Below are 144,179 nucleotides of genomic sequence, written 5' to 3'. Positions count from 1 at the left end.
TGTTTTTTACTTGAAATTCCAATCTATGAAAAGATCTTCTGAAATACAGTTCTGTAGAACTTCTGCTCTGGGATTCCAAATCTCTGTCATGCAACCAAATGCTTTTTGCTGTAGGAGGGATTGGCCACCTTTTCAGCTGATCGGTAAACAAGGACGCCATTATAGTGAGAGATCAACTCCATTACATCCAATGTGTTCAGATGTCTTGTGTTGGTGACAGGTCCTCTTTACAGTTCATGCTGGGGGGATGGTCATATGATGAGCTTACTTCTCAGGTTCCTCTGTTCTCCATTGCAGGTGCTGAGACTGGTGAACATCCCGTGGCAGGCAAAACCCGAACCTAAAATTGCCACTAATACCCCTGGTTTTCCTGAGCTGCAGGAACTCATCGCCAGCTTCTTCTACTCCTCTGTCAACGACGCCGCCTTCCAGAGGCTGCTGAAAAATTCTAGGAAGCTGCGAGTTCTAGACCTGCGGGGATGTTATAAGATCTCGCCACAGGGATTGTCGGCCCTCCCATGTACTGGTCAGTATCGGGGCAACTCCAGAGCACGTCCCCCGTATTTCCGGTGTGGGGGTCCCGCTAAGAACTGCATAGGAGACAAATGGGGATTTTTGGGGGTAAGAAGTGGGCCTCGCGGTCACACTGTTGGCCAGGGCCGGCCCTACCATGGGTCCCAGTGGGTCCATTGGACCCAGGGAGAACTTTGAGAGGGGCAGCAAATTGAACCACGGCCGCCTCTCCTACTATTCTATTTACCAAGACAAATTGAAGACCAAGATTTTTATTCCAGCAGTTTTGTGTATCATGATGAGAACTCCCCCCCCCCCCCCCCCCCCGGGCCGCTCTGCCTGCCCCTATACTGCCCCAGCCTGTCTATATACTACCTTATGGGGTCTTATTAGATCCCAGATCCCTCCATGAAGAGTACCTTTTACTGCCTATTAATGTCACATGGGGATGTTTTATATTCCTTGTGACAGCAATAAGTGATCAAAAACAAACCCACCCCCCCCCCCCCCATGCCTCCAAGCTTGTGCGCAGAAGCGATCGCATACGTAAGTGGCGCCTGCAAATGAAAACAGTGTTCAAACCACACGTGTGAGGTGTCGCCACCCTAAGGCCCTGTACACACGGTCAGGGATTCTGCCAACCAAATCCGTCGGATCTTGTCCGAAACTGTTGCATAGACACGGTCGGACAAAGTTGGCGAAAAATCCGATCTTTGAGAACGTGATGACGTAATTTAGTTACGATGGGACTACGTTCACACTAGTAGCCAATAGCTTTGAAGTAGGAATTTGATCTGAGCATGCGTGGCACTTGGTCCGATCAAAATGCTCTACACATGATCGGAGTATGTCCGATCGCCCCAGTTGGTCGGAAAATATTTCCAACAAGTTGGAAAATTTGGTCAGACGGAATCAGTCCGATGCAGACCACACACAGTCGGATTATCCGACAACACGGTCCGATAGGACACATTCTGACGGATTCTCCGACCGTGTGTACAAGGGCTTAGACCTCCTTCTGTAACTCAAAACATGCAACCTGAAATTTTTTTTTAAACCATCACCTATGGAGCTTGTAACCACTTAAGCCCCTGTACACACGATCGGAGATTCCGACAACCAAATACGTCGGATTTTGTCCGACGGATTTTGTACGAAACTGTTGCATACACACGGTCGCACAAAGTTGTCAGAATGTTCGATAGTTCGGAACGTGATGAGGTAATTTCGTTATGACGGGACTACGTTCAGGCTAGTAGCCAATAGCTTTGGTCTAGGAATTTGATCTGAGCATGCGTGGCACTTTGTCTGATCGGAATTCTCTACACATGATCGGACAAAGTGCGATCGGATCATGTTGTCGGAAACTTTTATAACCCAGCTGGAAAACTTGGTCCGTCGGATATTCCGATGGAAACAGTCCGATGAAGACCACACACTGTCGTATTATCTGACAACACGGTCCGATCGGACATTGTCCATCGAATCTCCGACCGTGTGTACAAGGGCTAAGGATTGTGCCTCTTTCTGAGATTTGGTGTTTACAAGTTAAAAAACGTTTTCTTTTTGCTAGAAAATTCCTTAGAACCCCCAAACATTCTATATATATATATATATATGTATACCTTTTATTTTCTATTTTGACACTGTTCTTTTAAAAAAAGAATTGTCACTTTTATTCTTATTACAAGGAATGTAAACATCGCTTGTAATAGAAGTATGACCGGACTGCTTTTATGTGAGATCTGGAGGGTCAAAAAGACCTCGCCTCTCATATTTACACTAAAATACAAAAAAATAAAAATTTAATTGAATGTCATTTAAAAAAAAAAATTCCCTTTTTTTTTTTTTTTTTTTTAAGAGTTATGGGAAAAAGTGACGTTTTTTGATGTGGCTTCCGCCCTGAAATGCTGTGGAGATGGGTGGGGGCCATCTTCCCCTCACTCGTCTCCTCCATGTCACACAAGGGACAACATCCGATGCCTCCAGGGCACCGTAGCGGTGGAGGGGGGGGGCGCCTCTCCCGCCGCCAATAAAAGTGATCTCACGGAAAATCCACCGCAGAGACCAATTTTATCTGAAAGCAGAAAACCCGCTGAAGAAGAGGATGCCGGGGTTAGGGTAGCTTGCTGCTGCCATAACAAAGATATTCCTCTTCAAAGTAGCGACGTAAAACGACGGCGGCCGGTCCGTAGGTGGTTAAAGTACTGTCGATTGTTGCCATTTCACAAGCGTGCCCAATTTTAAGGCGTGACACGTCGGGTATCTTATTTACTCGGTGTAACATCATCTTTCACATTACACAAAAAAATTGGGCTAACTTTACTGTTTTTTTTTTTTTTTTTTTTTTCTTATTTTATTGAAGTGTATTTTTTTCCCAAAAATTTGTGATTGAAAGACCGCTGCACAAATACCGTGTGACATAAAATGTTACAATGACCATTTTATTCTCTAGGGTCTCTGCTTAAAAAACAAAAAATTATATATAATGTTTTCGGGGATCCAAGTCATTTTCTAGCAAAAATACTGATTTTAACTTAAAGCGGAGGTCCACCCTAAAATGGACCTTCCGCTCATCGGAATCCTCCCCCCCTCCGGCGCCACAATTGGCACCTTTCAGGGGGGAGGGGGGTGCAGTTACCTGGATAATCCAGGTAACTGCACCCACTTCCGGGATAGCTCTCTGCGGAAAGGGGCGTAGATTACGCCCCTTTCCGCAAGTGCCCACCCCTTTCCGCAAGTGCCCCGCTGCCTGCTGGGAAAACACACAGATCCCAGAGGCAGCGGGGACCATCCTTATTGCGCAGCGCGGCTCGCGCATGCGCAGTAGGGAACCGGGAAATGAAGCCGAAAGGCTCCACTTCCTGATTCCCATACCCAAGATGGCGGCGGCAGCACCCGAGAAACGATCGAGAGATCGGCTTCGGGTGCCGACATTGCGGGCACGCTGGACAGGTAAGTGTCATTATTTTAAAAGTCAGCAGCTGCAGTATTTGTAGCTGCTGGCTTTTATAAAAAAAAATAAAAAAACGCGGAGTCCCGGCGGACCCCCGCTTTAAAGCAACGACTGTAGTGGGAGTGACTAAATACTCATCGCTCTCATGTGGGTTCCTCTCTCTCTTTCTGTGGTGGGATCCGTCGCTCCCGGGCTCCGTGAACCGATGGGAGAACCCGGGAAAAGGCGGGGGGAGGGCGACGGACCCCCTTCCACCTCCCACAGAAATGATGACGTGTCTCTCCCCTCCTCTCCTCCTCATCTGTCTCCTTCCCCCCCCCCCCATATTTCTAACACTGTATGTAGCCTTCTGTTGGGTTCTGTGAGTCTGATCTTTGCTGGTCTTTGTCAGATGTGGAGCGCCTCTTCCTGGGTTTGTACTGCAGCTCTATGGTGTCCTCGTCGATGGTTTCCGGGTCCCATCTGCTGACCCATAAATGGCGGCACAGCCTGCAGGAACTGGACCTGACGGGTCATGGATACCTAGAGGAGGACTTGGCGGAGGCCTTGCTCAATCTGTGCAAAGGAAGTGGCGTGGGAAGCGACACCCTCAGAAACGACACCCTCCAATCGCTAAACCTTTCGGGAACGAGAGCCACGCCCCCTGCTGTCAGGTGATCATTCCGCCAATATAGATGCTTGTAGTGGTATTCTGCCCACCCTGTGGAGCACTGACCCTTCTTCTCCTCTCTGCAGAGACGTCCTCCTCAGCTGCCAGTCCCTCACCCACCTGGACCTGTCCTCCTGCCGAAACATCCCCCGGGGACTGGATCGTGTCTACCACGGCAGAGAAGACATTGAGGGGTGTCTAACGGACCTGACCCAAAAACTTCAAGCGGCAGAAGAGCAGTGACCCCACCCCCCCCTCCCCCGATGAACTCCATCCACTGAACAAAATGACCCAGTGGATCTCCTGGGCTTATTTCATTTTTGGAATTCATCGTAGATGTGACCCGAAGGGGTCTGAGGTTTTGGGGAACTACCAAAAAACATTGCAGTTAAGGACATTTTATTGGGGCGCTAAGCCAAGTGGAGTCCCGCTGGATACAGTACTTGGGTCCGATCCCCCCAAAGGGTTAAATATATAGAATTTGACTTGAATTGTTTTAGCCGTAATTCCGGGTGGGCCCCTCCCCCTCCTTAGGCTTGTTTGTTCCCCTGGGTGTGTTATCCCTATGTTCCTAGTCATATGGAATAAATTGGATAATGTTTTAAGTGTTTTTGTTTTATTTATTTTGTATATTGGATAAAATAATTATACAGCAATCTCCCAGTCTATGTACTCCCCCCTCTTCTTTTTTTTATTTGCTTTGTTTCTATATATAAATAAAAATGTAATTGTATCCTTTTGTTTTGTTTTTTGTTTTTTTGTTTTTTTAGATTTTTGAATTTATTACCTATTTATTTATACTCATATACAGTATATTTTAGACTTTATATGGATTTTTATGGATTAGTAATGATTTTTTTTTTTTTTTTTTAATTGTTTAATTATAGCAGGAAATGGGTCCACATAGACCAACAGGTTACATACTTTCCACATATCCCACAGAGAGAAAGGCAGTACAGGTAATACATCATCAATTCTCTGCTAGCCTTATCCTCAAGAGTAAAAAGAAAAAACATCAGCATGTGGAGACGTGAATTCTCGTCATCTCGTGGTCTCACTTCCCAGTTTAACTAACTTAGTATCTACATTGGAACCACTTCCAATATATGGAGGGGGAGATGAAGCATAGGAGTGGGAAAGACAGAGGGGAAAAGAAAAAAGGGGGGGGGGGTGAATCAGGTATGGGGGGGGGGGGGCAGCAAGGTGTGTTACTCGATCATGGAGTGCTCAGATAACCAGTCGGAGTTGCAGTTACGGGGCCTCTATCTATGGCCACCATACTCAACAAGTCTTTGTCCCTGCCTGCGGCATTATGTGTCCGTGTCAGATCCTCTCAGGGCCTGGCCCTCAGCCGAGTATATAAACCCATTCCAGCCCTGCCAGATTTTAGTGAAGGTCTCCTCTCTATTTTGTGCTTTGAAACCAGAGGTCAATGGTCGGCGGAAGGGGTGATTTCCACTGGAGTGGTATGCAGGCCTTAGCGGCATCAAGTAGGTGGCGAATCACTGATTTCTTGTATTTCCTGTCAGGGATATCGGAGGCGTGTAAGAGAAAGAATGCTGGGTCGTCTGTGAGGGGCCGGGCCGTGAATTGTTGTACTGTCTCACGTACCACTTTCCAGAAGTGTGCAAGTTCAGGGCAAGACCAGAAAATATGTAGCATGGTCCCTTTGTCAGTGTGACATCTCCAACACAGGTCTGATGTATTCGGGTAGAGCTGGTGGAGTAGCGAAGGGGTCCTATACCAACGTGAGAGAATTTTGTAGTTTTGTTTCTTGGATCTTGGCACAGATAGAGGATTTATGTGTAAATCGGAGAATACGTTGTCTCTTGGTGTCATTGAATTGGCAGGCTAACTCTTTTTTTCCCAGTTGAGTAGTCCCGGGGGAATAAAGTCCGCTGAGGGAGCATTTAAAAGGTTGTAGGTCAGTGAAAGTGTGTGTGGAAGGGCACCCGCGTCAGTGCATAGCACCTCCAGGGCTGTGAGCGTCTGAGCGTCTTCCTTGGGGGGTGGGATCGTAGAGAGGAAATGTGTTAGTTGGAGTGTCCTCAGGAAGTCTAGACGGAACAGGCCCTTAGGATCTGGGAAATTCTCCATTGTTTTCCAGCGCCCACCAGAACTAAAGTGTGAGGCTTGATGTAGGCCCGCCTCCCCCAGACCCCGAAGACCTCCATCATACAGACTCGGAGTAAATAAGGGGTTGCCTATAATAGGGTAAAGGGGTGAGTTTGAGGAAGTGAGGGATGCTTGCGAAATTATTAGAGCGCAGACCCTCGCCGAGTTTCCAATCAGTGGGTGGCGTTTTATCTCCACTGGCAGTGCTGGGTAGCACCATGGCGCCCCCCTGAGCGGGATCACACTTTGGGATTGTTCCAGCCTGGCCCATAGCTTGGTTCCCTGATGGCGGCACCAATCTATGAGCCTCCCCAGATGAACAGCCTGATAGTAGGCTCGAATAATCGGTAGGGCTAGTCCGCCGTGCGATTTGGGGAGCACAAGGAGTTTATTGGCGAGTCTAGGTCTTTTTTTTCACCCAGACAAATTCTGTGAATGCAGATTGTACCCGTTTAAAGAAGGCGGTTGGTAGGTGTATGGGAAGGGCCTGCATCAGGTAAAGGATTTTTGGGAGGATAGACATCTTTAAGATGTTGCAACGTCCTATCCAGGAGTGCATGCCCGATTGCCATTGAGTCAGAAGTGATTTTATTTCCAATAATAATGGTGGGAAGTTAAGCTCGTACAGTTTCGAGAGTGTATGAGGGATGTATGTACTTAGGTACTTCAGGGCACTGTTTGTCCACTTCAGGTTAAAGCTGGCTTGAAGGTGGCTGAGCTGCGCCACCGGTATCCCTATGCCCATCGCCTCTGACTTGGTGAAGTTAATCTTTAAATTCGAGAGCATCCCATATGTTTCAAATTCCCGCATCAAATTCGGGAGGGATATCACCGGGTTGGAGAGTGAGAACAACAAGTCGTCAGCGTAGGCTGACACTTTATATTGGGTATGTTTAACCGGAATACCAGTGATGTTCGGGTTTAATCTAATGTGGCATAGGAATGGTTTGAGTGTCAGCGCGAAAAAGAGGGGTGAGAGCGGGCAGCCCTGTCGCGTCCCGTTTGTAATCAGAAAGGGTTCGGATAGTACCCGATTGGCCCTGACCCTGGCCGACGGTGTTGTGTATATTGCATGGATCCATCGTAACATGTTGTTACCCAGTCCTATGTGACGCAGTGTGGCAGACATGAAATCCCAACTCACCCTGTCAAAAGCTTTCTCAGCGTCTGTGCTGAGAAAGATACTCGGCCTGTTTTCCAAGGTGGCGGCATGCAACAGGTTCAGGACTTTGGTGGTATTGTCCCTAGCCTCCCTGGTGAGGACAAAGCCTACCTGGTCAAGGTGTATCAGGTCGGGGATGTGCAACTGCAGCCTCGTAGCTATGATTTTGGTAAAAAGCTTAAGATCTGTGTTCAATAGGGAAATTGTACAGTAGCTCCCGCACTGAGACGGGGCCTTGCCTTCTTTAGGGATCACCGCTATATGGGCCTGTAACGTGGCCTCATGGCGCTTGCTTCCCTTAGCAAGATCATTAAAAAGGTGAAGTAGATGATGTCCAAGTGACGGGAGTAGAGTCTTATAATATTGTAGTGTTAGGCCGTCAGGACCCGGGGCCTTCCCTCGTTTGGTATTACCTATTGCCAGTTGTATTTCGGACAATGTTATAGGTTCCTCCAAGACGCCCCTCGCCTCCGTCGGCAGGACGGGCATCTTGGAAGAGGCTATGTAATTGGCTATGTGTACTGGGGAGGGACGGGCTGCGTCTAGGTTATAGAGATTCTCGTAAAAGGACTTGAATGTATTGGTAATTTATTGGGGTAGCGTCTCTCGCGTCCCCGAAGGAGAGAGAACGTGAGGTATATACGATGCCGCCCGTTGGGCTTTCAGAGATTGCGCGAGTAATCTACCACATTTATTACCTGATTCGTAGATTCTTTTACGGGAGATCTGGAGCGCCGCCTTAGCTTTAAAGTGGAGGAGATCGTTTATCTGGGTACGTATCGTATCCAGCTCACTACCTAAGGGAGTGGTCGGTGTCTGTTTTGTGTTTTGCTTCTAAAACTTGAAGTTTACCGAGTAACTCGGACAGTTGAGCGGTTCGCTGTTTTTTAAGTCGTGCGCCGTGTTTTATCAGCACCCCGCGAATCACCGCCTTGTGTACCTCCCAAACTAGGCCCGTATCGCAGTCCCCGGTATTGTTAGTGTGGAAATAATGGGATAGTTCTGTCGTCACGTCCGTCAGTACCTCGGCATCCTGGAGGAGGCTCTCATTGAGTCTCCATGGCTTCTTCTGTCTCCTGTAAAAGTCGGTCAAGGCATAACGTAATGTAACTGGGGCGTGGTCAGACCACGTGATAGACCTGATAGTGGATCCTTTAACTGCCTGAAGTTGGTTGTGTGGCATCAAGAAGTAATCAATGCGGGAGTACCCGTTGTGTGGTCTAGAAAAGAAGGTGTAATCCCGTTTCCCCAACGTGGAAGAGGCGCCACACATCAATCAGCTGTGCGGCATGCAAGGCTGCGTGGGCAGCCTTCCTCACACCGCGGGGGACGGAGGACAGCCCCGCAGAGGTGTCCTCTGCAGGTATTAAGGGGATGTTTAGGTCTCCGCCTATGATCAGTTGGCCTTCCGTAAAGTTTTGAAGTAAGTTTAAATGTCTTTTCACAAACAGGTCTTGTCTGCTGTTAGGAGCGTTGAGGTTTGCAATGGTAACCTTCACACCACCAATCAGGCCTTTAAGGAATAAAAACCTTCCCTCTGGGTCTTTTGTTAAGTCTAACAGAGTCCACGGTACTCTGGCCGCTATTTGAATGGAGACCCCTCGAGATTTGGCCTCCGTGTATGTGGAGTGGTAGACTGTCGGGTAGTATCTGTTTTTCAAAATAGGGAACTTGTTTTCCCTAAAGTGTGTCTCCTGTATTAAGACAATGTCAGCTTTCTGTCGTTTCATGTCGTTTAGCAGCATGCGTCTCTTCTCGGGGACGTTAAGTCCCTTCGCATTGAGGGTAACAATGTTGAGCACATCCATGATCGACAGAACAAAGGGGAAGAAGGGGCAATGCGGGGGCAACAATGGGACTTTATATGAAACAAAACACTAAGGGTCAATTAAATCAATCAATAAAATAATAAATTTAATGGCAATGCACAGGGAGATAGTACAATCAATAAATAGGTTGATAGTAAATCGATATTATAATAAGTAAAATTAAAAAACTTTATACATGATAATAACATAATCAAATTCATATTATAGTAACATTATTGTACAAAATTCATATTGCAATAGCATCATTACACATAGTAACCAACCTAAAGTACATCCCAACGTGCATATATAATATAAAACCACTAAAATGAATTGATGATTTAATTAGATCAAACCCATGAGAAAATCTTGGTTGTTGGGGCATAAAAATCCATTGGTAAAAGCTCTACGCGTTTCGTGGATTGTTTCCACTCATCAGGAGCTGCTATAAAACATTATATAAACATCCATGATCGAGTCGGGGGTGGGAGGGGGGAGAAGAGTGGAGGAGGGGAGGAAAGACGCGAGGGTGGGAGAATGTATCAGTAGAGAGTAGTATTGCTACCCTGTTTCCCCGATAGTAAGACACCCCCGATTGTAAGACGTATCGGGAGTTTCAGAGGGGTCGGCTAATATAAGCCGTACCCCGAAAGTAAGACATATGTCTTACTTTCGGGGAAACACGGGGGTATTGCCGCCTCCCTCTCATCTAGCTGCGCGCCGCCTCCTGCCCACGTCCGCACCGTCCCCCTCTCCATACGTCGCCGCGTCTGCCATTTCCCTCTGATCTTAATGAGCGCCGCCTCCTGCCCACGCCTGAGCCGTCCCCCTCTCCATACGTCACCGCGCCGTCCCCTGCACTTGTCACTGCCGCCTCCTGCTTAAAATACGGTAATGCACACAGTATTAATCATACATCAGTAAAACATACACACTGGCATACTGGGGTATCATCTGCTGTATGTAACCCAGTGGGTATCAGCAGGTGTCACACTGGATTAAATACAGCAGGTGGTACTGTATCACACATAAATCTGTTTTATCTTCCAGTATTCCACTGTTCGTTCTTACCATTTTTCATTGTTTTACATGTTATGCAATGTTGTAACAAGACATTCTTGGCACTTCCTTTTATAAAACTGTTTTGTGGTGAATACAATACTGTTCAGGTTGTTAATAAATGTTAATTTTATGGTTAAAACAAAAAATTCGACAATTTTTTTCCAATATAAGACATACCCCGAAAGTAAGACCTAGTGGGGCTTTTGGGGATAAAAAGAAAGTAAGACACTGTCTTACTTTCGGGGAAACACGGTAAGTTAACGGGGTAAGGGACGTACGGGGGTGTGACCGAGAGGGAAAGGACTCTCAGCCAGCACTGTCCAGCGGAGCTGGAGAACTAGACTGCAGCTAGTGGCTGCTTCAACGCCCACCAGGTATACCTGGATGAAAAGCGTCAACCTAAATGGGGGAGTGTCCAACGCGGGCCAGCGGGGAGTCTCCCCAGCCCCCCCCCCCCCCCCCGGAGCCCCAGGCCCTAGGTGCATGTGTAGATGTGAACAATTAAATGGTGCCCGTACGGGCAGGACTGGTGTGGGCAGAGGAATAGAAAACTCCCAAGAATCTTGTAAACGTAACATATCACAGATCTAGGCAAGAAATAGAGTTGCATAAAGACCTACAGAGTCACTACACTGGCTGATGACATAACAAACTAGTTAAAGCAAAACAGTGAAAACCATGAAACATCTCTTAACCAACATTCCCCCTAGTCCATCAGTTTGGCACAGCTTCCCCTGCACCCTCCTGGAGACATCAGCAAATCGTGGGATGAGGGTGACAGGGGGGGGGGTGAGGGAGGGAGGCAGGGATGGGGGGGGCAAAGGAGGAGGGATGAGGAGAGAAAAAGAAAAGAGGGGCCCCAGCCACCCACACCCCAAAGTCAGACATCACCTCCCAGTCACCACACAACTGCAGCACAAAACCAGCTCCAGGGACCCACCCGATCCCCACACAAGTTCTGGGAGGTCGCCCAACTCCGGGCGTCCTCAGGAGTGTATCAGTCATGAGGTCCAGGCAGATAGGCCATAAGGTGCCCTGAGGTTGGAGGCTTCCCCTGGCGTCAAGGAGGTCATCATTGCTTCTGGAAAGTATTGCATAGGGTGGTGCCGCTACACCTACGGGCGTGAACATACCCGCAGGCATGCCCGGAGCCGCCAAGGCGCGGCTGCGCTCCTGCATGGCATTAGCAGCCGTGGCGGCCATAGGGCCGGGGGCAAAGTCCAGAAGAGGGGAAAGCCGGTCAAAAGAGTAGTGCTGATAAGGGGTGAAAATTTCAACCAGTGCAGAACATCATAAGAGCTAAAGGGTTCAGTCATGTCTCACGCAATCCATTAACAGATGTGGACGTGGTACGGGACCGACCTCGAGGCCTCCGGGAACGAGCTGGTAATGCGGGTCTGCCTGATGGTGGGCCTATACGGCCTGCAGGGCGCTGGATCCTCGCTAGCCAGTTCGGAACTGGGACCGGCTCTGCCCCCAGGAAAGTAAAGAAGGCAGGGAGGTCCGCTGGTGTGCGCAGTGTAAAGGAGCTGCTATCCGTGCGGAAGATAACTGTTAGGGGGTAGCCCCATCTGTATGCAAGGCGTCTCGCAACTTCAAGAGCCGGTTTCAGCATGGCACGGTGTTGTAGGGGGGCCCTGGATAGGTCTGGGAGTATCTGGATCTGCGCTCCATCAAAGTCAATGACCCCATGTCCCCATGCCTTCTTCAGGAGTACTTCCTTCTGTGCATATCTGTGGAGGCGGCACAGAACATCACGGGTCTTGCCGGATCGGTAGATCTGGGGACCAACGCACGGTGAACCCGATCAATTTCCAGAGAGGGAGGCGTGGTTCCCAGGAGCCTGTGAAAGATAGCGGTAACAGTCTCACCCAAATCCTCAGGGCCTGTAGCCTCCGGGAGTCCCCGCAGTCGCAAGTTATTACGGCGGCTACGGTCCTCCATTTCCTCCAGATGAAGCTGCATCTCCTGTGCCACTGCCGCCTGGGAATCCTGCGCACGTTCCAGGGCTTGCACCCTAGTCTCCAGCGAGGTAATCTGGGTTTCCCCTGAGGACACCCGGTCTCCTATTGCGTGCAGCTCCGTTTTCACCTCTTGGATGTCCCTGCTGTGTGCCTCTTCTATCCGCAGGATTAGGGCTTCAATGTCCGCCCTCGTATGTAGGGCCCGAAAGCATTCTGCGGAGGTCATCATCCAGGTTTCCCTGGTCGGAGGTAGAGCCGGCCATCTCAGACCGTGACAAAGATGGAACCCCTAAGAGGGGGTCCGAGGCAGGTGCAGCGGAAGAAGTCCGAGTCTCAGGGGGGGCTGTTTCTGTGTGTGACCCCCGAGGTGTGGTGGCAATAGTACCAGGGGAGGTGCACGAGCTCCCTCTGAAAAAACGCTGGATACCGGGCTGTGAGGGTCTACTGTGGGTCCCACGGGTCGCTGATCGTGTCCTGTATCGTTTGGGAGTGTTTATGCCGATTTCACATCTGGTGGAGTTGTGTTGTGGCCTGTATGGTCCGGGTCAGGCAGGGGGCCCCCCCACGGATTATCTTCACCCAGCCATCCTCAAATCGCAGCCACCAGAGCAGGGTAATACCATGTTAAGGGCAGCAGGGGCTTCTCTGTGGGTGCCCCTCCCACCCCTGGTCCAGAGAAGCTGCTGAGGGGCAGACAGAAACGTCCCTAGGGTCTCACAAATCAGCCTCCCACAAAGGCAGTGCCCCCCTGCAGCCTCACAGACCCCTTACTGGTAGGCAGAGAGAAGCTTGGCAATGTGGCTGGGAAGCTGGGCTTTTAATAGTGGAGTGAGTCCAGTGTACAAAGATATAAGCCACAGCCTGCAAAATCCCTAAGTCACGGGCTGTGGTGACACCTCAGGCTGGGGCTAGGGCCAGGAAGTCTGATTGGGCAGGTGTGGAGAGGCGGCCTGTGCCGGGCCGGCCGCGGCGTCCTCCGGAGGGGACGCCGCTCCAGGAAACAGCGGGGATGTGCAGGCTGCACTAGGCCGGAACGGGCCGCCGCGTCTCCGGAACCCAGCGGGGCCTCTAGGCCGTGTCCCGCAGGTCTCCGCACAAGGATGGGGGTATTTCAGAGTCCCCTACCTCTGCCTCCAGGGTGATGTCTCAGGTAGGCCTCCGAGCAGCAAGATGGCGGCGGCCGTGGAGTAGCAAGATGGCGGCGGCCGCGGAGGGCCAGGAGACAAACCGCTCTGTGTGTTTCCCTCAATCCTGGGCGATAACAACTCGGGGCACCTCCAGGGAGCTCGGGGAAGTGTGGAGGAGGATGTTTGTGCTTGATGAAGGCACGGATGGCGGTGGATTAACAGCGGCGATCGGGAGCTCCCTGTAAAGACGTCCGCCGCCCGATTGGTAATGATTTTAGTGCATTGTGACATTAACCATCCCACACAGAACTACTGCGGCAGGGTGGCCCTTCAGCACGACATCACATACAGTATCTGACAAAAGTAAGTACACCCCTCAGTGACATTTCTTCTCTCTTTTCATGTGACAACACTGAAGAAATGACACTTGTCTACAATGTAAAGTAGTGAGTGTACAGCTTGTATAACAGTGTAAATTTCCTGTCCCCCTCAAAATAACTCAACACACAGCCATTAATGTCTAAACCGCTGGCAACAAAAGTCAGTACACCCCTAAGTGAAAATCTCCAGATTGGACCCAATTAGCCATTTTCCCTCTTTTTTTTTTTAAATAAAGAAAGGCAATTTTTCTCAAGAGTGTGGCAATCCGGAGTGTACTTTCGTTTATTGCTATTGGCAATTGCCTGCACCTGTGGGCTCCGGGCCGAAAGAGGAGTTCATTATCTGCGTGTGCGTTCCTGGAGCGGTGAGATTCTCTTTTCCTTAGCCATTACCCCTAAGCGGAAATGTCCAAATTGGGCCCAAAGTGTCAATATTTTGTGTGGCCGCCATTATTTTCCAGCACTGCCTTCACCTTCTTGGGCATGGGTTGTCACTGGAGTCCTCTTCCCCTCCCCCACGATGACATCACGGAGCTGGTGGATGTCGGAGACCTTCCCCTCCTCCACCTTCCCTCTGAGGATGTCCCACAGATGATCAATAGGGTTTAGGTCTGGAGACATGCTTGGCCAGTCCATCACCTTTACCCTCAGCTTCTTTAGCAAGGCAGTGGTGGTGTTGGAGGTGTGTTTGGGGTGGTTATCATGTTGGAATACTGCCCTGCGGTCCAGTCTCTGAAGGGAGGGGGTCATGCTCTGCTTCAGTATGTCACAGTACATGTTGGCATTCATGGTCCCCTCAATGATCTGTAGCCCCCCAGTGCCGGCAGCACTCATGCAGCCCCAGACCATGACACCCCCACCACCATGCCTGACTGTAGACAAGACACACTTGTCTTTGTCCTCCTCACCTGGTTGCCCCCACACACGCTTGTCACCATCTGACACCAAATACCTTTATCTTGGTCTCATCAGACCACAGGACATGGTTCCAGTAATCCATCTCCTTAGTCTGCTTGTCTTCAGCAAACTGTTTGTGGTCTTTCTTGTGCATCATCTTTAGAAGAGGCTTCCTTCTGGGATGACAGCCATGCAGACCAATTTGATGCAGTGTGCGGCGTATGGTCTGAGCACTGACAGGCTGACCCTCCCCCACCCCTACAACCTCTGCAGCATTGCTGGCAGCACTCATACGTCTATTTCCCAAAGACAACCTCTGGATATGACGCTGATCACGTGACCTCAACTTCTTTGGTGGACCATGGCGAGGCCTGTTCTGAGGGGAACCTGTCCTGTTATACCGCTGTATGGTCTTGGCCACCGTGCTGCAGATCAGTTTCAGGGTCTTGGCAATCTTCTTATAGCCTAGACCATCTTTATGTAGAGCAACAATTCTTTTTCTTTTCTTACATCAGGGGACACAGAGCCATAGTAAATACTATGTGGTTATATATCAGACCAACAGGTGAAGGACACTGGCACGCCCCTAAGGCGCGTACTTCCCCCATATAACCCCTCCCATTACTGGGAGTTCTCAGTTTTTTCGCCAGTGTCTAAGGTGTTGGTCACGAGTAAAGATGTGCTGTGCTGTGCTGAGCTCCAGGGGCAGTAATCCTTCATGAGCGCCAGCCATGCTGACCAAATCCATTCTGATGTCTTTGGAATTGGCTAAATGAATGGTACCCGGGCCTCGTGATCTGAAGAAACAAGGTTTTGCTTGCGAACGCTTCTCTTAGAGATCTGGGCCCTGGGATCCAGTACTTTTTGGTAGTGAGGCCATAAAGTTTTACTGGCAGGGTCCTGTCGCAGGTCCAGGATTGTGGGTTAACCTGATTGTGGGTTTCCTTTAAGATCTTGGAGCCCACCGTGAAGGGTGAAGATTGGGTTTTTATTTCTGATAAAACCCTGCTGCAAGAATAAGGTAAGGGAGATTTTCTCACGAATTTTTCCTTCTATGTATTGTATTGTTATGCCTGTGTGTCACCACTGGGGGCTGTATTGAGCACTCACCATCCTGACGCTGGAAACAGCAGAAGCTCCACACTCCTCTCCTTAAGCTGGCAAAGACCTCTGCTAAAAAAAAGGGGGGGGGGGGGTCTGGTCTCTTCCTGCTCCCCCAGATTGGCGTTTTTCCTCTTAAAGGACATGCCAGAGCATCTGCCTTGTTTTTTTTAAAAAATATATATAAAAATATTTTTTTTAAAAGGGCAGACCGTGGCCGCTTGCATGGGAAAATGCTTTCTTTTGAAAAAGGAAAGGGGGCCGTATTCCATGTGGGGGGGGGGGCATGGCCAACGGCGTCAGACGCCGGCCACACGTGCAGGAAGTGTTTTATGCACTGTGAATGAAGCTGCTGCCTGGCGGTGGAGGGACAGAGCAAAGAGGTTGGCTGGATCAGGTTTGGTGGCACAAGCATTTCCCTCTGACACATTGTACTGTAAGGAGCTGGGATTAATAGCAGTTATTGTACTATTGTACTCTTGGTGCATAACTTATTCAGGGGGTAACACGGTTTATTCCCCCTATCAAGGCATTGGGATTTAAAATTGGTCTTATTGGCTTTGCTGAATCAGCCGTTTGAATCTTTATGAGAAATTCCCTTGGTTCTTTGACAAGAAAGATAATCTTTTCTGGTTGCCATTTCTTCTGCTAGAAGAGTATTGGAACTATCGGCTCTGTCTTGTAAGAGCCATATTTCATCAGGCATAAGGATGAGGATTTTATGTCCTCATCCTGAATTCCTACCAAAAGTGGTAACAGGTTTTCATTTAAACCAAGATATTATTCTTCCTTCTTTCTCCCCAGAGCCTCAATGTAGGGAAGAGAAGGCACTACATTCTCTTGATGTAGTGAGAGCGATCAGAGTCTATTTAAAGGCAACCGCTCAGCTTCGCAAAAACAGATGTTTTGTTTGTACTGCCAGAAGGTCCAAGACATGGACAGGCAGTGTCAAAAGCCACTATTTTCCAAATGGATTTGTCAAGTGATTGTTCAACCTTCAGCTTAAAGAAGAAAATTCTTCCTTCTCATATTAAGAGCACACTCATCCAGGGCGATTAGTGCCTCTTGGGTGGTGCATCATCAGGCCTCTATGGCTCAGATCTGTAAGACCGCGACTTGGTCTTCGGTTCAGACGTTTATCTGATTTTATCAAATCGATATTAAAGGTTATGAGGATATTGCCTTTGGGCACAGCATACACTGCAGGCTGCAGTATGAGTATTCTGGCCTCCTGTTTTTTTGGGGTTCTGTCTCCCCCCTTCAGTTGCCATTGCTATGGGACATCCCACATAGTAAGTACTACGGCTCTGTATCCCCCGAAGTAAGAAAAGAAAATAGGATTTTTATAACAGCTTACCTGTAAAATCCTTTTCTTTGATGTACATCAGGGGACACAGAGGTCCCTCCCTTCTTTGGGATACACTTGTATTGCTTGGCTACAAAACTGAGGACTCCCAGTAATGGGAGGGGTTATATGGGGGAAGTACACGCCTTAGAGGCGTGCCAGTGTCCAGCACCCACCTGTCAGGCTGATATATAGCCCACATGGGAATTACTATGGCTCTGTGTCCCCCGATGTACATCAAAGAAAAGGATTTGACAGGTAAGCTGTTATAAAAATTCTATTTTTTCAGATCCTCCGAGAGTTCTTTGCCATGAGGTGCCATGTTGAACTTCCAGTGGCCAGTATGAGAGAGTGAGAGCGATAACACCAAATTTAACACACCTGCTCCCCAATCACACCCGAGACCTTGTAACACCAACGAGTCACATGACACCGGGGGAGGGATAATGGCTAAGGAAAAGAGAATCTCACCGCTCCAGGAACACACACGCAGATAATGAACTCCTCTCTCGGCCCGGAGCCCACAGGTGCAGGCAATTGCCAATAGCAATAAACGAACGTAGACTCTGGACTGCCACACTCTTGAGAAAAATCGCCTTTCTTTCATTTAAAAAAGAGGGAAAATGGCTAATTGGGCCCAATTTGGAGATTTTCACTTAGGGGTGTACTGACTTTTGTTGCCAGCGGTTTAGACATTAATGGCTGTGTGTTGAGTTATTTTGAGGGGACAGGAAATTTACACTGTTATACAAGCTGTACACTCACTACTTTACATTGTAGACAAGTGTCATTTCTTCAGTGTTGTCACATGAAAAGAGAGAAGAAAAGTCACTGAGGGGTGTACTTACTTTTGTTTGATACTGTACCTGTACAGGATTTTGTTTTTGGAGTTCATGCGTGTGGCGCTGATGACCCGATCCCGCTGTGATTGGACACAGTGGGTGCCAATCAGTGGATCCAGCGTACCCGAGGTCCGTGGGCATCTGCCGATCGTTCCCGAGGCAAACAGAACGGCGGTCTGCCTATGTAAACAAGGCAGATCGCTGTTCTGTGAGAGAAGACAGAAATCCTGTGTTTCTGCTTCTTACAGTACAAGCGCCTCCCCACACACAGTAAGCACTCCCTAGGAACACATTTAACCCTTTGATCTCCCCTGGTGTTAACCCCTTCCCTGCCTGTGTCATTAGTACAGTGACAGTGCATATTATTTAGCACTTATCGCTATATTAGTGTCACTGGTCCCCATAAAGTGTCAGTGTCGGATTTGTCCGCTGCAATGTCGCATTTTCGCTATAATTTACTAATATCCACATTACTATTAAAAAAGTAAAAATTCCATAAAAATATATTGTAGTTTGTAGAAACCAATCAATATACGCTTATTGGGATATTTCTTTTTTTTTTTTACCAAAAACATGTAGCAGAATTCATATTGGCCTAAATTGAAGAAGGCGTTTTGTTTTTTACTTTTTTTTTTATTAGATGTTTTATAGCAGAAAGTAAAAAATATTGTTCTTTTTTTTTTCAAAAGTTGTGGTCTTTTTATTTGTTTATAGTGCAAATAATAAAAACCGCAGAGGTGATCAAATACCACCAAAAGAAATCTCTATTTGTGGGGAAAAAAAGAACAGAAATGTTATTTGGATGCAGCGTCGCACAACCGCGCAATTGTCAGTTAAAGTAACGCAGTGCCTTATCGCAAAAAATGGCCTGGTCATGAAGGGGAGGGGGTAAATCTTCCGGATTTGAAGAGGTTAAAATAGTTAAGAGGATACTGCTGTTGTGCATTCACTATAGTGTCTAGTTCCGGTCATTGGAAATCGTTCCCCATGGTTACCTTTCAGGGAAGTGAATAAATAGCGTGATGATGGGGGTTGGTGGCCATATCCCTGAGGGAGGCCCGCCCAGTGACGCAACATGTCGGTGTCCTCCGCCCATGTTGTGACATCATGAATGGTCATACGAGGTTGTGCAATACAGGGCTACTCTCTTATTAGGGTCTATTATATGCAGCATTTGAGTGCGTTTTCTGTCATTTTTCCTTAAAGCGGGAGTCCACCGGGACTTCGCGTTTTTTTTTTTTTCTTAAAAGCCAGCAGCTACAAATACTGCAGCTGCTGACTTTTAAAATAGTGACACTTACCCGCCCAGCGCGCCCGCGATGTCGGCACCCGAAGCCGATCTCTAGATCGACACTCGGGTGCTGCCGCCGCCATCTTGGGTATGGGAATCAGGAAGTGGAGCCTTTCGGCTTCATTTCCCGGTTCCCTACTGCGCATGCGCGAGTTGCGCTGCGCAATGAGGACGGTCCCCGCTGTCTCTGGGATCTGTGTGTTTCCCAGCAGGCAGCGGGGCACTTGCGGAAGGGGGCGGGCACTTGCGGAAAGGGGCGTAATCTACGCCGCTTTCCGCAGAGAGCTATCCCGGAAGTGGGTGCAGTTACCTGGATTATCCAGGTAACTGCACCCCCCTCCCCCTTGAAAGGTGCCAATTGTGGCGCCGGAGGGGGGAGGATTCCGATGAGCGGAAGGTCCATTTTAGGGTGGACCTCCGCTTTAAATGAAAGAATGCGTAAAGCATTTCGATGGAAGTAGTCTTTTGGGCTCCGGCCTCCTCTGAAGACGTCGCCTTTGACGTAACGCGTAGGGCTGAGCTCTTTTTTCCCCCAAACATCAAATCACAGTTGAAGAGAGTTCTGACCCGGCCTGTGACCTGTCGTGACCCGCTGGATTCTATCCCACTTTGTGTATTGTTTAGCCTGCTTATACTCCTCATTGTGAGGGGGGTTTTTAACCACTTCAGCCCTGGAAGATTTGCCCCCTTCTGGACCAGGTCATTTTTTTTTCGATACAGCACTGCATCGCTTTAACTGACAATTGCAGGGTTGTGCGACGTTGTACCCAAATGAAATTGACGTCCTTTTTTCCCCACAAATAGAGCTTTATTTTTGGTGGTATTTAATCGCCTCTTCAGTGTTTATTTTTTGCGCTATAAACAAAAGAAGAGCGACAATTTTGAGAAAAAAACGCAATATCTTTTACTTTTTTACTATAATAAATATCCCACTTTTTTTCAAAAAAAAATTTTTTTTCCCTCAGTTTGGGCCAATACGTATTCTTCTACATATTTTTGGTTAAAAAAAAAAAAAAAAAATCACAATAAGCGAATATTGATTGATTTGCTCATGAGTTATAGTGTCTACAAATTGGCGAAAGATTTATTGTTTTTTTATAATTTTTTACATTTTTTTATTAATATTGGTGCAATTTTTATCAGGACTGCGATATTGCGGCAGACAGATCAGACACTTTTGAAACATTTTTGGGACCATTGACAATTATACAGCGATCAGTGCTATAAAAATGCACTGATTACTGTATAAATGTGACTGGCAGGGAAGGGGTTAACACTAGGGGGCGATCAAGGGGTTAACTGAGTTCCCACTGTAGGGGGGATGGGACTGACCAGGGGAAGAGAGATCGATGTTCATACATAATTACGAACACACGATCGGTCTCCTATCCCCTGAAAGAACCGGGATTTGTGTGTTTTATGCTCACAGATTCTGGCTCTTGCTCTGTCACGAGCGATCGCGGGTGCCCGCCTGGCACTTGCATCGGCCGCGGGCGCCAAAAGGCGAAAGCGACGTAAGGTAACGCCGATTTGCCCAGCCGAGCCAACCTGCCACAGTAAAACGACAGCGGCTGGTCCCCGAAAGTGGTAAAGCTGTAAAGAGGCTTTGGAATTCACACAGGCAGCGCAATCAGCTTTCCTTTTTTCTTTTGTATCCTCTAGTCCAGGGAGCTCCAATCTTTCCAACCAAACAACCCGTCATTCAGACTTCAGATGGGCCAGACTTTGCCCAGTGGGAGTAGAAAATGTTGCGGTGTCAGTGGATGTAACCAATGCCCCATCGCTGGCATCAATGGGAGGAATGGGGCCCCATCATTGATGTCCATTGGTTACAGTGCCCCTGATTACTGCCACACCAGTTACAGTGCCCCCGATTACTGCGACACCAGTTACAGTGCCCCTTATTACTGCCACACCAGTTACAGTGCCCCTGATTACTGCCATACCAGTTACAGTGCCCCTGATTACTGCCACACCAGTTACAGTGCCCCTGATTACTGCCACACCAGTTACAGTGCCCCTGATTACTGCCATACCAGTTACAGTGCCCCTGATTACTGCCACACCAGTTACAGTGCCCCTGATTACTGCCACACCAGTTACAGTGCCCCTGATTACTGCCATACCAGTTACAGTGCCCCTGATTACTGCCACACCAGTTACAGTGCCCCTGATTACCGCCACACTAGTTACAGTGCCCCTGATTACTTCCACACCAGTTACAGTGCCCCTGATTACTGCCACACCAGTTACAGTGCCCCTGATTACTGCCACACCAGTTACAGTGCCCCTGATTACCGCCACACTAGTTACAGTGCCCCTGATTACTGCCACACCAGTTACAGTGCCCCTGATTACTGCCACACCAGTTACAGTGCCCCTGATTACTGCCACACCAGTTACAGTGCCCCTGATTACTGCCACACCAGTTACAGTGCCCCTGATTACTGCCACACTAGTTACAGTGCCCCTGATTACCGCCATACCAGTTACAGTGTCCCTTATTACTGCCACACCAGTTACAGTGCCCCTGATTACTGCCACACCAGTTACAGTGCCCCTGATTACTGCCACACCAGTTACAGTGCCCCTGATTACCGCCACACTAGTTACAGTGCCCCTGATTACTGCCACACCAGTTACAGTGCCCCTGATTACTGCCACACCAGTTACAGTGCCCCTGATTACTGCCACACCAGTTACAGTGCCCCTGATTACTGCCACACCAGTTACAGTGCCCCTGATTACTGCCACACTAGTTACAGTGCCCCTGATTACCACCATACCAGTTACAGTGCCCCTGATTACCGCCACACCAGTTACAGTGCCCCTGATTACTGCCACACCAGTTACAGTGCCCCTGATTACTGCCATACCAGTTACAGTGCCCCTGATTACTGCCACACCAGTTACAGTGCCCCTGATTACTGCCACACCAGTTACAGTGCCCCTGATTACTGCCACACTAGTTACAGTGCCCCTTATTACTGCCACACCAGTTACAGTGTCCCTTATTACTGCCATACCAGTTACAGTGCCCCTGATTACTGCCATACCAGTTACAGTGTCCCTTATTACTGCCACACCAGTTCCAGTGCCCCTGATTACTGCCACACTAGTTACAGTGCCCCTGATTACCACCATACCAGTTACAGTGCCCCTGATTACTGCCACACTAGTTACAGTGCCCCTGATTACCACCACACCAGTTACAGTGCCCCTGATTACCACCATACCAGTTACAGTGCCCCTGATTACTGCCATACCAGTTACAGTGTCCCTTATTACTGCCACACCAGTTACAGTGCCCCTGATTACTGCCACACCAGTTACAGTGCCCCTGATTACCGCCACACCAGTTACAGTGCCCCTGATTACCGCCACACTAGTTACAGTGCCCCTGATTACCACCACACCAGTTACAGTGCCCCTGATTACCACCATACCAGTTACAGTTCCCCTGATTACTGCCATACCAGTTACAGTGTCCCTTATTACTGCCACACCAGTTACAGTGCCCCTGATTACCACCATACCAGTTACAGTGCCCCTGATTACTGCCACACTAGTTACAGTGCCCCTGATTACTGCCACACTAGTTACAGTGCCCCTGATCACCGCCACACCAGTTACAGTGCCCCTGATTACTGCCACACTAGTTACAGTGCCCCTGATTACCACCATACCAGTTACAGTGCCCCTGATTACCACCATACCAGTTACAGTGCCCCTGATTACCGCCACACCAGTTACAGTGCCCCTGATTACTGCCACACTAGTTACAGTGCCCCTGATTACCACCATACCAGTTACAGTGCCCCTGATTACCACCATACCAGTTACAGTGCCCCTGATTACTGCCACACCAGTTACAGTGTCCCTTATTACTGCCACACCAGTTACAGTGCCCCTGATCACCCCCACACCAGTTACAGTGCCCCTGATTACCGCCACACCAGTTACAGTGCCCCTTATTACTGCCACACCAATTACAGTGCCCCTGATTACTGCCACACTAGTTACAGTGCCCCTGATCACCCCCACACCAGTTACAGTGCCCCTGATTACTGCCACACTAGTTACAGTGCCCCTGATCACCGCCACACCAGTTACAGTGCCCCTGATTACCGCCACACTAGTTACAGTGCCCCTGATCACCGCTACACCAGTTACAGTGCCCCTGATTGCCACCATACCAGTTACAGTGCCCCTGATTGCTGCCACACCAGTTACAGTGCCCCTGATTACTGCCACACCAGTTACAGTGTCCCTTATTACTGCCACACCAGTTACAGTGTCCCTTATTACTGCCACACCAATTACAGTGCCCCTGATTACCACCATACCAGTTACAGTGCCCCTGATTACCGCCACACCAGTTACAGTGCCCCTGATTACTGCCACACTAGTTACAGTGCCCCTGATTACCACCATACCAGTTACAGTGCCCCTGATTACCACCATACCAGTTACAGTGCCCCTGATTACTGCCACACCAGTTACAGTGTCCCTTATTACTGCCACACCAGTTACAGTGCCCCTGATCACCCCCACACCAGTTACAGTGCCCCTGATTACCGCCACACCAGTTACAGTGCCCCTTATTACTGCCACACCAATTACAGTGCCCCTGATTACTGCCACACTAGTTACAGTGCCCCTGATCACCCCCACACCAGTTACAGTGCCCCTGATTACTGCCACACTAGTTACAGTGCCCCTGATCACCGCCACACCAGTTACAGTGCCCCTGATTACCGCCACACTAGTTACAGTGTCCCTGATTACCGCCATACCAGTTACAGTGCCCCTGATTACTGCCACACTAGTTACAGTGCCCCTGATTACTGCCACACTAGTTACAGTGCCCCTGATTACCACCACACCAGTTACAGTGCCCCTGATTACTGCCACACTAGTTACAGTGCCCCTGATTACTGCCACACTAGTTACAGTGCCCCTGATTACTGCCACACTAGTTACAGTGCCCCTGATCACCGCCACACCAGTTACAGTGCCCCTGATTACCGCCACACCAGTTACAGTGCCCCTGATTACTGCCACACTAGTTACAGTGCCCCTGATTACCACCACACCAGTTACAGTGCCCCTGATTACCACCATACCAGTTACAGTGCCCCTGATTACTGCCACACCAGTTACAGTGTCCCTTATTACTGCCACACCAGTTACAGTGCCCCTGATTACCGCCACACCAGTTACAGTGCCCCTGATCACCCCCACACCAGTTACAGTGCCCCTGATTACCGCCACACCAGTTACAGTGCCCCTTATTACTGCCACACCAATTACAGTGCCCCTGATTACTGCCACACTAGTTACAGTGCCCCTGATCACCCCCACACCAGTTACAGTGCCCCTGATTACTGCCACACTAGTTACAGTGCCCCTGATCACCGCCACACCAGTTACAGTGCCCCTGATTACCGCCACACTAGTTACAGTGCCCCTGATCACCGCTACACCAGTTACAGTGCCCCTGATTACCACCATACCAGTTACAGTGCCCCTGATTGCTGCCACACCAGTTACAGTGCCCCTGATTACTGCCACACCAGTTACAGTGTCCCTTATTACTGCCACACTAGTTACAGTGCCCCTGATTACCACCATACCAGTTACAGTGCCCCTGATTACTGCCACACCAGTTACAGTGCCCCTGATTACCACCATACCAGTTACAGTGCCCCTGATTACTGCCACACCAGTTACAGTGCCCCTGATCACCACCACACCAGTTACAGTGTCCCTTATTACTGCCACACCAGTTACAGTGCCCCTGATTACCACCATACCAGTTACAGTGCCCCTGATTACTGCCACACCAGTTACAGTGCCCCTGATCACCACCACACCAGTTACAGTGTCCCTTATTACTGCCACACCAGTTACAGTGCCCCTGATCACCGCCACACCAGTTACAGTGCCCCTGATTACTGCCACACCAGTTACAGTGCCCCTTATTACTGCTACACCAGTTACAGTGCCCCTTATTACTGCCACACCAGTTACAGTGCCCCTTATTACTGCCACACCAGTTACAGTGCCCCTGATTACTACCACACCAGTTACAGTGCCCCTGATTGCTGCCACACCAGCTACAATGCCCCTGATTACTGCCACACCAGTTACAGTGTCCCTTATTACTGCCACACCAGTTACAGTGTCCCTTATTACTGCCACACCAGTTACAGTGTCCCTTATTACTGCCACACCAATTACAGTGCCCCTGATTACCACCATACCAGTTACAGTGCCCCTGATTACTGCCACACCAGTTACAGTGCCCCTGATTACCACCATACCAGTTACAGTGTCCCTTATTACTGCCACACCAGTTACAGTGCCCCTGATTACCACCATACCAGTTACAGTGCCCCTGATCACCGCCACACCAGTTACAGTGCCCCTGATTACCACCATACCAGTTACAGTGTCCCTTATTACTGCCACACCAGTTACAGTGCCCCTGATTACCACCATACCAGTTACAGTGCCCCTGATTACTGCCACACCAGTTACAGTGCCCCTTATTACTGCCACACCAGTTACAGTGCCCCTGATTACTGCCACACCAGTTACAGTGCCCCTGATCACCGCCACACCAGCTACAATGCCCCTGATTACTGCCACACCAGTTACAGTGTCCCTGGTCCCCGCTACACCAGTTGCATTGTCACTGATTACCGTCATACCCACAAAGGCAACCCTATTCACTTGAATGGGTCATGATCAGCAGACATACAGGGGTATAATTACTGCCACACCTGCGAAAGCTAACCATCGCAGCCACGGCAGGTGTACACCCTGGTCGCTACCTCTGCAGCTAAAGGTGGTAGTGGTTGAGGGGCGGTAAAACTGTGGCTCAACTGCAAGGTTTTACCGCCAATGCAACCTCATGTGTGAATGAGCTCTAACAGTGCAGCCAGTCACAGTCCTCCGTGTAGCTAGAATCAGTGTTTCAGAGTTGCCTGTTTATTGACCACGTTTCTGCCTGTTGCCTGGACAAATCCTTTGCCTGTATTCTGACCACGTCTCTGCCCGTGGCCCAAACTGACCCATCTGCACATCTCATTAACGGCGTTCCTGAGAGACACCAGTCCCAGCCATCCTATGTGGACGACCGCTCTCCTGGAACCACAGGGTCACTTCTCCTTTTCCTTTCTTCAACCTCCTGTACTTCCTGGCCAGTGAACACGGCATTCTTCGGGAGGCCACGTACCGGGAGGCTGGGCTTGCTTGGCTTATAGGAACTGGGACTACTATAGGTGATGGTACACTAAGCTATATTCCCTGACTACTTGTACAGAGACCACCATTACACTATATTGGATTTGATACAATTGGTTCATTTGTGTGATACACAAGCGACAATATCCAGCATCCAAAAAAGTCTTGTGGTACCCCCATTGTCGGGAAGAGGAGCGGGTTGTGTTTTGGGGTGTAATTCTAAGTATGCCCATGATGTGTGTGAGAAATATCTGATTAAATTGACAACTTTGTGTAAAGAAAAATATTTTGATTGTCTTTCCGCATTTTCTAAAAACAAAACTTGTGGCAAAAAATGAGCTTGGAGTATTTGCTTTCCAAAATAGAGTCATTCTGTGGGTGTTTCCATTGTCCTGGTGCTCCAGGGCCTCCAAAAATGTGAGAGGTAATCAGGAAATTAGATGCGTAATTTATACTCCTTGAAAGCCCAAAAGTGCTCCTTGGATTTTGGGCCCCTCTATGCTTCTAGGTTGTGAAAAAGTCTCACACATGTGGTATTCCCGCCCTCAGGAGGAGGAGCAGAATGTGTTTTGGGGGGTAATTCTAAGCATGCCCATGCTGTGTGTGAGAAATAGCTTAATAAATTGACAAAAAAAGAGTTTGTCAGTTTTATTCTGCATTTTCCAAAAACATGTGGCAAACAAATTAAGGCTATGAAAGCCTCGCCATGCCTCTTACACTGGGTTGTTTACTCTACAAAATGTGGTCAATTGTGGGTGTTTTTTCACTGAGATCATCAGGTAATTGAATGCATAATTTATGCTTCTGGAAAGCCTGAAGGTGTGAAGGTGCTCCTTGGATTTTGGGCCCCTCTATGTGGCTAGGCTGTGAAAAAGATTCACACATGTGGTATCCCCATACTTGGGAGGAGGGGCAGAATGTGTTTTGAGGTGTAATTGTATGAGCGCCCATGATGTGTGTGAGAAATATCTTATTAATATGACAACTTTGTGTAAAAAAAAATATATACATTTTAATTTTCTTTCTGCATTTTCCAAAAACTTGTGGCAAAAAAAATGACGTTCAAAAGACCCAACATGCCGTTCAGAGAATACCATGGGGTGTTTGCTTTCCAAAATGGGGTCATTTTGTAGGTGTTTCCACTGTTCTGGTGCTCCAAGACATCCAAAAATGTGATGAGTAATCAGGAAATTAGAGGCCCAATTTATGCTCGTTGAAAGCCCAAATGTGCTCCTTGGATTTTGGGCCTCTCTATACATCTAGATTGTGGAAAAAGTCTCACACGTGTGGTATCCCCATACTCAGGAGGAGTAGCAGAATGTGCTTTGGGATGTAATTCTAAGCACACCCATGCTGTGTGTGAGACTTTGTGTAAAAAAATAATTTATAATTTTTATTCCGCATTTTCCAAAAACATGTGGCAAACAAATTAGGTCTATAAAAGTCTCTCCATGCCTCTTACATTGGGTTGTTCACTCGCCAAAATGTGGTCATTTTTCACTGAGGTAATCAGGAAATTAGATGCATAATCTATGCTTCTGGAAAGCCTGAAGGTGCTCCTTGGATTTTGGGCCCCTCTATGTGGCTAGGCTGTGAAAAAGATTCACACATGTGGTATCCCCATACTTGGGAGGAGGGGCAGAATGTGTTTTGAGGTGTAATTGTATGTACGCCCATGATGTGTGTGAGAAATATCTTATTAATATGACAACTTTGTGTAAAAAAAATATATATATTTTCATTTTCTTTCTGCATTTTCCAAAAACTTGTAGCAAAAAAATGACGTTCAAAAGACCCACCATGCCGTTCAGAGAATACCTTGGGGTGTTTGCTTTCCAAAATGGGGTCATTTTGTAGGTGTTTCCACTGTTCTGGTGTTCCAGGACATCCAAAAATGTGATGAGAAATCAGGAAGAGGCCCAATTTATGCTATTTGAAAGCCCAAATGTGCTCCTTGGATTTTGGGCCTCTCTATACATCTAGATTGTGGAAAAAGTCTCACACATGTGGTATCCCCATACTCAGGAGGAGTAGCAGAATGTGTTTTGGGGTGTAATTCTAGACACACCCATGCTGTTTGCGAGACATATTTTAATAAATTGACAACTTTGTGTAAAAAAATGATTTATAATTTTTATTCCACATTTTCCAAAAACATGTGGCAAACAAATTAGGTCTATAAAAGTCTCTCCATGCCTCTTACATTGGGTTGTTCACTCGCCAAAATGTGGTCATTTTTTGGGTATTTTTCACTGTCCTGTTGCTCCAGGGCCTCCAAAAATGTGATAGGTAATCAGGAAATTAGATGTGTAATTTATACTCCTGGAAAGCCTGAAGGTGCTCCTTGGATTTTGGGCCCCTCTATGCATTTAGGCTGTGAAAAAGTCTCACACAAGTGGTATCCTCATACTTAGGAGGAGGAACAGAATGTGTTTTGGGGTGTAATTGTAAGTATGCCTATGATATATGTGAGAGAGAGAACTTAAAATGACAACTTTGTGAAAAAAAACTTTACTTAATTTCTTCATTTTCTCAATAACTGTGACAAAAATGACAACATCAAAAAAACTTGCCATGCCTGTTACTAAATACCTTGGACTGTCTACTATGTAAAAGGGGTCATTTGGTCATTTGGGGGGTATTTGTACTGTGCTGGTATTTTCGGGGCTCAGCCATCAGTACATCAGGGTCGATAAATTCCACACATATATCCCAAAGTTTGTGGTTTCTATAAATTTCCTACAGAATAAATAATATACTCTAATTTGGGTTATTTTCACCAAAGAAATGGAGCGGAATATATAACAGAAACAAAGAAATCTGTGTTTTTTTTTCAAAATTTTCAATCATTTTTCGTTTATTTAGAAAAAAATAAAAATACCCAGTGGTGATTAAATGCCACCCGAAGAAAGCTCTGTCTGTCTCAAAAAACGATAAAAATGTCATACGGGTACAGTGTTGTATGACCGCGCAATTGTCATTCAAAGTGTGACAGCGCTGAAAGCTGAAAATCGGCCTGGGCAGGAAGGGGGAGGGGATTGGCCAGTACTGAAGGGGTTAAACAATTGTATTCATTAGAAAGCAGTACAGCAATGAAATCCCGAGGACCAGGGAGGATTGGAAGACAGGGGATGAGGATCCCACGCATGGAACGGGTCCAGAAAGTGCTAATTTTTGATCACCTGAACGGGGCCCAGAATGTCCCTTGAGGAAGGAGCTACGACTGAAGTCCACCATGATGCTGGACTGAGCTGGGCGGATCCCAGACTGGTTCATACAATGTCTGAAGGAGGATCCTCAGAGGGTGATATTGTCCTCAAAGATGGACAGCAGCAGAAGGATGGTCCAGCCCACAAGGAGCCCCAGATTGTGGAGGAGGAAGATCACCCATGGACGACGGTCCTTCACATTCATCATGGCCGGCAGCTGAAAGAGAAGAGGAGGAGTCAGTGGGGGGAGGGAAATAGGAGGGGAAGGAACGTTTCTGAGAAGAGCGCTCACCATGTCTGCCAGGGCCACGTACAGGAAGAGCCCCGTGGCCACTGTGAAGATCCACTGCTGGATGGCTTCATCTGCCGCCACCGACAGGGCGATGTACAAACCGATGAAGGCTGTCAGTGCACTGCCGAAGTTCAGGAGCAACGCCCGGCGCACCGTCAGACCGGCGTGCAGCAGAGCCGCAAAATCACCTGCCGAGACAAAGTGTACAAACATGCTGTGTCACCCTGCAGTGGGAGGAGCATATCTCCATCTATGTCACCCTGCAGTGGGAGGAGCATACCTCCATCTATGTCTCCCTGCAGTGGGAGGAGCATATCTCTATCTATAGCATCCTGCAGTGGGAGGAGCATATCTCCATCTATATCACTCTGCAGTGGGAGGAGCATAGCTCCATCTGTGTCACCCTGCAGTGGGAGGAGCATAGCTCCATCTGTGTCACCCTGCAGTGGGAGGAACATACCTCCATCTATATCACTCTGCAGTGGGAGGAGCATACCTACATCTTTATCACCCTGCAGTGGGAGGAGCATAGCTCCATCTGTGTCACCCTGCAGTGGGAGGAGCATACCTCCATCTATATCACTCTGCAGTGGGAGGAGCATACCTACATCTTTATCACCCTGCAGTGGGAGGAGCATACCTACATCTTTATCACCCTGCAGTGGGAGGAGCATACCTACATCTATATCATCCTGCAGTGGGAGGAGCATACCTACATCTATATCATCCTGCAGTGGGAGGAGCATACCTACATCTATATCATCCTGCAGTGGGAGGAGCATATCTCTATCTATGTCATTCTGCAATGGGAGGAGCATACCTCCATCTATGTCACCCTGCAGTGGGAGGAGCATAGCTCCATCTGTGTCACCCTGCAGTGGGAGGAGCATACCTCCATCTATCTCACCCTGCAGTGGGAGGAGCATACCTCCATCTTTATCACCCTGCAGTGGGAGGGCCCTATCAGTCTTTGTCACCCTGTAGTGGGAGGGGCAGACATCATTTTCCTGTTATTATGCAGATGAGGACTCACCCAGCTCATGCGGCAGTTCATGACATAAGACGGCCAGTGAGGTGGCGAGTCCCACTTGCCAGGATGTTGAAAATGCGGCTCCCATAGCCAAACCGTCCGCAAAATTATGTATGGCGTCCCCGATGGTGATCATATACGGGATCATCCGCAGCTCTGCAACACAAAGACACCCCTATATAAATGTATAATAATGCAATCATGTGTGACTGTGGGGGGAGGGGACATTAGAGTGTAAGCTCCTCTGTACAGAGACTGATGTGACTGTGGGGGGAGGGGACATTAGAGTGTAAGCTCCTCTGTACAGAGACTGATGTGACTGTGGGGGGAGGGGACATTAGAGTGTAAGCTCCTCTGTACAGAGACTGATGTGACTGTGGGGGAGGGGACATTAGAGTGTAAGCTCCTCTGTACAGAGACTGATGTGACTGTGGGGGGAGGGGACATTAGAGTGTAAGCTCCTCTGTACAGAGACTGATGTGACTGTGGGGGGAGGGGACATTAGAGTGTAAGCTCCTCTGTACAGAGACTGATGTGACTGTGGGAGAGGGGACATTAGAGTGTAAGCTCCTCTGTACAGAGACTGATGTGACTGTGGGGGAGGGGACATTAGAGTGTAAACTCCTCTGTACAGAGACTGATGTGACTGTGGGGGAGGGGACATTAGAGTGTAAACTCCTCTGTACAGAGACTGATGTGACTGTGGGGGGGGGGAGGGGACATTAGAGTGTAAGCTCCTCTGTACAGAGACTGATGTGACTGTGGGGGGAGGGGACATTAGAGTGTAAGCTCCTCTGTACAGAGACTGATGTGACTGTGGGGGAGGGGACATTAGAGTGTAAGCTCCTCTGTACAGAGACTGATGTGACTGTGGGGGGGGGGAACATTAGAGTGTAAGCTCCTCTGTACAGAGACTGATGTGACTGTGGGGGGAGGGGACATTAGAGTGTAAGCTCCTGTGTACAGAGACTGATGTGACTGTGGGGGAGGGGACATTAGAGTGTCAGCTCCTCTGTACAGAGACTGATGTGACTGTGGGGTGAGGGGACATTAGAGTGTAAGCTCCTCTGTACAGAGACTGATGTGACTGTGGGGGGAGGGGACATTAGAGTGTAAGCTCCTCTGTACAGAGACTGATGTGACTGTGGGGGGAGGGGACATTAGAGTGTAAGCTCCTCTGTACAGAGACTGATGTGACTGTGGGGGGGGGGGGGACATTAGAGTGTAAGCTCCTCTGTTCAGAGACTGATGTGACTGTGGGGGGGGGGGGGGGACATTAGAGTGTAAGCTCCTCTGTACAGAGACTGATGTGACTGTGGGGGGAGGGGACATTAGAGTGTAAGCTCCTCTGTACAGAGACTGATGTGACTGTGGGGGGAGGGGACATTAGAGTGTAAGCTCCTCTGTACAGAGACTGATGTGACTGTGGGGGAGGGGACATTAGAGTGTAAGCTCCTCTGTACAGAGACTGATGTGACTGTGGGGGGAGGGGACATTAGAGTGTAAGCTCCTGTGTACAGAGACTGATGTGACTGTGGGGTGAGGGGACATTAGAGTGTAAGCTCCTCTGTACAGAGACTGATGTGACTGTGGGGGAGGGGACATTAGAGTGTAAGCTCCTCTGTACAGAGACTGATGTGACTGTGTGGGGGGGGAGGGGACATTAGGGTGTAAGCTCCTCTGTACAGAGACTGATGTGACTGTGGGGGGGGGAGGGGACATTAGAGTGTAAGCTCCTCTGTACAGAGACTGATGTGACTGTGGGGGGAGGGGACATTAGAGTGTAAGCTCCTCTGTACAGAGACTGATGTGACTGTGGGGGGAGGGGACATTAGAGTGTAAGCTCCTCTGTACAGAGACTGATGTGACTGTGGGGGAGGGGACATTAGAGTGTAAGCTCCTCTGTACAGAGACTGATGTGACTGTGGGGGAGGGGACATTAGAGTGTAAGCTCCTCTGTACAGAGACTGATGTGACTGTGGGGGGGGGGGGGGGACATTAGAGTGTAAGCTCCTGTGTACAGAGACTGATGTGACTGTGGGGGAGGGGACATTAGAGTGTAAGCTCCTCTGTACAGAGACTGATGTGACTGTGGGGGGGGGGGGGGACATTAGAGTGTAAGCTCCTCTGTACAGAGACTGATGTGACTGTGGGGGGAGGGGACATTAGAGTGTAAGCTCCTCTGTACAAAGAATGATGTGACTGTGGGGGGAGGGGACATTAGAGTGTAAGCTCCTCTGTACAGAGACTGATGTGACTGTGGGGGGAGGGGACATTAGAGTGTAAGCTCTTCTGTACAGAGACTGATGTGACTGTGGGGGGGAGGGGACATTAGGGTGTAAGCTCCTCTGTACAGAGACTGATGTGACTGTGGGGGGGGGGAGGGGACATTAGAGTGTAAGCTCCTCTGTACAGAGACTGATGTGACTGTGGGGGGAGGGGACATTAGAGTGTAAGCTCCTCTGTACAGAGACTGATGTGACTGTGGGGGGGAGGGGCATTATATTGGGGGTCTGTGATGTGGATGGGATATAATTATGGGATGGAAGATGATGTCACGTTATAAATACATGAAGTCGATATCTCGGGGTGTACTTACCGCGGCTCCGGGTAGGTCGTGTACTCTTCTCTATCTCGATGTCGTCGCTCACCTGGAAGAGTAGATGTCAGACATTTATTATCCTTTGTATCTTTATCAAGCGATACTCTATACACCAATCAATAAGATCTTCTATCCGTATAATCGGCGTGCGAATGTATCTCACTCCAATGTAAATCTGAGGGGGTGTGGCCTGGAATTAGGACGCATGGCACTGAATTTTGCACTTTAATTGCAAAAAAAAACAAAAAAAAACTTCATGGATTTTTTTGAGGAATTGGTTTATTCATGAATTCCCGGAGGAATATATCGATTTCTATTTATAATTGATATGAGATGATATCGGGATATATCGGGATATATCGGGATATAACGCAGAGCATCGCAGCACTTCATAGGAATATTCTATTTATTGATTTTCCTCCAGATTTCTATATGAAATGCACGAGAGTGCTGCTGCTGTTTTAATTGTAATGATACTTTAGTACCACCAGGGGGCACTAATGTGACAGCAGCTTTTGCAGTTGAGACACACAGATACAGTGTCTCACAAAAGTAAGTACGCCCCTTTTGTGAGATACTGTTGATAACATGACACTTCCTAAATGTCTAAAAGGATACACTGGGGGGGGAGTATTGATCCCCCTGCTGATTTTGTTTGTTTGCCCACTGACAAAGAAACGATCAGTCTATAATTTTAATGGTCGGTTTATGATAACAGTGAGAGACGGAATAACAACAAAAAACAGAAAAACGCATTCCCAAAAAGTTATAAATTGATTTGCATTTTAATGAGTGAAATTAGTATTTGATCCCCGATCAATCAGCAAGATTTCTGGCTTCCAGGTGTCTTCTATACAGGTAATGAGCTGAGATTAGGAGCACTGCCTTTAATAGAGTTCTCCTAATCTCAGCTTGTTAACGGTATAAAAGACACCTGTCCACAGAAGCAATCCATCAGATTCCAATCTCTCCACCATGGAGACCAAAGATCTGCCCAAGGATGTCGGGGAGAAGATTGGAGACCTACACAAGGCTGGAATGGGCTACAAGACCATCGCCAAGCAGCTTGGTGAGAGGTGACAACAGATGGTGGGATTATTATTCACAAAATAACGATGGATCTCCTCGGTCTGGGGCTCCATGGAAGATCTCACCTCGTGGAGGATCAATGATCAGGAGAACGGTGAGGAATCCGCCCAGAACTACACCGGAGAATCTTCTCCATGATCTCAGCTGGGACCATAGTCACCAAGAGAACAATCGGTAACACACCGGGAGGGACTGAAATCCTGCAGCCCCCGCAAGGTCCCCCCGCTCAGGAAATCACATGTACAGGTCCCCCCCGCTCAGGAAATCACATGTACAGATCCCCCCGCTCAGGAAATCACATGTACAGATCCCCCCGCTCAGGAAATCGCATGTGCAGGTCCCTCCCGCTCAGGAAATCACATGTACAGGTCCCTCTGAAGATCACTAATGACCATCGAATGATTCCGAGGAGAACCGGGGGAAGTGTTGTGGTCAGAGGAGACCAAAATCCAGATCTTTGGCATCAACTCAACTCACCGTGTTTGGTGGAGGAGGAATGCCGCCTATGACCCCAAGAACACCATCCCCCACCGTCATACATGGAGGACCTATGACCCCAAGAACACCATCCCCCACCATCATACATGGAGGAACTATGACCCCAAGAACACCATCCCCCACCATCATACATGGAGGAACTATGACCCCAAGAACACCATCCCCCACCGCCATATATAGAGGTCCTATGACCCCAAGAACACCATCCCCCACCGTCATACATGGAGGTCCTATGACCCCAAGAACACCATCCCCACCATCATACATGGAGGAACTATGACCCCAAGAACACCATCCCCCACCGCCATATATAGAGGTCCTATGACCCCAAGAACACCATCCCCCACCGTCATACATGGAGGACCTATGACCCCAAGAACACCATCCCCCACCGTCATACATGGAGGACCTATGACCCCAAGAACACCCTCCCCCACCGTCATACATGGAGGTCCTATGACCCCAAGAACACCCTCCCCCACCATCATACATGGAGGTTCTATTACCCCAAGGACACCATCCCCCACCGTCATACATGGAGGTCCTATGACCCCAAGGACACCATCCCCCACCATCATACATGGAGGTCCTATGACCCCAAGAACACCCTCCCCCACCATCATACATGGAGGACCTATGACCCCAAGAACACCATCCCCCACCGTCATACATGGAGGACCTATGACCCCAAGAACACCATCCCCCACCGTCATACATGGAGGACCTATGACCCCAAGAACACCATCCCCACCATCATACATGGAGGTCCTATGACCCCAAGAACACCCTCCCCCACCATCATACATGGAGGTTCTATTACCCCAAGGACACCATCCCCCACCGTCATACATGGAGGTCCTATGACCCCAAGGACACCATCCCCCACCATCATACATGGAGGTCCTATGACCCCAAGAACACCCTCCCCCACCATCATACATGGAGGTCCTATGACCCCAAGAACACCCTCCCCCACCGTCATACATGGAGGACCTATGACCCCAAGAACATCATCCTCCACCGTCATAAATGGAGGTCCTATGACCCCAAGAACACCATCCTCACAATCATACATGGAGGTGGAAACATTATGCTTTGGGGGTGTTTTTCTGCTAAGGGAACAGGACAACTTTACCGCATCAAAGGAACGATGGACGGGGCCATGTACCATCAAATATTTGGTGAGAACCTCCTTCCCTCAGCCAGGGCATTAAAAATGGGTCATAGATGGATCTTCCAGCATGAAAATGACCCAAAACACAGACAAATCAACAAAGAAGTGGCTCAAGAAGAAGCACATTAAAGTTCTGGAGTGGCCTAGCCAGTCTCCAGACCTTAATCCCATAGAAAATATGTGGAGGGTGCTGAAGGTTCGAGTTACCAAACATCAGCCTGGAAACTTTAATGACTTGGAGAAGATCTGCAAAGAGGATAAAATCCCTCCTGAGATGTGCGAACCTGGAGGCCAACTCCAAGAAACGTCTGACCTCTGTGATCGCCAACAAGGGTTTCTCCACCAGCTACTCGTCTCGTGTTTTGTGAAGGTGTCAAATACTTATTTCACTCATTAAAATACATATCAATTAAGAACTTTTTTGAAATGCGTTTTTCTGAATATTTTTGTTGTTATTCTCTCTCTGTTATAATAAACCGACCAATAAAATTATAGACGATCGTTTCTTTGTCAGTGGGGCAAACTTACAAAATCAGCAGCCAATCAAATACTTTTTTCTCTCACTGTAATGTTTGGGATGAGATCAGAGCATGACTTCCTTTCAGGAGAAATCCGGAGCATGGGCAGTGGGAGTGGCAATGCTGAAGATTGAGGATTGGCTGGGATAGAGTTTTATATTAATTGCACAAGACCGCCGCTGTTGCTATTTTATGTGTAATTTTAGACCTGCATGCTTTTCCCTGTTGCCCACTGGGTGCTGCTGGCCTCATCTATACTGATGGCCAAGGGTAATTTGGGAGCTTAGACTAAGAATAACCAGAGAGATGAGTAAGAGTAGATGGGGTATAATCAGGGTACTGGGGGAACTTAGACTAAGGCCGCGTACACACGCGGGGACTGTTGGCCCAACTTTGTCCGCTGAACAGTGTTTGGGCGGACAGTCCGCTCGTGTGTGGGCTTTCAGCGGACAGTTTCAGCGGACAGTTGGACGGACAAGGTTTTACGGAAATTCCGAAAAACTGTCCGCTGAAACCTTGTTTCAACGAACAGTCCGCCCGTGTGTAGGCTTGTTCGTCAAACAAAGTTCCGCGCATGCTCAGAAAGGATTTTCAAGCCGAAAGTTATAATGCAGTGTATAGGACGTCGTATTTTGCGTCCCGTCGTACGTGCCGTTCACGTCATCGCGCACGGTTTCAGCAAACTGTTCGTTCGTCGTGTGTGGCCATGTCCGTCCATGCTAAGTTTGAGCGGACTGTTCGCTCAAACTGTTGGACGGACAAAGTTGGGCCAACAGTCCGCGCGTGTGTACGCGGCCTTAGAATAACCAGAGAGATGAGTAAGAGTAGATGGGGTATGATCAGTGTACTGGGGGAGCTTAGACTGAGAGTAACCAGAGAGATGAGTAATAGTAGATGGGATATAATCAGGGCACTGGGGGAGGTTAGACTAAGAATAACCAGAGAGATGAGTAAGAGTAGATGGGATATAATCAGGGTACTGAAGGAGCTTAGACTAAGAATAACCAGAGAGATGAGTAATAGTAGATGGGATATAATCAGGGCACTGGGGGAGGTTAGACTAAGAATAACCAGAGAGATGAGTAAGAGTAGATGGGATATAATCAGGGTACTGAAGGAGCTTAGACTAAGAATAACCAGAGAGATGAGTAAGAGTAGATGGGATATAATCCGGGTACTGGGGGAGCTTAGACTCAGAATAACCAGAGAGATGAGTAAGAGTAGATGGGGTATAATCAGGGTACTGGGGAAGCTTAGACTCAGAATAACCATAGAGATGAGTAAGAGTAGATGGAGTATAATCAGGGTACTGGGGGAGCTTAGACTCAGAATAACCATAGAGATGAGTAACAGTCGATGGGGTATAATCAGGGTACTGAAGGAGCTTAGACTAAGAATAACCAGAGAGATGAGTAAGAGTAGATGGGATATAATGATGGTACTGGGGGAGCTTAGACTGAGAGTAGCCAGAGAGATGAGTAACAGTAGATGGGATATTATCAGGGTACTGAAGGAGCTTAGACTAAGAATAACCAGAGAGATGAGTAAGAGCAAATGGGGTATAATCAGGGTACTGGGGGAGCTTAGACTAAGAATAACCAGAGAGATGAGTAAGAGTAGATGGGATATATTCAGGGTACTGAAGGAGCTTAGACTAAGAATAACCAGAGAGATGAGTAAGAGTAGATGGGATATAATCAGGTTACTGAAGGAGCTTAGACTAAGAATAACCAGAGAGATGAGTAATAGTAGATGGGATATAATCAGGGCACTGGGGGAGGTTAGACTAAGAATAACCAGAGAGATGAGTAAGAGTAGATGGGATATATTCAGGGTACTGAAGGAGCTTAGACTAAGAATAACCAGAGAGATGAGTAAGAGTAGATGGGGTATAATCAGGGTACTGGGGGAGCTTAGACTCAGAATAACCAGAGAGATGAGTAAGAGTAGATGGGGTATAATCAGGGTACTGGGGAAGCTTAGACTCAGAATAACCATAGAGATGAGTAAGAGTAGATGGGGTATAATCAGGGTACTGGGGGAGCTTAGACTCAGAATAACCATAGAGATGAGTAACAGTCGATGGGGTATAATCAGGGTACTGAAGGAGCTTAGACTAAGAATAACCAGAGAGATGAGTAAGAGTAGATGGGATATAATGATGGTACTGGGGGAGCTTAGACTGAGAGTAGCCAGAGAGATGAGTAACAGTAGATGGGATATTATCAGGGTACTGAAGGAGCTTAGACTAAGAATAACCAGAGAGATGAGTAAGAGCAAATGGGGTATAATCAGGGTACTGGAGGAGCTTAGACGAAGAATAACCAGAGAGATGAGGAGCTTAGACTAAGAATAAATAGAGAGATGAGTAAGAGTAGATGGGGTAAAATCAGTGTACTGGGGGAGCTTAGACTGAGAGTAACCAGAGAGATGAGTAACAGTAGATGGGATATAATCAGGGTACTGGGGGAGCTTAGACTGAGAGTAGCCAGAGAGATGAGTAACAGTAGATGGGATATAATCAGGGTACTGGGGGAGCTTAGACTCAGAATAACCAAAGAGATGAGTAAGAGGAGATGGGATATAATCATGGTACTGAAGGAGCTTAGACTAAGAATAACCAGAGAGATGAGTAAGAGTAGATGGGGTATAATCAGGGTACTGGGGGAGCTTAGACTCAGAATAACCAGAGAGATGAGTAACAGTAGATGAGATATAATCAGGGTACTGAAGGAGCTTAGACTAAGAATAACCAGAGAGATGAGTAAGAGTAGATGGGGTATAATCAGTGTACTGGGGGAGCTTAGACTGAGAGTAACCAGAGAGATGAGTAATAGTAGATGGGATATAATCAGGGTACTGGAGGAGCTTAGACTAAGAATAACCAGAGAGATGAGTAAGAGTAGATGGGATATAATCGGGGTACTGAAGGAGCTTAGACTAAGAATAACCAGAGAGATGAGTAAGAGTAGATGGGATATAATCAGGTTACTGGGGGAGCTTAGACTAAGAATAACCAGAGAGATGAGTAACAGTAGATGGGATATAATCAGGTTACTGAAGGAGCTTAGACTAAGAATAACCAGAGAGATGAGTAACAGTAGATGGGATATAATCAGGGTACTGGAGGAGCTTAGACTAAGAATAACCAGAGAGATGAGTAACAGTAGATGGGATATAATCGGGGTACTGAAGGAGCTTAGACTAAGAATAACCAGAGAGATGAGTAACAGTAGATGGGATATAATCAGGGTACTGGGGGAGCTTAGACTCAGAATAACCAGAGAGATGAGTAAGAGTAGATGGGGTATAATCAGGGCACTGGGGGAGGTTAGACTAAGAATAACCAGAGAGATTAGTAAGAGTAGATGGGATATAATCAGGGTACTGGGGGAGCTTAGACTCAGAATAACCAGAGAGATGAGTAACAGTAGATGGGATATAATCAGGGTACTGAAGGAGCTTAGACTAAGAATAAATAGAGAGATGAGTAAGAGTAGATGGGGTAAAATCAGTGTACTGGGGGAGCTTAGACTGAGAGTAACCAGAGAGATGAGTAATAGTAGATGGGATATAATCAGGGTACTGGGGGAGCTTAGACTGAGAGTAGCCAGAGAGATGAGTAACAGTAGATGGGATATAATCAGGGTACTGGGGGAGCTTAGACTCAGAATAACCAAAGAGATGAGTAAGAGGAGATGGGATATAATCAGGGTACTGAAGGAGCTTAGACTAAGAATAACCAGAGAGATGAGTAAGAGTAGATGGGGTATAATCAGGGTACTGGGGGAGCTTAGACTCAGAATAACCAGAGAGATGAGTAACAGTAGATGAGATATAATCAGGGTACTGAAGGAGCTTAGACTAAGAATAACCAGAGAGATGAGTAAGAGTAGATGGGGTATAATCAGTGTACTGGGGGAGCTTAGACTGAGAGTAACCAGAGAGATGAGTAATAGTAGATGGGATATAATCAGGGTACTGGAGGAGCTTAGACTAAGAATAACCAGAGAGATGAGTAAGAGTAGATGGGATATAATCGGGGTACTGAAGGAGCTTAGACTAAGAATAACCAGAGAGATGAGTAAGAGTAGATGGGATATAATCAGGTTACTGAAGGAGCTTAGACTAAGAATAACCAGAGAGATGAGTAACAGTAGATGGGATATAATCAGGTTACTGAAGGAGCTTAGACTAAGAATAACCAGAGAGATGAGTAATAGTAGATGGGATATAATTAGGGTACTGAAGGAGCTTAGACTAAGAATAACCAGAGAGATGAGTAACAGTAGATGGGATATAATCAGGGTACTGGGGGAGCTTAGACTCAGAATAACCAGAGAGATGAGTAAGAGTAGATGGGGTATAATCAGGGCACTGGGGGAGGTTAGACTAAGAATAACCAGAGAGATTAGTAAGAGTAGATGGGGTATAATCAGGGTACTGGGGGAGCTTAGACTCAGAAAAACCAGAGAGATGAGTAACAGTAGATGGGATATAATCAGGGTACTGAAGGAGCTTAGACTAAGAATAAATAGAGAGATGAGTAAGAGTAGATGGGGTAAAATCAGTGTACTGGGGGAGCTTAGACTGAGAGTAACCAGAGAGATGAGTAACAGTAGATGGGATATAATCAGGGTACTGGGGGAACTTAGACTAAGAATAACCAGAGAGATGAGTAACAGTAGATGGGATATAATCAGGGTACTGAAGGAGCTTAGACTAAGAATAACCAGAAAGATGAGTAACAGTAGATGGGATATAATCAGGGTACTGGGGGAGCTTAGACTCAGAATAACCAAAGAGATGAGTAAGAGTAGATGGGGTATAATCAGGGTACTGGGGGAGCTTAGACTCAGAATAACCAGAGAGATGAGTAACAGTAGATGGGATATAATCAGGTTACTGGGGGAGCTTAGACTCAGAATAACCAGAGAGATGAGGAAGAGTAGATGGGGTATAATCAGGGTATTGGGGGAGCTTAGACTCAGAATAACCAGAGAGATGAGGAAGAGCAGATGGGGTATAATCAGTGTACTGGGGGAGCTTAGACTCAGAATAACCAGAGAGATGAGGAAGAGTAGATGGGGTATAATCAGGGTATTGGGGGAGCTTAGACTCAGAATAACCAGAGAGATGAGTAACAGTAGATGGGGTATAATCAGGGTACTGGGGGAGCTTAGACTCAGAATAACCAGAGAGATGAGTAACAGTAGATGGGATATAATCAGGGTACTGAAGGAGCTTAGACTAAGAATAACCAGAGAGATGAGTAAGAGTAGATGGGATATAATCAGGGTACTGGGGGAGCTTAGACTCAGAATAACCAGAGAGATGAGTAAGAGTAGATGGGGTATAATCAGGGCACTGGGGGAGGTTAGACTAAGAATAACCAGAGAGATGAGTAACAGTAGATGGGATATAATCAGGGTACTGAAGGAGCTTAGACTAAGAATAACCAGAAAGATGAGTAACAGTAGATGGGATATAATCAGGGTACTGGGGGAGCTTAGACTCAGAATAACCAAAGAGATGAGTAAGAGTAGATGGGGTATAATCAGGGTACTGGGGGAGCTTAGACTCAGAATAACCAGAGAGATGAGTAACAGTAGATGGGATATAATCAGGTTACTGGGGGAGCTTAGACTCAGAATAACCAGAGAGATGAGGAAGAGTAGATGGGGTATAATCAGGGTATTGGGGGAGCTTAGACTCAGAATAACCAGAGAGATGAGGAAGAGCAGATGGGGTATAATCAGTGTACTGGGGGAGCTTAGACTCAGAATAACCAGAGAGATGAGGAAGAGTAGATGGGGTATAATCAGGGTATTGGGGGAGCTTAGACTCAGAATAACCAGAGAGATGAGTAACAGTAGATGGGGTATAATCAGGGTACTGGGGGAGCTTAGACTCAGAATAACCAGAGAGATGAGTAACAGTAGATGGGATATAATCAGGGTACTGAAGGAGCTTAGACTAAGAATAACCAGAGAGATGAGTAAGAGTAGATGGGATATAATCAGGGTACTGGGGGAGCTTAGACTCAGAATAACCAGAGAGATGAGTAAGAGTAGATGGGGTATAATCAGGGCACTGGGGGAGGTTAGACTAAGAATAACCAGAGAGATTAGTAAGAGTAGATGGGGTATAATCAGGGTACTGGGGGAGCTTAGACTCAGAATAACCAGAGAGATGAGTAACAGTAGATGGGATATAATCAGGGTACTGAAGGAGCTTAGACTAAGAATAAATAGAGAGATGAGTAAGAGTAGATGGGGTAAAATCAGTGTACTGGGGGAGCTTAGACTGAGAGTAACCAGAGAGATGAGTAATAGTAGATGGGATATAATCAGGGTACTGGGGGAGCTTAGACTGAGAGTAGCCAGAGAGATGAGTAACAGTAGATGGGATATAAACAGGGTACTGGGGGAGCTTAGACTCAGAATAACCAAAGAGATGAGTAAGAGTAGATGGTGTGTAATCAGGGTACTGGGGGAGCTTAGACTCAGAATAACCAGAGAGATGAGTAACAGTAGATGGGATATAATCAGGGTACTGAAGGAGCTTAGACTAAGAATAACCAGAGAGATGAGTAAGAGTAGATGGGGTATAATCAGGGTACTGGGGGAGCTTAGACTCATAATAATCAGAGAGATGAGTAAGAGTAGATGGGATATAATAAGGGTACTGTGGGAGCTTAGACTCAGAATAACCAGAGAGGTGAGTAATAGTAGATGGGATATAATCAGGGTACAGGGGAGCTTAGACTAAGAATAACCAGAGAGATCAGTAAGAGTAGATGGGGTATAATCAGGGTACTGGGGGAACTTAGACTCAGAATAACCAAAGAGATAAGTAAAAGTAGATGGGATATAATCAGGGTACTGGGGGAGCTTAGACTCAGAATAACCAGAGAGATGAGTAACAGTAGATGGGATATAATCAGGGTACTGAAGGAGCTTAGACTAAGAATAACCAGAGAGATTAGTAAGAGTAGATGGGGTATAATCAGGGTACTGGGGGAGCTTAGACTCATAATAATCAGAGAGATGAGTAAGAGTAGATGGGATATAATAAGGGTACTGGGGGAGCTTAGACTCAGAATAACCATAGAGGTGAGTAATAGTAGATGGGATATAATCAGGGTACAGGGGAGCTTAGACTAAGAATAACCAGAGAGATGAGTAATGATAGATGGGATATAATAAGGGTATTGGGGGAGCTTAGACTAAGAATAACCAGAGAGATGAGTAACAGTAGATGGGATATAATCAGGGTACTGAAGGAGCTTAGAATAAGAATAACCAGAGAGATCAGTAAGAGTAGATGGGGTATAATCAGGGTACTGGGGGAACTTAGACTCAGAATAACCAAAGAGATAAGTAAAAGTAGATGGGATATAATCAGGGTACAGGGGAGCTTAGACTCAGAATAACCAGAGAGATGAGTAAGAGTAGATGGGATATAATGAGGGTACTGGGGGAGCTTAGACTCAGAATAACCAGAGAGATGAGTAATGATAGATGGGATATAATAAGGGTATTGGGGGAGCTTAGACTAAGAATAACCAGAGAGATGAGTAAGAGCAGATGGGGTATAATCAGGGTACTGGGGGAGCTTAGACTCAGAATAACCAGAGAGATGAGTAACAGTAGATGGGGTATAATCAGGGTACTGGGGGAGCTTAGACTCAGAATAACCAGAGAGATGAGTAACAGTAGATGGGATATAATCAGGGTACTGAAGGAGCTTAGACTAAGATTAACCAGAGAGATGAGTAAGAGTAGATGGGATATAATCAGGGTACTTGGGGAGCTTAGACTCAGAATAACCAGAGAGATGAGTAAGAGTAGATGGGGTATAATCAGGGCACTGGGGGAGGTTAGACTAAGAATAACCAGAGAGATTAGTAAGAGTAGATGGGGTATAATCAGGGTACTGGGGGAGCTTAGACTCAGAATAACCAGAGAGATGAGTAACAGTAGATGGGATATAATCAGGGTACTGAAGGAGCTTAGACTAAGAATAAATAGAGAGATGAGTAAGAGTAGATGGGGTAAAATCAGTGTACTGGGGGAGCTTAGACTGAGAGTAGCCAGAGAGATGAGTAACAGTAGATGGGATATAATCAGGGTACAGGGGAACTTAGACTAAGAATAACCAGAGAGATGAGTTACAGTAGATGGGATATAATCAGGGTACTGAAGGAGCTTAGACTAAGAATAACCAGAAAGATGAGTAACAGTAGATGGGATATAATCAGGGTACTGAAGGAGCTTAGACTAAGAATAACCAGAGAGATGAGTAAGAGTAGATGGGGTATAATGATGGTACTGGGGGAGCTTAGACTCAGAATAACCAGAGAGATGAGTAACAGTAGATGGGATATAATCAGGGTACTGAAGGAGCTTAGACTAAGAATAACCAGAGAGATGAGTAATAGTAGATGGGATATAATCGGGGTACTGAAGGAGCTTAGACTAAGAATAACCAGAGAGATGAGTAAGAGTAGATGGGATATAATCAGGTTACTGAAGGAGCTTAGACTAAGAATAACCAGAGAGATGAGTAACAGTAGATGGGATATAATCAGGTTACTGAAGGAGCTTAGACTAAGAATAACCAGAGAGATGAGTAACAGTAGATGGGATATAATCAGGGTACTGGAGGAGCTTAGACTAAGAATAACCAGAGAGATGAGTAACAGTAGATGGGATATAATCGGGGTACTGAAGGAGCTTAGACTAAGAATAACCAGAGAGATGAGTAACAGTAGATGGGATATAATCAGGGTACTGGGGGAGCTTAGACTCAGAATAACCAGAGAGATGAGTAAGAGTAGATGGGGTATAATCAGGGCACTGGGGGAGGTTAGACTAAGAATAACCAGAGAGATTAGTAAGAGTAGATGGGATATAATCAGGGTACTGGGGGAGCTTAGACTCAGAATAACCAGAGAGATGAGTAACAGTAGATGGGATATAATCAGGGTACTGAAGGAGCTTAGACTAAGAATAAATAGAGAGATGAGTAAGAGTAGATGGGGTAAAATCAGTGTACTGGGGGAGCTTAGACTGAGAGTAACCAGAGAGATGAGTAATAGTAGATGGGATATAATCAGGGTACTGGGGGAGCTTAGACTGAGAGTAGCCAGAGAGATGAGTAACAGTAGATGGGATATAATCAGGGTACTGGGGGAGCTTAGACTCAGAATAACCAAAGAGATGAGTAAGAGGAGATGGGATATAATCAGGGTACTGAAGGAGCTTAGACTAAGAATAACCAGAGAGATGAGTAAGAGTAGATGGGGTATAATCAGGGTACTGGGGGAGCTTAGACTCAGAATAACCAGAGAGATGAGTAACAGTAGATGAGATATAATCAGGGTACTGAAGGAGCTTAGACTAAGAATAACCAGAGAGATGAGTAAGAGTAGATGGGGTATAATCAGTGTACTGGGGGAGCTTAGACTGAGAGTAACCAGAGAGATGAGTAATAGTAGATGGGATATAATCAGGGTACTGGAGGAGCTTAGACTAAGAATAACCAGAGAGATGAGTAACAGTAGATGGGATATAATCAGGTTACTGAAGGAGCTTAGACTAAGAATAACCAGAGAGATGAGTAATAGTAGATGGGATATAATCAGGGTACTGAAGGAGCTTAGACTAAGAATAACCAGAGAGATGAGTAACAGTAGATGGGATATAATCAGGGTACTGGGGGAGCTTAGACTCAGAATAACCAGAGAGATGAGTAAGAGTAGATGGGGTATAATCAGGGCACTGGGGGAGGTTAGACTAAGAATAACCAGAGAGATTAGTAAGAGTAGATGGGGTATAATCAGGGTACTGGGGGAGCTTAGACTCAGAAAAACCAGAGAGATGAGTAACAGTAGATGGGATATAATCAGGGTACTGAAGGAGCTTAGACTAAGAATAAATAGAGAGATGAGTAAGAGTAGATGGGGTAAAATCAGTGTACTGGGGGAGCTTAGACTGAGAGTAACCAGAGAGATGAGTAACAGTAGATGGGATATAATCAGGGTACTGGGGGAACTTAGACTAAGAATAACCAGAGAGATGAGTAACAGTAGATGGGATATAATCAGGGTACTGAAGGAGCTTAGACTAAGAATAACCAGAAAGATGAGTAACAGTAGATGGGATATAATCAGGGTACTGGGGGAGCTTAGACTCAGAATAACCAAAGAGATGAGTAAGAGTAGATGGGGTATAATCAGGGTACTGGGGGAGCTTAGACTCAGAATAACCAGAGAGATGAGTAACAGTAGATGGGATATAATCAGGTTACTGGGGGAGCTTAGACTCAGAATAACCAGAGAGATGAGGAAGAGTAGATGGGGTATAATCAGGGTATTGGGGGAGCTTAGACTCAGAATAACCAGAGAGATGAGGAAGAGCAGATGGGGTATAATCAGTGTACTGGGGGAGCTTAGACTCAGAATAACCAGAGAGATGAGGAAGAGTAGATGGGGTATAATCAGGGTATTGGGGGAGCTTAGACTCAGAATAACCAGAGAGATGAGTAACAGTAGATGGGGTATAATCAGGGTACTGGGGGAGCTTAGACTCAGAATAACCAGAGAGATGAGTAACAGTAGATGGGATATAATCAGGGTACTGAAGGAGCTTAGACTAAGAATAACCAGAGAGATGAGTAAGAGTAGATGGGATATAATCAGGGTACTGGGGGAGCTTAGACTCAGAATAACCAGAGAGATGAGTAAGAGTAGATGGGGTATAATCAGGGCACTGGGGGAGGTTAGACTAAGAATAACCAGAGAGATGAGTAACAGTAGATGGGATATAATCAGGGTACTGAAGGAGCTTAGACTAAGAATAACCAGAAAGATGAGTAACAGTAGATGGGATATAATCAGGGTACTGGGGGAGCTTAGACTCAGAATAACCAAAGAGATGAGTAAGAGTAGATGGGGTATAATCAGGGTACTGGGGGAGCTTAGACTCAGAATAACCAGAGAGATGAGTAACAGTAGATGGGATATAATCAGGTTACTGGGGGAGCTTAGACTCAGAATAACCAGAGAGATGAGGAAGAGTAGATGGGGTATAATCAGGGTATTGGGGGAGCTTAGACTCAGAATAACCAGAGAGATGAGGAAGAGCAGATGGGGTATAATCAGTGTACTGGGGGAGCTTAGACTCAGAATAACCAGAGAGATGAGGAAGAGTAGATGGGGTATAATCAGGGTATTGGGGGAGCTTAGACTCAGAATAACCAGAGAGATGAGTAACAGTAGATGGGGTATAATCAGGGTACTGGGGGAGCTTAGACTCAGAATAACCAGAGAGATGAGTAACAGTAGATGGGATATAATCAGGGTACTGAAGGAGCTTAGACTAAGAATAACCAGAGAGATGAGTAAGAGTAGATGGGATATAATCAGGGTACTGGGGGAGCTTAGACTCAGAATAACCAGAGAGATGAGTAAGAGTAGATGGGGTATAATCAGGGCACTGGGGGAGGTTAGACTAAGAATAACCAGAGAGATTAGTAAGAGTAGATGGGGTATAATCAGGGTACTGGGGGAGCTTAGACTCAGAATAACCAGAGAGATGAGTAACAGTAGATGGGATATAATCAGGGTACTGAAGGAGCTTAGACTAAGAATAAATAGAGAGATGAGTAAGAGTAGATGGGGTAAAATCAGTGTACTGGGGGAGCTTAGACTGAGAGTAACCAGAGAGATGAGTAATAGTAGATGGGATATAATCAGGGTACTGGGGGAGCTTAGACTGAGAGTAGCCAGAGAGATGAGTAACAGTAGATGGGATATAAACAGGGTACTGGGGGAGCTTAGACTCAGAATAACCAAAGAGATGAGTAAGAGTAGATGGGATATAATCAGGGTACTGGGGGAGCTTAGACTCAGAATAACCAGAGAGATGAGTAACAGTAGATGGGATATAATCAGGGTACTGAAGGAGCTTAGACTAAGAATAACCAGAGAGATGAGTAAGAGTAGATGGGGTATAATCAGGGTACTGGGGGAGCTTAGACTCATAATAATCAGAGAGATGAGTAAGAGTAGATGGGATATAATAAGGGTACTGTGGGAGCTTAGACTCAGAATAACCAGAGAGGTGAGTAATAGTAGATGGGATATAATCAGGGTACAGGGGAGCTTAGACTAAGAATAACCAGAGAGATCAGTAAGAGTAGATGGGGTATAATCAGGGTACTGGGGGAACTTAGACTCAGAATAACCAAAGAGATAAGTAAAAGTAGATGGGATATAATCAGGGTACTGGGGGAGCTTAGACTCAGAATAACCAGAGAGATGAGTAACAGTAGATGGGATATAATCAGGGTACTGAAGGAGCTTAGACTAAGAATAACCAGAGAGATTAGTAAGAGTAGATGGGGTATAATCAGGGTACTGGGGGAGCTTAGACTCATAATAATCAGAGAGATGAGTAAGAGTAGATGGGATATAATAAGGGTACTGGGGGAGCTTAGACTCAGAATAACCATAGAGGTGAGTAATAGTAGATGGGATATAATCAGGGTACAGGGGAGCTTAGACTAAGAATAACCAGAGAGATGAGTAATGATAGATGGGATATAATAAGGGTATTGGGGGAGCTTAGACTAAGAATAACCAGAGAGATGAGTAACAGTAGATGGGATATAATCAGGGTACTGAAGGAGCTTAGAATAAGAATAACCAGAGAGATCAGTAAGAGTAGATGGGGTATAATCAGGGTACTGGGGGAACTTAGACTCAGAATAACCAAAGAGATAAGTAAAAGTAGATGGGATATAATCAGGGTACAGGGGAGCTTAGACTCAGAATAACCAGAGAGATGAGTAAGAGTAGATGGGATATAATGAGGGTACTGGGGGAGCTTAGACTCAGAATAACCAGAGAGATGAGTAATGATAGATGGGATATAATAAGGGTATTGGGGGAGCTTAGACTAAGAATAACCAGAGAGATGAGTAAGAGCAGATGGGGTATAATCAGGGTACTGGGGGAGCTTAGACTCAGAATAACCAGAGAGATGAGTAACAGTAGATGGGGTATAATCAGGGTACTGGGGGAGCTTAGACTCAGAATAACCAGAGAGATGAGTAACAGTAGATGGGATATAATCAGGGTACTGAAGGAGCTTAGACTAAGATTAACCAGAGAGATGAGTAAGAGTAGATGGGATATAATCAGGGTACTTGGGGAGCTTAGACTCAGAATAACCAGAGAGATGAGTAAGAGTAGATGGGGTATAATCAGGGCACTGGGGGAGGTTAGACTAAGAATAACCAGAGAGATTAGTAAGAGTAGATGGGGTATAATCAGGGTACTGGGGGAGCTTAGACTCAGAATAACCAGAGAGATGAGTAACAGTAGATGGGATATAATCAGGGTACTGAAGGAGCTTAGACTAAGAATAAATAGAGAGATGAGTAAGAGTAGATGGGGTAAAATCAGTGTACTGGGGGAGCTTAGACTGAGAGTAGCCAGAGAGATGAGTAACAGTAGATGGGATATAATCAGGGTACAGGGGAACTTAGACTAAGAATAACCAGAGAGATGAGTAAGAGTAGATGGGGTATAATCAGGGTACAGGGGAACTTAGACTAAGAATAACCAGAGAGATGAGTTACAGTAGATGGGATATAATCAGGGTACTGAAGGAGCTTAGACTAAGAATAACCAGAAAGATGAGTAACAGTAGATGGGATATAATCAGGGTACTGAAGGAGCTTAGACTAAGAATAACCAGAGAGATGAGTAAGAGTAGATGGGGTATAATGATGGTACTGGGGGAGCTTAGACTCAGAATAACCAGAGAGATGAGTAACAGTAGATGGGATATAATCAGGGTACTGAAGGAGCTTAGACTAAGAATAACCAGAGAGATGAGTAAGAGTAGATGGGATATAATCAAGGTACTGGGGGAGCTTAGACTAAGAATAACCAGAGAGATGAGTAAGAGTAGATGGGATATAATCGTGGGACAGGGGAGCTTAGACTCAGAATAACCACAGAGATGAGTAAGAGTAGATGGGATATAATCAAGGTACTGGGGGAGCTTAGACTAAGAATAACCAGAGAGATGAGTAAGAGTAGATGGGATATAATGAGGGTACTGGGGGAGCTTAGACTCAGAATAACCAGAGAGATGAGTAGTGGTAGATGGGATATAATCAGGGTACTGGGGGAGCTTAGACTAAGAATAACCAGAGAGATGAGTAACAGTAGATGGGATATAATCATGGTACCGAAGGAGCTTAGAATAAGAATAACCAGAGAGATGAGTAAGAGTAGATGGGGTATAATCAGGGTACTGGGGGAGCTTAGAATAAGAATAACCAGAGAGATGAGTAAGAGTAGATGGGATATAATGATGGTACTGGGGGAGCTTAGACTAAGAATAACCAGAGAGATGAGTAACAGTAGATGGGATATAATCAGGGTACTGGAGGAGCTTAGACTCAGAATAACCAGAGAGATGAGTAAGAGTAGATGGGATATAATGATGGTATTGGGGGAGCTTAGACTAAGAATAACCAGAGAGATGAGTAAGAGTGGATGGGATATAATGATGGTACTGGGGGAGCTTAGACTAAGAATAACCAGAGAGATGAGTAAGAGTAGATGGGGTATAATCAGGGTACTGGGGGAGCTTAGACTCAGAATAACCAGTGAGATGAGTAAGATAGATGGGATATAATCAGGGTACTGGGGGAGCTTAGACTCAGAATTACCAGAGAACTGAGTAATGGTAGATGGGATATAATCAGGGTACTGAGGGAGGTTACACTAAGAATAACCAGAGAGATGAGTAAGAGTAGGTGGGATATAATCAGGGTACTGAAGGAGCTTAGAATAAGAATAACCAGAGAGATGAGTAAGAGTAGATGGGATATAATCAGGGTACTGGGGGAGAATATATGGAGTCATCAGGGTATGAAGGAGGTGATGGGGGTAAGCAGGGTACAAGGAAGAGTAGATGGGGGGTAATCAGAGTACTGTGTAACAGTTGATGGGAAGTTATTGGGGTATTGGGGAAGAGTAGTGCGGTTCTCTGGGAAGTCTGCCTGGAAGGAATCTCAGAGGATGGGTGGCCTCCATCTTACCAGATCTGCCTGTGATGAGGATTGTTTCTCTTGTTTCCGTCTCTTCTGCTCCTGGTGGTAGTTCTGCAGGGACAGGCCGTGGTCACAGTGGCCTTTGTGGTCTTCTTCCTCTTCATTCTATATGCAGACAATATACAGAATTTACGTTCTGCAGTAATCTGTGCTTTCTCTAATGAATAGAGCCTCCAACTGCAACTGTTTATGACATTATACACTAACACTAATTAATAACACTAATCCAAAAAAAGAGTCTCTGTTATTAGATATTCTCCACCCTGTATGAAATGAATGGGCCCGACTCTCATTCCTACAAAGCTCCAAACTTAATGCAAGGGAAGGATCTGTTTGACCTTCCTCCTTGGAGGGAACAAAACGTCTAAATGGGGAGGATCTGTATGAACTTCCCCCAAGGAGGAAACCAAACTTCACACAGGGGAGGAGCTGTATGACCTTCCCCCAAGGAGGAAACCAAACTTCACACAGGGGAGGAGCTGTATGACCTTCCCCCAAGGAGGAAACCAAACTTCACACAGGGGAGGAGCTGTATGACCTTCCCCCAAGGAGGAAACCAAACTTCACACAGGGGAGGAGCTGTATGACCTTCCCCCAAGGAGGAAACCAAACTTCACACAGGGGAGGAGCTGTATGACCTTCCCCCAAGGAGGGAACCAAACTTCACACAGGGGAGGAGCTGTATGACCTTCCCCCAAGGAGGAAACCAAACTTCACACAGGGGAGGAGCTGTATGACCTTCCCCCAAGGAGGAAACCAAACTTCACACACGGGGAGGAGCTGTATGACCTTCCCCCAAGGAGGGAACCAAACTTCACACAGGGGAGGAGCTGTATGACCTTCCCCCAAGGAGGGAACCAAACTTCACACAGGGGAGGAGCTGTATGACCTTCCCCCAAGAAGGGAACCAAACTTCACACATGGGGAGGAGCTGTATGCCCTTCCCTCTAGGAGGGAACCAAACTTCACACATGGGGAGGAGCTGTATGACCTTCCCTCTAGGAGGGAACCAAACTTCACACAGGGGAGGAGCTGTATGACCTTCCCCCAAGGAGGAAACCAAACTTCACACAGGGGAGGAGCTGTATGACCTTCCCCCAAGGAGGGAACCAAACTTCACACAGGGGAGGAGCTGTATGACCTTCCCCCAAGGAGGGAACCAAACTTCACACAGGGGAGGAGCTGTATGACCTTCCCCCAAGGAGGGAACCAAACTTCACACATGGGGAGGAGCTGTATGCCCTTCCCTCTAGGAGGGAACCAAACTTCACACATGGGGAGGAGCTGTATGACCTTCCCTCTAGGAGGGAACCAAACTTCACACAGGGGAGGAGCTGTATGACCTTCCCCCAAGGAGGGAACCAAACTTCACACATGGGGAGGAGCTGTATGACCTTCTCCCAAGGAGGAAACCAAACTTCACACACATGGAGGAGCTGTATGACCTTCCGTCTAGGAGGGAACCAAACTTCACACACGGGGAGGAGCTGTATGACCTTCCCCCAAGGAGGGAACCAAACTTCACACAGGGGAGGAGCTGTATGACCTTCCCCCAAGGAGGGAACCAAACTTCACACATGGGGAGGAGCTGTATGACCTTCCGTCTAGGAGGGAACCAAACTTCACACACGGGGAGGAGCTGTATGACCTTCCCTCTAGGAGGGAACCAAACTTCACACAGGGGAGGAGCTGTATGACCTTCCCTCTAGGAGGGAACCAAACTTCACACAGGGGAGGAGCTGTATGACCTTCCCTCTAGGAGGGAACCAAACTTCACACAGGGGAGGAGCTGTATGACCTTCCCCCAAGGAGGGAACCAAACTTCACACAGGGGAGGAGCTATAGTGAATATAAAGTATACACAGCCCTGTTAAAATGTCAGGTTTCTGTGATGTAAAAAAAATGAGATAAAGATAAATAATTTCAGAACTTTTTCCACCTTTAATGTGACCTATAAACTGTACAAAAAAATAATAATAATATGGTTGCATAGGAAGCACCCTTTGATTTTATTCCAGCACTCAGTGTTTTTGGGGAGGAGTCTATCATCTATCTATCTTGACTTGTCAATATTTGCCCAAAAACACCCCAAATCTGTCAGATTGGGAGGACATCTCCTGTGCACAACTTTCTTCACATCACCCCACAGATTTTCAATGGGATTCAGGTCGGGGCTCTGGCAGGGCAATTCCAAAATGTTAATCTTCTTCTGGAGAGGCCATTCCTTTGTCGATTTGGATGGAGGCTTTAGGACGTTGTCAATCGGAAAGATGAAGTTCCTTTTCATGTTAAGCTTTCTAGCAGAAGCCTGAAGGTTTTGTGCCAATATTGACTGGTATTTGGAACTGTTCATAATTCCCTCTACCTTGACTAAGACCCCTGTTCCAGCTGAGGTAAAAACAGCCCCAAAGCATGATGCTAGTTAGTCTGTATTGCCCTGTGATGCTTTGATATACATTTTTTAATAAAGGTAAAAATTTTTTGGAGTGTGGCTATCCAGAGTTCTATTTTTCCACTAATCGCGCATGCGCCGGTGACGTCATTGAAAAGAAAATAAAGGATTAGAAAGCAAACAGGTAGGAAGCCACTCACAGCGCAAACAGGGCATTAGGGCACATTGATTCATTTTACAGAAACTTGATTTGATGGGTTTACAACCACTTCAATGTTGCTGGAGGCCTCTTGTCAGCCTCCCTGACCAGTTTTCTTCTCGTCTTTTCATCAATTTTGGAGGGACGTCCAGTTCTTGGTGATGCCACTGTTGTGCCAGATTTTCTCCACTTGATGATGACGGTCCTCACTGTGTTCCATGGTATATCTAATGCCTTGGAAACATTTTGTACCCTTCTCCTGACTGATACCTTTCAACAATGAGATCCCTCTGATGCTTTGGAAGCTCTCTGAGGACCATGACTTTTGCTGTAGGATGCGACTAAGAACATGTCAGGAAAGACCTACTAGAACAGCTGAACTTTATTTGATGTTAATCAGAGGCACTTTAAATGATGGCAGGCGTGTACTGACCCCCCCCCCCCCCCAAAAAAAAGATTTAAGTTTGTTTTTCGATTGAGTTGTATAGTTCTGAAATGACTTATCTTTGTCTCATTTTTTTACATCACAGAAATCTGACATTTGAACAGGGGTGCATAGACTTTTTACATCCACTGTATATGACCTTCCCCCAAGGAGGGAACCAAGCTTTACACATGAAGAGGACCTCTCTGCCCTTCCCCCAAGGAGGGAACCAAACTTCACACATGAAGAGGAGCTGTGTGCCCTTCCCCCAAGGAGGAAACCAAACTTCACACATGAAGAGGAGCTGTGTGCCCTTCCCCCAAGGAGGAAACCAAACTTCACACATGAAGAGGAGCTGTGTGCCCTTCCCCCCTAGGAGGGAACCAAACTTGAAGAGGAGCTGTATGGCCTTCCCCCAAGGAGGAAACCAATCTTCACACATCAAGAGGAGCTGTGTGCCCTTCCCCCAAGGAGGAAACCAAACTTCACACATGAAGAGGAGCTGTGTGCCCTCCCCCCAAGGAGGAAACTAAACTTTACACATGAGGAGGAGCTGTGTGCCCTTCCCCCAAGGAGGAAACTAAACTTCACACATGAAGAGGACCTCTCTGCCCTTCCCCCAAGGAGGGAACCAAGCTTTACACATGAAGAGGACCTCTCTGCCCTTCCCCCAAGGAGGGAACCAAGCTTTACACATGAAGAGGACCTCTGTGCTCTTCCCCCCTAGGAGGAAACCAAACTTCCCACATGAAGAGGAGCTTTGTGGCCTTCCCAAATTTCATACATAGAAGGAGCTTATGAACTTCCCCCCCGAGGGAGGAGCCACACTGCACACATGGGGAGGAGCTGTATGAAGTGCCCCCTAGAGGGAGGAGCCAAGCTTCATACATGACCATAAATGATGTCACAAAATGATGTGAGCAAGCTAGGCTCCTTCTAGGATATATTATATAATCTGTTCTCTGGGATGGACAATCCTGGGGGGAGGGGAGGATTTAATTTCCAGTTTTTTTCCCATCCCTGCCAAAAAATGACACCCTGAGCTGATTTTCCAGTGATTGGGACTCACCTTATCTCTCATCAGTATATTGAACAAACTCTCCATCAGGAAGAAGGCATAGAGACCTCCCAGGACTGTCAGCAGCTTCCAGATGTGAGTGCGGTCCTCCTCTTCGGCGTGATCAGCATGACTGTCCGTGTCGCTGTGTGAATGCAGACCCAGGAACTGCGGAGACAAGGAGGAGATGAGCCATGCCATGCAGGACCCCCATTGTAATAATCACAACGTACAGTCAGGTTAAATCCTTCTTATGGTATTTATAGTATGTGGTATTATATACAAGATTTACTCTAGATTTACGCGTTACATATCATAAGTGGAGCTTTCAGTGTATTCTGCATTAATGTTGCGTTTATGTGTGTTGACGTGTTTTTAACATGCACTAACGTGTATTTTGTATTTTTCTTCCTGAAAATAAATCTAGATCTGCTGGTCTCATATGGTACGCAATATGGCCAAAACTTTGTGCAAACCTATATGAACTTGTAGGACATCTCATCCCAACCCATGGCCATTAATATTGGAGTTGACCCCTCCCTCATAGCCATTAATATGGAGTCACCCCAATCGTGGCCATTAATATGGATTTGTCCCTCCCCCGTGGACACTATTATGAAGTTGCCCTCAACCATGGCCATTAATATGGAGTGGCCTCCAACCATGGCCATTGATAGGGGGTTGTCCCCAACCATGACCATTAAAATGCAGCTGCCCCCAACCATAGCCATTAATATGGAGTTGCCCCTCTTCCCTATGGTCATTAATGTATATGATATAGCCAACATTTTCTGGACATATGGGCTTGTAGGACATCTCACCCCAAGCCATAGTCATTAATATTGTATTTGGCCCCTCCAAACAACATTAACCACCTCAATACAGTGCAGTTACACCCCCTTCCTGACCAGACCAATTTTCAGCTTTCAGCGCTCTCACAGTTTGAATGACAATTACTCAGTCATACAACACTGTACCCATATGAAACTTGTGTCCTTTTTTACACACAAATAGAGCTTTCTTTTAGTGGTATTTAAACACTAGTTGGTTTTTTATTTTTTGTGCTATAAATAAAATAAAACGTAAATTTTGTGAAAAAAATGCCTTTTTCTTTGTTTCTGTCATAAATTTTTGGTAATTAGTAATTTTTCTTCATACATTTTGGCCAAAATTTATACTGCTACATATCTTTGGTAAAAATAACCCACATTAGTATATATTATTTGGTCTTTGTGAAAGTTATAGAGTCTACAAACTATGGTGCCAATCACTGAAAATTGATCACATCTGATCAGGCCTTCAGTACATCAGGTGTATCTCATTTCTTGAGACACTAACAAGTCAGGAAAGTACAAATACCCCCCAAATGACCCCTTTTTACAAAGTAGACATTCCAAGGTATTAAGTAAGTAGCATGGTGAGTTTTTTTAAGTTGTCATTTTTTCCCACAATTCTTTGCAAAATAAAGATTTTTGTATTTTTTTTATTTTTTTTTTACTAAATTGTCATATTATCAGGTTATTTCTCACACACAGCATATGCATACAACAAATTACACCCCAAAATACATTCTGCTACTCTTCCCGAGTACGGCGATACCACATGTGTGAGACTTTTACACAGCCTGACCACATACAGAGCACCAACATTGATGTAGTACCTTCAGACGTTCTACGAGCAAAAATGACGCATCTCATTTCATAGCCACCTATTACAATTTTGAAGGCCCTGGAGCACCAGGACAATGGAATTGCCCATAAAATGACCCCAGTTTGGAAAGCAAACACCCCAACGTATAATCTGTGAGGCATAATGAGTCTTTTGAATGGTTAATTTTTTTCCAGAAGTTTTTGGAATATGTGGAAAAAAATTAAAACGCATTTTTTTTTACACAAAATTGTCAATTTATAAGATATTTCTAACACATAGCATGTATATAGCAAAAATTACAACCCAAAACACATTCTGCTACTCCTCCCGAGTATGGCGATACCACATGTGTAGGACTTTTACACAGCCTGGTCACATAGGGAGGCCCAACATTGAAGTAGTACGTTCAGGCGTTCTAGGAGCATAAATGACACATCTCAGTTCATTCCTACCCATCACACTTTTGAAGGTCCTGGACCACCAGGACAGGGAAATTACCCAAAAAATGACCCCATTTTGGAAAGCAAACACCCCAACGTATATTCTATGAGGCATGGGCTGCAACTAGGTACTCGGGTACTCTGATGGCCTGGTGACAGGTACTCGGGTACTCTGATGGCCTGGTGACAGGTACTCGGGTACTCTGATGGCATGGTGACAGGTACTCGGGTACTCTGATGGCCTGGTGACAGGTACTCTGATGGTTTGGTGACTGGTATTTGGGTACTCTGAAGGGTGGTGACAGGTACTCATATGGACTGTGACAGGTACTCGGGTAAACACAGATGGACTGTGACAGGTACTCGGGTACACAGATGGACTGTGACAGGTACTCGGGTACCCTGATGGACTGTGACAGGTACTCGGGTACCCTGATGGACTGTGACAGGTACTCTGTACTCTGATGGACTGTGACAGGTACTCTGTACTCTAATGGACTGTGACAGGTACTCGGTACTCTAATGGACTGTGACAGGTACTCGGTACTCTAATGGACTGTGACAGGTACTCGGGTACTCTAATGGACTGTGACAGGTACTCGGGTACTCTAATGGACTGTGACAGGTACTCGGGTACCCTAATGGACTGTGACAGGTACTCGGTATTCTAATGGACTGTGACAGGTAGTCTGTACTCTAATGGACTGTGACAAGTACTCGGTACTCTAAAGGACTGTGACAGGTACTCGGGTACTCTGATGGGCTGGTGACAGGTACTCGGGTACCCTGATGGACTGTGACAGGTACTCGGGTACTCAGATGGGCTGTGACAGGTACTCGGGTACCCTGATGGACTGTGACAGGTACTCGGTACTCTAATGGACTGTGACAGGTACTCGGGTACCCTGATGGACTGTGACAGGTACTCGGGTACCCTGATGGACTGTGACAGGTACTCGGGTACCCTGATGGACTGTGACAGGTACTCGGGTACTCTGATGGACCGTGACAGGTACTCGGGTACCCTGATGGACCGTGACAGGTACTCGGGTACCCTGATGGGCCGTGACAGGTACTCGGGTACTCTGATGGGCTGGGACAGGTACTGGGGTACTCTGATGGCCTGGTGACAGGTACTCGCGTACTCTGATGGGCTGGGACAGGTACTAGGGTACTCTGATGGGCTGTGACAGGTACTCGGGTACTCTGATGGACCGTGACAGGTACTCGGATACCCTGATGGACCGTGACAGGTACTCGGGTACCCTGATGGGCCGTGACAGGTACTCGGGTACTCTGATGGGCTGGGACAGGTACTGGGGTACTCTGATGGGCTGGTGACAGGTACTCGGGTACTCTGATGGGCTGGTGACAGGTACTCGCGTACTCTGATGGGTTGTGACAGGTACTCTGATGGACTGTGATTGACAGGTACTATGAGGGGTGGTGACAGGTCCTCTTTATTGGGGGGGGGCAGGCAGGCAATCAGTGTGATTGGTGTACACTAGGCGGTAACGAGATGTTACCGCAATCTCCTCCTCACACACGATCGGTGTGTGAGGAGGAGAACAACCCGGTAACATCTCGTTACCGCAGTTTGTTTACATTTTAGTGATCGGCTGTGAAAGGATCACAGCCGATTACGTGGGTAAACAGCCGGCCAATGGCTGTTTACCAGCGTCGGTGACGAGCAGTGTTCCCGGGGAACACGCCGCCACTGACGTGCACGCACAGCACGCTCATGATCACACGCATGCGCCGTGCACAGTCGAGGTGTGACTTCATCACGGCCGATCACGTGGTAAACAGCCATAACGAATGGCTGTTCACCCCCTTCGGTGGCGAGCGGTGTCTCTGTGACACGCCGCCACCGAAGAAACAGGGATGCGTGCACACGATCGCGCGCATTCCCTGTTTAAACGGGAGGCCGTCATATGACGGCCTCCCGCCACAATAGGTGCGCCGCCTGGCCGTCATTTAGTTAATATAGGAGTTGTCCCTCCATCATGGCAAATAATGTGGAGCTGTCCCCAGCCATGGCCATTAATATAAAGTCGTTCCCAACCATGGCCATTAAAACGGAGTTGCCCCCAGTGGGCATTAATATGAAGTCCATTAATATGGAGTTACCAGTCCATCCAGTTCAACCTGAGTGAGTTTAAAAGAGGAAAGAAAATCTGCGCTACAGTGAAAAAAACAAACAAAATTTTTTGTCATGCAGCAATTCGAAATATATACCAAAAAATGCTATATAAAAAGGACTTGAAAAAAAGGAAATAGAACTGCGCAATCCTTAATATTTAAATTAAGGTGTGAATAAACAATGAAGTGCATGTGTGCTCAATAATGTGCAGAGTATAACATAAACCCCAACATAGAAAATGCATTAGCGACATATACCCATGCAGTACAGGTAAGACCACATATAAAATACCACCAATTGTTATAAATAAGCACTAGTAACTCGATACAGAAATCTCAATGGTACTAGTGCTTCGAAGGAATATGTGCAGAAATTGCTAAATGAAAATCAAAAATAAATAAAATAAAATAAAAAATAAAAAATAAAAATAAAAATAAAAAACTTGTTGAAAAGTCCAGGTGAGTGTGTTCAAAACAAACAAATGTCCACAGTGACTTGTCCAAACATCCAAAACAGGTGTAGTCGTGAAGCAAAATTTAAAGTGCACCACCACCGTGTAGATAACAAATGGCTCCTTACCAGATGCCCCAGTAAGGAGTGCGTATCTTAAGGTCAAGACAAGGTATGCATCAGACTCAGATCTTCGAAGGATAAGAGACCACTGGTGCCAGACTCAAACGAATTTCAACCAAGAAGCAGATGTTCACCATAAGGAGGAAACAAACAATCCAAAATAGTGTAACACCGTTTATTAAAAAAGAACATAAAAAGGAGTGCACTTACAGAAGTAAATGGACACAGAGCATATCGTCAATGGAAAAGCGTCGGCCGATCGCAAACTCCAAACGGTATCCTTATTCAGTTGCAACTTCTAATGAGGCAGAAAGCGTGTCACGCCACCCAACGCGTTTCGTGAAAAGATCACGTCGTCCTGGGGTATGGGTGACACGCCAAGATGCCCCAAATATATATACATACATATTGGCCCAAATCACCTCCTCCGTAGGACCACTCAGCCGCACTTCCGGGTATAGACCGGAAGTGACGTGTGCGGGTCAATTTTTAAACATTAAAAAAAGGGGACCTAAATAAATCAAAAGTTAACAATAAAAATAATAACGGAGAACGACATACGTCCTCCTCGTGGGGCCGATATCCTAACTGTAAATATGCTGTGGAGCAGTCCGGACGAGCCTCGTTGTTACCGAGATCCAACCAAGCCTCCATATCACCACCAATGGGATACGAGGTGAGGGGTCGGAGCGGCGGAAGTGACGCGCAACAGCGTCATCGCCCATATCTCTATACTCAGCCAACAGCCTAGTACCGCCCTTCCCATGGCGTGATTGGATAGAAGCACCACATCCCCGCCCACCGCGGACATGTGAGCGCTTCAACACAGCCCGGTCTCGTTCTCATTGAACAGATAAGGCAACTGCGCACGCATGCGCAATGCCTTGATAGAGCCTCGTCTCGCTAATTGGACAGAGTGGCAGCGAGACAACCGCATACAAACTTGTCCGGCCAAAACTAAGCCCCATACTCCACTGGGTGCACACAGCAGAGATGGGCATACAAAACTCCTCCCCCCACCGACAAGCGGCAAAGGGGAGTGAAGGGAAAGGGGAGCTGCCGACCCTCTGATCAGTACAAACCCATCCCAGCCCTTAAACGGACAGGACCTCCAATGTCCATGAATTCGAGCCCCCATAGCGAAGGACAGAAACAAGGGGGAGGAGGGGACTTGTTCCAATAACGATAACAGTAACAACAAATCAAATGTCATCTCCAAAAAAAACATATAGGACATGAATATGGTGATCTCAAATCCATATACACGTTCCCCAAAATATGCTAATTACAGTCTAAATAATGAACAAAATAGGGGAACAATCGTACACCCCACACTGGGTAACTTATACACAAGTTTTTTGGTCACATAAAAAATATATAGAGATGCATATATCAAAAATTGAAATAAAAGTGAATAAAAATGGCATGAAGCCAAAGATAAAATAAATAAAAAATATAAAACACTATGTAGGAAGAGATGCTTGGTTGTGATGCGCATTATGCGTTATTTATAAACGCATTCACGTCAGTGTCGATATTCATACCAAAGGGTGCGTAAGTTTTCAACTTATATATCCAAAACATTTCTAACCGTGAGATCTCCCTCACCAAAGCTCCGCCCCTCCAGTGCGGTTTATACTTATCGATCCCCATATACAGTGTATTGGATGGATCTCTACAGTGTTTTTCATCATAGTGCCTTGATAAGGGGTGCTTATCAAAGCCACGTTTGATGTTGGCAATATGCTCATTCAGTCTAACTTTCAGAGCTCTCTTAGTTCTCCCTATGTACTGAAGTCCACAGGGACATTGAATGAGATATACAACCGCTTGAGAGGAGCAGGTGATGAACGGCTCAACTGTATATCTCCTCTGGGTATTGGTGGAGACAAAATCAGGAATCTTGGAGTTTTTATTAACGTTGTAGGAGCAGACTTGGCAGTTCTTGCACCTGTAAAACCCTTTAAGGTTCTGGAAGAAACATCTATTCTCAACCGGGGGATTCTGTACACTGGGGGCAATCCTATTTCCCAATGTGGAGGCCCCTTTGAAAATGACCCTAGGGACTTCGGGTAGAACAGTCCCAAGAATTTGATCCCCTGTCAAGATATGCCAATGTCTACGGATCAACCTGAGTGAGTGTCTACAATTGTCTCTATCCCTGTATATCGCACTCACATTGGTCTCTACCCCCAAGGAGCCCACAATCCAAGGTCCCCATTCATACACTAGGGCCAATTTTGGACAGAAGCCAATTAACCTACCTGCATGTCTTTGTAATTGCAGCCCTTTGTGGCTATACCATGCTCCAGTCATCTGTAAAGTCCTTCCACAAGATTTTGGAGGGTATGTGTAGGAATGTGTGCCTGTTTTTTAGGTCAGGTACTGATGTTGGATTAGAAGACCTGGCTTACCATGGGAGTTCCAATTTATCCCAAAAGGTGTTCAGTAGGGTTGAGGACTGTGTGCAGGAGAGTCGAGTTTTCTCCACACCAAACTGGTCACGTGTCTTTATGAAGTTGACTTTGTACATGGGGGGGGGGGGGGGGGGGGGCACAGTCATGATGGAACAGAAAAGAGTCTTCACCAAACAAGGTTGGGAGAGCACAATTGCCTACAATGTCTTTATATGATGGAGGATTACCAGGACCCTTCACTGGAGACACCTGAGCTCTGAGTTGGGACATTATGAAGGAAATCTGCCTCTTCCCCTCCTGATACTCAGCACTGAGCCTGCCCATCCATAGGTTATTATATGAACTGTATAGCAGCCCAGACTCCAGACCCCTCCCCACACACACACTACCCCAAACCTCTAGCCTGAGGCCTCTGACCATTACCTGCGGGATGAGGTGCAGAATGGCATCTCCAGTCAGAGATCCGACCGCCAGGCTGACAAAGAACTGGATGACGTACTGGTAGATGCTGGTGCAGGTGGTGCAGAGAAGGATGGTGATGCCGAAGAGGGAGCACAGGCACACCAGCAGCGTGGCGATACTGGCGTATATATACTCTGTGTGACGGAGAGGATTAGAGCAAAGAAAACATTATAAGGATGATTGTCCTCAGAGAGGAGAAAACAAATATATCCATATAGTCCTCCAATAGCATAAACACCAGAGTGATGATGTCATGGAACAACTTACCAACAACAGGACCACAAATATACCAATCTATGATTATACGTTGAGTGTAAGCTCCTATGGTACAGAGACTGATGTGATGGCTCACTGATCTCTGTACAGCACTGCGGTATATGTCAGAGCTATATAAATGTACAATAATAGTGTGTGACTGTGGGGGGACAGTAGAGTGTAATCTCCAGGTAAAGACGTACATGACTGTCCCTCTTTAGCACCCCTCAGTATTGATGCGGTCACTTACTCATAGCAGTGCTGAGTTGTTCGCCAGTGGCATTGCTTGGCGTGGTCTTTGGGCAGAGGCCGATGAGCTGCTGTTGGATTAGACTGATGCTGATGTCTGGAAATTCCTCTGGAGAGATCCCCACCGTCTCATTCAGCCCATGGATATCGAAGATCTGATGAGGACTGAAACATGTCTGGGGGGGAGAAAGATTCATGAATATTGTCAGTGCCCCTTGCTGAGTGAAAACTGTGAAATGCTCCCCAGGCCCTTTGACATTAATAAAGGCTGCAAAAGGCACAAAGAAGCCACCCATGTGCATCGTCTGTACTGGTATGACCCCATCACACACCAGCTGTCTGAAGCCCACCTTCATAATCCCTTGTGAAGTGGCAGACTGGCAGGTACACAATTATCTATACTGCAGATACATGAAGGTTGTACGCCAGATTCTAAACTACCTTCCAAAGGGTCCCCAAGGGTTCAAGTGGTGACAAGGACACCAACATTACCACTTGAACCCTTTGGGACCCTGTGGAAGCTCCATGAGGACCTTGTGAGGGACCTGTAATGGACACGTCTGCCAGCTAATGGATGGCATGTACATAAGCAGGACACAGTGTGGGCCTTGTATACTGGAACCTCCTCCCGCCCAACAGGCCAGAAGACCAAGCACTTTGTACAGATGCAGGACTCTCTATGGATTGGTATGTTCTACTGCCCATAATATTAGTAGAAGGAATTTTCTAGACAGGAGATGAGAGGACTTGGTACAGATGGAGGACTCTCCATTGAACGTTATGTTCTTCTGACTGTAATACTGGTAGAATGAATGTTCTTGGTGGGTCATGGGAGGACTTGATGAGGTAGCGGCCTCTCTATGGACTGGTTTGTTCTACTGCCTATAACATTGGTGGAAGGAACGTTCAGGGCAGGAGATGAGAGGTCTTGGTACAGATGGCAGACTTTCTATTGAATGTTATGTTCTTCTGGCTGTAATATTGGTAGAATGAATGTTCTTGGTGGGGCATGAGAGGACTTGGCGAGGTGGAGGTCTCCCTATGGACCAGTATGTTCTACTGCCTGTAACTAAGCCTGTTCTACTTGTGTGGGTGTTAATATGTTAGTTTTCCATTACTGAGCTTGTCCTTTGGAAATACTCATCACTTGACTGGTATGACGATCCGAAGGCTTTGGTAATTTATGAGTCACTGATAACTAGGCAAATCAAGAGTTCTGGCTTTCTTCTGATGTGGTGAATCCTTGTTCCAGGTCAGTGACTTGGAAAGTATTTAGGTCGGGGATAGCCAGGCAATTAGAATTTTCAGGAGGAGGCCAGCAATGGAAGCCTCCTTATTTCTATCAGTACAGATTTCCTTTAACCCCCTCAAACAGTGTCCTGCCACAGCTGTAATTATATAGCATAGCATCCACACATGAGGGACATTTATAAAAGTTAATGGATGATAATCTACTCCAACAAAACAGTGTGCAGCAGTGTCCCCAACCCATACAATGAGGCCCTATCCAATGTGGCCCTATCCCATCCAATGTGGCCCTATCTAAAGCAATGTGGCCCTATCCCATTCAATATGGTCTTATCCCAAGCAATGTGGTCCTATCCCATCCAATGTGACCCTGTAAAATCCAAATGTGGCCCCATCTCATCCAATGTGGGTCAATGCTATCCAATATGGTCCCATCCCATCCAATGTGGTCCCATCCCATTCAATGCGGACCCATCCTATCCAATGTGGTCCCATCCCATCCGATGAGTCCCCATCCCATCCAGTGTGTCACCATCCTAGCCAATATGGTCCCATCCCATCCAATGTGGACCCATCCTCTCAAATGTGGTCCAATCCCATCCAATGTGTCCACATCCCATCCAATGTGGCCACATTCTATCAAATATGGTCCCATCCAAGCCATTGTGGCCCCATCCTATCCAATGTGGTCCTATCCTATCCATTGTGGCCCCATCCCATTCAGTGAGGTTCTATCCCATTCAATGTGTCCCCATCACATCCAATCCAAAGGCATGCAGGTAGGTTAATTGGCTTCTGTCCAAAATTGGCCCTAGTATATGAATGGGGACCTTGGATTGTGGGCTCCTTGTGGGTAGGGACCAATGTGAGTGTGCAATGTACAGGGACAAATGTAGACACTCACTCAGGTTGAACTGGATGGACTGGTGTCTTTATTCAACCTTACAAACTATGAAACTATGAATGTGGTCCTATCCTATCCAGTGGGGCCCCATCTCATCCAATGTGGTCCCATGCTATCCAATGTGGTCCCATCCCATCCAATGTGTCCTCGTCCCATCCAATGTGTCCTCGCCCCATCCAATGTGGGTCTATGCTATCCAATATGGTCCCATCCCATCCAATGCGGTCTCATCCCATTCAATGCGGACCCATCCTATCCAAAGTGGTCCCATCCCATCCAATGTGTCCCCATCCCATCCAATGTGGCCACATTCTATCAAATATGGTCCCATCCTAGCCATTGTGGTCCCATCCTAGCCATTGTGGTCCCATCATATCCAATGTGGTCCCATCATATCCAATGTGGTCCCATCATATCCAATGTGGTCCCATCCCATCGATGAGTTCCCATCCCATTCAGTGTGTCACCATCCCAGCCAATATGGTCCCATCCCATCCAAAGTGGACCCATCCTATCAAATGTGGTCCCATCCCATCCAATGTGTCCCCATCCCATCCAATGTGACCAGTGGCCACATTCTATCAAATATGGCCCCATCCAAGTCATTGTGGCCCCATAATATCCAATGTGGTCCTATCCTATCCATTGTGGCCCCATCCCATTCAATGAGGTTCTATCCCATTCAATGTGTCCCCATCACATTCAATGTGGTCCTATCCTATCCAGTGGGGCCCCATCTCATCCAATGTGGTCCCATGCTATCCAATGTGGTCCCATCCCATCCAATGTGTCCTCGTTCCATCCAATGTGTTCCCATCCTATCCAATGTGGCCCACCCTATCCAATGTGTTCCCATCCCATCTGATGAGTCCCCATCCCATCCAGTGTGTCACCATCCTAGCCACTATGGCCACATCCTATCCAAAGTGGTCCCATTCTATCCAATGTGGTCCCATCCCATCCGTTGTGGCCCCATCCCATCCAATGTGGTTCCATCCCATCCAATGTGGTGTGCAGAAGAAGAAGATGATTATATAAAAGAAGATCACCTCATCCCAATGAGTAACATGAGTGGTTTCAGAATCTCCTAAGCTCCGTCTCCTCCTGCTGCTTTCTGTGTGATTTTCATGGTCATGGTCGTGATCATGGTCATGGTCGTGATCATGGTCATGGTCGTGATCGTGGTCATCTTGGCTCAAGAGCTTCAGCGTAATCATTATGGAGCGAAGTACTGAAAAAAAAAATGATACTTGTATGAGCATATAAATAGGACCTCTGCCCATTTCCCCTAAATTTTACCTAAGCTTTTATTTAACCCTCTCGCTGCCAGAGCTGTTTTTACATTTTTTACAGATATAATAAAAAAAATAATAATTAGGCCTAAAGATTAGTTAAACCCCCTAAACGGTATATATTTTCTGGAAGCAGAGACCATAGAGAATAAAATGGTAGCAGTTCCAAAATGCTTATGATATTAGTGCATTGGTTTATGAAACACAATTTTTCAGTAAAAAATCACGAACACTGGTGCACACAAATGCAATATATTGCCCAATTTTTTTTTGTAAAATATAAAAAGGTTACATCGAGTATAGATACCCAACGCATCAAGCCTTACAATTTTGTGTGCCTGTAAAACAACAATGAACTTCAGTATCCAAAATTGTCTATAGGCAACACTTTAACAGCCCTTACACACCATCAACTTACCAGGATTAATAGCCAGTGGCACATATTGACACTACAGCAGCACAAAGGAGTTAAATCATAAATTTAGGAACAAGGTTAAGGGGCTACCAATGCTGGGGGTTATACCGTAATTGCAAAAACTGGCATCAATGCTATGAGTTTGAATTGCAGAGACTGGGACCAATGCTGGGGGCTTTAATTGCATTATTGTGGAAACTGGCACCAATGTTGGGGGTTATAATTGCAGAAACTGGTACCAATGCTGGGAGTTATAAATGCAGAAACTGGTGCCAATGCTGGGGGTTATTACTGCAGAGACTGGCACCAATGTTGGTGTTATTACTGCATTATTGTGGAAACTGGCACCAATGCTGGGGGTTATAATTGCAGAAACTGGCACCAATGCTGGGGGTTCTAATTGCAATAACTGGCACCAATGCTGGGGGTTAGAATTGTAGAAACTGGTATCAATGCTTGGGGTTATTACTGCAGAGACTGGCACCAATGTTGGTGTTATTATTGCAATATTGTGGAAACTGGTACTAATGCGGGGGGTTATAATTACAGAAACTGGTACCCATGCTGGGGGTTAAAATTGCAGAAACTGGCACCAATGCTGGAGGTTATAATTGCAGAAACTGGCACCATTGCTGGGGGTTATAACTGCAAAAACTGGCACCAATGCTATGAGTTTTAACTGCAGAGACTGGGATCAATGCTGGGGGCTATAATTGCATTATGGTGGAAACTGGCACCAATGTTGGGGGTTATAATTGCATAAACTGGTACCAATGCTGGGAGTTATAAATGCAGAAACTGGTGCCAATGCTGGGGGTTATTACTGCAGAGACTGGCACCAATGTTGGTGTTATTACTGCATTATTGTGGAAACTGGCACCAATGCTGGGGGTTAGAATTGCAATAACTGGCACCAATGCTGGGGGTTAGAATTGTATAAACTGGTACCAATGCTTGGGGTTATTACTGCAGAGACTGGCACCAATGTTGGGGTTAATATTGCAATATTGTGGAAACTGGTACCAATGCTGGGGGTTATAATTGCCGAAACTGGCACCAATGCTGGAGGTTATAATTGCAGAAACTGGCACCATTGCTGGGGGTTATAATTGCAGAAAGTGGTACTAATGCTGGGGATTATAATTGCAGAAACTGGTACCAATTCTGGTGGGTTATTACTGCAGAGACCGGAAACAATGTTGGGGGTTGTTACTGCGTAGACTGGCTCAAATGCTGGGGGTGACAATTAATGCAGCAGTGTGCCTATTGGTAAAAAATACAGAAAGATGGACATTTTAAGCATGTTAACACCCACACAAGTAGAACAGGCTTACAAGAATACTTTGGAAGCACTGGAAATATGAAGCTAGCAACCGATGGAGGTTGCTGCCAGCATACGTCATCAGAGTGTTGTCTTTCTAAGCCCTTGTACACACGGTCGGACATTCCGACAACCAAATCCCTTGGATTTTGTCCGTCGGATTTTGTCCGACGGATTTTGTCCGAAACTGTTGCATACACACGGTCGGACAAAGTTGTTGGAAAATCCAATCGTTCAGAAGGTGATGACGTTATTTCGTTACGACGGGACTACGTTCAGGCCAGTAGCCAATAGCTTTGGTGTAGAAATTTGATCTGAGCATGCGTGGCACTTTGTCCGATCGGAATTCTCTACACATGATCGGACAAGGTCCGATCGGATCATGTTGTCGGAAAATTTTACCGTCAAGTTGGAAAACTTGGTCCGTCGGATACTCCGACGGAAACAGTCCGATGGAGACCACACACAGTCGGATTATCCGACAAAATGGCCCGATCGGACACATTCCGTCGGAATCTCCGACCGTGTGTACAAGGGCTAATAGAATAGTATTTATATAATATTTTTTTTGCCAAATTTATTCTTCCTCTCCTAAACAGAGGAGGTCAGTGAGGGCGGTGTCACACAAACAATAAAGTGTAGTAAATGTATGCAATGTACTATAAATGCAAAGGCTGTTGGTGTGTGTTGGAAGTAAAGAGTGCTGGTCCTGGTGACCCACACCGTATACTTCTTTTGTTAGAACTTTATTGAAATGTCACAAGGGACATTTCCTTAAGTTCTTTTCGCACAGCGACAATGTCATGCCATGGTTTGCGCTGCAACCAACTGCACTGGAAAAAAGAATGCATAGAATATTATTTTCTTGCCATGAAAATACATCAACTCATTCGTAATAAACACGGGAAGGGGGAGGGAGGACGCAGTGTGACATTTTCGCCTTGGGCTCTGCATGACCTTGTTTCGGCACCGTTGAGGGTAATAAATTCTCGTGTCGTTGACATTTACTTGAAGGTTTTACAATGACCACAGCTATGCCATCCCTTGGAAGGGTTTGGTGGGTCAATTCTTCTTGCGCTCAGTAATTTTCCTTTTGTTTTCAAAATGACTATGCATGTAAATGTGTTCCTCCTCCACAGGTAATACTCAGATATTCAACTAGTACTGTTTTCAGATCCATATCTTGTAATAAAGTTGGCCAGTATATAATGAAAATGTGATTTATGTAATTGATTTTGTCATGACAGCATCAGAAGACAACATGCGTCCGTGCACGGAACAAAGGCAATTTCCAGCCGATTGAATCATTTTGAATACATACGATAATTTAATGTGCACATACACGCATGCAGGTGCACGAACACCTAACACCAATCTTTGAGGTAGATGGCCTCTTTAAGTGACAGAACTGAGTCCAGATAGTTGTTGTTACCCTGCAGATTCCTGGTTTCACCTCAGCTAGATCTCAACCTCGGCTTGTTTCTGCGTATTCCCAGTTTTACCTCGGCTAGTTCCTGACCCTTTATATATCTTTAGGGGATATGCGCCTCCCACTCACTATTTTAACTACCCCCTTCTCAATAGATCAGGCTTAATAATACATATATTCACAAAATAATCACTGTGCCCCCATATTATCCAAAATATATACACAAGACATTAATTTATCATTTCAAATAATATAGCGTCCTTATTGTGCGATATTTTAATTTGATTGTTCCAACTGTGCCGTCTTAATCACCGTCTTAATCACCGTTCTTCTTCTAATCAAAAGTCCACTTGTGTCAACTAAAATAACCAAATCTGTGCCACCGTCACCAAGCAGAATGGCCACTCACCAGATGTCCCCAATCAGTCCTTGGGGCCATTCTGCTTGGTGACGGTGGCACAGATTTGGTTATTTTAGTTGACACAAGTGGACTTTTGATTAGAAGAAGAACGGTGATTAAGACGGTGATTAAGACGGCACAGTTGGAACAATCAAATTAAAATATCGCACAATAAGGACGCTATATTATTTGAAATGATAAATTAATGTCTTGTGTATATATTTTGGATAATATGGGGGCACAGTGATTATTTCGTGAATATAAGTATTATTAAGCGTAATCTATTGAGAAGGGGGTAGTTAACCACTGGAGACCCGCACTATTGCCGAATGACAGCTACAGCGCGGACCTCCTTTGCCGGGACTACGTCTATTGACGTCGTCCCGTGCACGAGCGGCCTGCGCGGCCCCCTGAGGGGCACGCGCGGCGCACTCTGTGATCGGCGAGTCTATGAGACTCGTCTGATCACTGATCCGAGCAAGGGGTCGATCCCGACCCCTTATCACGTGATCAGCTGTCAGCCAATGACAGCTGATCATGTGATATAACGGAGCAGGTAATCGGCTATTATTCCTCCTCGCACTGACAGCGCGAGGAAAAAAAAAAAGAGCCGATCACGGCCAGCCCTGCCAGTGCCCACCTGCCCCCTGCCAGTGCCACCTCATGAATAAATAAGTGCCCCCCATCAGTGCCACCCAGCAGTGCCCATAGTGCCACCCAGCAGTGCCCACAGTGCCACCCAGCAGTGCCCACAGTGCCACCCATCAGTGCCCACAGTGCCACCCATCAGTGCCCACAATCTGCCTCAACAACGGTGCTGCACCCCAGTGCCACATATCAGTGCCCATCAGTGCCCAGCAGTGCCGCCCATCAGTGACCAGCAGTGCCACCTATCAGAGCCACCTATCAGTGCCACCTATCAGTGCCCATAAGTCCCATCTATCAGTGGTACCTATCAGTGCCCCTTAGTACCACCCATCCGTGCCACCCATCTGTGCCATCTTATCTGTGCCCATCTTTGCCCATCAGTGCCGCCTTATCTGTGTCCATCAGTACTGCCTTTTCTGTGCCTATCTGTGCCACCTTATCTTTGCCTATTAGTGCCGCCTTAACTATGCCTATCAGTGCCCACCAGTGCAGCCTATCAGTGCCCACCAATGCAGACTATCAGTGCCCACCAGTGCAGCCTATCAGTGCCCACCAATGCAGACTATCAGTGCCCACCAATGCAGACTATCAGTGCCCACCAATGCAGACTATCAGTGCCCACCAATGCAGACTATCAGTGCCCACCAGTGCAGCCTATCAGTAACGCCTCATCAGCGCATTTCAATGAAGGAGGAAAATTACCTGTTTGCAAAATTTTATAACAAACTATTAAACATGATTTTTTTTTTGCATCTTTTTTTGTTTGTTTAGCAAAAAATAAAACTCCGAGCTGTAATTAAATACCACCAAAAGAAATCTCTATTTGTGGGAAAAAAATGATAAAAATGTCATTTGGGTACAGTGTTGTATGACCGCGTAATTGTCATTCAAAGTGCATCAGCGCTGAAAGCTGAAAATTGGTCTGGGCAGGAGGGGGGTGACAGTGCCCAGTAAGCAAGTGGTTAAAATAGTGAGTGGGAGGCGCAATCCCCTAAAGATATATATACATCATTTACTTTCCCTGGATTTTCTGGGGGGAGGGCTAGGACTGGGATTGCAGCGGACCCTTAAGCACAGAAGGGGGGAGGTTGAGCGCCGGCACAGCTTGGTTTTTTGTTTTTTTAGTTCCTCATGTTAACTTCAACCAGTTCCTGACCCTAGCTTGTCTGATTTCTCGTTTCACTTGAGCTAGTTCTGTACCCCGGATTGTCTCTACTCAATCCTAGCTTCACCTCAGCTAGTTCCTGACCCCGACTCATCTCTGCTGATTCCCAGTTTGACCTCAGCTAGTTCCTGACACTGGCTTTTCTATGTTAATTCCCATGCTGATCTGAATCAGTTCCTGACCCTGCCTTGTCTCTGCTGATTCCCAGTTTGACCGTGGCTAATTCCTGACCACGGCTCATCTGTGCGGATTCCCAGTTTGACCTTGGCTAATTCCTGACCACGGCTCATCTGTGCGGATTCCCAGTTTGACCGTGGCTAATTCCTGACCACGGCTCATCTGTGCTGATTCCCAGTTTGACCTTGGCTAATTCCTGACCACGGCTCATCTGTGCGGATTCCCAGTTTGACCTTGGCTAATTCCTGACCACGGCTCATCTGTGCGGATTCCCAGTTTGACCGTGGCTAATTCCTGACCACGGCTCATCTGTGCGGATTCCCAGTTTGACCTTGGCTAATTCCTGACCACGGCTCATCTCTGCTGATTCTCAGTTTGACCTCAACCAGTTTCTGACCCTAGCTTGTTTCTGCTAAATCCTAGTTTGACCTTGGCTAACTCCTGACCATGGCTCATCTCTGCTGATTACCGGTTTGACTTTGGTTAGTTCCTGACCACGGCTTGTCTGATGCTTCCCTCTTGGACCTCGGCTAGTCCCTGACCATGGCTTGTCTCTGCTGATTCCCATTTTCACCTCAGCTAGTTCCTGACCCAGGCTTTTCTATGTTAATTCCCATGTTGACCTTAACCAGTTCCTGACTCTGGCTTTTCTCTGCTGATTCCCCGTTTGACCTCGGCTGGTTCCTGACCACAGCTTGTCTCTCCTGATTCCCAGAGCATCCTCAACTGGTTTCTGGACCCCGGGGCTTGTCCCTGCTGACTCTCGGTTTGACCTCTGCTAGTTCCTGACCCCTGTATTTCTCTGTTAATTTCTATTTTGACCTTAACCAGTTCCTGGCCCTGCCTTGTCTCTGCTAATTCCTGGTTTGACCTCAGCTAGTTCCTGACCTCAGCGTGTCTCTGCTGATTCCCAGTTTGACCTTGGTTAGTTCCTAACCCCGGCTTGTCTCTGCAGATTCCCAATTTGACCTTGACTAGTTCCTGACTGCAGCTTGCCTTTGTTGACCTCCTGGTTTGACCCCGGCATGCCACCTGTCTGCTATTCTGCCTCTCTGTCTCTTTGGCTACAGATCACTACCTCTCCAGACCATGCTTCCAGCCTGCTGTGTGTTCCAGTGTCCCAGCCAGCTTCCTTACAGTCTACCTCTTCCTGGGGACCTACCTGTCAGTCTGCACAAGCACCTCACAGCTAAGCCTGCCTTCCAGAAGGGAAGGTCCATGGACTGGACTCCTCCTGGCACCCATGCCGCTCTGTGTCTTCTCCCTCCTGGTGTTACACTCCATTTCAGGGGTGTCTGGACCAGAGGTGTAAGGGAAGCCCTCTTGTCTTGAATTCCAACAAAATTAAACAAAATGTAACAGGAGTTTTTCCCCTTTTAATTTATAATATTTATTATTTACTTATTTTTTTGCTCTAAATAAATCTGTTTCTAATGTTCTTTTTTGGTAGCCTCATCCTGAAGAAGATCTATAATAATTTACATCACGTGGTGCAGTACAGAAGAGGCAATAAAAGGCTGGTGTTCTGGCATGCCAGCAGTCATATTTTGTATATACTGTGTGCGATTGGTACACTATATCCTGATGAAGCCACAAAAGTAGTGAAACATGCAGGATTTTTCTTTTGTGAGAGGAAGTTTTAGTTAGGTAGAACCCTAAGATAAGAAAGAAAACATGGAAAACGATAGGAGATTAGGACCAAAAAGTAGATTACAGAAGAAACCTCATTTTACATAGTTACATAGTAATAGTAATTAGTAATTAATGTATTTCCCAGGGGACAGTTTACATGTGGTACTTTGTCCCATCTTCCTAGGTATCGTCTGAGGCTAGCTCTGAGGTTGAACAGGGCACCCACCCTTCCCCCACAGCTACAGGCCTACAACACATCTAGCAAGGATACAACTGTTTGGGTAGATGGCGCTTTTCCACATCTCTGAGCAGTTGTCTGCTTGCCTGGAACATATTAGCTCACAATCCCCCCCCCCCCCCTTGCATTCCTTGTGGGACACTGCTGTTCGGCAGGCCTGGAGACAGAAAAATGCATCATCTTTGAAAGCATCCATCTCCTTGCTAGCTGCGTTGTTGGACAGCCACGGGGGGAGGAGGGGCGCCCTGTCTGAACTCACAGCTAGCCTTAGACGGCACGCAGGAAGATGGGCCAAAGTACAACATGTTCCTTATCCCAGAGCAAAACACATTAATAAAAATTCTTCTTTAAGGTAATTGGAGGAGGAAGATCAAGGTAAAAGGGGATAGAGAGGTGGAACGTGAAGGGGACAATACATTACAAGATTATTTATATAAGAGCAGATAGAAAGTACTGTGTTGTATAAGGGGATTGTGCTATATAGTAGACAGGGGCGTAACTATAGGGGGTGCAGCAGTCGCGACCGCAACTGGGCCCTGTGCTGCAGGGGGCCCATGCAGCCCCCTCTACATATGGCCGGCAGCAGCATAGGCAGCTAGGGGTACCAGTGCACCATGCACACGGGTGGCTGGAGGTGGAGGGTGACTAGCAGAGCTCCATGCTTGACTATTGCACTGGCTGCTCTTTAGTTGTACATTCCCCGCATGACCTGTGTCCTCGGCCGGCTCCTCAGAGTACTCCTCTCCTGCTCCATGCTTTGCCGCTCAGTCCAATGTCTGTTCTCCCCAGCCAGAGTCCGCCCCCCCCCCCTGGAGTTCCACCGCCGGACTCGGAGGGAAGGGCCCTGGCTGGGGTTCAGGGGGGCCCTTCATGGTTTCTTGCATCGGGGCCCTGAAGGTTCTAGTTACGCCACTGATAGTAGATGTTTGCACAATAAAGACACAGCAAGAAAAAATGTCTGCCATGTACTGGCAGGAGAAGTGCGGTCAATGACATCCTCAGGTACCTCCTGTCATATCATTCCAACACCTTTCACCACATCTGGTTATACCACAAACTCTTCTACTACAATTACATGAAAGAGAGTCCCGCAGCCATACACCCCTAAAGGGGGGTGGTCAGCACAGGGACGGCATGACAGGTGCAGGGACAGCCCTGTCGACGTCTTAAGAGAGGAGCCTCGGGCCGCTTTAAGAGCAGGGCTAGGCGGAGCTGGGGGGGCGGAGCTATGGCATGGTACGGGATAGTGGCGTACCACGCTTTCACTCGGAGAGCGGAGGCGGAAGCGATTGGACGCACCCTCCCGCTCGGACTCAGATCAGGCAATGGCGGCAGGTAACAAGGCTTTCCTCGCCCAACTGAGAGAGGCAGTGAGCAGTCAAGGCGCCGCATGGCTCCGCGACCAGATTGCGGCCATGGCGGCAGAGGGGGGGAGCTCGGACAACAGCGGAGCAGGGGCTACACCTCAGGCGCCGCGGTCCCGGCTGCCCGAGCGGTACAGCCCAGAGGCCAGCCCGGGTGGGCCCCAGCGAGCGGTGGCAGGCACTCCCAGAAGGGACACGGGCGCAGGGTCGGCAGCACAGCGCCAGGAACCCCCATCTTCCCCAGGGGCAAATGGAGGAAGCCAGCCCAGGCGGCGGGGACAGCACATGCAGCGGGTGGGGGACCCTCCAGTTACCATGGCCCCCAGTCCCAGGCGCATTGGAGGCGGAGAGCGAGATGGTCAGGAGGCCGGGGCAGTCATCACCAGGACGTGAGTGGGGAGGAGTCGGCCAGCCGGGAGGCGCAGGTCCCCTTGACCGAGGCGGGAGAGTAGGGCTGGTGGTCGGGAGCAGAGGGAATCTTGCGTGCAGCACCGCAGAGCCTTGGTCATTGAAGCGGGTACATCTGGGAGTTGCATGCCACGTCTGGAACCACCAGTGGACAGCGGAAGATCCGAGGGCGAGTTGTCGGAGTCTGACGGAAGTGGCGAGGACGTCGGCGGTGGGTCCGCAGGAGGCGGCTGCGAGGTCCGGTCCTGGGCAGCCCGGTGAGTGTGATCCTTCTGGTTCTTCTTCTTTTTATTCTTTGTTGCAGGACTTGCTGACGCGGGATAGTTATCCGGGTGCAGGTAAGGTGGGGGGGTGTCGGGGCTGGGGGGACAGAAGCCGAACCCCTGATGGCGAAAGCGCTGGAAACAAGGGTACGGCAGGAAGGCCTGGGGGGTCTGTTGTTGGGGTTGAAGGAGCTGGTTCAGCGGTTTGAGCATGGGGCCGCTGGTGGACCGGCACAAGCTTGGCTGCAGGCGCCTGGACCTATAGCAGTCCAGGCTGGGGGGTTGGCCGGGGTGCTCCTGCACCTAGGGTTGAGGGGGGCACAGCCGCGGAGACACCGGCGTTGCCGGCGGGCAGCTCGTCCGACGGGGGGAGTAGCAATCCTGCGGAGAAGAGTGCGTACTCTGTGCGGTTGGCGGACGCGGCGAGCAGCGAAGTGTATGTCTGCTTCGAGGGCCCGTTAGCCGCGCTTCTCAAGCCGGAAGTGAAGGAGAGGATATGGAAAGGTGAGTACGTCGAAATCTTCACCTTGTTGCCACTAGAGAACTTCAACCTGGACAGGTTGAAGCCCGAGAAGCGGAAGAAAGAGGATGAGGAGAAGCAGAGATATAGGTTGATTCCGCGTACCTTTGCCAATTGGCTTCAGGCATTTGCGATAATGGCAAGCGTCGTAGGAGAGAAGACGCCGGAGCACTGTTCGGCGCTCTTCGTGTACTTGGAAGCCATCAGTGTAGCGCACAGGACGTACGGAGGGACGGCGTGGCTCCGTTACGACAAACAATTTAGGCAGAGAATGGCAGTCCGACCGTCTCTTCGCTGGGATCATAAGGACATCAGCCTATGGATGAAGCTCATGACGGCGGCGCGCGCCCCCAACCAGTTTTTTCAGCCGGGGGTCGGAGGTTCCATAACCTCAGGACAGCCGACCGAAAAACGTTGGGGTTTCTGTTGGCAGTTTAATGAGGGGACGTGTAAGTTTGGGGCTACCTGCCGATTCAAACACACGTGTTCTGGCTGCGGGGGATCTCACGCGCTTGCCAAATGCTTTAAAAAAGGAAAAGGGCGTCCCGGAGATCCTGCGCACAAGAGGGACGACTCCGGTGCGGGTGGAAAGGATGTTGCCTTTCCTTAATAGATACTCCGACCAGGTGGGAGCTTGTTTGTTGGAGGATGTGTTTAGGTTTGGTTTTAAGATCCCTTGTTCGCTGACCTCAGTGCCCCCTCTGGCAAAAAATTTGAAATCCGCGCTGCAGTATTCAGCAGTTGTTTCTGAAAAATTGGGAAAGGAGGTGGCATTTGGTCGAATGGCCGGCCCTTTCCGGGAGGCGCCTTTTCCGGGACCTGGTGGTTTCCCCGCTGGGGGTGGTTCCTAAGAAGGAGCCTAATAAGTTCAGATTGATACATCACCTGTCCTTCCCGAAAGGGGGTTCTGTCAACGATGCCATTGCTCCGGAGGAGTGTGCGGTGATGTACACTTCCTTTGACGCGGCCGTTGCATGGACCGGTGCCTTCCGATGGGATGTTCGATTTTGCATGCCTTCTTTGAGCAGTTCAGTTTCTTCTTGGAGTGGGCCGTCTGCGATGTGTCGGGCATCAACTCAGTCATCCATTATCTGGACGACTTCCTATGTGTGGGGCCGGCAGGGACCAATGTTTGTGCAGTTCTTTTGGGTACGCTTCAACATCTTGCGGAGCGATTCAAAGTCCCGTTGGCCCCCGGAAAAACGGAGGGTCCTACGGATTGTATCACATTCTTAAGGATCGTGATCGATTCCGGGAAGATGGAGTGCAGGTTGCCGCGGGACAAGCTGACGAGGCTTCAGTAGGAAATACGCGGGACGGTTGGATTGCGTAAGTTGCAACTACGTCAGTTGCAATCGTTACTAGGGAAGCTGAACTTCGCTTGCCGGATTATGCCGATGGGGCGGGTATTTTGCTGCCGGCTGGCGGCCGCTACGGTGGGCATTTGTGTTCTGACCCATTTTGTGACACTCAATCGGGACCTCAGGGATGACCTGAAGGTGTGGCAGGGGTTCTTGGAGTCCTTTAACGGACGGGCCCTTTGGATGTCCGGGCCCATCAGTAACTGTGACCTGGAGCTCTTCACAGATGCGGCTGGGTCCACGGGTTTCGGGGCCTTCTTTAAAGGCCAATGGTGCGCGGCTGAGATTTGGGGGGAGTCTTTCCGTAACATGAAGGTGAGGTTTAACTGCGACAACCTGGGCGTGGTGCAAGTGGTCAATCGGCTGATGGCGGCCTCTGGGCCAGTTGTCAAGCTTTTGCGGCATCTAGTGCTGTGGTGTTTGCAGGTAAATTCTTTTCTCTATGCTGTGCATTTACCGGGGGTGGACAACACGGTTGCTGAGGCTCTGTCTAGTTTTCAGTGGGACAGATTTCGGGGACTGGTACCGGAGGCAGAGCGTTGCGGGATCGAATGCCCCAAGGGCTTGTGGAGCATAGCGCTGGAATAGTGGCTCAATGGATCAGGCAATCTGTGAGTAAGGCTACATGGGGCGCCTACTCGAGGGTTTGGCAGGATTGGTCGGCTTGCCTGGAAGCAATCGGCATGGCCCCGGGAGATGTGGGCATGGCTCAGGCAGTGTTTTATTATCTTAGTGGGGCTATGGAAAAGGAGGTGTCGGCGGCTTCAATTGATCGCAAACTGGTTGGCGTTTTTATTCAAATGGCAGGGGCAGCGGGACCATACCAAGGAATTCTGGTTGAGACAATCGGTTAAGGGATACCGGAGGGCGCACAAGAGGAGGGACGGGAGACGTCCTGTCTCTTTTGACCTGCTTCGGGGTTTGTGCCGGGCAGTGGGGAAGGTCTGTAGTTCGGCTTACGAAATGGCGCTGTTCCGGGTGGCATTCACTCTGGCCTTCTTTGGGGCATTCAGGATCAGTAAGCTGGTCAGCCCATCGAAACGGGCGGCAGGGGGGTTGGCAAGGGAGGATGTGGAGATCGACCGGAACTTGGTTAGAATCCGGGTCCGGCGGTCCAAGACTGATCAAACGGGCAGGGGGTTACAGGTGGAGGTGGCTAGGATCGGGAAATCCGACATCTGCCCGGTAAGGGCGGTGGGAAGATTTTTGAACATGCGACCGCGGCCCCATTTTTATTACACTTGGATGGCTCCTATCTTTCCAAGTTTCAGTTTATTGCTGTTTTTCGAAAATGTGTGGTGGAAGCGGGTTTTGACCCGAGGAACTTTTCATCTCACTCCTTTGGGCGGCTATGGAAGCATCCAGGGCGGGTTTGAGTGCTGAAGCTGTAGGGAGACTTGGGCGGTGGGATTCGGACAGGTTTAAATTATATGTCCGCCCGCAATGGTTAGCGTAAAGAGGGGAGTGGTACGTCTGTAGTTTGGGGGGGGGGGGGTATGTGGGGTAATTTTAGTTGGTTGCGGTATGTTAATCCGTTTTTTATCTGCAGGTCATGAAGTGGGCCTGGTGTGGATCCTGGGCCATTCTTACGTTTTTTGGGGTGCGAAGAGAGATGACATTCGGCCGAACGGCAGACAACTTCGCATACCCAGGCAGGAGGCACAGGTTTGCTGGATCGGGGTCCCTGGCATGAGATGGAACAGAGTGCTGGGCGAAGTTCACAGGTTTTCTCGCCTAGACAGGCCTCCAGACGTGTTGCTCTTGCATGTGGGGGGAAATGACACGGGGGTCAGGTCCATGCGAGATCTCATTAGGGATATTGAATGCGACTTCCTGCGTTTGAAATCTGCATATCCTAACATGGTTCTGGTCTGGTCCGATATGGTGGGCAGGATGTCATGGAGATGGGCTCTATCGGATAAGAAGGTGGACCGGGCGAGGGTGAGGGTGAATAAAGAGGTCAGCAGATTCTTCATTAGAAACGGGGGCCTTGCAGAGAGTTGGAAATAGACACCTGGCGGTATTTGAGGAGCGATGGTGTTCACTTGAATGAAGTGGGGACGGATCTGTGGGCGTTGGGCATGCAGGAGGGCATTCAGCGAGGGCTGCGCGCATGTGGAGGTGCCTGTAAGGGTAAGGTTTTACCCCCTTTCAGGCTGTGGCAGCGCTTGGGGCTTTTGAGTAGGAAAGGGGAGGTTACAGGTAGAAAAGACTGTTGTACCCATCCATGGGATGGGGGTGGTTAATGTACTTTCAGGTTACGAGGGGTTAACCTGGAAGGGTTAAAAAAGGGGTAAGTCACTGCAATGGTTTGGTTATAGCCTCCGAGACAGGGGATTCCGTCTGGAGGTCAAGAGGTCAAAAAGTGGGAAGTCGTTCGCAGTGACCAGTATGTTGTTATGCCGGTACCCATGACCCGTTTAAAAGCTGGGAATGTTTACAATTTAAAGTTATTTTTGGTATTTTTTATTAAAGTATATATTTTGTTAATAAATTAAGGCCGGTTGGCCATTTACTCCATACCTTGTCCGTGGTTTGTTAAAGGTGGGGATCGGGTTTGGAGGGGGTGCCTGTCATGGGTGGAAGGTTATGGATATGCATTTCAATGGGGCTTAAGTCCAACAAATGTCATGTTCAGAGATGTTACCAAGACCATCATGGTGGTTTGGTTGGATCCCATCGCCAGAACATTGGCTGACCTGCTGAGCCCTAATATTGGAGGTATCACAAAGTCTCCTGTAGATTTTTCTGGATGTTCTGGTGGATCAGGTGAGTTGTGTTATTCTGAGCAGATGCTCCTCAGTCTTACCATCCAGGCTGAGGGTCTTGTTTTGCTTGTAGATGTACTGTAGAAAGTATTCCCGAGGGGGCAGAAGCGTTACACAGGTCCCCTCTAGAACCGTGCTGAGGACAGCCTCCATGATTTCTGTGGTCACATGATTGGGGTCAGAGGTCATGTTCAGGATGTCATTAGCATTAAGGCAGGATTCAGGCTGAAAAAGAAAATAAAGATTGTGTGAAATGGGGTCAATTTGGTCTGTCAGCTACGTCATCCAATATTTCGATTTTGTCATTTCCAGAATGCGACCTGCAGTAACCAATCCCAATTCACCCTTCTTCACCCCGGTCCGTGCAACATGAGTTTTGATTGGCCAGTCGCTGAATGGACTGGAGTGAACTGGGTGCCACCGGTGGTGATGACCGGCGAATGTCATGTCAGTCTATACATCCTATTCATGTCGCCCAGTTTGTGTAGTGGCATAAAGGCCAATAAGGAGGTACCAAAGGCATTAATCACAACAACCAATCATAACTCAGTCTACTAAAGCCACATCAAAGGAAGATCAAATGTGATTGGTTACCAGAGGAGAGGAAGGCATGCACTAGGCCCTCCTTTCTCATCAGCAACTGTTGTATCCTTGTGCAGTTGATGATAACACCACCCCCACCCAATGCAACTCCACCCCCACCCCCACTCCAGGTCTACTGGTAAACTTGGCCAAACTCCTGCCAATCACCTTTAAGATCCTCCCACCCACCCATGCTCTGACCATTATACACTCCACCTATTGGAGAGTTTCTATAAAATTCCACCCATCTCACCAATATATATCCTGCCCACTTGTAAAGAATAAGACCCTCTCTGTTCTCCTAGGGTAAGAGGCCTTACCTTGTCCTCAGCCTTATAGTGAGGCAGTATAGATGCCAATATACGTAGGGTCACTTCCTCTGCCCGTCCTTCCATATTTACGACATTGGTCACCCATTTCCCTTGATTGCGACAGACGTCTTCTGGTTCTGCAACATAATTCAACAATCCTCCAGATACTGCAGAGAATCCCTGAGCATCCAATCTTGATTCCGAGGACCGATTGGCAGCAGAGAAGAGGATTTCTGGTGTCAGACACTGTATGGAGAGACAGGAGAGAATACAATATCAATGTGCCCTCCATACTAAAGGCATTCCACACTGAAAGAGACAGATCCTTACTGAGTGAGACAACCTGTGCTGAGAGACACTCACACCCTGCACCAAGATAGAGAGAAAGGACCAAATGCATTGGGTATGTTAGTGCTGAGTACTTGGGGGGCCATAGCAGGAAGTGGGCCTTATCCTCCAGGGCCACATGGTCACAAGACTGGCACATTCTGCACTTCCTGGCTTTGTAGGTTTGCCTGGGTTGCCCTGATTTCCAGGACAGTCTGTAGAGGCTCAGGATATGTTTTCGGCATACCTCCCAACCGTCCCTGATTCGCCAGGACCGTCCCGGGACTACAAGTTAATCCTGGTGTCCTGCAAATTCGGGCTGAATCCTGCAGCGGAGCCCAGTGTGGGATCAAATTCCAGTACTGGACTCCACTGGTCAGTGTGCACCGTGCTGCATCTGAGACTGGCTTAGTGCCCAGGCAGCACAGCCCCCCCCCCCACCTCCCCGTCTGCTCATCTGCCTGCCCCCTCTACAGAATGGAATAAGAGCGGAGGCTAGATTGGCTCCACCTTCTCCATGTCCGCCCACAAATCCTGGTGTGCAGCCAATCCTGTGGCTGTGAAGGGGTTGTGTGCACGGGATGTCACTGCCTGAGGCTCTAGAGAACAGCCAGCCTCGGGTGAGTTAACTCGGCCCTCTCTTCCATGTGCCATAGTGACCCTTCCTGCCTTCCATGTCCCATAATGATTCTTCCTTCCATGTGCCATAGTGATCCTTCCTGCCTTCCATGTCCCATAATGATTCTTCCTTTCATGTGCCATAGTGATCCTTCTATGTGCCATAGTGATCTTTCCTGCCTTCTATGTACTATAGTGATCCTTCCTGCCTTCTATGCACCACAGTGATGTATCCTTCCTGCCTTCCATGTGCCATAGTGATCCTTCCTGCCTTCCATGTGTCTTGTGATCCTTCCTGCCTTCCATGTGCCATAGTGATCCTTCCTGCCTTCCATGTGCTATAGTGATCCTTCCTTCCTTCCATGTGCCATTGTGATCCTTCCTTCCTTCCATGTGCTATAGTGATCCTTCCTGCCTTCCATGTGCTATAGTGATCCTTCCTTCCTTCCATGTGCCATTGTGATCCTTCCTTCCTTCCATGTGCTATAGTGATCCTTCCTGCCTTCCATGTGCTATAGTGATCCTTCCTGCCTTCCATGTGCCATAGTTATCCTTCCTGCCTTCCATGTACCATAGTGATCCTTCCTGCCTTCCATGTACCATAGTGATCCTTCCTGCCTTCCATGTGCTATAGTGATCCTTCCTGCCTTCCATGTGCCATAGTGATCCTTCCTGCCTTCCATGTGCTATAGTGATCCTTGCTGCTTTCCATGTACCATAGTGATCCTTCCTGCCTTCCATGTGTCATAGTGATCCTTCTTTCTTGCCCTGTATGTATCATAGGGATCCCTCCTTCCATTTTTCAATATACCACAGTGATCCTTCCTTCCATATAACAGTGATCCTTCCCTCTCTCCAATCTCTTTCCCTAAGGGTTGGTTCCCCCTGGAGACTCCAGTTTGTGGCAGAGCAATCATTATGGGAACAAGGAAGCCCAGGTTTTGTTTAACTACAGCCCTTAAGCCCCTCCCACTATCATGTTTGGCTGCACCTGGTTTTGCTGTGTCACCAACTCCCTGAAATGTCCCGCATTCTCAAGTTCAAAACTTGTGAGGTGTGCTTTGGGGTTTGGTAACATTTCCAGGTACGGGGCCAAATTGTAGTCTCTTTAACCACTTAACCCCCGGACCATTTGGCTGGCCAAAGACCAGAGCACTTTTTGCGATTCGGCACTGCGTCGCTTTAACTGACAATTGCGCGGTTGTGTGACGTGGCTCCCATATAAAATTGACGTCCATTTCTCCCCACAAATAGAGATTTCTTTTGGTGGTATTTGATCACCTCTGCGTTTTTTATTTTTTGCTCTATAAACAAAAAAAGAGCGCCAATTTTTTTAAAAACGCTATATTTTTTACCTTTTGCTATAATAAATATCCCCCAAAAATATAAAAAAACATTATTTTCCTCAGTTTAGGCCGATACGTATTCTTCTACATATTTTTGGTAAAACAAAAATCGCAATAAGTGTATATTGATTGGTTTGCGCAAAAGTTATAGCGTTTACAAAATAGGGGATATTTTATGGCATTTTTATTATTTTTTTTTATTATTAGTAATGTAAGTGGTTTGTATCGTGACTGCGACATTATGGCGGACACATCGGACACTTTTGGCGCAATTTTGGGACCATTCACATTTATACAGCGATCAGTGCAATTAAAAATGCATTGATTACTGTGTAAATGTGACTGGCAGAGAAAAAGAGGTTAACCACTAGGTGGCACTGTAGGGGTTAAGTGTGTCCTAGGGAGTGATTCTAACTGCGGGGTGGGGGGGGAGGGGCTGTGTGTGACACGTCACTGATCACTGCCCCTGAATACAGGGAAATGTGATCAGTGTCCTGTCACTAGGCAAAACGGGGAAATGCCAATGTAAACAAGCGATCGGCGGTATGCCCACGGACATCGACCCACGATCGCGCTAATGGAGCTCCTCTTAAAGGACCATGTCATGTACATTAATCTGCCTGTACGTGCCTTTCTGCCGCAGTATATCTGCGTGAGGCGGTCAGCTGAATGTCATCCCCCCATTCACTGACATATTTCGTTTTTTTGCTAATTTTTAGCTAATATTGGGATTACCAGATGATCGCATGGTTTCTAGGAAATTTTAGGCTGCATTTTTGTAGTATTCAGAGTAAATGGATCACTTATAAATCCTAGCAGCAACGCATTTTGTTATACTGTATATATTTGTGTTTCTTCACATAGGTGTGCGCAGGGGTATCTGCTTTTTGACTTTCTCCTAATGTAACCTGTAAGCTGCCCCAAGTTACCCGCACAGGTGAAGTCTCTTTGGGAAAAGTCAATGCATGGCAATGCTCGAAAAGAGAAGACCACGTTCCTGGGGTCTTCTGGCAAATCGGCGTTCAACAGCAGACCACAGGTCCCAGCAGGTCTCTAGTTGTATATGTTCCCCATGCATTCCTCCAAGCATTCCCCAGAGCTCCTTAGGATCCAGAGCAATTCTATAGTACACGGGGTGGAGGCTGGACCCCAGTGAAAGCCCGCAAACACACTGGGGAAAGGTGGCAAAACATTAACCCTTTACCCCTGACCTGGGCAGCTGGCGGCTAACTACATATGCAGCAGGCTACCTGCCTACAGATGGATATAGTGCTGATGAGTTGTTTGGAGTGTTGGGTGAATGGGGTGCTGATGGGGTGTTCGGTAGAATGGGGTACTGATGGGTTGTTTGGAGTGTTGGATGGATAGAGTGCTGATGGGTTGTTGGGAGTGTTGGGTGAATGGGGTGCTGATGGGGTGTTTGGAGTGTTGGGTCAACAGGGTGATGATGGGGTTTTGTGTGGAATGGGATGCTGATGGGTTGTTTGGAGTGTTGGGTGAATTGAGTGCTGATGGGGTGTTGGGAGTGTTGGGTGAATTGGGTGCTGCTGGGGTGTTGGGAGTGTTGGGTGAATTGGGTGCTGCTGGGGTGTTCAGTAGAATGGGGTACTGATGGGGTGTTTGGAGTGGTGGAGGGATAGAGTGCTGATGGGTTGTTGGGAGTGTTGGGTGAATGGGGTGCTGCTGGGGTGTTCGGTAGAATGGGGTACTGATGGGTTATTTGGAGTGTTGGGTGAATTGAGTGCTGATGGGGTGTTGGGAGTGTTGGGTGAATTGGGTGCTGCTGGGGTGTTGGGAGTGTTGGGTGAATTGGGTGCTGCTGGGGTGTTCAGTAGAATGGGGTACTGATGGGGTGTTTGGAGTGGTGGAGGGATAGAGTGCTGATGGGTTGTTGGGAGTGTTGGGTGAATGGGGTGCTGATGGGGTGTTCGGTAGAATGGGGTACTGATGGGGTGTTTGGAGTGTTGGGTGAACGGGTGGTGATGGGGTGTTCAGTGGAATGGGATGCTGTGCGGTTGGTTTGTTAGAGGGAACATGGTTTTCCCTGGACCTCGTTGCTCAGTTGGGCTATTTGGTGGAATGAATTGGAAGTAAATGCGCCCATAATGATAGAGCCATCTTCTGTACTGCAGACAGGAATCTGTGCAGCTCAGCCTGACAAGCACTGCTGAAGTTGCTCGGTGTATGTAATATTGTAATGATAAAAATGAATATTTATTTTCACATCAGACTATAAGCTTGAACTGCACTGAAGCCAGGAATAGAATTTACATAGTTAACAGTTTCTCTACTACAGACAGAGATAAGCAATTAGCAGTTTCTCCAACCAATCATTGATATATCAAGCTCTGGAGCAGTGCACTAAGGAGCAGCTGCCAAGTCATTTATCTGAGCTGGTATATGAGCAGCTCCCCTCTGAGATGGAACATCAGCCATCATACTGACCATCACACTGACCATCACACTGACCACCACACTGACCACCACACTGACCATCACACTGACCACCACACTGACCATCACACTGACCACCACACTGACCATCACACTGACCATCACACTGACCACCACACTGACCACCACACTGACCATCACACTGACCACCACACTGACCATCACACTGACCACCACACTGACCACCACACTGACCATCACACTGACCATCACACTGACCATCACACTGACCACCACACTGACCAACACACTGACCAACACACTGACCACCACACTGACCAACACACTGACCACCACACTGACCACCACACTGACCAACACACTGACCACCACACTGACCACCACACTGACCAACACACTGACCATCACACTGACCATCACACTGACCATCACACTGACCATCACACTGACCACCACACTGACCACCACACTGACCATCATACTGACCACCACACTGACCAACACACTGACCATCATATGAACCATCAAATTCAACATGTGATGACCACAAGAACCTGAGGAGGATTGGACTCGCTGAGTCCACTATTGCTGTGACCTTTCATCATCTCTGAATGTTAGTTTTCTTTCTTTCTATTATTCACGTGTTATATATTGTGAAGATGTGACCCCGTGTCACAGGTGCATATAAGCAGATATACGTCTGATTTTGGCAGGAATACAGATTACACACCTGTGTGCCGGGTTCATAATCCCCCCAGGAATAGAGGTCGGGGCTCAGACTTGGAGACAGTTCCACCCAGCAGACAGGAAGTCTGGCCTAGGAGGTCGGGAGGGTTCCAGTAGGAGACGGCTCCAGGAGAAAGAGACAGGAGGTCTCGGAGTCTAAGGCTCGATTCTCATCTATGGACGTTGCTTTACAGCGTTTCTGCAGTGCGTTTTGAGGTGCTTGCCGCATTTTTGGAAATGCGTTTTTACAGTGATTTTGCTGATGAGCACAAGGGCCTCCTTCCGACAACCCTGGCCGTTGGTTGTCGGGGTCTGCGGGCGGGGTGCTTATCGGAATCCGGGAGCCCCCTTTAATAAGGGGCCCCCAGATCCCAGCCCCCCACCCTATATGAATGAGTATGGGGTACATCGTACCCCTACCCATTCACCTGGAAAAAAAGTAGTGTAGTGTTAAAAAATACAGTAGACAGTTTTTGACAAGTCTTTTATTAAAAATCTTCTTCGCCGTGTCTTCCTCCATCTTCTCCCGCATCTTCATCCTCCGGTCTTCTTCTTCTTCCGCTCTTCTGTCTCCGGTGTTCTTCATCCTCTGCCGCCGCCGCTGCTGCTGCTCCCGCCGATGATCCTCCTCCGATGATGCATCCCGCTGCTCTGTCGGCGCTGATGTCCTGCATTCCTTAAATAACAAGGGGGCATGGCAATCGGATTACGTCACCCAGAGACCACGCCCCATGTGACGTCACACAGACCCATCAAGCCCTGGGCGGTGACGTCCGTCGTGTGACGTAATCCAATTGCCACGCCCCCTCATTATTTACGGAATGCAGGACATTGGCGCCGACAGATCAGCGAGACGCAGCTTCGGAGGAGGACCGTCGGCGGGAGCAGCAACAGCGGTGGGTGGGAGAGCAAGAGGAACACCAGAGACAGAAGAGCCGAAGAAGAAGACCGGAGGATGAAGATGGAGGAAGACACAGTGAACAAGATTTTTAATAAAAGACTTGTCAAAAACTGTCTACTGTATTTTTTTTTAACACTACACTACACTACTTTTTTTTTCCAGGTGAATGGGTAGGGGTACGATGTACCCCATACTCATTCACATAGGGTGGGGGGCCGGGATCTGGGGGCCCCCTTATTAAAGGGGGCTTCCAGATTCTGATAAGTCCCCCACCCGCAGACCCCGACAACCAACGGCCAGGGTTGTCGGGAAGAGGATGGGGACAAAGTGCTTTGGGGTGGGGGACCCAGAGACCCCCCTGTCCCAAAGCACCCATCCCCCTATGTTGAGGGTATGCATCCTGGTATGGTTCAGGAGGGGGGGGGGCGCTCACTCGTCCCCTTCCTTTTTTAATTTTGGCGTAGGGGTCCTCTCTGAATCCATACTAGACCCAAGGGCCTGGTATTTATTTTATTTATTTTTTAGCCGCCATTTTTTAGTTTTTTTTGCATTCAGCGGGAAGTCAGCTGACAGCTGATGACTCATTGGTTACTAAGGACATGGCATCTGGCATCCCGGCCTTCTCCTTAGCAACCAGCTATATACAGTGTAAAAAAAAAAAAGAAATAAAAAAAACGCAAATCGCTGTAAAATCGGGGGAAAAAGGCGGTACTTGCATTTTGGATGCGGGTCCATTGTATTCTGTTACATGCAAAACGCTGCATTTTGCAGGAAAAATGTCCCCCGACCCTTTCCACAGTGGCACAAAAATGCATTGATGTGAACATGTTCCAGAGGAATCATTGTTAAAAAAAAATTTCCTGCATTTGTGCAAAATGCATCAGAAAACGCGTTAGTGCGAATCAAGCCTTAGACTGCAGGTGGCAGATGTGGCCCATGAGCAAAACGGCAGGAAGCTGACAGTGAGTAACCAGGAGGCAATCGTTTGTTTATACAGCGATGGTGGAACCCCCTGCGAGGGAAGATTACTGTTTGTTTGAACCTTTTTCGTTAAATCTTTAAATAAAAGTGGGCCGCCGCGCCCCTAAAACGCAGTGTGGAGTGACGCGTTTCTGGAAAACTGCATTCACCACTTGAACCCAATCACCCCGGATCCTCACAGTTGCTTGAGAAATTGGCATTGGGCACGGATGGCGCTGGTCAAGATCCTCGCATGCCAGAAACCGTGAGTGTCAGAGACTGTGTGTATCGCTGTCGCTGTGTGACGCAAAGTGATGGGTGCTTTGTCTCAGCTGCAAGGAGACAGTACGCAAAAAACATTTTTTTTTGAAGGAACTCTGCATCTGTTGCTGCAAAGATGCATGTTGTTGCCCGTAGCAACAAAATTTGCTACGGGCCGCCGCCAACTTCAGTATGGGAATTAGGATGTGGAGCCTTGCGGCTTCACTTCCCGGTTCCCTACTGCGCGAGTCGCGCTGTGCAATAAGGATGGTCCCCGCTGTCTCTGGGGTCCGTGTGTTTCCCAGCAGGCAGCGGGGGGCCCCGCGGGAAGTGGCGTAATGAATCTGCAGCTATCTATGCCCGGAAGTGGGTGCAAATACCTGTACTATACAGGTATCTGCACCCCCCTCCCCCCTGAAAGGTGCCAACTGTGGCACCGGAGGGTTCCCATGAGCTGAAGTTCCACTTTACGGTGGAGCTCCGCTTTGAGGACCGAATCTCTTTCTGAAATTTGTTGTTTACAAGTTAAAAAACTGTTTTGGTTTTTAATTTTTTGCTAGAAAATTACTTAGAACTCCCAAACATTATACTTTTTTTGTTTTTCCTAACACCTTAGAGAATAAAATGGCGGCCGTTGCAATACTTTCTGTCACACCGTCTTTGCGCAGCGGTCTTACAAGCGCTTTTTTTTTATACACTTTTTTGAATTAAAAAAATAAGACAACAGTAAAGTTAGCCTAATTGTTTTTTTTATATTGCGAAAGATAATGTTACGGCGAGTAAATTGATACCCAACATGTCGCGCTTTAAAATTGCGCCCCCCCCCCCCCCCCACTCGTGGAAGGGCGACAAACTTTTACCCTTAAAAATCTCCCTAGGCGACGTTTACAAAATTCTACAAGTTGCATGTTTTGAGTTACGGAGGTGGTCTGGGGCTAGAATTATCGCTCTCGCTCTACCGATCGCGGCAACACCTCGCATGTGCGGTTTGAACACCGTTTTCACAAGCGGGCGCTGCTCACGTATGCGTTCGCTTCTGCACGCAGGGTACAGACGCAATTGCCTCCGGTAAGCAGCGGAGGACACCGGATCACGGCGGGGGGAAGGGGGGGCCTCTCCCGCCACCGATAAAAGTGATCTTGCGTCGACTCCGCAATCTTATTCTATCTTAAACCGATCCGCCCGCTGAAAAGGGGGATACCGGGGGGGGGGGGGGGTTATGGCAGCTAGCTATCATCCTTCAAAGTACCGAGTAGTGGGCGGTGTGGCCGCTGTGCCAGGAGAGGTGTCCGCAGAACAGCCTATAGGCCAAGCTGCACGGGTTGTCCTCTCATGCGAGTGTAAACGCACAGCGGAAATGGCGTCCACAATGGAGAAAATGTGTATTTTGTGACAGGCATGCTTCATGAAATGTTAGCATCATGGAGTGTACAGGCAGTATATATATATATATATCTATCCTGCCGTCCCCCTCCTGTGTCTGGAGACCCGGTACCACGGGGGTTACGGCTGGTTGGAGCCGGATATTGCAGGCTGTACTGTGCAGAAATCGCAAATGGTGGAATGGTTTAACCGCTTCAACCTCCGAAAACCATTTTGCTGGCCAAAGGACCGGAGCACTTTTTGCGATCCGGCGCTGCGCCGCTTTAACTGACAATGGCGCGGCCCCGCGACTCCCAAAACAAAATTGACCTCCTTTTTTTTTTTTTCATCACCTCTGCGTTTTATTTTTTATTTTTTGTGCTATAAATAAAAAAAAAGGGGCGGCAATTTTGGAAAAAATATCCCCCAAAAAATATAGAAAAAACGTATTTTTTTTTTCCCCCCCTCGGTTTAGGCCGATACGTATTCTTCTACATATTTTTGGTAAAAAAGAAAAAAAAATTGCAAAAAGCGTTCATTGATTGGTTTGAGCAAAAGTTGCAGCGTCTACAAAATAGGGGATAGATTTATGGCATTTGTATCGATATATTTTTGTAGTAATGGCGGCAACCTGCAATTTTTGCAGTGACTGCGACATTATGGCGGATGGATGGGACAATTTTGACACATTTTTTGGGACCATTGGCATTAATACAGCGATCGATGCTAAAAAAAATTGCATTGATTCCTGTGTAAATGACACCGGCAGTGAATGGGGTTAACCACTAGGTGACGCTGTAGGGGTTAAGTGTGTCCTAGGGAGTGATTCTAACTGTCTGGGGGGGGGGGAGGGGCTGTGTGTGACACGACACTGATCAGCGCTCCCAATCACAGGGATCTGTGATCAGTGTCCTGTTGCTAGGCAGGACGGGGAGATGCTTGTTTACAACGGCATCTCCCCGTTCTTCCTGCCCGTGAGAAGATCGCGAGGTGTCCCTGCGGGACCCGCAGTCACGTTGCTCCCGGCGGGCGCCGCCTCTTAAAGGGCCAGGTACATTAATCTGCCTGTACGCTCCCTTCTGCCGACGTATATCTGCGTGAGGCGGTCGGGAAGCGGTTAATGCGATGTTTGTTGTTAATGTGGAAAGTTAACTCGCAGTGCGCTGGATTGCGCCATACAAACGTTGTGCGTGACAAGCACTCTGGAGCGCTGTTAGACAAGGCAGATGTAGCGTAAATACCAGCGGTAACAGAGATGGTAAAAACTGGCGTGGAAGAAAGTGTTGTGCTGTTGGAGTGTTGGACAACAGGGGGCGATGTGAAACTGTGGGAAGGTCCCATAGAGCAGGGATATGCAATTAGTGGACCTCCAGCTATTGCAGAACTACAAGTCCCATGAGGCATAGCAGTCGGGGCTCATCCCAGGAATAGAGGTCGGGGCTCTTCCCAGGAATAGAGGTCGGGGCTCATCCCAGGAATAGAGGTCGGGGCTCTTCCCAGGAATAGAGGTCGGGGCTCTTCCCAGGAATAGAGGTCGGGGCTCTTCCCAGGAATAGAGGTCGGGGCTCTTCCCAGGAATAGAGGTCGGGGCTCTTCCCAGGAATAGAGGTCGGGGCTCTTCCCAGGAATAGAGGTCGGGGCTCTTCCCAGGAATAGAGGTCGGGGCTCTTCCCAGGAATAGAGGTCGGGGCTCTTCCCAGGAATAGAGGTCGGGGCTCATCCCAGGAATAGAGGTCGGGGCTCATCCCAGGAATAGAGGTCGGGGCTCTTCCCAGGAATAGAGGTCGGGGCTCTTCCCAGGAATAGAGGTCGGGGCTCTTCCCAGGAATAGAGGTCGGAGCTCATCTCTGGAATAGAGGTCGGGGCTCTTTCCAGGAATAGAGGTCGGGGCTCTTCCCAGAAATAGAGGTCGGGGCTCTTCCCAGGAATAGAGGTCGGGGCTCATCCCAGGAATAGAGGTCGGGGCTCTTCCCAGGAATAGAGGTCGGGGCTCATCCCAGGAATAGAGGTCGGGGCTCATCCCAGGAATAGAGGTCGGGGCTCTTCCCAGGAATAGAGGTCGGGGCTCATCCCAGGAATAGAGGTCGGGGCTCATCCCAGGAATAGAGGTCGGGGCTCTTCCCAGGAATAGAGGTCGGGGGCTCATCCCAGGAATAGAGGTCGGGGCTCTTCCCAGGAATAGAGGTCGGGGCTCTTCCCAGGAATAGAGGTCGGGGCTCTTCCCAGGAATAGAGGTCGGGGCTCATCCCAGGAATAGAGGTCGGGGCTCATCCCAGGAATAGAGGTCGGGGCTCTTCCCAGGAATAGAGGTCGGGGCTCTTCCCAGGAATAGAGGTCGGGGCTCATCCCAGGAATAGAGGTCGGGGCTCTTCCCAGAAATAGAGGTCGGGGCTCATCCCAGGAATAGAGGTCGGGGCTCATCCCAGGAATAGAGGTCGGGGCTCTTCCCAGAAATAGAGGTCGGGGCTCTTCCCAGGAATAGAGGTCGGGGCTCATCCCAGGAATAGAGGTCGGGGCTCTTCCCAGGAATAGAGGTCGGGGCTCATCCCAGGAATAGAGGTCGGGGCTCATCCCAGGAATAGAGGTCGGGGCTCTTCCCAGGAATAGAGGTCGGGGCTCATCCCAGGAATAGAGGTCGGGGCTCATCCCAGGAATAGAGGTCGGGGCTCTTCCCAGGAATAGAGGTCGGGGGCTCATCCCAGGAATAGAGGTCGGGGCTCTTCCCAGGAATAGAGGTCGGGGCTCTTCCCAGGAATAGAGGTCGGGGCTCTTCCCAGGAATAGAGGTCGGGGCTCATCCCAGGAATAGAGGTCGGGGCTCTTCCCAGGAATAGAGGTCGGGGCTCTTCCCAGGAATAGAGGTCGGGGCTCTTCCCAGGAATAGAGGTCGGGGCTCATCCCAGGAATAGAGGTCGGGGCTCATCCCAGGAATAGAGGTCGGGGCTCTTCCCAGGAATAGAGGTCGGGGCTCATCCCTGGAATAGAGGTCGGGGCTCATCCCTGGAATAGAGGTCGGGGCTCATCCCAGGAATAGAGGTCGGGGCTCATCCCAGGAATAGAGGTCGGGGCTCATCCCTGGAATAGAGGTCGGGGCTCATCCCTGGAATAGAGGTCGGGGCTCATCCCTGGAATAGAGGTCGGGGCTCATCCCAGGAATAGAGGTCGGGGCTCATCCCTGGAATAGAGGTCGGGGCTCTTCCCAGGAATAGAGGTCGGGGCTCATCCATGCAATAGAGGTTGGGGCTCTTCCCAGGAATAGAGGTTGGGGCTCTTCCCAGGAATAGAGGTCGGGACTCTTCCCAGGAATAGAGGTCGGGGCTCTTCCCAGGAATAGAGGTCGGGGCTCTTCCCAGGAATAGAGGTCGGGGCTCTTCCCAGAAATAGAGGTCGGGGCTTGTCCTTGGAGACATCTCCGCCTGGCAGACAGGAGGTCTGGCCTGGGAGGTCGGGAGGGTCCCAGTAGGCGACGGCTCCAGGAAAAAGAGACAGGAGGTCTCGGAGTCTTATGCCCTGTGCACGCGATCGGACATTCTGACAACCATGGGATTTTTTCAGACGGATTTTGTCTCAGACTTGTCTTGCATACACACGGGTCACACAAAGTTGGTCGGAAATTCCAAACGCCAAGAATGCGGTGCCCTACAAGACGTATAACGAGCCAAGAAAAATAAAGTTCGATAGCCAGTGCGGCTCTTCTGCTTGATTCTGAGCGTGCGTGAAACGGTGTGCGTCGGAATTGTCTACACACCATCGGAATTTCCAACAACGCATTTTGTTGTCGGGAAAACTTGAGATTCAGATCTCAAATTTGTGTGATGGAAATTCTGATGGAAAATGTCCGATGGAGTCCACACACGGTCGGAATTTCCGACGACAAGGTCCGATCGCACATTTTCCATCGGAAAATCCGACCGTGTGTACGCGGCATAAGGCTGCAGGTGGCAGATGTGGCCCGCGACCAAAACGGCAGGAAGCTGACAGTGAGTAACCAGGAGGCAATCGTTTGTTTATACAGCGATGGTGGAACCCCCTCGAGGGAAGATTACTGTTTGTTTGAACATTTTCGTTACCTTTAAATAAAAGTGGGCCGCCGCGCCCTAAAACGCCGCGTGGAGTGACGCGTTTCTGGAAAACTGCATTCACCACTTGAACCCAATCACCCCGGATCCTCACAGTATTTAGAGGAATAAATTGGAGCTGTGTGGTAACGTTGTTAAGATATAATTACAGTATATCAGGTGTAGTCTGGCTATGCATTACAAATATACGATCGCCCTACTTCCGGCCTTCTGATTTCAGCACATATATTAGATTTCACACTCACCTGGCCAGTCAGTCGGGATCGCCCTGTTCTCAGATTCCATTTCTAGAAATGATTTCCACCCTTCCCACACAGCTCAGTGACCACACAGTCACCGTATAGTCCCCGGAGTCACCGTATAGTCCCCGGGGGTCACCGTATAGTCCCCGGGGGTCACCGTATAGTCCCCGGGGGTCACCCTATAGTCCCCGGGGGTCACCCTATAGTCCCCCGGAGTCACCGTATAGTCCCCGGGGGTCACCATATAGTCCCCCGGAGTCACCGTATAGTCCCCCGGAGTCACCGTATAGTCCCTGGGGGTCACCCTATAGTCCCCCGGAGTCACCGTATAGTCCCCGGGGGTCACCCTATAGTCCCCCGGAGTCACCGTATAGTCCCCGGGGGTCACCATATAGTCCCCCGGAGTCACCGTATAGTCCCCCGGAGTCACCGTATAGTCCCTGGGGGTCACCCTATAGTCCCCCGGAGTCACCGTATAGTCCCCGGGGGTCACCCTATAGTCCCCCGGAGTCACCGTATAGTCCCCCGGAGTCACCGTATAGTCCCCGGGGGTCACCATATAGTCCCCCGGAGTCACCGTATAGTCCCCCGGAGTCACCGTATAGTCCCTGGGGGTCACCCTATAGTCCCCCGGAGTCACCGTATAGTCCCCGGGGGTCACCCTATAGTCCCCCGGAGTCACCGTATAGTCCCCGGGGGTCACCATATAGTCCCCCGGAGTCACCGTATAGTCCCCCGGAGTCACCGTATAGTCCCTGGGGGTCACCCTATAGTCCCCCGGAGTCACCGTATAGTCCCCGGGGGTCACCCTATAGTCCCCCGGAGTCACCGTATAGTCCCCCGGAGTCACCGTATAGTCCCCGGGGGTCACCATATAGTCCCCCGGAGTCACCGTATAGTCCCCCGGAGTCACCGTATAGTCCCTGGGGGTCACCCTATAGTCCCCCGGAGTCACCGTATAGTCCCCGGGGGTCACCCTATAGTCCCCCGGAGTCACCGTATAGTCCCCGGGGGGTCACCATATAGTCCCCCGGAGTCACCGTATAGTCCCCCGGAGTCACCGTATAGTCCCTGGGGGTCACCCTATAGTCCCCCGGAGTCACCGTATAGTCCCCGGGGGTCACCCTATAGTCCCCCGGAGTCACCGTATAGTCCCCCGGAGTCACCGTATAGTCCCCGGGGGTCACCATATAGTCCCCCGGAGTCACCGTATAGTCCCCCGGAGTCACCGTATAGTCCCTGGGGGTCACCCTATAGTCCCCCGGAGTCACCGTATAGTCCCCCGGAGTCACCTTATAGTCCCCGGGGGTCACCGTATAGTCCCCGGGGGTCACCCTATAGTCCCCCGGAGTCACCGTATAGTCCCCCGGAGTCACCTTATAGTCCCCGGGGGTCACCGTATAGTCCCCGGGGGTCACCGCATAGTCCCCTGGAGTTACCATATAGTCCCCTTGTGTCACCGTATAGTCCCCCGGAGTCACCATATAGTCCCCCGGAGTCACCGTATAGTCCCCCGGAGTCACCATATAGTCCCCTGGAGTCACCGTATAGTCCCCCGGAGTCATCGTATAGTCCCCCGGAGTCACCGTATAATCCCCGGAGTCACCGTAAAATCCCCCGGAGTCACCATATAGTTCCCCGGGTCACAGCCTAGTCCCTTAGGATCGCTATATAGTCCCCCTGGAGTCATTGTGTGTATTTATATTCCCCCAGAATCATCATTTACTCCTCTCATAGTCTCTGTACTATGTACCCCCATAGTCACTGAATCCTCCACAGAGGTCACTATATACCCCTATAATCACTATATACTGCCCCCCAGAATCACCCATATACTCCTAAAATCAATTTATACCCCCAAAAGTCACTGTATAACCCCCCACCCCTCAGAATCACCTGATACATAGTTACACAGATGTATGTTGCGTGATTATTTGTCAGTGTTACATTGTATATCATGTATGTTGTGGTCGTTCAGGTGATTATCTAATAGTTTCTTGAAACTATCGATGACCCCACTGAGACCACCGCCTGTGGAAGGGAATTCCACATCCTTGCCGCTCTTACAGTAAAGGACCCTCTACATAGTTTAAGGTTAAACCTCTTTTCTTCTAATTTTAATGAGTGGCCACGAGTCTTGTTATACTCCCTTCCACGGAAACATTTTCTCCCTATTGTGGTATTTATATATTGTGGGGTCACCAGTCCAGTATTTATATATTGTGGGGTCACCAGTCCGGTATTTATATATTGTGGGGTCACCAGTCCGGTATTTATATATTGTGGGGTCACCAGTCCGGTATTTATATATTGTGGGGTCACCAGTCCGGTATTTATATATTGTGGGGTCACCAGTCCGGTATTTATATATTGTGGGGTCACCAGTCCGGTATTTATATATTGTGGGGTCACCAGTCCGGTATTTATATATTGTGGGGTCACCAGTCCGGTATTTATATATTGTGGGGTCACCAGTCCGGTATTTATATATTGTGGGGTCACCAGTCCGGTATTTATATATTGTGGGGTCACCAGTCTGGTATTTATATATTGTGGGGTCTCCAGTCCGGTATTTATATATTGTGGGGTCACCAGTCTGGTATTTATATATTGTGGGGTCACCAGTCTGGTATTTATATATTGTGGGGTCACCAGTCTGGTATTTATATATTGTGGGGTCACCAGTCCGGTATTTATATATTGTGGGGTCACCAGTCCGGTATTTATATATTGTGGGGTCACCAGTCCGGTATTTATATATTGTGGGGTCACCAGTCCGGTATTTATATATTGTGGGGTCATCAGTCCGGTATTTATATATTGTGGGGTCACCAGTCCGTAATTTGTATATTGTGGGGTCACCAGTCCGGTATTTATATATTGTGGGGTCATCAGTCCGGTATTTATATATTGTGGGGTCACCAGTCCGGTATTTGTATATTGTGGGGTCACCAGTCCGGTATTTATATATTGTGGGGTCACCAGTCCGGTATTTATATATTGTGGGGTCACCAGTCCGTAATTTGTATATTGTGGGGTCATCAGTCCGGTATTTATATATTGTGGGGTCACCAGTCCGGTATTTATATATTGTGGGGTCACCAGTCCGGTATTTGTATATTGTGGGGTCACCAGTCCGGTATTTATATATTGTGGGGTCACCAGTCCGGTATTTATATATTGTGGTGTCACCAGTCCGGTATTTATATATTGTGGTGTCACCAGTCCGGTATTTATATATTGTGGGGTTAGAGAGTCCCCACCAGCAGCCCCCTTCACATCAGAGTCCCCACAAGCAGCCCCCTTCACATCAGAGAGTCCCCACCAGAAGCCCCCTTCACATCAGGAGTCCCCACCAGCAGCCCCCTTCACATCAGAGAGTCCCCACCAGCAGCCCCCTTCACATCAGAGAGTCCCCACCAGCAGCCCCCTTCACATCAGGAGTCCCCACCAGCAGCCCCCTTCACATCAGGAGTCCCCACCAGCAGCCCCCTTCACATCAGAGAGTCCCCACCAGCAGCCCCCTTCACATCAGGAGTCCCCACCAGCAGCCCCCTTCACATCAGGAGTCCCCACCAGCAGCCCCCTTCACATCAGGAGTCCCCACCAGCAGCCCCCTTCACATCAGAGAGTCCCCACCAGCAGCCCCCTTCACATCAGAGAGTCCCCACCAGCAGCCCCCTTCACATCAGGAGTCCCCACCAGCAGCCCCCTTCACATCAGAGAGTCCCCACCAGCAGCCCCCTTCACATCAGAGAGTCCCCACCAGCAGCCCCCTTCACATCAGAGAGTCCCCACCAGCAGCCCCCTTCACATCAGGAGTCCCCACCAGCAGCCCCCTTCACATCAGAGAGTCCCCACCAGCAGCCCCCTTCACATCAGAGTCCCCACCAGCAGCCCCCTTCACATCAGAGAGTCCCCACCAGCAGCCCCCTTCACATCAGAGTCCCCACCAGCAGCCCCCTTCACATCAGAGTCCCCACCAGCAGCCCCCTTCACATCAGAGAGTCCCCACCAGCAGCCCCCTTCACATCAGAGAGTCCCCACCAGCAGCCCCCTTCACATCAGGAGTCCCCACCAGCAGCCCCCTTCACATCAGAGAGTCCCCACCAGCAGCCCCCTTCACATCAGAGTCCCCACCAGCAGCCCCCTTCACATCAGAGAGTCCCCACCAGCAGCCCCCTTCACATCAGAGAGTCCCCACCAGCAGCCCCCTTCACATCAGAGACCCCACCAGCAGCCCCCTTCACATCAGGAGTCCCCACCAGCAGCCCCCTTCACATCAGAGAGTCCCCACCAGCAGCCCCCTTCACATCAGAGAGTCCCCACCAGCAGCCCCCTTCACATCAGGAGTCCCCACCAGCAGCCCCCTTCACATCAGGAGTCCCCACCAGCAGCCCCCTTCACATCAGAGAGTCCCCACCAGCAGCCCCCTTCACATCAGAGTCCCCACCAGCAGCCCCCTTCACATCAGAGTCCCCATCAGCAGCCCCCTTCACATCAGAGAGTCCCCACCAGCAGCCCCCTTCACATCAGAGAGTCCCCACCAGCAGCCCCCTTCACATCAGGAGTCCCCACCAGCAGCCCCCTTCACATCAGAGAGTCCCCACCAGCAGCCCCCTTCACATCAAAGAGTCCCCACCAGCAGCCCCCTTCACATCACAGTCCCCACCAGCAGCCCCCTTCACATCAGAGTCCCCACCAGCAGCCCCCTTCACATCAGAGTCCCAACCAGCAGCCCCCTTCACATCAGAGTCCCCACCAGCAGCCCCCTTCACATCACAGTCCCCACCAGCAGCCCCCTTCACATCAGAGTCCCAACCAGCAGCCCCCTTCACATCAGAGTCCCCACCAGCAGCCCCCTTCACATCAGAGTCCCCACAAGCAGCCCCCTTCACATCACAGTCCCCACCAGCAGCCCCCTTCACATCAGAGTCCCCACCAGCAGCCCCCTTCACATCAGAGTCCCCACCAGCAGCCCCCTTCACATCAGAGTCCCCACCAGCAGCCCCCTTCACATCAGAGTCCCCACCAGAAGCCTCCTTCACATCAGAGTCCCCATCAGCAGCCCCCTTCACATCAGAGTCCCCACAAGCAGCCCCCTTCACATCAGAGAGTCCCCACCAGCAGCCCCCTTCACATCAGAGTCCCCATCAGGAGTCCCCACCAGAAGCCCCCTTCACATCAGAGTCCCCATTAGGAGTCCCCACCAGAAGCCCCCTTCACATCAGAGTCCCCACAAGCAGCCCCCTTCACATCAGAGAGTTCCCACCAGAAGCCCCTTCACATCAGAGTCCCCATCAGGAGTCCCCACCAGCAGCCCCCTTCACATCAGAGAGTCCCCACCAGCAGCCCCCTTCACATCAGAGTCCCCACCAGCAGCCCCCTTCACATCAGAGTCCCCACCAGCAGCCCCCTTCACATCAGAGTCCCCACCAGAAGCCACCTTCACATCAGAGTCCCCACCAGCAGCCCCCTTCACATCAGAGTCCCCACCAGAAGCCCCCTTCACATCAGAGTCCCCACCAGAAGCCCGCTTCACATCAGAGTCCCCACCAGCAGCCCCCTTCACATCAGAGAGTCCCCACCAGCAGCCCCCTTCACATCAGAGTCCCCACCAGAAGCCCCCTTCACATCAGAGTCCCCACCAGAAGCCACCTTCACATCAGAGTCCCCACCAGAAGCCCCCTTCACATCAGAGTCCCCACCAGAAGCCCCCTTCACATCAGAGTCCCCACCAGAAGCCCGCTTCACATCAGAGTCCCCACCAGAAGCCCGCTTCACATCAGAGTCCCCACCAGAAGCCCGCTTCACATCAGAGTCCCCACCAGAAGCCCGCTTCACATCAGAGTCCCCACCAGAAGCCCGCTTCACATCAGAGTCCCCATCAGCAGCCCCCTTCACATCAGAGTCCCCACCAGAAGCCCGCTTCACATCAGAGTCCCCACCAGAAGCCCGCTTCACATCAGAGTCCCCACCAGAAGCCCGCTTCACATCAGAGTCCCCACCAGAAGCCCGCTTCACATCAGAGTCCCCACCAGAAGCCCCCTGCACATCAGAGTCCCCACCAGAAGGCCGCTTCACATCAGAGTCCCCACCAGAAGGCCGCTTCACATCAGAGTCCCCACCAGAAGGCCGCTTCACATCAGAGTCCCCACCAGCAGCCCCATCACACGAGAGTCCCCACCAGCAGCCCCCTTCACATCAGAGTCCCCACCAGCAGCCCCCTTCACACGAGAGTCCCCACCAGCAGCCCCCTTCACATCAGAGTCCCCACCAGCAGCCCCCTTCACATCAGAGTCCCCACCAGCAGCCCCCTTCACATCAGAGTCCCCACCAGAAGCCACCTTCACATCAGAGTCCCCACCAGAAGCCCCCTTCACATCAGAGTCCCCACCAGAAGCCCGCTTCACATCAGAGTCCCCACCAGAAGCCCGCTTCACATCAGAGTCCCCACCAGAAGCCCGCTTCACATCAGAGTCCCCACCAGCAGCCCCCTTCACATCAGAGTCCCCACCAGAAGCCCGCTTCACATCAGAGTCCCCACCAGAAGCCCGCTTCACATCAGAGTCCCCACCAGAAGCCCGCTTCACATCAGAGTCCCCACCAGAAGCCCGCTTCACATCAGAGAGTCCCCACCAGAAGCCCGCTTCACATCAGAGTCCCCACCAGAAGCCCGCTTCACATCAGAGTCCCCACCAGAAGCCCGCTTCACATCAGAGTCCCCACCAGAAGCCCCCTTCACATCAGAGTCCCCACCAGAAGCCCGCTTCACATCAGAGTCCCCACCAGAAGCCCGCTTCACATCAGAGTCCCCACCAGCAGCCCCCTTCACATCAGAGAGTCCCCACCAGCAGCCCCCTTCACATCAGGAGTCCCCACCAGAAGCCCCCTTCACATCAGGAGTCCCCACCAGCAGCCCCCTTCACATCAGAGTCCCCACCAGCAGCCCCCTTCACATCAGAGTCCCCACCAGAAGCCACCTTCACATCAGAGTCCCCACCAGAAGCCCGCTTCACATCAGAGTCCCCACCAGAAGCCCGCTTCACATCAGAGTCCCCACCAGAAGCCCGCTTCACATCAGAGTCCCCACCAGAAGCCCGCTTCACATCAGAGTCCCCATCAGCAGCCCCCTTCACATCAGAGTCCCCACCAGAAGCCCGCTTCACATCAGAGAGTCCCCACCAGAAGCCCGCTTCACATCAGAGTCCCCACCAGAAGCCCGCTTCACATCAGAGAGTCCCCACCAGAAGCCCGCTTCACATCAGAGTCCCCATCAGCAGCCCCCTTCACATCAGAGTCCCCACCAGAAGCCCGCTTCACATCAGAGAGTCCCCACCAGAAGCCCGCTTCACATCAGAGTCCCCATCAGCAGCCCCCTTCACATCAGAGTCCCCACCAGAAGCCCGCTTCACATCAGAGTCCCCACCAGAAGCCCGCTTCACATCAGAGTCCCCATCAGCAGCCCCCTTCACATCAGAGTCCCCACCAGAAGCCCGCTTCACATCAGAGAGTCCCCACCAGAAGCCCGCTTCACATCAGAGTCCCCATCAGCAGCCCCCTTCACATCAGAGTCCCCACCAGAAGCCCGCTTCACATCAGAGTCCCCACCAGAAGCCCGCTTCACATCAGAGTCCCCACCAGAAGCCCGCTTCACATCAGAGAGTCCCCACCAGAAGCCCGCTTCACATCAGAGTCCCCACCAGAAGCCCGCTTCACATCAGAGTCCCCACCAGAAGCCCCCTGCACATCAGAGTCCCCACCAGAAGGCCGCTTCACATCAGAGTCCCCACCAGAAGGCCGCTTCACATCAGAGTCCCCACCAGAAGGCCGCTTCACATCAGAGTCCCCACCAGCAGCCCCATCACACGAGAGTCCAGACCAGCAGCCCCCTTCACATCAGAGTCCCCACCAGCAGCCCCCTTCACACGAGAGTCCCCACCAGCAGCCACCTTCACATCAGAGAGTCCCCACCAGCAGCCCCCTTCACATCAGAGTGTCCTCCCCCTCCCACATGTACTCACAGTTTGGAAGGCAGCTTTTTGTTCCTCTCCCCAGTCATGTAATGACAAGTGATAAGGGGAGACGGGAAGGTCTGCCGGCTGTCTATCTCCCCCTGCAGGCTGGAGGGAGCATAACGTCTAATGCTCTCTCCAGCAAGTGACGGAGCTGCTCCTCCTGACAGGAGTGAAATCGCGATCACTTACTGTCAAAGAGGAGTGGCTCCAGGACTGCACAAGACTGGCCCACAGAGCCATTGGCCCACCGGGAATCTCCCGGTAGTCCCGATGGCCAGTCCATGTCTGATAGCAGCCCAAGATATACTGTATTTATCAGCGTATAACGCGTGTTATACGCCGATAAATACAGTACCCACTGAGCTTGATCACGTTTGCCATCCTCATTGACTCCAGACTCAGAAAGACTCTCCTTTTTAAGGAGCGCTTGCGGAAGTCTCCTGTACATTCATCTCTGAACTTTGCAGTCCTCCCCTTGCCTCCCCTCACCTCCCATGCCTCCCCTCACCTCCCATGCCTCCCCTCACCTCCCATGCCTCCCTCACCTCCCATGCCTCCCTCACCTCCCATGCCTCCCCTCACCTCCCATGCCTCCCTCACCTCCCATGCCTCCTGGTACCGAGTTGGTCAGTGAAGTTGAACCCATGCACTTGGGTTTCACGCATCTCTCTGCAGATGAGAGAACTTTTAGGAGGAGGGAGAGATTGTGCCTTTTATTGTGGCCAGGGAGGTCACTTTTTGAAGTCTTGTCCTACCCGTCCAGGGAAAGGCCGGACCTTGAGGTCCTGTCATGGACAGACCTTAGGTGTCGTCGTCCCCAGTTAACCCTAACACATATTAATTACACAGGTTCTGTGGCTGATTAAGGTGGTAATTAAACTCACTTGGTGCCTTAGATGCATTTAATTAGCCTCAGAACCTGTGTAATTCAAAGGTGTTCAGGTTTTAATGGATGCGGTGGCAACTCTAGTGCCGATTCTCATTCTTACTGAGCAGAAGAATCTCACATTCTTTTCTGTGGCTAAACGCCTCTGTCCTTGAAGTGCGCAGTGGGCTCTTATCTTGTCCAAGTTTGAATTGCATTGTCTCCTTACTCAGTACTAAGAATGTAAGGGCTGATGCTTTGTCATGACAATTTTCCTCCACTTCCAGAGTCGGTTCTGGTGACAACATTCTTGCTGCTCAGGTCCATGCTCCTCATGAGAAACCTTATGACCGCTGCTTTTGTCCCAGAGAGTCTCCGTACTGCCATGCTCCAGACTTGCCATTATCCCAAGGCTGCTGGCCACCCTGGGAAGAATGGGCCAACTCTCAAAAATTCTGATGGCCAAGTCTATGTGCTGATATAACTGCCTTCATAGCTGCCCATTTATGGATTTCATTGTGGAGTTACCCAACTCCCAGGGCAACACTGTTATCCTTATGGGGTTCTGAATGTAGGTTCCTTGGGTGCATACAGTACCTGGTGCATTGGAAAGGGTACGGTCCGGCGGAACGCTTTTGGGTCTCATCCTCGGACGAACATACCCCCCGTCCATCGTGATTTCCATAGATGTTTTCCCCTCAAGCCTGGTGGTCCTCCGAGGGGGAGGGGTCATTGAGGAGGGGGTACTGTCAGGGCTGGGCTCAGCCCTTCCTTCTCAAAGCTGGACGCTCAGCTGTCGGTATCAATTGCCAGCTCCTATCTTTCCACAGTGACTCATCTGTTGATATCCTGCTCGTCAGTCCTGCCTACTAAAGCCGTCCAGTCCAGATGATCTGTGTCAGGAAAGGTTTCACCTGCTGGTGGCGCTGTTGGTTCTTTGGATCGCAGTACCAGTGTCTGTCAGCGGGTGTCTCCTAGCAGTCTGGAGCTGTCAAAGGTTTTACCTGCTGGTGGCGCTGACGGTTCTTTGGGCCACAGTACTGGTGTCCCCCAGCAGGTGTCTCCTGCCAGTGTGGAGCCGATGTAATCTCCTGCAATTAGGCGTCACCTGAGGCCAATTGCAGGAGATGTGTACTTATACCCGGCAAGCACTCACACACTTGCTTTGGTATTGTCCTTGAACCCTGTCCCTGTCCCTCCTGTGATCCCATTATCCTGTACCCTTGCCCTGCAGTCTGATCCTGTCCACCTTCTCCTTGTCCTGTCTTGCGCCTTACCCCCATCTGTTGGATCTCCCATGTATGGGCCTGGCTATGTTTACGATTTGGGTATTCCTTATTTGCTGTAAATATATTTAGATTAGAGTGTTATTATTTGTGGGTCACTGGTTGGTTGATTGCTGTACACGGTTTGGTATTGGAGGTGCGTTTAATCTGTATTCACTTATCTTTAACAAACGACATTATTCACTTTACATGTGTTTGGTTTCCTCTGTTGCAGTCCACACAGTACTGGTCGCACCTGTTCATGACACTCTGCCTTCACTTTGTTCACATTTCTAGAGACGCTCTCCTGTGTTCCTGTTTAAGACTTGCTTGGCTGACATTCCTTCTGGCTCCAGATCCTGCTTGCTGTTCTACTACACTCATCTCTGGCTCCCTGACATTTTGGCTTGTCTGACTATCCCTTCCAGTTCCTGAACTCTGGCTATGTTTTGACTACGTTTACTCTGTTTACCTTTTTTTTTGTATTATTAAACAAGTGTGATTTAACTGTACTTCTGTCTCAGTCTGATTCATGGGTTCTGACTTATCTGGCTTGTTCCTGGTTATTTATGTCCCCTGCTTGCCCTGATCACTGGCTTTATTAATGTCTGCTGCCTGTCTTGACTTCTGCCTTGTTCCCGATTATTTGTGTCTGCTGCATGCACTGATCCCTGGCTTGTCCCTGGCTTTATTCATGTCCCCTGCCTGCCCTGATCTGACTTGTTCCTGGTTATTTGTTTCTGCTGCCTGCCCTAATCCCTGGCTTGTTCCTGGCTTTATTCTGGCTTTTTCCTGGTTATTTGTGTCTGCTGCCTGACCTAATTTCTGTCTTGTTCTGGACTTTATTCATGTCCCCTGCCTGCCCTGATCTCTGACTTGTTCCTGGTTATTTTTTTCTGCTGCCTGCCCTGATCTCTGACTTGTTCCTGGTTATTTGTTTCTGCTGCCTGCCCTGATCTCTGGCTTGTTCCTGGCTTTATTCTGGCTTTTTCCTGGTTATTTATGTCTGCTGCCTGACCTAATTTCTGGTTTGTTCTGGACTTTATTCATGTCCGCTGCCTGCCCTGACCTCTGACTTGTTCCTGGTTATTTGTGTCGCATGCCCTGATCCCTGGCTCCTTCATGGCTTTAGTCATGTCTGCTGCCTGCCCTGACCTCTGATTTGTTCCTGGTTATTTGTGTCTGTTGTCTGTCCTGACCTCTGGTTTGTCTCTGGTTATCCATGTGCCGCAGACAGGAGCCCATCTGTAGAAGGGGGCTGACTGGCTAACTAGGATTTGATCATATTAGCTGGAAGTGGCATAAGCCATGGAGGAGACAAAGAGGGCTTTGAGGAATCAGCAATAGTGCAGAGGCAAGATACCAACTGGCACCGATGAGTGAGAGCTCAGCATGCCCGCTTGTTCCACTTAGGTGAGAGTGAAGAGCAGAGTCTAAGAAGCTGTCTGGTCTTCTTCAGAGTGCCCTGCAAGGGTTGACGGGTTTCACTGCTAGGTTGCAGCCCTCTGACATACCAGTGCAGGCAGCTGCCTAGGACAGGATTAGTCCGACAGGAAGAGTCCCTTGCAGTGCTGCTGAGATTGTAGGTCAATAGGGAGTACAGTCAAGGCTGACAGGGGTTTACTGAATCACATAGAGATACTGGAAGCAGGTAGGTGTGCACAGGGTCACACAGGATCAGTGGAACACAGCTGGTATGTACATGGACATGGAGAGGGGGAAGCAGACTGGGAGTGCATGGGGAAACACTGAAGTAGGCTGCAGACTCAGAGTGCACAGGTGCTGGTAACGAGTGGCTGGAGTACCACAAAAGGGGTGCAAGAAGGCTGGGTGCTGGATGGGTTAAATGAAAAAGTCACAGTTACACAGGAGTGGTCAGAAGATAGCACAGGCGCTGAGACTCGGGTTGTAGGCAGGAGGGAGACACAGAAAGTCACTGAGAGAAGGACACCGGAGCAGAATGGACACAGGAGAGAACAGCAACACAGAGGAACACAGAGGATGACTGGGAATGCTTGGAGGCACTGGGGGCCCTGATCCCCAGACCTCAAATTCTAGATCACAACACCTGACCATGTGAGATGGTCCTTAAAACTTGGATTCTGGATCACTGCAGCTGACCAAGCGGGATGATCCCCAAACCTCAAATTCTGGATTACTGCACCTGACCATGTGAGATGATCCTCACAGCACCTGACCATGTGAGATGATCCTCACAGCACCTGACCATATGAGTTTATCCCCAAATCCTGAATTCTGGACACCAGCACCTGGCCATGTGAGATGATCCTCCAAAAATTTAAAATCTGAATCACTACACTGGACCATGTGGGATGACCCTCAAACCTCACATTCTGGATCACAGCACCTGACCATGTGAGATGATCCTCACTGCACCTGACCATGTGAGATGATCCTCACTGCACCTGACCATGTGAGTTTATCCCCAAATCCTGAATTCTGGACACCAGCACCTGGCCATGTGAGAGCTGGCACTTTCTTCTCCTGGGCCTTTGAGGAGAAGGCTTTTTGCCGTATAATTGTGGAGTCTCATTGTTGGAGGCTGTGGAGAGGAACTCGTATGAAGGTGGAGACTGGAAGTCATTAGTTAATGAAGGTGAAATGAACAGACACCGAGGAGGAGGAAGAACCGTCGTGACGGCGGTGACCTTTGCAACCCGTGTGCGGTTGTATGATAGAATGGAAGAAGAGCTGACGGGTAAAAACCGGAGAATTATACCATCGGTCACACGCATATGTTATTATGTAAGTACCGTAATTATGATAATCATGGGGCCCCCACATAGACAGATAATCACACAATATTTCACACAACCGCAGACTGACATAATGGAGAGACGGCAGTGCCAGAGAAGCCGGAAATTCTACCCATAATCCTCTGTAATGGGAGAAGGTGCTGACTTTTATTTTCTATATTGTCCTATTATAGGATCAGCCCAGTAATGGCGTGTGCACACGACCGGACTTTTCGACAGCAAAGTTCAGATGGAACGAATCCGTCGGACAATTCAATCGTGTGTGGGGATTTATCAGACCTTTTCTGTCGAAAAATCTGACGGACTTTAGAAATAGAACATGTTTCGAATCTTTCCGCCGGAACCAATTCCTATCGAGAAAACCGCTGGTCTGTATGCAGGTCCGACGGACCAACAACGATGCGAGGGCAGCTATTGGCTACTGGCTATTGAACTTCCTTTTTCTAGTCCCGTCGCACGTCACAGCGTTAAACAATCGGACTTCGGTGTGATTGTGTGTAGGCAAATCTGTTTAAGCGCAACTCTGTCAAAGTCCGTCAGAGTTCATTCCGACGGAAAGTCCGGTCGTGGGTACACGGCATAAGACAACTATTGCGGAGATACCCCCCCCCCCACCCCCCCAGACCACTTCAGGGACACGATAAGCAGGGGTCCAAAATCAGGGACCACAACCGCCAGCAGGAGCTTCCTTCCCATATCTTGTCCCGGAAGACTCACCACACCTACCGAAATATTCCGTATACATCAGAGGTCGGAGATGTGTCTCCGCTCAAATGACCCCATCCAAAGATTTACATAATCTATAAATGACACAAAACCCGTAATCTCTGAATCCGAGCGATCGTTGTGTAATGACCTCTAATCCCCTAATCCGAGCGATCGTTGTGTAATGACCCCTAATCCCCTAATCCGAGCGATCGTTGTGTAATGACCCCTAATCCCCTAATCCAAGCGATCGTTGTGTAATGACCCCTAATCCCCTAATCTGAGCGATCGTTGTGTAATGACCCCTAATCCCCTAATCCAAGCGATCGTTGTGTAATGACCCCAAACCCCCTAATCCGAGCGATCGTTGTGTAATGACCCCTAATCCCCTAATCCGAGCGATCGTTGTGTAATGACCCCTAATCCCCTAATCCGAGCGATCGTTGTGTAATGACCCCTAATCCCCTAATCTGAGCGATCGTTGTGTAATGACCCCTAATCCCCTAATCCGAGCGATCGTTGTGTAATGACTCCCAATCCCCTAATCCGAGCGATCGTTGTGTAATGACCCCTAATCCCCTAATCCGAGCGATCGTTGTGTAATGACCCCTAATCCCCTAATCCGAGCGATCGTTGTGTAATGACCCCTAATCCCCTAATCTGAGCGATCGTTGTGTAATGACCCCTAATCCCCTAATCCGAGCGATCGTTGTGTAATGACTCCCAATCCCCTAATCCGAGCGATCGTTGTGTAATGACCCCTAATCCCCTAATCCGAGCGATCGTTGTGTAATGACCCCTAATCCCTGAGACAACGAGGAGGAACAATATAAGAGAAAAAACGTTCCCGAGAAAATAGGTTGTGATTAATTACAAGGGAGGAGACAAATCAGAGAACAAGAATAACATACAACATATAATACATGAGATATCAGAGAACTTCCCAACTCATAATAATTCTCACCCCATAATATTCCTATCCCAGACCCCTCACCCCATAATATTCATATCCCAGACCCCTCACCCCATAATAGTCATATCCCAGACCCCTCACCCCATAATATTCATATCCCAGACCCCTCACCCCATAATATTCATATCCCAGACCCCTCACCCCATAATATTCCTATCCCAGACCCCTCACCCCATAATATTCATATCCCAGACCCCTCACCCCATAATATTCCTATCCCAGACCCCTCACCCCATAATATTCATATCCCAGACCCCTCACCCCATAATATTCCTATCCCAGACCCCTCACCCCATAATATTCATATCCCAGACCCCTCACCCCATAATATTCATATCCCAGACCCCTCACCCCATAATATCCATATCCCAGACCCCTCACCCCATAATATTCATATCCCAGACCCCTCACCCCATAATATTCATATCCCAGACCCCTCACCCCATACTATTCATATCCCAGACCCCTCACCCCATAATATTCATATCCCAGACCCCTCACCCCATAATATCCATATCCCAGACCCCTCACCCCATAATATCCATATCCCAGACCCCTCACCCCATAATATCCATATCCCAGACCCCTCACCCTATAATATCCATATCCCAGACCCCTCACCCTATAATAATCCTATCACAGACCCCTCACCCTAAAATAATCCTATCACAGACCCCTCACCCTAAAATAATTCTACCCCAGACCCCTCACCCTATAATAATCCTATCCCAGACCACTCACCCTATAATAATTATATCCCAAACCCCTCACCCTATAATATTCCTACCCCAGACCCCTCACCCTAAAATAATTCTACCCCAGACCCCTCACCCTATAATAATCCTACCACAGACCCCTCACCCTATAATAATTATATCCCAAATCCCTGACCCTATAATAATTCTACCCCAGACCCCTCACCCTATAATAATTATATCCCAAACCCCTCACCCTATAATAATTCTACCCCAGACCCCTCACCCTATAATAATCCTACCACAGACCCCTCACCCTATAATAATCCTACCACAGACCCCTCACCCTATAATAATCCTACCCCAGACCCCTCACCCTATAATAATTATATCCCAAACCCCTCACACTATAATAATTCTACCCCAGACCCCTCACCCTATAATAATTATATCCCAGACCCCTCACCCCAGAATAATTCTACCACAGACCCCTCACCCTATAATAATTCTACCACAGACCCCTCACCCTATAATAATTCTACCACAGACCCCTCATCCTATAATATTCTACCACAGACCCCTCACCCTATAATAATCCTACTACAGACCCCTCACCCTATAATAATCCTACTACAGACCCCTCACCCTATAATAATTCTGGACCCCGGGCGCTATAATAATTCTGGACCCCGGTCCCTATGATTACGCCGGCTCGGTGGTGATTTCTGTGCTCTTATCTGGGATTTCGGGACGGTGAATCATTTTATGGCCCTCTCCTGTACTTTGCTCTACCTGTCGCTCAGGTTTTTTCTCTTTTTGCACCCGGTTCCTCCACTGATCCCCATCACTAACCTTTTCACACGACACATTTCCGCACTGCACACGCTCCTCCAGCCGCTCTATAAGAGCCGTCACAGAGGTGAGATTGAGAGAAGAGTCTCCGGGAGCGAGCAGGTCCAACACCCTCTGGAAAGGGGTCCCCAGCACAGCCGGGCACAGGAGGGGCAGCACAGCCAGGCATGGCCAGAGCAGGGATGGGGTCATGGCTCTGTATGGATGAGGGGTATGGGGGGGAAGAGACCAGTACCTTCCAGTACCACCTGTACCCAGACACAAAGTGACCTAGGAGAGATGCAATGCTGACTCTCCATGTTGCTGGCAGTGGCCTGTGATTGGCTGAGAGGCTGTGATAGTGTGCATAGTGCAGGTTGTCATTATCATCCCCCTCCCTCCCCTTCTCTCATTTACCTGAGGAGACGCTCCTCCGCCCCGTGCCCAGACGCCCTTCAGTCCGTGTGCCACCCAGTGACACGTTAACTCTTTCCTCCAGGTCAAGGCAACTTTGGTGTGCTGGGGAGAGATAAGGAACAGTCAGTCATTGACAGCAAAATCGATGACATGTCACTTCTACATCCACATCTGTCTGCAGGGAGAGCGATCCGATCCAAGAATCCGGCCAATCGTATCAATCTGTACAAGTATATTCTCAGGAATTCATAATGTTACAAATGTATCCAATCCCATCATCACTATCTGCAGATTTCTTATTGCCAAGGCTTTATAATACCCCATACACACTGTCAGTTTTTCTGCTGAGTTTTTCCTTCAGATTTACCAAAACCATGTAGGGAAGGGCCGGCCTGATTGCATACACATTGGAACTCCTAAGGTCTGACCTCATATTGGTAAATCTGAGGGAAAAACTCAGCAGAAAAACTGATAGTGTGTATGGAGCTTTAGAGGGAAAAATAATAACTGCCCCCTCAACCCCCATCAGCCACCCTCAACCCCCCAGAAATCCTCAACCCCCCAGAAACCCTCAAACTCCCTCAGCCACCATCAACCCCCCTCAACCCCCCAGAAACCCTCAAACTCCCCCAGCCACCCTCAACCCCCCAGAAACCCTCAAACTCCCCCAGCCACCATCAACCACCCTCAACCTCCCTCAACCCCCCAGAAACCCTCAAACTCCCTCAGCCACCATCAACCACCCTCAACCTCCCTCAACCCCCCAGAAACCCTCAAACTCCCTCAGCCACCATCAACCACCCTCAACCTCCCTCAACCCCCCAGAAACCCTCAAACTCCCTCAGCCACCATCAACCACCCTCAACCCCCCAGAAACCTCCAACCCTCTTTAGCCACCCTCAACCCCCCAGAAACCCTCAAACTCCCTCAGCCACCATCAACCCCCCTCAACCCCCCAGAAACCCTCAAACTCCCCCAGCCACCCTCAACCCCCCAGAAACCCTCAAACTCCCCCAGTCACCATCAACCACCCTCAACCTCCCTCAACCCCCCAGAAACCCTCAAACTCCCTCAGCCACCATCAACCACCCTCAACCCCCCAGAAACCTCCAACCCTCTTTAGCCACCCTCAACCCCCCAGAAACCCTCAAACTCCCTCAGCCACCATCAACCCCCCTCAACCCCCCAGAAACCCTCAAACTCCCCCAGCCACCCTCAACCCCCCAGAAACCCTCAAACTCCCCCAGTCACCATCAACCACCCTCAACCTCCCTCAACCCCCCAGAAACCCTCAAACTCCCTCAGCCACCATCAACCACCCTCAACCTCCCTCAACCCCCCAGAAACCCTCAAACTCCCCCAGCCACCATCAACCACCCTCAACCTCCCTCAACCCCCCAGAAACCCTCAAACTCCCTCAGCCACCATCAACCACCCTCAACCCCCCAGAAACCTCCAACCCTCTTTAGCCACCCTCAACCCCCCAGAAACCCTCAAACTCCCTCAGCCACCCTCAACCCCCCCTCAGCCACCAAGGCTTTATAAAATGCATATAACAGCAAAGGAGAAGGCCTTCAAAAAATGCAAGGCTATAGGATCATCATAAGCATTCAGACGTTACAAAGAATGCAACAAGAAATATAAGGGTGTAATCAGGGCGGCTAAGATAGAACACGAAAGACACATAGCGTAGGAGAGTAAGAAAAATCTAAAGAAATTCTTTAAGTACATAAATAGTAGGGGAGGTCAGATCATATTGTTACCATATTCAATGTTGAAGGGAATCTGGTGCCCATCAATGCAGCCTGATCAGTGCTCATCAATGTAGCCTGATCAGTGCCCATCAATGTAGCCTGATCAGTGCCCATCAATGCAGCCTGATCAGTGCTCATCAATGTAGCCTGATCAGTGCCCATCAATGTAGCCTGATCAGTGCCCATCAATGCAGCCTGATCAGTGCCCATCAATGCAGCCTGATCAGTGCCCATCAATGTAGCCTGATCAGTGCCCATCAATGCAGCCTGATCAGTGCTCATCAATGTAGCCTGATCAGTGCTCATCAATGTAGCCTGATCAGTGCTCATCAATGCAGCCTGATCAGTGCTCATCAATGTAGCCTGATCAGTGCCCATCAATGTAGCCTGATCAGTGCCCATCAATGCAGCCTGATCAGTGCCCATCAATGTAGCCTGATCAGTGCCCATCAATGCAGCCTGATCAGTGCCCATCAATGTAGCCTGATCAGTGCCCATCAATGTAGCCTGATCAGTGCTCATCAATGTAGCCTGATCAGTGCTCATCAATGTAGCCTGATCAGTGCTCATCAATGTAGCCTGATCAGTGCTCATCAATGTAGCCTGATCAGTGCTCATCAATGTAGCCTGATCAGTGCTCATCAATGTAGCCTGATCAGTGCCCATCAATGCAGCCTGATCAGTGCCCATCAACTCAGCCTCACCAGTGACCGTCAGCAAAGCCTTGCCAGTGGCCATCAGCGTAGCCTTGCCAGTCGGGAGAGGAGAGCCACTGGTTTAAACAGAGCAGGGATTTCACCCTTACCCGGCGTGGACCCTGTCTCATTAAGTCCCGCCTCCTGGACTGGCTCCTATGATGGACATCACATGTCCTGGCATTGGACTTCGTATGCTTCGTATGACACAGCGGCCATGCTGGGGAGATCCCCGCTCTGTTTAATCCGGCGGCGATCACCCCCCCTTCCCTTCAGAGGCAGCCCATGCACCAGCCCAGGATCCCCCCTGCAAAGCGGCTCCAGGGGAGGTGGTATACCGGGAGATCTCCCGCTATCCCTGTAGGTCAGTCCGGTCCAGTATAGCCCCGAGTTCCTGGCCAACCCCAGGCCTTGGGACTCTGGGCTAATAATTGTCAATGAGCAACATGAGACCCAGGGCTTTTTGGGGGCCCACACGGGGCTATAGCTGGGGTCAGCCCCCCCCCCCCCCAACGACACAGGTGCCTCATTTCCTGACTGGAGGACATTTTTATATTTGCATAGCTCCTCCTACTACTTGCCTCAGGGCTGAGGGCTCTGCAAGGAAGAGGGGAGCTGGGATGTTTTCAGGAAGTTATGTACCGCCCCCTGCCGGCCCCTCCCACCAGCCATGATCTGCCTGCAATGCATAGAGAAGTGTATCCAAAAACTGTCAATACCAGTCAACACTGCGCTATCTCCAAAAAAACACCAACAAAGAAAAAAGCTGCTAACACGATCACAAGGATATAGAAACGTGAACAAATTGCAAATATTAAACTAAAGTGTAGCGCTATAAAAGAAAAGTGACCTTATTTATAACCACATAGTGATATGACAATATTATGTAAATGTCAGGATTATATAACATTCATAAATCTTCATAGAAAGAAGGTGGACGGTTCTTTTCCCTTCACGTGTGGATTGGATCTAAGAGACTTTTTTGTATATCTCTTTCTGGACTGTTTTGCAATAATTGATGCTTTTTATTTATTTTCTATCTATTTTTTACTTTTTCACAAATTCAAACGGTGCACGTGTGGTGTGCTTTGAGAAGCATCATTTATGAATGTTATATAATCCTGACATTTACATAATATTGTCATATCATTATGTGGTTATAAATAAGGTCACTTTTCTTTTATAGCGCTACACTTTAGTTTAATAAATGCATAGAGAAGCACAGAGACCCGGTGATGATACATATGTTATGTAATGAAGATGAAGGTGTATTGGGAGAAGTTGGGCTTTAATAAGTTGTTGCAGTGAGAGGAATCCGGTCTGACCGCATTGTCATTACCAGTTAATAAATTGTCATTTTTCACCTGCGATTTTCTATTTTTATAACAAGGACTCTGTGAATTTCCTGCCACATCCAGTGTGACAACATGTTCTATGTCAGCGGGAACTTCCCGTCTCCAGGAAGAGAAGCTGCCGGATGACATTCCACAAATTACAAAACATTCAAACAAAACTGCAGCAAAAAACAAACAACCACATGAATACCAACGACTCATTTAAAGATCATGTAAAAAAAATCATGCTTTTGCTGTAGAATTCCCCTTCAGCCCAGAAACATTCCCTGCAGTACTTGTTTCTGCCACTAGAAGTCCTTAGTCTGATGGCAAGCTTTATGCAAACCCACTTCTTCTGAGCCCAGGTTAGCCTGGACCCACCCCCCAGGCTTTGATTGGACAATGAAAGGAAAAGTAGCACATTGATGGGCCCATCTTGCTGTCACTCTGCTCTCTCCACCTATCAGCATGCTTCTTGAACTGATTAGTGCTTTTGCTGCTTCTCCGTCTCACACTCCAGCCCTGCTGTACAGGGACTGTAAGAGGCTGATACCAGGTCACACTGAGGTGCTTCATCTGCTTGTATTAATAAAAATACACTTAATAATGTATTATTCCTGAGTCTAATTCACTGTGTCTTCTTCTTTATGCCTTTCAGTGTTGTCCCAAAACCACCCGGAGCCTCCATTATTGTTCCTCCCGCTGGGCAATAAATCCATCTTTATTCTTTTCCTGACAGCACCGTCTTTAACCACTTCAGCCCCCGGACCATTTTGCTGGCTTAAGACCAGAGCCCCTTTTTGCGATTCGGCACTGCGTCGGTTTAACTGACAATTGCGCGGTTGTGCACCCCACCCACCTCCAGTATGGGGGAAGGGCCTGCCCATGTGGACCGCTATCTGGGGCGGGAGGGGTGTTGTTCTGGGTATTTTGTATTGAAATGCTATGTAAGTTCACCTGTACATGGACCACTTGTATGTATTTCCCGCTCCACCCCGCCCCCCTCCCCTGCGGTCTACCCCACCCCCCCCCCTCCCTCCCCTTATTTCCCTCATGTATGTTGATTTCCTGTGATGTTCTCTTTTTGTTTAAAACTTGAAAATGAAAATAAAAATTATACAAAAAAAAAAAAATGCATTGATTACTGTGTAAATGTGACTGACAGTGAAGGGATTAATCAGGAGGGGGCGCTGCAGGGGTTAAATGTGTCCTAGGGAGTGATTCTAACTGTGGGGGGGGGAGGGGCTATGTGTGACACGACACTGATCAGCTCTCCCGATTACAGGGAGCGGTGATCGATGTCCTGTCACTAGGGAAGAACGGGGAGATGCTTGTTTACATCAGCATTTCCCCGTTCTTCCTCTCCGTGAAAGGATCTCGGGTATCCCCACAGACATCGAGTCCGCGAGACCCACGGTCGGACTCACGGAGCTCATGGCGCGTGCGCGCGCCTGCTAGACAGCCCTAGCGAGATCACATGCAATAACGTGATTTTCGCTCAGCGGAGCCACCCTGCCGCATTAAAACTGCGGTGGCTGGTCCGCAAGTGGTTAAGGCAGGGCAAAGGGATCAGCTGCCCTGGGCCTCATCATTGTTGTGGAGCCCAAAGTAGCTGCCTCAATCTTGCCAGCTATCCCAGTTCAAATTGCCTTGTCCCATGAAGTTTTAGTCCAGTGCGGTGTCCCGATATCTCAGTGTGAAGTTCTGTTACTAATGCTGTCCAGCTCTGCCCTATTGCAGTGTACAGATGACTCACCTGCAGTCATATGTAAATAGTGGCGATATTATTATGTAAATAGCAGCAGACCGGCTGCATTGATATGTAAATAGATGGCATTCATATGTATATCACGCCCCCCTGAGGTCATTTCCACCATCACTTCTGCTGAATGCTGCCCACCGGGGAGGTAAAGGGGAACGCTTGAAAGTCCTGCCTACTACTATAGTCATTGAGCCCAACATCAGCCTGTTCTGCAAAGGTAAGCAAATTAGAGGTGGAACCCTTTTACAAAATAACACAGGGCTCCGGCACCCTGAATTGTGGTGCATGTGAATACGCTCATCTCAGCAGATGGGGGAGGGTGTCATTAACAATGAATGGGACTGCTGTGTATCTGCTAAAGGGCAGCACGTTTCTGTGGTATCTGGAAAGCGATGGAACGGAGGAACACTCCCACAGAGGCGGATCGTGCGGACGGAGCGGAGAAGAAGCCGGAGCAAGATGCGGGACGAGAAGAGCGGAGGAAGTAGAAGATGAAGAAGAAGATGGAGGAAGTAGAAGAACACCAAAGGAAGACCAGAAGAAAGAAGAAGCGGAAAGAAGAAGAAAGTAATAAAGGACTTGTCAAAAACCGTCTCTTGTGTTTTTTAACCTTTTTGTCACTTTTTTTTGTGAAATGGTAGGGGTACCCCATTACCAATTCACACGGTGGGGGCGGGATCTGGAGGTCCGCTTGTTAAAGGGGGCTTCCAGATTCCAATAAGCCCCCCCCCCCCGCCTGCCGACCCCCACAACCACCGGGCAAGGGTTGTGGGGATGAGGCCCTTCTCCCCATCAACATGTGGACAAGGTGCTTTGGGGGGCTACCACAAAGCACCCTCCCAATGTTGAGGTCATGTGGCCTGGTACAGTTCAGGAGGGGCGGGGGCACTCTCTCATCCCCCCCCTCTTTTTCTGTGGCCTATCAGGTTGCATGCTCGAATAAGGGCCTGGTATGGATTTTTGGGGAGACCCCCATGCCATTTTTTTAATTTTGGCATGGAGTTCCCCTTAAAATCCATACCAGACCTGAAGGACCTGGTATGGAATTTAGGAGAACCCCAAAGTATATATTTTTTTTCAATTTTAGTTCGGGGTTCCAATAATGAGGGGAAATCCCCATGCCATTTTTATCAAGGAACTTTTATGTGTATTGTGGGATTGAGAATTCATTATAGCCGCGTTTTTAAATGAGTTTTTTTCCTTTAGAAATGCAATTTTGCACTCAAACTGTTCTAAACATGGGAAACGTGCGCCCCTTTACAGGCATACTATAGACACCCCCCAGGTACAAAATTTAAAGGTATATTATACTTTTATTGTTTCACTTTAATCATCATTAAAATCACTGCTCCCGAAAAAAAAAAGACCTTTTTTATGACAATACCATGGATATAAGCCTTTAAAATAAGCACTTTTGATTATTCATGTTCGTGTTCCGTAGACTTTAACAGTGTTCGCATGTTCGAATGAATTTTTTGCATGTTCTGGATGCGAACCGAACCGGGGGGGGGGGGGGGGGGGGGGGTGGTCAGCTCATCCCTGGTGGTCAATGTAGAAACTCCTCTTTATATTGGTAATCGGTAAAAAATCCAAACTTTCATTTGTGGTCAGTATCAAATCCTCCCTTACATTTGTAGTCCAAGTAGAAACCATCTTTAAATTGGTGGTAAGTGTAAATCCCCCCTTACATTGATGGGCTGTGAAGAAATCCCCCTTTATTGGTTGTTGATGTAAAATCCCCCCATTACATTGGTTGTCAGTGTAAATTCTTCATTACATTGTGTACATTTCCCTTTACATTTGTGGTAAACGCAGAGTTGCCCTTACACTGGTGGTCAGTGTAAATCCCTCTGTCACATCACCTGAGACCAGGTAACAGATGCCCTCTGTAGGAATCGGAAGTGCACTGCTAAAATAGTGGACCCTAGGACTGACTGCTGCGGATTGTACCCAGGGAGATACAGGACACAGGTCTACTGGATCACTAACACAGATCCCAATGGGAGCTGGAGCATAGATTCCCCAGGGCGCGAAGTCTAAGAGCCAGCGGGTGTTCGCCAGAGCCTCCAGTGGTGAGGATGGACTTCGCTGCAGTCTGGCTCCAGGTCATGGCCCCTAGGGTCTCACAGCTCACTCTCACAGTAGACTACAGGAGAAGGAAGCAGCAGGCTGGAACAACAAGGATAGCAACGGGATTAGGCAGAGGTCAGGGCAAATAGCAGACAGGAACAGAGTACACAGCAAAGGTTCAGGGTGACAGGCAGACAAAGGTTGATCAGCACCGCTGGCTTGCAGTGCACAGGTTAATATAGGGTTCCCTGATAGGGCCTGGGGTGGAGCCATGCTTAGAGGAGAGGTTATATTCCACCAGGTGGAAGTGGCTGGCCTCTTAGTCTGAACACATTAGATGTAAGCAGACAGAGGAAGATTACTGCATAACCATGACAGTACCCCCCCCCCCCCCTTCCGAGGCCTCCCCCGCCTGGGTCCAGACTTAAAGTGAAACTCCAGATGGAACCTCCTCAACAGATGAGGAGCAAAGACCTCAGATGCAGTGATCCAAGACCTCTCCTCAGGGCAAAACCCTTTCCAATGTACGAGGTACTGAAAGTAGGTGTAAACCCTTACAACACACTTTGACCTACAGGTGAGCCTAGATTAAGGCCTAGATTAAGGCTTACCTGTAGGTCCAAGAAATATCTCCTAAACCTACATGGTTTAGGAGATATTTGCCCGAAGACAGGCACCGCTGTCTACGGCGCATGCGACGTAGACAGCGGCGCGCAGGCGCACTGAGCGCGGCATTTCCAAGAACGGAGCTGCCGCGCGTGTCGGCTCCTGTGCGCATGCGCGGGAGTGACGTCATCGCGGCTCCACCGAATGACAGCGGCGGAGCTGCAAGACCCCACCGAGAAGATGGATGCGCCGGACTACAGGGGACAGCGGTGACTTCGCTGGCTCCTGTGTCAGGTAAGTGACACATAATGGGCTACTATGCGATGCGATGCGATGCGATGCGATGCGATGCATAGTAGTCCATTATGCTTTGCCTTTGCAGGGAATGAAAGAGGAAGTAACACCCATCAGGGTTTACTTCCTCTTTAAGAATGCCTTTACAGAGCCGGGAATCCAAAACTTGACTAACCTCGTATTTTAGATTATCCTCAGAGACCGGAACCAAGGTAGGGAGAGGATGAGAGGACTTGTTGAGGACTAAAGGCTTTTTAGGAATGGGTAAGGGCATGAGAAGACCATCAGGAGTCTGAGAAGGGTCCCTTAAAGATGAGCTGGACATCCAGCACAGGACCACCAGACTGAGCAGAGGTCAGTGGATCCCTGAGGTCAGGTTGGTTAGAAGGCAAGGCCATCTTTAATATTGATTGGACCCTGGGCAAAACTTTTCTCGGGGCCCCCCCATGCAGCTTCGCTCTCCACCTCTGAGATAAATAGCAGCTAGTCTCAAAATCAGTTTACTGAATCAGATCAAGCAGCTATTGCGATTGGTTACCAGAGGTTATAGTGTATCATTACCGCTCACTAACTGGTTGATAGAGGCTACAGCACATATTACGGCTCACTGATTCGTTGCTAGAGGTTACAGCACATGATTTCTGCTTGTTGACTGGTTGCTAGAGATTACTGTGGATATGATCTCAGGGGGCATGATATACATATCAATGCCACTGGCCGCCACTATTTATGTATAAATGCCACCTTTATTTACATATCAATGCCACCGCTATTTACATATGAATGCCGGTAATTTACATGTAAAAACAGGGTCTGCAGGTGAGTCATATGTACACAACAATAGAGCAGAGCTGGGCAACATTAGTAGCAGCACTTCACACTGAGATATCGGGACACAGCACAGGACTAAAACCTCAAGGGATGAGGGAATTTAAACCAGGATAGTTGACAAGTATGAGGCAGCTGCTTTGGGCCCCACAACAATGACATGGCCTAGGGCAGCTGCCCCATTTGCCCTGCTTTAAAAACAGCCCTATTAGAAGGTGACGTGTCACAAGAGTCAATCTGGATAGCTGAAACATAAACAGAATGCAGAGAGCTTTGAGAAAAAGATTGAAAACCCCACCTGGCCGAATGAGGTATTCTATCCAAAGGATGGGTTGAGCCTCTTAAACGGGTTTGAACGGACATAGTAGCAGTAGGGTGAGTCCAGGTTACAGAAGGTCCTGAACAAGAAGCTGGAAGCTCACTGGGCATGGACTGGACTGGCATAACTGGTGCAGAGGCTGCCTGAATAGTATCGCCAGGTGTAGCGACCATCTCAATCGCATCACAGGGCGTAGCGACTGTGGAACTTGTGGACAGGTTAGCCTGCTGTGCGTCCAAGGGAGATTAGGGACAGGTAAAGGTAAATGGTTATGCAAACTGGAGTGAATGATCGACTCAGGTTCATAGGTGGGCCCCTCATCCAGAGTACCACATGACCTAGAGAGTGCATCAGTCCAACTATTGCAGGACGCGTCCCAGAAATCGCTATTGTGACGAAACGTCCCTACACCCCATTTGAGTGCTTTCGTCATATACCACTTCCTCCCAGCCTGAATGTAGATATCAGATATTCCAACCGCTCACAAGCACAAAACAAGACGACACTTGCTTAGCTGCTCAACATAGACTGATTATTTAGAACCAAAATTAGAAGTATTTATAATACAGTAGAAGAGGAGGTCCCCCTCCTGCTCATATTATTCTAACAATACAACTGTAGCCAGAAACAGAATTAACCTGAGCTAATTATCTAAATCAACACTGGACTCCTTCATACAATTACAGGGTTAATTAGCACAAACAACAATAGGTGAAATACTCTTTAGAATCTGTGTCAAGCCAGACTAGACTCATCTACATTATACAAGACAACAGACAGGTGGCTGGAGGTGATGACATTGGCATCTAACATGTGTGTGTCCCAACAGCATGAGACAACACACATTATATATACAGCATTGAATCTGACTAGCACAGATTATAGTGGGGTTCTCATTCACCCTGTGCCCCTTAAAATCCAGGGCCCATAATCAGGCGGCAAGAGGCTCGCATTCAGTGCTCTCCAAAAGCCTGTGTCCCGGCTCGGTCCGTCACACATCTTCCCTTTCGGCAGGAGACCAACACAGGAGGAGACCCCAGACGGGTTGACTCCGAAGTTAGTCAGGGGTTCCAGTCCCCCAATGCCGGTATCAACACAGTACCCCAAACAAATTGTTCCAAACAGAGTATTCCTCACCCAGCCAACCTCTGCCTCTCTCAGAGAACACATCCGCCGCTGGGGAGAGGCCTGGACTGGCCCTTCTCCCTGGAGTCTTTTCAGCCACTGGAGAGAAGACAGGGTGACTGGGCTCACTCCATCAAGTTGTTGGGGATCTTGGCCGACCACCCACCATCCCTGGGCTATACCAGTGGAGACTGAAGTCCCATCCACTGATATCAGCTCAAGCTGCAGTTGTGTGTAGGGGCCAGTAGCATTCTGTCCTGCTAGCACTTCAGCTGAGGACCCCACATCATCCACTCCAGCTGACTTTTGGGGGGTGAGGCCGGCCGCCCCGGCTCCCTGGAACTCTGCAGCCATTACCAGTGCTGGGCAGAGGTTGGTAGCACTCTGCCTGGTTGCCAGCGCTTCAGCTGGGTTGGTGTCATCATTCTGGGGCACCTTCTGCTGTTGGAACTCCCTTTCACTGGTATTGTCTCCCAGGTGCACGGATCTTTGCTGGGGAGGGAAAATGGCTGCTTCTCCTCCCCGCATCTGAAATCCACTGGAGAGAGGGACCATCACCTTCTCACCTTGGGCTACCAAAGCTGCCACGGGTGTGGAGCAGGGGTCTGCAGTACTCTGTCCTGCTGCAAGTACTTGAGCAGATGATGTGTAATCTATGACATCCTCTGATGAGCAGTCCATTAACTCTATAAATTCTGTAATCTGTGGCTGGAGAGATGAGCCGACTGCCCCAGCTCCCTGGAACTGCACAGTTGCTGCCGGTGTTGGGCAGAGGTTGGTAGCACTCTGGCCTGTTGCCAGCACTTCTGCTGGGGGCTCCACATCATCGGCTTCAGATAACTGTTGCGGCAGGAGGCTGGATTCCTCCCCTCCCAAACTGTGAAACTGCCATTGGAGAGGTGAGCCGGCTGCTTCCCTTTCCATTCCCTCATCTGGCTGCTGGGGTGACATGTCTGTGGTACTGTCTCCCAGATACGGATCCTTGCTGGGGAGGAAAGACCGCTTTCTCCACCCTGGCCGACGGTTGAGGAGGGACAACCAACAGCTCCTCTCTCTTCTCCCCCTGTATCTGCTGCTGGGAAGTGATCGCTACCTTCTCACCCTGCGCCTCCGGAACTGTCACAGGTGTGGGGCAGAGGTCTTGGACCCTCTGTCCGGTGACCAGCGCTTCAGCTGGGGAAGTTCCTTGTAATTCCACAGATACTGCTGTTGGTGCTGGGCAGAGCACAGTGAAGTTTGGCCCTAATACCAGCTCTTCTGCTGGAGGCTCATCAGGTTCTTCTTCCTCAGCAGAAAAGTCTATCAAATCCCCTGTCTCTGCAACTGGTGTCTGGGGATTAGGGATGAGCTTGATGTTCGAGTCGAACATACGTTCGACTCGAACATTGGCTGTTCGCACGTTTGGCGAATACCGAACGTTATGGGCCATTCGCGCCAAATTCGTGTGGCGCTCACAGCCCACAATGCACTGCGCCATCGCAGTGCATTGCTGGCTCATGATTGGCCAAGCATGCACTGTGACCCCACATGCTTGGCCAATCACAGCGCCGGCAGCGAGGAGAGCCATGATTGGCCACAGGCAGGATGCCTGTGGCCAATCATAGCTCAGGCTGTGTAGTACACGCCCCACACAATATAAGGCTGCCAGCGCGGCGGCCTTGTGTAGTGTGTTGGCGTCTGTAGGAGTTAGTGGGTGTTCTGTGTACCTTCAACACAATATACACTGCTCGTTATCGGCCCGATTTAGCGTTCTTGCTCTTCTGTAATTGAGCTTTTAGCAATCTGCAGGAGTTTGTGGGTGTTGTCTGTGTGCCCTGACCGCAGTATACACCATTATCCACCTATATAGCTCTTATCTAATTGAGCCATCTGCAGGAGTTAGTTGGTGTTGTGTGCCTCCAGCACAGCACAGTATACACCGGTATCTACCCTTTAATTCCTGTTCTATAATAAAGGCATCTGCAGGAGTTAGTGGGTGTTGTGTGCCTCCAGCACAATATACACTACCCAATTGCTGATTTTCCCATCTCCCTTCAGGCCATTACCATGTCTGGAAGGCCAACAAGGAGAGGCAGACAGGCACAAGCCGATAAAAGAGGGCAAGCAGGCTCTGTGTCTAGAGACAACAGTGCTGGTCGTGGACGCGGTGCATCGTCATCATCAGCACGTGGCCATGGTACGCGCTTGTCCTTATTTTTGGCAGCTGGACGTGTTGAGCCCCATCATGCCAAAGACTTGGTAGAGTGGATGACCAAGCCCTCTTCATCCTCCTCATCCTCTCTCACCCAGGCTCAGGGTACTAGCAAAGCAGCTGCCAACGCATCCTCTTCCCTCCTCTCAATGTCATCATCAGTGACTCCTTCCCTAGACCCACCACGTCCTCCTGAGGAGTCTCCTGAACTCTTTGAGCACAGTGTTGGGTACATGCTCCAGGAGGATGCCCAGTGTTTGGTGGGCTCTGATGATGACACTCAGCTAGAGGAAGGCAGTAGCGTGAGCACAGAGAGAGGGGATGCTCAAGAAGGACAGCAATCTGGCAGTCATGTTCCACAAGCTGCAGCATACTGCCAGGTTTGCTCCAGCGATGAAGAGGGAGGGGATGATGAGGGCACTGACTCCACGTGGGTGCCTGGTAGGAGAGAGGAGGAGGAGGAGGAGGCACATGTCCAACGGGACAGGATGCCCTCCGGGGGCCAGCTTAGGGGCAGCACACCGACTGAATCACACCGCAGAGCTCCGCCTGTGCAGGGCGCTGCCTCTGCGTGTTATTCTAAAAGTTCTTTGGTGTGGGCCTTTTTTGAGACGAGTGCATCAGATCGCACCGCTGCTATTTGCAACATATGTCTCATGCGTATCTCGCGTGGCCAAAACATCAGCCGCTTGGGCACCACATGCTTGACCAGACATATGATGACCTGCCATGCAGCTCGTTGGCAAGCGTACCTCAAAGACTTACACCAAAGAACAAAGCGGACCTCTCCTTGCTCCTCATCAGCTGGGATCTCCAACCCCACTAGACCTTCAGTCCTCTCCGAAACCTGCTCTGAGAGGAATGAAGGTGTAGAATTAGGTGTGTCACAGCCAAGTGCTTCCGGGCACTCTGCTAGCGGTACACCCACGTCCGATTATAGCAGGCAAATGTCCCTGCCCCAGCTGCTGGACCGGCGAAAGAAGTTCACTCCCAGCCATCCACATGCCCAGCGGTTGAATGCTAGTTTGGCTAAATTGCTAGCACTTCAACTGCTGCCTTTTCAGTTGGTAGACTCGGCCCCCTTCCGTGAGTTTGTACAATGTGCGCTTCCTCAGTGGCAGGTCCCCAAACGCCACTTTTTCTCACGGAAGATGATTCCGGCTCTCTACCAGCATGTGAAAGGCAATGTCCTTGCCTCGCTGGACAGGGCGGTCAGCGGTAAGGTGCATATTACCGCTGACTCATGGTCCAGCAGGCATGGACAGGGACGTTACCTGTCTTTCATGGCCCATTGGGTTACTCTTCTGGCTGCTGGGAAGGATGCAGGACAAGGTGCAGTAGTGTTGGAGGTTGTTCCGCCACCGCGCCTCCAAAATGCTACTATTGGTTGTGACACACCTCTCTCCTCCACCCCCTCCTCTTCTTCTTCCTCCATGGCCTCTTCCAGTGCTCTGTCCTCAGAACCAGTGGCGCTCCATAGGCGTTCAAGGGGCTAAGCAAGTACGCAGGCAAAACGATGCCATGCCGTGCTTGCGCTGTTTTTTTTTGGGGGACAGGAGCCACACTGGGGCAGATATTTTGTCAGCTCTGCAGGGGCAAGCCGAGAGGTGATTGACGCCACGCCAGCTTAAGCCAGGAATGGTGGTTTGCGACGATGGCACCAACCTCCTCTCCGCCCTCCGACAGGGACAACTGACCCATGTGCCCTGTGTGGCTCACGTCCTTAACCTGGTGGTGCAGCGGTTCTTGGGCAGGTACCCCGGCTTTCAGGATGTCCTGAAGCAGGCCAGGAAAGTCTGTGTGCATTTCCACTGACCATTTAATTCCTGTGCTCGGCTGGCTGATCTCCAGAAGGAGTTGAACCTGCCCAAGAACCGCCTTATATGTGACATGCCCACCAGGTGGAACTCAACGTTGGCCATGCTGCAGCGGCTGCACACGCAGTAGAGGGCCAGCAATGAGTTCCTGTGCGACTACAGCACCAGGACAGGATCAGGGGAGCTCGGTTTTTTCTCCCCACGCCAGTGGGGCATGATCAGCAATGCATGCACTGTCCCGTCACCGTTTGAGGAGGCCACAAGGATGGTGAGCAGTGACAGTGCATGCAACAGTGACACTGTACCTCTTGTCCACCTGTTGGAGCATACGCTGCGTGGAATAATAGACAGGGCACTTGAGGCAGAACAGAGGCAGGAAGAGGAGGACTTCCTTGCCTCTCAAGGCCCCCTTTATCCAGACAGTCTTCCTGCTGTCCCACCCATCACATAGGAAGAGGAGGAGGAGGAGGAGGAGGAGGAGGAGGATGATTGTGTCAGCATGGAGGTGGAGGCTGGCACATAGTATCAGCAGCAGTCTTGTAGGGATGATTTACAGTCCCAAGAAACCTGTGGACTTGTATGTGGTTGGGAGGAGGTAGCTGTGGATCATGTTGTCCTTAGTGACCCAGAGGACTCCGGACCGAATGCCTCAGCTAACCTACGCTGCATGGCCTCCCTGATCCTGCAAAGCCTGCGGAAGGATCCTCGTTTTCTTCAGGTCAAGGAGAGGGACCATTACTGGCTGGCCACACTCCTTGATCCACGGTACAAGGGTAAGGTTGCCGACCTTATTTTGCCGTTGCAGAGGATGAGACAGCTCCGGGAGGCCTTGCAGAAAGGTCTGTGCAACGTGTTCCCAGAGACTGGGAGGTTACAAACTCCTGGTCCTGGACAACGTGTTGCTGAGGCATCGGTCAGAAGGAGCGGTGGAGAAGGTGGCTGTCTGACCGATGCGTTCAGACAATTTTTTTAGTCCACAGCCCCAAGGTATGATCGGTTCCAGCAACCATCGCCAGCGTCTGATTTACATGGTGCAGGAATACCTAGGGGCAAGGCCAGAATTGGACACCTTTCCCACCGAAAATCCTCTGGGTTACTGGGTCTTGAGGATGGATCACTGGCCAGAGCTTGCACATTATGCAATTGAGCTACTGGCCTGTCCTGCATCCAGCGTTCTTTCGGAACGCACCTTCAGTGCTGCTGGTGGCTTTGTTACCGATCACAGGGTGCGCCTGTCCACCGACTCGGTTGATCGACTGACCTTCATAAAGATGAATCAGTCTTGGATCACCACCAGCTACCAAGCACCTAAAGCTGATGTAACCGAATAATTTTTTTTGAAATATCACATCCCTTCAAGACTGCCTATGCTGAGTGACTGTCCTGTTATGTTGATTGTCTATCCTCTTCCTCCTCCGCTGATATCTTGGAAGAGCATTTTTGGTTCTGGGTGATGCCACCAGCCTAATTTTTCAGCCCCTGTTTAACAGGGGCGTTTAATTACAATTTTTGATGCAATGCTTTGCAGCAGGGCTAATTCCTGCACTAAAACTAGAGTATCTGGGAGAGGTTGCAGTGTGGTGGCACCAGCACCAGTGCCTAAGGTCCAATTTTTCAGCCCCTGTTTAACAGGGGCATGTAATTACAATTCTTGATATAATATTTCACAGGAGGGCCCCTTCCTGTGCCCACCCAGAGTAACTGTGAGGACTTATAGTGTTGTGGCACCAGCACCACAACCACCAAAGGGCAATTTTTCTACCACTGTTCAACAATGACATGTAATTACAATTCTCGATATAATCGTTCACAGCAGGGTGCTCCAGCGCCCACCAAGAGTCACTTTGAGGGCTTCCAATGTTGTGGCAAAACCAACACCTTGTTCCGCCATTTCTGCAGAGTATATAGGGCAGGCCCCTACTTTCAAACATCCAGCTTACAAACATCTCCTACTTGCAAATGCAAGGAGACAACAGCAAGTGAGATGAAAAAAGATGGACGACAAAACAAATTATACAGGGGTGATAACCCTTCCCTATGTTTTCCAAAAAGCTTAAAAATCGTTTTTTTGACTGGAGCTACACTTTAAAAATGTACCAGTTGAAAATTACAAACAGATTCAACTTAACACAACAAACCTACACAGTCCCTGTCTTGTTTGCACCGCCTGTATACTGCTGTTCTGAGTATATAGGGCCTGGGGGCCACACGCATTTCCTTTTTTTAATATGGGTACGGGGTTCCCCTTAATATCCGTACAAGACCCAAAGGGGTTGGTAATGGGCGGGGGGGGGGGCTATCCATGACATTTTTCTCAATGATTTTCATCCATATTGCCGGAACCAGATATTACATTAAAACCGCAATCAGTTTTAAATGACATTTTTTGCGTTAAATGTCATTTTGCGCAGGGACTGTTCTAAACACGGGAAACACGTGGCACTTCACAGGCATACTACAGACACCCCCCAGGCACCATATTTTTTTCACTTTTATTGTTATTAAAATCAGTGCTCCCGCAAAAATTGCCATTTTTAAAAACATTTTAGGCATTGACCCATGTCCCCTGGGGCAGGAGCCAGGGCCCCAAACCCTTTTTAGGACAGTATCTTGCATATTAGCCATTAAAATTAGCACTTTTTATTTAGAACGTTCGAGTCCCATAGACTTCAATGGGGTTCTAAAGTTCACACAAATTTTCGGTCCATTCGAAAGTTCTGGATGCGAACCAAACCGGGGGTGTTCGGCTCATCCCTACTGAGGATAGAGTTTCACAATCTCCTGTCCGTGGAACCCAGAAGATCCTATCAGTGATGGGCAGGGGTTAGCAGAGCTCTGCCCTGTTGTCAGCACTTCAGCTTTGGGGATGGCAATCTCCAGATTTTCCACTGCCGGTTCTCCGGCATGCTGCTGGACAGGGACATTCCTCCACCCAAGATCATCCCATGCAGAAACAGGATCATCAAAGTCAGTCAGCACTTGCTGCATCCGCCATAAGACCTCCGCGTCCATAGCTGCGGGGGCAGGTTGGCAAAGCACTCTGTTACTCTGCCACATTGCCGACACTTCAGCCAGGATTTCAGAGTTGTCTACAGGTATTTCCTTATAGTCCCAGGCAAAGGGAGCCCAGCCCTGGCACTGAGCAGAGTCTAGCAGCCGTCTGTAGGCGATCTCCAGCTCCCATTCCTGAACGGCCAGAAACTCCAAATCTTCCAGTGCCCAGTGCACTTCCAAGACGTTCAGTAGCCCTTTTCTGAAATCCATGATTTCATCCAACCGCCAATCCAAATCACTCCCAAAGTTAGAGTCCCCTGTCAGCTTCACATACAACAGTCCCAGGCCGCCGTAGTTTAAGCCTTCCATTGGGCTGTCATCCGCTATCCAGGGACATGCTTGGGATACATGCCACCGGAGGGCGCTGTAACTCTCATCTAGCTTCATCTCTGCCCAAACCAGCCTGCTTAATTCAGCTGTCTGCTCCTTGTGTGTTTTTTCTCCCAAAAACAGCACCCGAAATCCATACTGTGACCAGGACCTTTCCTGGTTGGAGGGGAGAACTTTTCCCTGGTGACGCTGCTCACGGGCTAGCGCTTCCTTCCAGAGTTTGCAGCGAATAGAATCAAACCATCCCAGCAGGACCTGCTCTGATACCGGTCCTCTGTGCTGTAGCTGCATCTCTCGCAACCTCCTTCTGAATTCCTCTTCTATGGCGGCTGCTATCTGTACCTCTCCTCCTCTCCTGCTATCCGGACCTTGGATCCAGGTGGAGGTTTGGATGTCCCAGACTGCAGGAAGCTTCCTGCTGATGCCAACAATGTGATGAAACCGATCCCCCACACTCCGCTTCAGTGCTTTCATCATATACCACTTCCTCCAAGTCTGAATATAGATATCAGATATTGCCACCGCTCACAAGCACAAAACAAGACGACACTTGCTTAGCTGCTCAACATAGACTGATTATTTAGAACCAAAATGACAAGTATTTATAATACAGTAGAAGAGGAGGTCCCCCCTCCTGCTCATATTATTCTAACAATACAACTGTAGCCAGAAACAGAATTAACCTGAGCTAATTATCTAAATCAACACTGGACTCCTTCATACAATTACAGGGTTAATTAGCATAAATAATAATAGGTGAAATATTCTTTAGAATCTGTGTCAAGCCAGACTAGACTCATTTACATTATTCAAGACAACAGACAGGTGGCTGGAGTTGATGGTATTAGCATCTAACATGTGTGTGTCCCAACAGCATGAGACAACACGCATTATATGTACATATATACCGCATTGAATCTGACTAGCACAGATTATAATGGAGTTCTCATTCACCCTGTGCCCCTTAAAATCCAGGGCCCATAATCAGGCGGCAAGAGGCTCGCATTCAGTGCTCTCCAAAAGCCTGTGTCCCGGCTAGGTCCGTCACAGCTATATATGGCGGAAAGAGCAGAAGATACTGGGATTGTGGCAACAGGAAGTTTCTCTTTTGGGGTAACCTTGAGTTGGCAGGAAGAGGAACAGGAGGAACCCCAAGCCAGGATCTGTCCAGCAGACCAGTCAACGTGTGGAGAATGGAGCCATAACCAAGGAAGACCTAATATGATAGGAGATGAGGCCTTAGGTAAGACAAGGAAGGATATCCACTCCTGGTGGAGTGTCCCTACTGACATCTTAACAGGAAGAGTCTGGAAGCGGATAGGGCCCCCTGGGAGAACAGTGCCATCAATCGCCAAGACCACCAATGGCGTTGTAAGGGGCAAAAGGGTAAGTCTCATGGAGGATGCAGTTTCCCAATCCATCAAATTGCCAGCGGCTCCGGAATCCAGATGTGCCGAGACCGAACGAGAGGAATCGTCAACATGAAGGAATACAGAAAGAAGATGAGAAGGTGAAATCTCAGGGTCTAATACTCCACCTTCCAGATGTATTAGCCCTGAGCGTTTTTCCAGACGAAGAGAACAAGTATCAAGAAAATGACCTTTGACCCCACAATAGAAGCATAGGCCCAGAGTTCTGCGCCTAGCACGTTCTTCGGGAGATAATTTAGTCCAGCCCAACTGCATAGGTTCCTCGGTAGGCAGGGGGCGCTCCTCGGATCGCAGAGAAGGGACTGGGGGCTCAGGCTGCCTAAAGAACGGGAGTGCTGGCGTCTTTTTTCCAGGGCCCTCTCCTGAAAGCGAATATCGATCTGGTTACACAAGGTGATGACACTGTCCAGATCAGCAGGAAGGGATCTTCCTGCTAATTCATCCTTCACTCTATCAGAGAGGCCATGTTAAAAGGTTGCAACTAGGGCCTCATTATTCCAGCTCAATTCAGCTGTGAGGATACGGAACTGAAGAGCATACTGTCCCACAGACTGAGGAGCATACTGTCCCACAGACTGAAGAGCATACTGTCCCACAGACTGAAGAGCATACTGTCCCACAGACGCGGACTCTTGACGGAGACGTAAAAGAGCGCTAGCCGCCGAGGAGACACGACCCGGTTCCTCGAAAATATTCCGAAAAGGTTTCAAGAAATCAGACAGGCTAGAAACCACTGGATCATTCAGTTCCCACAGAGGGGCGGCCCAGGCTAACGCCTCGCCGGACAGGAGGGATATGATATATGCTACCTTCGCTCGATTGGACAGGAAGTTTTGGGGCTGGAGTTCAAAATGAATTGTGCACTGGCTAAGGAACCCCCTTGCAAGCCTTGGAGTCCCCAGAGAAACGGGCCGGAGCTGGTAGTTGTAATGAATGTGTGGCTGCGACTGATGCGATAGGTGCAACAGCAGATAGCGGTTGTTGAACCGGGGGTCCTAATGAGGCCTGAACCTGTTCAAAACGGGATGCCAAATCCTGAAGGAATTGCATCACCTTGGGTCTCAAGTCTGCGAACTAAGCTCTGCAATGGATCATCTGCGGATAGCGGCACATCAGCCGGGTCCATCCTGATCAAACTGTCAGGTCACCTGAGACCAGGTGACAAATGCACTCCGTAGGAGTCAGAAGTGCACAGCTAGGTAGTGGACCCTAGGACTGACTGCTGCGGATTATACCCAGAGAGATTCAGGACACAGGTCTACTGGATCACTAACACAGATCCCAATGGGAGCTGGAGCATAGATTCCCCAGGGCGCGAAGTCTGAGAGCCAGCGGGTGTTCTCCAGAGCCTCCAGTGTTGAGGATGGACTTCGCTGCAGTCTGGCTCCAGCTCGTGGCCCCTAGGGTCTCACAGCTCACACTCACATTACACTACAGTAGAAGGAAACAGCAGGCTGGAACAACAAGGATAGTAAAGGAATTAGGCAGAGGTCAGGGCAACTAGCAGACAGGAACAACAGAGTGCACGCTAAAGGTTCAGGGTCACAGGCAGACAGGGATAGTCGGGGACACGCCAAAAGGTCAAGGTCACGTGCAGACAGGAATAGTCGAACATGCCAATGTCGGTAAAAGAAACAAACCTAGAGCACACGGCAAGCAGGAAACAGGAAGTCAAACACACAATGGATACACAATGGTTGATCAGCACTGCTGGCTTGCAGTGCACAGGTTAATATAGGGTTCCCTGATAGGGCCTGGGGTGGAGCCATGCTTAGAGGCAGGGGCGTCGGGAGGGGGTGGCTAGGGGGGCTGAAGCCCTGAATGAGACCCCCTCAAGCCCCCAGTGTCAGCTCCGCTGGATCTTCATTGTCAGCCCCGAGCGCTGCAGCGAGCGCCGATGCCAATCTGATCCCGAGCGCCGTCGAGTGCGGCCGAGTGCCAGAGCAGGCCCCGCCTTCTGGAGCCTGCACGTCTATGATGGACGTCCCACTGGTCCAATGCTGGGCTGTTGGCTCAAGAAGGCGGGAATTATAAAGCAGCTGCCGCGCCACATACCCGCTTGGCGCTCGGGCGAGCCGCTATCCTCTCCTCCTCAGACTGGCTGCTGTGACAGGTCAGTGTGTAATAAGGTCAATGTAGGTAGGTCAGTGTGTGGTAATGTCAGTGTAGGTAGGTCAGTGTGTGGTAATGCCAGTGTAGGTAGGTCAGTGTGTTAAGCCGCATACACACGGGCGGACTGTATGGCCAACTTAGTCCGTCAGACAATCCGACGGACAGTCCGTCCTACTTTCGAATGAACGGACTTGACCACACACGGATGCACAAACAGTCCGTCGAAAGCTTGCGCGATGACGTGTACAGCACGTACGACGGGACTAGAAATAGGAAGTCCAATACACTGCAATGCAACCTTTCGCCGTGTAAATCCTTTCTGAGCATGCGCCATTCTTAGTCCGTCCAACTAGCCTACTCACGAGCGGATTGTCCGCTGAAACCAAAGTACGACGGACAATATTACGGAAATTCCGAAATACTTAGTCCGCCAGACTGTCCGCTGAAAAAGTCAGCTGAAGCCCACACACGAGCGGATTGTCCGCTGAAATGTGTTTCGACGGACTAAGTTGGCCAGACAGTCCGCCCGTGTGTACGCGGCTTTAATGTCAGTGTAGGTAGGTCAGTGTGTGTGTGGTAATGTCAGTGTCTGGTAATGTCAGTGTGTGTGATAATGTCAGTGTAGGTCAGTCAGTGTAGGTAGGTCACTACCGTTAGTGTATGTAGGTCAGTGTATGTATATGTCCAGTGTATGTAGGTCAGGCAGGTGAGTGTAGGTAGGTCACTATCGTCAGTGTAGGTAGGTCACTACCGTCAATGTCAGTGTGTTAATGTCAGTGTAGGTAGGTCAGTGTGTGTGGTAATGTCAGTGTAGGTAGGTCAGTGTGTGTGGTAATGTCAGTGTAGGTAGGTCAGTGTATGTGTAGGTCAGTCAGTGTAGGTAGGTCAGGCAAGTCAGTGTAGGTAGGTCACTACAGTTAGTGTATGTAGGTCAGTGTATGTATATGTCCAGTGTATGTAGGTCAGGCAGGTGAGAGTAGGTAGGTCACTATCGTCGGTGTAGGTAGGTCACTACCATCAGTGTAGGTAGGTTAGTGTATGTAAGTCACTACCGTCAGTGTCATGGCCCAGCCAAACAAAAGTCCCCTGGTCCTTTTGCCACCTAGCAATGCCCCTGCTTAGAGAAGAGGTTATAAAAACCACCAGGTGGAAGTGGCTGGCCTCTTAGTCTGAACACATGAGGAGAGGTAAGCAAGCAGGAAGATCACTGCATAACCATGACACCCCCTTTACATTGGTGGTCAGTAGGGATGAGCCGAACACCCCCAGTTTGGTTCGCACCAGAACTTTAGAACGGACCGAAAATTAGTGAACGTTAGAACCCCATTGAAGTCTATGGGACTCGAACGTTTGAAATAAAAAGTGCTAATTTTAATGGCCAATATGCAAGATATTGTCCTAAAAGGGGACATGGGTCAATGCCATTTTTTTTTTTTTTTAAACTAAAGTTTTTTCAGGAGCACTGATTTTAATGCCGATTAAAGTGGAAAAAAAATATTTCTCTAAATATGGTGCCTGGGGGGTGTCTGTAGTATGCCTGTGAAGTGCCACGTGTTTCCCGTGTTTAGAACAGTCCCTGCACAAAATGACATTTAATGGAAAAAAAGTCATTTAAAACTGCTTGCAGTTTTAATGTTATATCTGGTTCCTGCAATATAGATGAAAATCATTGAGAAAAATGTCATGGATAGCCCCCCCCCTGCCCATTACCAGCCCCTTTGGGTCTTGTACGGATATTAAGGGGAACCCCGTACCCAAATAAAAAAAAAAGGAAAGACGTGGGGCCCCCAGGCCCTATATACTCAGAACAGGAGTATACAGGCGGTGCAAACAAGACAGGGACTGTGTAGGTTTGTTGTGTTAAGTAGAATCTGTTTGTAATTTTGAACTGGTACATTTAAGGGGTAGATTCAGGTGTATACTGTGCAGGGGGCACACAACACCCACTTTAACTCCTGCAGATGCCTGTATTAGAGAACACCAGCAATAAAGGGTACTAAACCCCCTGAGCTATAATTGGCCACAGGCATTCTGCCTGTGGCCAATTCTCTCTCCTCGCTGCCAGCGCTGTGATTGGCCAAGCATGCGGGGTCACAGTGCATGCTTGGCCAATCATCAGCCAGCAATGCACTGCGATGGCGCAGTGCATTGTGGGCCGTGAGCGCCACACGAATATGGTGCGAACGGCCCACAGAGTTCTGGCTTTGCCGAACGGTGAACAGCCTGTGTTCGAGTCGAACACCAAGCTCATCCCTAGTGGTCAGTACAAATCTCCTTGACCATGGTTGTCAGTGTAACTTCCCCCTTAAAGCGGTTCTGCACCTTTCAAAAAAAATATTAAAAGCCAGCAGCTACAAATATTGCAGCTGCTGACTTTTAATAAATTGACACTTACCTGTCCCGGGGTCCAGCATTGTCGGCGGCAGATGACGAGCAATCGCTCATCTCTCTGCTGCCCCCACCGCCATCCTCTGTCAGGGAATCGGGAAGTGAAGCATTGCGGCTTCAATGCCCGGTTCCCTACTGCGCATGCGCGAGTCGCGCTGCGCATCTCTGCTGGTCCCCACTGTGTCCTGGGAACTGTGTGTTTCCCAGAACACAACGGGGGGGGCATCTGCGGCGGTCTGCGGCGGTCTGTCCCAGAAGTGGGTGCAGATACCTGGATTATCCAGGTAACTGCACCCCTCTCCTCCCTGAAAGGTACCGATTGTGGCACCGGAGGGGGGGAGGGATCAGATGAGCGGAACTTCCACTTCAGGGTGGAGGACCGCTTTAAATGGAGATCATTGCATATCCCCCCTTACACTGGTGGTTGATGTAAATGCTCCTATTACATTAGTGTCAGTGTAGAAATCCCTCTTTATATTGGTGGGTGACATAGAATTCCCCCATTACATGGTGGTCAGTGCAAATTCCTACTCACGTTGGTGGTCATTGTAAATTCCCCATTACATTAGTCAGTGTAGAATCCCCCACTGTATACTTGCTAAAGATTTCCAGCTTTGCTCTACATGATACAGAATTTGCCACAGTGTACTGCCTCCTAACTAATCCCATCCCCCACCACCACCACTGATCTCATCAACCCCCCATCATTGCCCCTGATCACACCCTGCCTCCCCCAGTATTGCCACTGATCCAAGAAGTCCTAGAATCCCTAGGAGTTTTCTGTCTATTGATGGGTCCCCTCACCTACCCAGCCCATGGTGTGCAAGCAGTGAGGAGATGATGTGCTGTAACCATTAGCAACCAATCAGTGAGCAGTATTGACGTGCACTAACCTCTTGCAACCAATCATTGAGCGGTAAGGATATGCAGTAACCTCTAGCAACCAATCAGTAAGCAGTAATAATGCGCAGTAACCTCTAGCAACTAATAAGTGAGCAGTATTGATGTACAGTAATCTCTAGCAACCAATCAACAAGCAGAAGTCATGTGTTGTAACCTCTAGCAAATAATAAATGAGCCATAATGTGTGCTATAACCTCTAGCAGCCAGTCAGTGAGTGGTAATGATACACTGTAACCTCTGGCAACCAAACGCAATCGCTGTCTGATCTGATTCTGTAAACTGATTTTGAGTCTAGCTGCTATTTATGCAGGTAGAGAGCAAGATGGGGGGGAAGAAAATGTTTGCCCAGGGTCCAATCAATATTAACCGCGTAAGGACCGCCTCCTGCACATTTACGTCGGCAGAATGGCATGGCTGGGCACAATCACATACCTGTACGTGGCTCTTTAAGTGCCCAACAGCGCACTCACGACCCGGTCCTGAGTTCCGTGTCCGTGGCCGCGGGACCCACCAACCCGATCGCCGCTGGTGTCCCGCGATCAGGTCACAGAGCTGAAGAATGAGAAGAGGTCTGTGTAAACAAACCTCTCCCCGTGCTTCCTAGTGTGGCTGTCACCAATCGTCTCTTCCCTGTTATAGGGAAAGATGATCAGTGACGTCAAATGCCAAGCCAAGCCCCCCAACAGTAAAAAAACACGTCACACATAACCCCTACACTGCCCCTAGTGGTTAACTCCTTCACTGCCAGTGTCATTTACAACGGAATCAGTGCATTTAAATAGCACCGATTGCTGTATAACCACTTAAGGACCAGGCCTCTTTTTCGGACTTGGTGTTTCCATGTTTAAAACAGTTTTTTTTGCTAGAAAATTACTTAGAACCCCCAAACATTTTATATTGTTTTTTTTCTAACACCCTAGAGAATAAAATGGCGGTCATTGAAATACTTTTTTTCACACCGTATTTGCGCAGCGGTCTTAGAAGCGCACTTTTTTTGGAAAAAATTCACTTTTTTGAATAAAAAAATAAGACAACAGTAAAATTAGCCCAATTTTTTTTTATACTGTGAAAGATAATGGTATGCCGAGTAAATTGATACCCAACATGTCACGCTTCAAAATTGCGCCCGCTCGTGGAATGGCGTCAAACTTTTAGCCTCAAAAATCTCCATAAGCGACATTTAAAAAATTCTACAGGTTGCATTTTTTGTGTTACAGAGGAGGTCTAGGGCTAGAATTATTGCTCTCGCTCTACCGATCGCGGCGATACCTCACATATGTGGTTTGACCACCGTTTTCATATGCGGGCGCTACTCACGTATGCGCTCGCTTCTGTGCGCAAGCTCGTCGTAACGGGGTGTTTTTAAAAAAAAATTTTTTTTTTCTTATTTATTTTAATTTATTTTATTTATTTTTACACTTTAAAAAAAAAAAAAAAAAAAATGGATCACTTTTATTCCTATTACAAGGAATGTAAACATCCCTTGTAATAGAAAAAAGCATGACAGGTCCTCTTAAATATGAGATCCGGGGGGTCAAAAAGTCCTCAGATCTCATATTTGGGCTAAAATGCAAAAAAAAAATAAATAAAAAAAAATCTGACATTTAAAAAAAAAATATACCTTTAAGAGGTATGGGCGGAGGTGATGTTTTGACGTCCCTTCCGCCCTCCTATGGTATAGAGACGAGTGGGGGCCATCTTAGCCTCACTTGTCTCTATGCCCAGCTGACTGAAGGACCCGATCGCCTCCGCCGCTACCGACGGCTCCGGTAAGCGGCGGAAGGTACGGGAGGGCGGCGGGAGGGGGGTGGCACCTCTCCCGCCGCCGATAGCGGTGATCTCGCGGCGAATCCGCCGCGGAGACCACCGTTATCGTACAGCCGACCGCTGCCTGAAGAAATGGATATCTCGGTTGTGGCAGCAGCTGCTGCCGTTACCGAGATATCCCTCTTCAAAAAATGGACGTACATCGTCGTGCGGCGGTCGGCAAGTGGATAAATGACAATGGTCCCAAAAATGTGTCAAAAATGTCCGATGTGTCCGCCATAATGTCGCAGTCACAATAAAAATTGCTGATCACCGCCATTACTAGTAAAACAAAAATATTAATAAAAATGCTATAAAACTATCCCCTATTTTGTAAACGCTATAATTTTTGCGCAAACCAATCAGTACTCGCTAATTGGGATTTTTTTTTTACCAAAATATATAGAAAAATACGTATCGGCCTAAAATGAGAAAAAAAAAATTGAAGATATTTTTTGGGGGTATTTATTATAGCAAAAATTAAAAAATATTGTATTTTTTAACCACTACAGATCCGCGCTATTGCCAAATGACGGCATCAGCGCGGACCTACATTTCCGGGACGACGTCTATTGACGTCGTCCCGGATACGAGCGGCCTGCGCGCCCCCTGAGGGGCGCGCGCGGCGCGCTCTGTGATCGGCGAGTCCGTGAGACTCGCCTGATCACCGATCCGTGCAAGGGGTCGATCCCGACCCCTTATCACGTGATCAGCTGTCAGCCAATGACAGCTGATCATGTGATAGAACGGAGCCGGTAATCGGCTATTATTCCTCCTCGCGCTGACAGCGCGAGGAGAGAAAAAAAAAGCCGATCACCGGCGGCCGTGATCGGGACATCAGTCCCGATCACGGCCAGCAATACAGCTGACCACCTGCCCCCTGCCAGTGCCCACCTGCCCACCGCCGTGCCATCCTGAATAAAAGTAAGTGCCCCCCATCAGTGCCCCCCATCAGTGCCCATAGTGCCCACAGTGCCACCTACAGTGCCACCCACAATGCCACCCACAGTGCCATCCAGCAGTGCCACCAACAGTGCCACCCACAGTGCCCACAATCTGCCTCAAAGGTGCTGCGACCCAGTGCCGCCCATCAGTGCCCAGCAGTGCCGCCCATCAGTGCCCAGCAGTGCCGCCCATCAGTGCCCAGCAGTGCCGCCCATCAGTGCCCAGCAGTGCCACCTATCAGAGCCACCTATCAGTGCCACCTATCAGTGCCCATCAGTCCCATCTATCAGTGGTACCTATCAGTGCCCATCCGTGCCACCCATCCGTGCCACTTATCCGTGCCACCCATCCATGCCATCTTATCTGTGCCCATCTTTGCCCATCAGTGCCGCCTTATCTGTGCCCATCGGTGCCGCCTTATCTGTGCCTATTAGTGCCGCCTTAACTATGCCTATCAGTGCCCACCAATGCAGCCCATCAGTGCCCACCAATGCAGCCATCAGTGCCGCCTAATCAGCGCACTTCAATGAAGGAGAAAAATGACCCGTTTGCAAAATTTTATAACAAACTATTAAAACATGATTTTTTTTTTTTTTGCATCTTTTTTTGTTTGTTTAGCAAAAAATAAAACTCCGAGCTGTAACTAAATACCACCAAAAGAAAGCTCTATTTGTGGGAAAAAAATGATAAAAATTTCATTTGTGTACAGTGTTGTATGACCGCGTAATTGTCACTCAAAGTGCATCAGCGCTGAAAGCTGAAAATTGGTCTGGGACTGAGGGGGGTTTAAGTGCCCAGTAAGCAAGTGGTTAAAAATTGTCGCTCTATTTTTTTTTATAGCGCAAAAAATAAAAACCACAGAGGTGATCAAATGCCACCAAAAGAAAGCTCTATTTGTGGGAAAAAAAGGACGCCAATTTTGTTTGGGAGCCGACCGTACAATTGTCAGGTAAAGCGACGCAGTGCCGAATCGCAAAAAGGGGCCTGGTCCTTTGGCTGCAAATTGGTCCGGGGCTTAAGTGGTTAAAGACGGTCCTGTTTCCTAATGAAGTGGGTGTGGTGCTTAGATAGGAGAAATAGAGCAGAAAAGTAAGGCAAATAGAGACTGAGCCATGGAACCAAAGTAGGGGAGCTCTGACATATCCTGTACAGGTGGAGCTTCCTGGCTGGAACACCAATGGCTCCACCACTGAGGAGCTCCACAACAAAAGCAATCTGATCCAAGGCAACTACGATACATAGATGACACTCCTTCATATCACCCCAGCCCACCCCTCCAGCAAGCCTTCTGTGTCATGTACCCAGAGAATGTAGGCCACTTTTGGTTCCATGTACAAGTCAGCATGAATGTAGAAGCAACTCCCCTAAAGATCAACCCAACATGCAGCCTTTCCAACATACAAAAATTCCGACATACAAATCTCCCAACATACATCCCTCCCCATATACAACTAGGGATGAGCCGAACCCCCCCCCCCCCCCCCCCCTGGTTCAGTTCGCATCCAGAACATGCGAATGGACCAAAGGTTTGTGCAAACATTCAAACCCCGTTAAAGTCTATGGGACTCGAACGTCAGAAAACAGAAATGCTTATTTTAAAGGCTAATATACAAGTTATTGTCATAAAAAGTGTTTGGGGACCCGGGTCCTGCCCCAGGGCACATGTATCAATGCAATTTTTTTTTTTTTAAACAGCCTATTTTTCGGGAGCACTGATTTTAACCATGTCCCACCCGGCCAATGCATATATACGGCCGGGTGGGAGCCGTCTACTCCTGATAGGCCGTTCAGGAACGTCCTTCAGAAGTAGCAGGATCGCGCGCGCACATGCCCGCGCAGCGGCGCAATCCCGATGTGCTCGTGTCACCCGGGCACAGCACATCTCAGATCGGCAGGAGGGCTCTGTGATTGGCCCTCCTGATCACATGACGGCCGTGTCCAATCACGGCCGTCATGTGATGTAAACAAACAGCCGGTTGCTAGGCAATCGGCTCTCCTCTCCTCACACGGAAGTCATCGCTGAGGAGAGGAGAGCAGAACGCTGCAGCCGGCTGTTGATCAGTGAGTATGAGATGTTTTTTACAGCTTTTTACTCACTGATCATCAGTCTAGTGTAAACACACAACACACCACACTGTGTAAACACACATGTCCCCACATATGTCCCCATAACACACATGTCCCCAAAACATACATGTCCCCAAAAATAAAAACACATGTCCCTAATAATAAAAACATGTCCCCCACATATGTCCCACTAAAATCACTTGTCCCAATGATTATCTGCACACATATGTATGTGATCACCTGCACACATATGTACATGATCATTTGCGTACATATGTCCGTGATCACACAAACCAATTATTATACACTTAACGGAATTTTTTTTACCAAAAACATGTAGCAGAATACATTTTGGCTTAAATTTATGACAAAATTTGATTTTATTGGATTTCTTTTCAAATAGAAAAAAGAAAATATTGTTTTTTTTTTTTTCCAAATTTCCGCTTTTTTTGCACTTATATCGCAAAAAATTAAAAACGGAGTTGTGAATAAATAACACCAAAATAAAGCTCTATTTATGTGAACAAAATGATAACGATTTCATTTGGGTACAGTGTAGCATGACCGCGCAATTGTTATTGAAAGCACTAGAGCGATGAAAGCTGAAAATTGGGCTGGGAAGGAAGGGGGTGAAAGTGCCCCCCGGTATTGTAGTGGTTAAAGATACTTAAAGGGGTTGTAAAGGTAAATATTTTTTCACCTTAATGAATTCTTTGCATTAAGCTGAAAAAACATCTCACAGTGCTGGCGCCCCCAGCCCCCCCGTTTTACTTACCTGACCCCTCAAAAGTCCCGCGCTCGCCCCCGACGTCCTCTTTGCCGCTCAGCCTGGCCGCTGATTGGCTGGAGTGGATGGATTGAAAGCAGCACAGCCATTGGCTCGCGCTGCTATCAATCACATCCAATGACATGGCGCGGCCAAGTGATACAGCGAGTGGCCATAGCCGCCGGCTGTATCACGGGAGCGCGCCCGCAAGTGTTTCTCACCATGTGAGGGAGCTCGCATGAATGTGAGAAGTACTTATGGGTGGAAGCCGAGACATGCGCCGAGGGACCCCAGAAGACCAGGTTGGGGGCCAAAAAGCAAAAAGAGCTGCACAGTGGAGGTAAGTATAACATGTTTGTTATTTAAAAAAAAAAAAAAAACTTTACAGCCCCTTTAAAGTGAAAAAATAAAAGTGAAATATTCCTTTAAATATCGGGGGGTGTCTGTAGTATGCCTGTGAAGTGGCATGTGTTTCCCCGTGTTTAGAACTGTCCCTGCACAAAATGACATTTCTAAAGGAATAAGTCATTTAAAACTGCTTGTAGCTGTAATGTATTGTCTGGTCGCCATGGGTACTCCAACCCATTACCAGGTCCTTTGGGTCTTGCATGGATATTAAGGGGAACCCCATACCCAAATTAAAAAAAGAAAAGGCATGGAGCCCGCAGGCCCTATATACTCTGAACAGCAGTATACAGGCAGTCCAAACAAGACAGGGACTTTTTTGTTCTTATGTAGAATCTGTTTGTAATTTGGAACTGGTACATTTTTTAAGTGTGGCTCCAGTCAAAAAATCTATTTCCTGGTGCCTCCATGGCAGCATACCTGTGACAAGCTCCGCCTTGGCTCCTCCCTCAGGACTAGTGAATATTATAAAAGAAAAGGTTAGTACAGCCCCCACATTCTCCTTTTTTTCCTCATACCTCATGGCAGTGAATCCTGGTCGGCGTCCTTACCTTCTGCATTCGGCAGCGTCCGTCCGGGTTCAAGCCTCTCCCGGACGCAGTTCCTTCTCTTGGGCAGCTAAATGCGCTTATAAGGTTGGAAGTCCCTTCTGTAGGATCTTTTGGGACAAGCAGTT

At 48.6% G+C, this 144,179-nt stretch overlaps 2 protein-coding genes across 2 annotated transcripts in view; one reads left to right on the top strand and one right to left on the bottom strand.

The window, feature by feature from the left end:
* Window positions 1–4,851, top strand: part of FBXL6 (F-box and leucine rich repeat protein 6) — a gene marked incomplete at its 5' end in the record, with an annotated part of 26,470 nt that extends 21,619 nt beyond the window's left edge. Inside the window, 3 exon segments of the mRNA XM_077490462.1 lie at window positions 298–526; window positions 3,861–4,122; window positions 4,205–4,851. Of these exon segments, the coding sequence (XP_077346588.1) occupies window positions 298–526; window positions 3,861–4,122; window positions 4,205–4,361 (648 nt within the window).
* Window positions 4,852–29,094: 24,243 nt separating this feature from the next.
* On the bottom strand, window positions 29,095–112,435 carry SLC39A4 (solute carrier family 39 member 4). The gene is made up of 12 exons (XM_077490461.1): window positions 112,107–112,435; window positions 82,730–82,966; window positions 81,869–82,052; window positions 67,476–67,657; window positions 64,276–64,450; window positions 63,732–63,904; window positions 56,098–56,253; window positions 52,002–52,118; window positions 33,594–33,645; window positions 30,998–31,150; window positions 29,965–30,152; window positions 29,095–29,889 (listed from the first exon to the last, which is right to left on the bottom strand). Exons 1-12 carry the CDS (start codon window positions 112,296–112,298, stop codon window positions 29,761–29,763), a joined length of 1,938 nt encoding a protein of 645 aa, XP_077346587.1. The 5' UTR covers window positions 112,299–112,435; the 3' UTR covers window positions 29,095–29,760.
* Window positions 112,436–144,179: the final 31,744 nt, after the last annotated feature.

Source organism: Lithobates pipiens, unplaced genomic scaffold (assembly GCF_037356315.1).
Source record: "Lithobates pipiens isolate NorthernLeopardFrog02 unplaced genomic scaffold, aLitPip1_a1.2 Scaffold_19, whole genome shotgun sequence".
NCBI classification, from domain to species: Eukaryota; Metazoa; Chordata; class Amphibia; order Anura; family Ranidae; genus Lithobates; species Lithobates pipiens.
Note: the sequence above shows the minus strand (reverse complement) of the source record. Positions and strands in the feature narration are given on the sequence as shown.

What these genes read in the sequence shown, in the direction of transcription:
- SLC39A4 (XM_077490461.1), bottom strand. Translation starts at nt 112,298, where the DNA reads ATGACCCCATCCCTGCTCTGGCCATGCCTGGCTGTGCTGCCCCTCCTG. An exon ending in ACAACTCAGCACTGCTATGA is followed by an intron (nt 63,905 to 64,275) that starts GTAAGTGACCGC and finishes TCCGTCACACAG; the next exon opens with AGTATATATACGCCAGTATC. An exon ending in ACGTGGCCCTGGCAGACATG is followed by an intron (nt 29,890 to 29,964) that starts GTGAGCGCTCTT and finishes CTTCTCTTTCAG; the next exon opens with CTGCCGGCCATGATGAATGT.